General features: G+C 41.7%; 4 protein-coding genes, 1 long non-coding RNA gene and 1 pseudogene across 8 annotated transcripts; 2 read left to right on the top strand and 4 right to left on the bottom strand.

Annotated features, from left to right (window-relative positions):
• Nucleotides 1–15,771: 15,771 nt before the first annotated feature.
• mcrs1 (microspherule protein 1) lies at nt 15,772–28,438 on the bottom strand. Of its 4 annotated transcripts, none has more exons than XM_029775601.1 (15): nt 28,192–28,438; nt 25,952–26,060; nt 25,671–25,845; nt 25,265–25,403; nt 24,486–24,716; nt 24,133–24,242; nt 23,758–23,866; nt 20,280–20,418; nt 18,614–18,689; nt 18,471–18,499; nt 18,179–18,271; nt 17,951–18,033; nt 17,690–17,777; nt 17,221–17,348; nt 15,772–16,984 (listed from the first exon to the last, which is right to left on the bottom strand). In XM_029775601.1, the coding sequence occupies exons 2-15, from the start codon at nt 25,959–25,961 to the stop codon at nt 16,898–16,900; spliced, it is 1,497 nt and encodes a 498-aa protein (XP_029631461.1). In that variant the 5' UTR covers nt 25,962–26,060; nt 28,192–28,438; the 3' UTR covers nt 15,772–16,897. The 4 variants fall into 4 exon arrangements, with proteins under 4 accessions (XP_029631461.1, XP_029631460.1, XP_029631459.1 ...); XM_029775600.1 differs by lacking the exon at nt 28,192–28,438 and adding an exon at nt 26,898–27,040; XM_029775599.1 differs by lacking the exon at nt 28,192–28,438 and adding an exon at nt 26,738–26,890.
• An 8,432-nt stretch (nt 28,439–36,870) lies between these two features.
• Nucleotides 36,871–46,478, bottom strand: LOC115207954 (25-hydroxyvitamin D-1 alpha hydroxylase, mitochondrial-like). The gene is made up of 9 exons (XM_029775598.1): nt 44,210–46,478; nt 41,772–41,962; nt 40,696–40,892; nt 39,973–40,173; nt 38,811–38,974; nt 38,344–38,510; nt 38,103–38,184; nt 37,743–37,940; nt 36,871–37,557 (listed from the first exon to the last, which is right to left on the bottom strand). The coding sequence occupies exons 1-9, from the start codon at nt 44,435–44,437 to the stop codon at nt 37,438–37,440; spliced, it is 1,548 nt and encodes a 515-aa protein (XP_029631458.1). The 5' UTR covers nt 44,438–46,478; the 3' UTR covers nt 36,871–37,437.
• A 23,148-nt stretch (nt 46,479–69,626) lies between these two features.
• Nucleotides 69,627–74,323, top strand: LOC115207953 (uncharacterized). The gene is made up of 2 exons (XR_003881082.1): nt 69,627–70,674; nt 72,963–74,323. It is a non-coding gene; the product is annotated as an uncharacterized LOC115207953 (long non-coding RNA).
• Nucleotides 74,324–75,868: 1,545 nt separating this feature from the next.
• LOC115207952 (tRNA (guanine-N(7)-)-methyltransferase B-like) lies at nt 75,869–86,185 on the bottom strand (annotated as a pseudogene).
• A 13,322-nt stretch (nt 86,186–99,507) lies between these two features.
• LOC115207951 (E3 ubiquitin-protein ligase MARCH9-like) lies at nt 99,508–119,873 on the bottom strand. Its single transcript, XM_029775597.1, has 4 exons — nt 119,374–119,873; nt 103,154–103,309; nt 102,611–102,803; nt 99,508–100,409 (listed from the first exon to the last, which is right to left on the bottom strand). Exons 1-4 carry the CDS (start codon nt 119,710–119,712, stop codon nt 100,075–100,077), a joined length of 1,023 nt encoding a protein of 340 aa, XP_029631457.1. The 5' UTR covers nt 119,713–119,873; the 3' UTR covers nt 99,508–100,074.
• An 11,317-nt stretch (nt 119,874–131,190) lies between these two features.
• Nucleotides 131,191–140,282, top strand: LOC115207950 (cyclin-dependent kinase 4). The gene is made up of 9 exons (XM_029775596.1): nt 131,191–131,463; nt 133,727–133,795; nt 134,063–134,283; nt 137,426–137,561; nt 137,812–137,979; nt 138,151–138,260; nt 138,849–138,899; nt 139,090–139,225; nt 139,455–140,282. Exons 3-9 carry the CDS (start codon nt 134,066–134,068, stop codon nt 139,551–139,553), a joined length of 918 nt encoding a protein of 305 aa, XP_029631456.1. The 5' UTR covers nt 131,191–131,463; nt 133,727–133,795; nt 134,063–134,065; the 3' UTR covers nt 139,554–140,282.
• The last annotated feature ends 3,897 nt before the right edge of the window (nt 140,283–144,179 follow it).

Raw genomic sequence — 144,179 nt, 5'->3', positions numbered from 1 at the left:
AGTGCGCTGGTTTGAAGCCAGAGTGTGAGAATACCATTAACGTGCTGCTGATATACAATAAGGGGAAAAGCAAAAACCGTAGTCTTAGTTAGTTTATCATTCTGAATTGACAGCTTTGGATATCTTTTTTTTGTGTAGCTTTACATCCTCCTCCAACTTGCCAACATTATGAGGGCATGCTACAATAATGTTCAAAACCTCATACACTTTTCAAGGACGTACTCAGGTTAGCATTTCAGAAATCAGTTCTGCAGCTTAACAAAGAGATTCATTCACAATGTATTCGTTTGGTCAGCCTGCAGGCTTTCCAAGAAAAAGAGTCTGAACTTGAACTTGAATTCATTCTTCTTGAGTATGTACAGTGTGCATGTACAGTAAGTACAATTTCAGCAACTAAATCATGATAACATTCCCCAGCTGTTTTTAGAGAAACCTCAGTGGTTTATATCTTATTCTTTGCTTCCTCTTTTCTGATCATTAAAGCTATAGACAGGTTGGTTGTTTAGCAACAAAACCGACTTGTGCTCAACTATGGGGAAAAACAGACGGGGTTGGCTTAGAATAGATTGTTGACAACATGTAAACAATATTTAGTCTCCAATATTTATTGAAACCATAAATACATTTGCACAATGAGCAATTGTTGTCTCTCAAAAACATTGTTACAGTTGTTGGTTTGCTAGCTAGCGAATTCTTTTGCCATATTAGCATAGAAGTGACAACAGTCAAAACACCTCAAAACAAGACATGGTATCAAGAGCAAGCTAGCTGAAATGAACCATCTACGATTCCCCACATGGCAGCTTCTTGTCATTGTTGCTACTTATCCAGAATCACAACAACGCAGGAACTTCTGCCCCATTGAAGCGTGCGCACCGTTTTCGTGACATTGTCAGCTAGCCCGTCTATAGCCCTCTCCCTTTCTTTACACCTAACATCATCCAGTCCCTGATGACATCCTACCATCAGAAATGTTCACCCATATCTTAATAACCTCCAGAGGTCTTAGGGTTGGGATTTTTGAAAGACTCTTTCATCCTTTGAACGAACGCAGCCACCTGCTGCAGAACTGTATCTGTTTGATGTTTCTGGGGGTTCTGTGTGGATGTCCATCCATCATATTATTAACCAGGACTTGAATATGATTGAATCCGAAGGTTTGCTTTCTCAGGAACCAAATAAACATATTTCATTTATTTGCCTTCGACCCCACTATGGTTGAAACAACATCAAAACTCACACAATGTATCTAGGCTTGGTACCTGAAATGCATCTCCTTGCTTCTCTTCCCCTTGTGTATGTGTGGTAGTTATAGCGATATGGTGATTATTATGTCAACACAAGGGTATGTCAGAGCTGGCACACACTGATAGTACAACAGCTGTTCTCCGGCACACACTGATAGTACAACAGCTGTTCTCTGGCACACACTGATAGTACAACAGCTGTTCTCTGAAACAACATCAAAACACACAATGTATCTAGGCTTGGTACCTGAAATGCATCTCCTTGCTTCTCTTCCCCTTGTGTATGTGTGGTAGTTATAGCGATATGGTGATTATTATGTCAACACAAGGGTATGTCAGAGCTGGCACACAACTGATCGTACAACAGCTGTTCTCCGTCCTTTCACAGTCCAGGGCAGCGAGAGGGTGTGGAAGATAAAGAGAAGCCATTTTCTGGATTGTGCAGCTGGTGTTGGCAGCAGGTTCCCTCAGCCTAACCGCAAGCGCCGCTGGGTAGTTTGAGTAGTGGTAGCTGACTCCCACATCTATTTACTTAAGCAAACATCAAACAGTTGAACAATAGCCTAATCAAATCAAATCAAATGTTATTGGTCACATACACGCGGTTAGCAGATGTTAATGCGAGTGTGGCGAAATGCTTGTGCTTCTAGTTCCAACCGTGCAGTAATGTCTAACAAGTAATCTAACAATTTCACAACAACTACCTTATACACACAAGTGTAAAGGAATGAATGAGAATATGTACATATAAATATATGGATGAGCGATGGCTGAATGGCATAGGCAAGATGCAGTCGATAGTATAGAGTACAGTATATACATATGAAATGAGTAATGTAGGGTATGTAAACATTATATCAAGTTGCATTGTTTAAAGTGACTAGTGATACATTTATTACATCCAATTTTTAATTATTAAAGTGGCTAGAGATTTGAGTCAGTATGTTGGCAGCAGCCACTCAATGTTAGTGATGGCTGTTTAACAGTCTGATGGCCTTGAGATAGAAGCTGTTTTTCAGTCTCTCGGTCCCAGCTTTGATGCACCTGTACTGACCTCGCCTTCTGGATGTTAGCTGGGTGAACAGGCAGTGGCTCGGGTGGTTGTTGTCCTTGATGATCTTTTTGGCCTACCTGTGACATCGGGTGCTGTAGGTGTCCTGGAGGGCAGATAGTTTGCCCCCGGTGATGCGTTGTGCAGACCTCACTACCCTCTGGAGAGCCTTACGGTTGTGGGCGGAGCATTGCAGTACCAGGCGGGGATACAGCCCGACAGGATGCTCTCGATTGTGCATCTGTAAAAGTTTGTGAGTGTTTTTGGTCACTAGCCAAATTTCTTCAGCCTCCTGAGGTTGAAGAGGCACTGTTGTGCCTTCTTCACCATGCTGTCTGTGTGGGTGGACCATTTCAGTGTGCCCGTGATGTGTACGTCGAGGAACTTAAAACTTCCCACCTTCTCCACTGCTGTCCCGTGTGGCTCAGTTGGTAGAGCATGGTGTTTGCAACGCCAGGGTTCTGGGTTCGATTCCCACAGGGACCAGCGCGGAGAAAAAAATGTATGAAATGTATGCATTCACTACTGTAAGTCGCTCTGGATAAGAGCGTCTGCTAAATGACTAAAATGTATATGTCCCTCTGCTGTTTCCTGAAGTCCACGATCATCTCCTTTGTTTTGTTGAGTGTGAGGTTATTTTCCTGACACCACACTCCGAGGGCCCTCACCTCCTCCCTGTAGGCTGTCTCGTCGTTGTTGGTAATCAAGCCTACCACTGTAGTGTCGTCTGCAAACTTGATGATTGAGTTGGAGGCGTGCATGGCCATACAGTCATGGGTGAACAGGGAGTACAGGAGAGGACTGAGAATGCACCCTTGTGGGGCCCCAGTGTTGGGGATCAGCGGGGTGGAGATGTTGTTTCCTACCCTCACCACCTGGGGGCAGCCCATCAGGAAGTCCAGGGTCTCGAGCTTAATGACGAGTTTGGAGGGTACTATGGTATTAAATGCTGAGCTGTAATCGATGAACAGCATTCTTACATAGGTATTCCTCTTGTCCAGATTGTTTAGGGCAGTGTGCAGTGTGATTGTGATTGCGTCGTCTGTGGACCTATTGGGGCGGTAAGCAAATTGGAGTGGGTCTAGGGTGTCAGGTAGGATGGAGGTGATATGATCCTTGACTAGTCTCTCAAAGCACTTCATGATGACGGAAGTGAGTGCTACGGGGCGATTAGTCGTTTAGCTCAGTTACCTTAGCTTTCTTGGGAACAGGAACAATGGTGGCCATCTTGAAGCATGTAGGAACAGGGAGAGGGAGGGCTTTGTATGCGTTGCGGAAGTTAGAGTAGCAATGATCCAGAATTTTGCCAGCCCGGGTCGCGCATTCGATATGCTGATACAATTTAGGGAGCCTTGTTCTCAGATTAGCCTTGTTAAAATCCCCAGCTACAATAAATGCAGCCTCAGGACAAGACAGAGGTGTGAAAACAATGCTTGTGGGGATGTGAAGTGGCATGCCAGTCTGCCTTATTGTCATGTGCCATGCTGTAATAGAAGACCAATGGTGCCAGTGGATTTATGGGGTGGCACAGGTATAATGGGTCTGGCTGGGATTGTGCAGTTGTCAGCCATCATTAAGGTCCACTCTAACACATACCTCTTCTAAATCACTGTCATCAGCCTTACAAAGTGCAGACAGCGTAGACACTCTGGGGGCGGAGAGGAGGCTTTGTGTGGTTTTGTCATGGTCCAGTCTTCACTGGGATTTTTTTTTTTTTTGTGATGTGAATACGTGGTGTCATGCAAGCAGCACAGCTACTCCTTTCCATAAAAATTTTGAGTAATCTCATCCACCATCTGTCTCTCCCTAGCAATTGAGCCTGACAACGAGGTTAGATTCATGGTGAAGGTGTTTGATGGTGAATGTTTTGTCTGGAGCTTAGTTTGCAACAGCCATTGAAGTGTAAGAGTTAGAGGAAATGGTCCACAACCAGATTGCCCCAAATCATCCAGATATAAAAAATAAAAAATAGCATGTGCAAAAACGTGCATATTTGTGTTCTGTATCTGATAAATATAATAATGATTTTGTTCTGCCAGCACAATTTCTGGGTAGTGCTACACAGACTGTACCACAGACTCTGCCAAAACCTCAAACCACATACTGCAAAGGTTTCCTTCTTAAGTCTGTACTGTCATATGCCTGAGCTGGTGTTTATTGTTCATGGGCGACTGACAATTTCCAGATATTATTTCTGGGGCTCAGCCTAAGACACTGGATGAAGTAAATATTTGACTTTGAATTAGATGCAATATTGTCACAGTGGTATTCCTCAGGTGCCTTAGACTCTCTTTTGCTATATTTTCCTCAGTTTGATCTTTCTTTATAAGTATAAGTTCTCTCTCACTGATTCATACTAGTGGTAATGTAAGTGTATCATGCCGTGTGAGTAAACGTCCACAGCCCGGAAATCCCTGTACACTCTCTGAGAAAAAAACATATATCGAATGACTTTTTCTCAGAACCTTAAGGTTCTGTTTACTTAGAGTGCTTGTAAATGAAGGACTAGTAAGGCAATGTTTGTAGTATTTGCCTACTCTCTCCGACTCATCCCAGATCTAGTAAGCTTTGGGGAAGAGAAAGATTGCGCACAGGGTCACAGCTACAGATTCTGCATTGAACAGAATTCAGAGGGGTTGGGTTAAAGGCGGAAGACACATTTTGGTTGAGTGCATTCAGTTGTGCAACTGACTAGGTATCCCCTTTCCCTTCCCTTCCCTATATTATAGCAGTTTGAAGGGAATATGGATGTCTGCCAATGGGATTTCACAGCAAAACATACTCCTTGAGTCTCTAGGGAATTCCAGAAGGACAGATACTTATCAAGTGAAAATCCAGGTGAAGCAGAAAACATTTTGGACCTCTATTTGATATAGAGTACATGCACAACAGTGTTACTAAGAAGATCCCTTTTAGCATTATTAACTCATGATAAGCAATTTGTGAAGCAGAGGGTAAGATGGAATGTGGATCAAGTTGTAACATGATTGACTGGCCAATAATCTGGTTTGGATTTATATACCATACAAGAGCAAGGTATCTGAGGTGCCCCCCCCCCGTCTTTCTCCCTGTCTGTCTGTCTGTCTGTCTGTCTGTCTGTCTGTCTGTCTGTCTGTCTGTCTGTCTGTCTGTCTGTCTGTCTGTCTGTCTGTCTGTCTGTCTGTCTGTCTGTCTGTCTGTTTAGCTAAGCCTAGGGTATGGCAGGGTGTGTTCCTCCAAGGAATTCTTTGGAAGTTGAAGCTCATTTACTGCATTTCTACACAATTAAAACACTTTAAAAAGCTAATTGGAGAACAGCAAAAACAAACAAAAATGGCCCTAGCCATTAATTATCGCCACAATATTAGGTTTGAAGGTCTGTAGAATGGCATATACAATGTCAACCACATCATACAGTAAATTAACTAATTTACATGTGGAATGGCGCATACAGAGAAACGTGAAAAATATGCATAATACCCACTATCAAGTCACAACAAGGCTGACTTTAAATGCTGACGTCCATAGGCGGTGCATTAGTTTCAAGTTTGGGGAAGCTATTTTTTTCACCATAAAATAACATGCATTTATTATTGCATTTGCAGACTAATGTAAGATAGGCTAATGTGATGAGTAAATTGCATAGTCTTAACCTGTCTGGGTTAAGGGGCAGTATTTTCACGGCCGGATGAAAAACGTACCCAATTTAAACAGGTTACTACTCTGGCCCAGAAACTAGAATATGCATATTATTAGTAGATTTGGATAGAAAACACTCTGAAGTTTCTAAAACTGTTTGAATGGTGTCTGTGAGTATAACAGAACTCATATGGCAGGCAAAAACCTGAGAAAAATCTAAGCAGGAAGCGGAAAGTCTGAGAATTGTAGTTCTTCTTTTGATTCTTTATCGAAGCTACAGTGTCTGTGGGGGACGTTGCACTTCCTAAGGCTTCCATTGGCTGTCTAAAGCCTTCAGAAAGTGGTTTGAGCATTTTCCTGTCACTGGGCAGATTATAAGAGCTCATTCACTGAGTGGTCTGCCTGGCTACAAAGGGATTGGATATGCTCGGTCCCGCGAGCGCGCCCCTCCTTCTTTTTCTTTTTGAATGAATACGCTATTGTCCGGTTGGAATATTATCGCAATTTTACGTTAAAAATACCATAAAGATTGATTTTAAACAGCGTTTGACATGCTTCTAAGTACGATAATGGAACATTTTGACTTTTCGTCTCTCGTTCCGCGCTCGCGCGTTATGCCTTTGGATAAGTGATCTGTACGCACGAACAAAACGGAGGTATTTGTACATAAATATGGATTATTTCGAACAAAAACAAAATTTATTGTGGAAGTAGCAGTCCTGGGAGTGCATTCTGACGAAGATCAGCAAAGGTAAGAGAATATTTCTAATACTAATTCTGAGTTTAGGTTGCCCCAAACTTGGCGGGTGTCTGAATAGCTCACCGTGATGGCTGAGCTATGTACTCAGAATATTGAAAAATGTGCTTTCTCCGTAAAGCTATTTTAAAATCTGACACAGCGGTTGCATCCAGGGGTAGTCTATCTATAATTATTTTAATAATTGTTATATATTTTGTCAACGTTTATGATGAGTATTTGTGTAAATTGATGTGCACATTCACCGGACGTTTTGGTGGGAATACATTTTCTGAACATCACGCGCCAATGTAAAATGCTGTTTTTGGATATAAATATGAACTTTATCAAACAAAACATACATGTATTGTGTAACATAATGTCCTAGGAGTGTCATCTGATGAAGATCGTCAAAGGTTAGTGCTTCATTTAGCTGTGTTTTGGGTTTTATTGACACATGTCCTTGCTTGGAAAATGGCTGTGTGATTATTTTTGTCTATGTACTCTCCTAACATAATGTAATGTTTTGCTTTCGCTGTAAAGCCTTTTTGAAATCAGACAATGTGGTTACATCAAGGAGAAATTCATCTTTAAAAAGGTATAAAATAGTTGTATGTTTGAGAAAGTTGAATTATGACATTTTGTTGTTTTTGAATTTGCCGCCCTGATATTTCACTGGCTGTGTCCCGCACGTGGGACACTAGCGTCCCACCTAGCCCATAGAAGTTATTTTAGGATAATAATATAACTCAATCACTGTTAGCAAACAGAGTTCTGAACAATTCTTGCCTGAGCGTGTAGTGAAATAGAGTAGGCCTAATCAGAGACGTTTCCTCTCCTTTCTTTGCATGGGAAAAATGTGGCCTTTTATAAACACATTTCATGCAATTCTACTACACTTTATATGACTGGAGACATAAGCAACATATTTTTTTTAATACAACACAAATTAGTAGCCTACTCTGCTGACACTGACAAACAGATCAGTAAAAACGACCTTGTCTTGCATACAACCATCTAATCTAGGCCTACGAAAAGGGGAGACACAATTTGTGCAATATGACGTCCATCTAGCCTGGAGAAGGAAATTATTTCCTCCCCCCAATAATTCCAGTAGTACTGATCCAATGATTAAGACAGTGAATATGCGCACACTGTACAACCCATTATGCATCGTAGCAAATGTGCAATTGAACTGAACACACCCCAGAACTGACTAACCAAGCGTGGTTACTTTCTGAACTCAGAGTTAGACCAACAGTTTAAAGTAATACTAAAATTATTGTATTTCAGTTGTGGTTGGGATATATTGACCACAGTGGAGGCTGGTGAGGGGAGGACAGCTCATAATATCGGCTGGAATGGAGCGAATGGAATGGCATCAAACACATGGAAACCACGTGTTTCATGTATTTCATACCATTCCACCTATTCCGCATCCGGCCATTACCACAAGCCCGTCCTCCCCAATTAAGGTGCCACCAACCTCCTGCGATTGACCAAATTATCAGGAAAGTTTTGGATGTATTTTCCCTTAAAATTTCACCAAAAACAACCCTAGAACCCATTGACCCGGATCCGCCCAATATGCAACACAAAGTTACTGTAACATGCGTCGTTGTAGGTAGACCAAAATGCAGCGGGTATATTTATCATCTTCTTTTATTGAAGGAAAAACAAAACACTTACACAAAACAAATGACGAAAACAGTCCCGTAAGGTGCACAGACTAAACAGGAAACAACCACCCACAAACACAAGTGAAAACACACACAACTAAATATGGCCTCCAATCAGAGATAACAAGAAACAGCTGCCTCTGATTGGAGGTCATTGACAAAACTAACATAGACATAGAAAAACTAGAAAAACCACATAGAAATAGAAAACATAGAACATAAACCAAAACCCCCCGAAACACACAAAAAAAACACCCCCTGCCACGCCCTGACCAAACTACAATAACAAACAACCCCTTTTACTGGTCAGGACGTGACAGTTACCCCATTGATTAGCAAAGGTATTAAAGTTACACAAGCTACTGTAGAAAAGTTAACTTAGAACTAACCAGGGTTCATTTTATCTATATCATGGAAGTCATTATATGAGGTTTAAAGAAATTGCCACTGAAAACATTGATCATTCCCTAGGGAGTTGCTTCTTGCCTGTACCTCAGTGATGGCTCATTGCAGTCAAGCAAAAAAACTCTTGAGATTTAAAGCTACAGCAATATTTTTTTGCAACAAGCTGTAAAAACTCAATAAAACTTGTCTAAACAATAAGGAAAGTGTCTGTAAATTTCTGCTGTTTCAAACACATTGCTTTGCTATTAAATTTTTTTGTAAGAGTGTTGGCTTCAACGAGACAATTCTGTTTCCATGTGCAGTATATGTGTAGTCGAGGGTAATTTTGCGAAAAGTCTAGTAAGTGTGAAGACCGTCATATTTGTGTCGGGTGGGAAGAATGTGCTCTGTCAGAAAATGTCAGTCTGGCATCTCGCCATGTCACTCAGACACCTGCATGGTTCTGTCTGACTGGGTGCCCTATCTCTTTCCTCTCAGCCAACTCTCCCTAGATGTATCCTTTGTTTCCATTTATTATCACAGAGGTTGACTTTGGCTCTGACTTCATGACAGAAGAGCGAACTCAGAGATTATCTACGGATTCCCCAGGTCATGTTCTCTAAAGTTAATTTATGTTGGAATGAGTCCCTGGTTTTATAGAGTAGGAGGGCTATAACATATAGTCTGGTCACACACTGAGTTTGTTGTCTTTAACATCATAAACCTACTTTATTTCTCTCTGCTGTCTACCCCTCTCTCACTCCGTTTTTCTTTTCATCCCTTCGTTTATCTTTCTTCTTTCTTGTTCGATTCCTCACAACTTCTGTCTTCCTCTCTCTATTTCGCTCTCTCTCTCCGCCCTGTTTCTCTCTCGCCCTCCTTCTTCCTCCCTCTCTCTTTTGCCAGCTGGAATAACCTTGTTGTTTCCAGGAAACTGTCTAGGCCAATTTACATCCTTGTAAAACCAACGTCACCACATCTGTGCATCATTGAGTTCAGCGTGCAGAACAAACGTCTGGGGTGTCTCTTTACAACAGAAATTAAACCAAACAAGTCAAAACTATTGTTAATAGATTATGCTGAGTTCATTCTATACTTGAAGAGGCTATTTAAACCAAACTGCTCAAATAGTCTCTAATCAATTCAATAGTTTCACAACATATGGATATATTACTGCTTGTTGTGAGAGGCCAGTGACTATCCTTACAATATGTCTCATTATATTAAGAGTAGGGTTGCAATATCCCGGGAACTTCCAATAATTTCCGTGGTTTTTCGGAAATCATGGATGGAGGCTACAGAATTTCATGGTTATTCCCTCCTGATTAGAAATTAAGGGAATTTATTGAAGGTTCCTGGAATTTTGCAACCCTAGTTAAGCTATTACACATTACAAATTGATAATATGGTGAGCTTACAAAAGTCAGTGACCTGTAAAACAAACAAAACGTCACTTGTTGACGTTCAAGTTTGGTTTCCTTCTGCACTCTCTGACCAGTAAGTGGGGGAGTGTGGTTTAATAAGTTATTGTTCATCCTATAAACTCGTAACAGCCTCCGTCCTCTCTCTGACTGTGCTTTGGTCATCCCTGTTAGCACACATATACAGGAAGTCATAATTCATTCTGTCGCATTGTTTTCTTTCTATTAGTCATTTTGCATAATGAAAGGAAGCTCACCCACAGCGTACGCTGTTGTTTAATTCAAGCTGCACAACAAATCTGTACTGCATTTTTGGCAAAGCACTGTTGTTAAAGTTTGGGATGTGCATATCACCAACTTACTAACTATTAGTCACTTGTGTGTTTGTATCTCAGTGGTGGCGAGACAGTGGTCTAGTTGAGATCTTAGACTTGACCTATATTTTGTTGTTAGTCATCAAACGCCTGTCTGGTCATGGCAGTATGGGAGGAAGCCTGTGTGGTCGGACACATGGCTTAACTAGGATTGGAGCAGCCAAAGGGTGACCGCGTGTGAATTTACTGTACGTGAATGCCATTAAGGACAATGAACTGGTACAGATGAAGTCGAAGGTTTACATACACTTAGGTTGGAATCATTAAAACTCGTTTTTCAACCACTCCACAAATTTCTTGTTAACAAACTATAGTTTTGGCAAGTCTGTTAGGACATCTACATTGTGCATGACACAAGTCATTTTTCCAACAATTGTTTACAGACAGATTATTTCACTTATAATTCACTGTATCACAATTTCAGTAGGTCAGAAGTTTACATACATCAAGTTGACTGTGCATTTAAACAGCTTGGAAAATTCCAGAAAATGATGTCAAGGCTTTAGAAGCTTCTGATAGGCTAATTGACATCATTGAGTCAATTGGAGGTGTACCTGTGGATGTATTTCAAAGCCATCCTTCAAGCTCAGTGCCTCTGCTTGATATCATGGGAAAATCAATAGAAATCAGCCAAGACCTCAGAAAAAAAATTGTATACCTCCACAAGTCTGGTTCATCCTTGGGAGCAATTTCCAAATGCCTGAAGGTCCCACGTTCATCTGTACAAACAATAGTACGCAAGTATAAACACCATGGGACCACGCAGCCGTCATACCGCTCAAGAAGGAGACGTGTTCTGTCTCCTAGAGATGAACGTACTTTGGTGCGAAAAGTGCAAATCAGGACCTTGTGACGTGCTGGAGGAAACAGGTACAAAAGTATCTATATCCACAGTAAAACGAGTCCTATATCAACATAACCTGAAAGGCCACTCAGCAAGGAAGAATCCACTGCTCCAAAACTGCCATAAAAAGCCAGACTACGGTTTGCAACTGCACATGGGGACAAAGATTGTACTTTTTGGAGAAATGTCCTCTGGTCTGATGAAACAAAAATAGAACTGTTTGGCCATAATGACCATCATTATGTTTGGAGGAAAAAGGGGGATGCTTGCAAGCCTAAGAACACCATCCCAACCATGAAGCACAGGGGTGGCAGCATCATGTTGTGGGGGTGCTTTGCTGCAGGAAAGACTGGTGTACTTCACAAAATAGATGGCATCATGAGGAAGGGAAAATTATGTGGCTATATTGAAGCAACATCTCAAGACATCAGTCAGGAAGTTAAAGCTTGGTCGCAAATCGCTCTTCCAAATGGACAATGACCCCAAGCATACTTCCAAGTTGTGGCAAAATGGCTTAAGGACAACAAAGTCAAGGCATTGGAGTGGCCATAACAAAGCCCTGACCTCAATCCTATAGAAAATTTGTGGGCAGAACTGAAAAAGCATGTGCGAGCAAAGAGGCCTTCAAACCTGATTCAGTTACACCAGCTCTGTCAGGAGGAATGGGCCAAAATTCACCCAATTTATTGTGGGAAGCTTGTGGAAGGCTACCTGAAACGTTTGACCCAAGTTTAAAGGCAATGCTACCAAATACTAATTGAGTGTATGTAAACTTTTGACCCACTGGGAATGTGATGAAAGAAATAAAAGCTGAAATAAATCATTCTCTCTTCTATTATTCTGACATTTCACATTCTTAAAATAAAGTGGTGATCCTAACTGACCTAAGACAGGGAATTTTTACTAGGATTAAATGTCAGGAATTGTGAAAAACTGAGTTTAAGTGTATGCAAACTTCTGACTTCAACTGTATATGTGCTGTTTTACAGAGAAATAATACACAAACCAGCAAAAGGCCTAGGGATGAAATGGCAGCTTTTTTTAAATTGAGCCTTTTTTTAACTAGGCAAGTCAGTTAAGAACAAATTCTTATTTACAATGACGGCCTACACAGGCCAAACCCGGACGACGCTGGGCCAATTGTGCGCCGACCTATGGGACTCCCAATCACAGCCGGTTGTGATACAGCCTGGAATCGAGCCAGGGTGTCTGTAGTAACGCCTCAAGCACTGAGATGCAGTGCCTTAGACCGCTGCGCCACTCGGGAGCCCAGGTGTGCCAAGTTTGTAGCGTCATACCCAAGAAGACTTGAGGCTGTAATCACTACCAAAGGTGCTTCAACAAAGTACAGAGTAAAGGTTCTGAATACTTATGTAAAGTTGATTTCAGTTTTATATTTGTAATACATTTGCAAAAATGTTAAAAAAAAATGTTTTTCCTTTGTCATTATGGGGTATTGTGTGTAGATTGAGGAATACCAACAATTTAATCCATTTTAGAATAAGCCTGTAACGTAACTAAATGTGGAAAAAGTCAAGGGGTCTGAATACTTTCCGATTTGTGTGTGTGTGTGTGTGTGTGTGTGTGTGTGTGTGTGTGTGTGTGTGTGTGTGTGTGTGTGTGTGTGTGTGTGTGTGTGTGTGTGTGTGTGTGTGTGTGTGTGTGTGTGTGTACTAAATAAACTTTACAATGGCACTGACTTCAAAATACCATCGCAAGAAAAATGTAGTTTGGAAGCAAATGCCTACAGCTGAAAAGGGGAGACTAATCTTTTCTTGATTTAGTAGCCTACTGTAACCTACAGTGGCTATAGAAAGTCTACTCCCCCGTTGATTTCTTCACATTTTATTGTTACAAATTGGGATTAAAATGGATTTGTCATTTTTGTCAACAATCGACACAAAATATATATATTTTTTTTAATACATTTTTTTGGTAAGCAACTCTGGTGTAGATTTGGCTTTGTTTAGTAGGTTATTATCCTGCTGAAAGGTGATTTCCCCTCCCAGTGTCTGGTGTAAAGCAGACTGAAGCAGGTTTTCCTCTAGGATTTTGCCTGTGCTTAGCTCCCTCCCGTTTTCTTTTTTTATCCTAAAATCTCCCGTCTTTGTTGATGTCAAGCATACCCATACAGTACCATGATGCAGCCACCACTATGCTTGAAAATAAGGAGGCAGTTACTTAGTGATGCGTTGTGTTGGATTTGTAACATAAGGCTTTGTATTTAGGCCAAAAAGTATATTCCTTTGCAGTCTTACTTTAGTGTCTTGTTGCATACATATGCATGTTTTGGACTATTTCCTGTATATTTTTATTATTTTCACTCTTTCATTTAGGTTATTGTAGAGTCACTACAATGTTGTAGATCCATCCTCTCACAGCCATTGAACTCTGTAGCTGTTTTAAATTCACCAATGGCCTCATGTTGACATCCCTAAGCAGTTTCCTTCCTGTCCTGCAGCTCAGTTCAGGGCGACTGCATCTTTGATGTGTCTGTGTGGTTTAATACATCATCCACATCATAATTATTCCTTTGACCATGCTTAAAGATATATTCAATGTCTGATTTGTTGTGGTTACCCATCTACTAATCACTGCTTTTCTTTGAGGCTTTCAAAAAGCTCCCTGGTCTTTGTAGTTGAATCTGTGTGAAATTCAATACCTGACTGAGGGACCTTACAGAGGTTGTATGTATGGGGGACAGACGAAGGTGTAGACATTTAAAAATGTCAACCTCTATTATTTCACACAGTGAGTCCATATAACTTCTGTGATATGTTAAGCAAATGTTTATTCCTGAACTTATTTTGGCTTGCCATAACAAAGGGGTTGAATACTTTGACTCGAGACATTTCAGCTTTTAATTTAGAAAGTAGATGGCGATAGCATTGGTTTTAGTGACAGGCTAGTTTTAGTGACAGGCTGCTGCAGGGCTGCATATCCAGATATTGGCTACACAGGGTCAACTACCTCAGCACAACTACCTCCTCCCCAGAAATACCTTGGTTAAATGGTAAAACAAAGCAAAGCAAGCAGTAAGTAAACCTAACAAACTGAATGCATTTTGTTATTCCAATTCCTGTGATGCTGATCAACTTATGAATATCCAAATATCTAAATTTGATCAGATATCATAGAAACGTAAAATGGGTATCTTTCGGTTTCAATAATAACCAACCTAATGAGCAAAATAATGACAAAAGCCTAGATGTTATTTTCTTGTTTGTAACATGTCATGGGGGTAGGTATTGGGGGCCACTTCCCTAAAAAGGCATAAAAGTATACAAAACACTGCCAATTATTTTCTCAAAAGACACAGAACTAGCCTGGTCCCAGAACGGTTTGAGCTTTTGCCTAATCCATGACTGTCATAGAGGGAATTCGATGAATGCCCCGAGTGAACAGGGTTAGCGTTGATTTGCATTCGATTTGGAACCGGGTGCCCCGTTCTGGCCGACGGCGAAATCGGCTCAAAGCAAAAGTGACGTAGGTTAAGCACATGAGTAATACGTAGGATTCTGTGTGTTCGAGTGCAAAAGGTGATTGATTTTGATAAAAACACTTCATCTGCCTTCACAATGAAAACCGGTTTGAAAATTCAAACATATTTTAAGGACGAGATGATGTATGTTTCTAAACGATGCATCACGATGCCTTGTTGAAACATGACCGAGCTGCACAGATTCGATTTGAGAAAGGGCACTCCTCCCTCACCGATTTTGCCCGTTCACTTCACGGGCCATAGCCAGGTGCACATAGTCAAACTCCCTCACTTGCAAACAATTTTAGTTTGGCATGACAATTCCACATAGAGTTGGCAAGGCAGAAACAGACTGGCACCCAGGCTAACACAGAACGTTTGATTGAAGTTTAACAAAGTTCCACAATAAGGAGATAAGAGGGTTTATGGAAGCCATAAAACGATTTATGAATTTATGAACTGCAACTACAAGTGTTTCAACTCAAGCGTTATGAGCATTTTAACAGATTAGTATCTTCAATAGACCATATTTCACACTTCCAGAAAATCTGCATATCTGATCTTTGATTTTGCAGCATATTAAACCGAAACTTGTGTCTCTGATACTGGCAATTAATAACCAACTTTCTCACGTTGCAAGAAAATATCGCTGCTGTGATGTACTGTAGTCCGACAAACACTACACCAGCTAGTGGGACTGAAATTTTGTTGATGCCACAAGTCAACACTTATTATAGGCCAAATTATGGAGTAGAATAGTTATTTTTTCATTGACTGCTGATAACTTACAGATATGAATAACATCAAATGAGTGCTACAGTATTAAGAATGAAGAGATGCAAATAAAATAAAAACATTACTTATCCAACAGCTCTACCTTGTGGTAGAAAAATAAACTGCATTTACATGCAATTATTATGACACTCAAGACATGGCTCAACTAATGACACATTTTAATTCAAGCTTTCATACAAAAAACAAACTGTCACATTGACTTTTACATGGCTTTGGCTTAAGTAGCACTAATACATACACAATATCACTTTTTACGACTGATTCCCTATCCTGGTCCTAAATGTATCTTTGCATGTACCAATTCAACCTAAACCTATCTGTATGAACTAAAAGGAAACACAGTTTTAAAACAAATCCATTGTCTTAAAAGGCACTGTGGAACCTCCTGATATGAATCCCAATTTAAACTTTAAAACAAGACTAAACTGGTGTTTACGGTCCTGTAGTTACAAGGAAAGTATCATTTAGGTTCTTTGAGATGAGATTCGCCCTAAAATGTCCAGCAGCGGAAAGGTACGTGATGTAGCCAAAGACCACAACCATTCTCAGAGTGTGGGCGTTGTGCTCTTACTCCACTGTATAACCATGACTAAAGGGTTCCGGGTTACTTTCCTTCAAGTCTGTGGTCCTTCATGTGGTCCTCGTCTACTAGGCTCCTGGTGGTGTCCATTGGCCACCGTACGTTGCTCTGTATGAAGGAGCTGGCTAAGCAGTGGACACAGGCATGTGTCTTACCCTTAACTGCTTTTAGCAACGCTGGTGCACTGACACACTAGCATTACTGGGAATTGGGTTGCTAAAAAAACAACAGGCTGGGGGAGCAAGAAGTTTTTTTAGTTTTTTTTTTATTACAAAAAACACAAGGAAGGGGTAACATTGAAGTATTAGAACATGAAGGACAAACAATGCAGCATCAAGACACTATCAAACATGTATCAGTCTTTCCGCAACAGAGCAAGAAGTTGAATAAAATTCAATTTCAGCTAACTCTTGCCGGTGGTCTGGACGGTTGGTCTTTATAACTGGGGGAACTTGAGACAAATTACCTAAAGTTATTATTTAACAGACTTTCCACATAATTTGGATATTTTGTCTCAAATTCCCCCCGCTATAAGGACCAACGGTCAAGACCACCGGCAGAGTAAGTTGAAATATAATTTTATTAACTTCTGGCCTGCGGACTGTTCAGTTTTTGCAACCCAATTCCTAGCAATGCTTGTGTGCCAATACACCAGTGTTGCTAAAAGCAGCTATCTTGGCCTCTCTCTCACTGCTGATTCATCTTAGCTGCTTCTGCCTTGATGAGTGAGATCAGCTCCTGGTTAATCAGAAACACAAAACGAAGACCTGCAATCTGGAGAGACAAATGACTTGTTGTGACATTCATGTATTAGTAGAGGTGGTTGTTATAGATCAGGTATTGTGAAGTAAAAAGCATGACAGGCAGACAGAACTCAATCTCAACTATGTAGTCTGTTGTTTATACTTTTTTTTTAAGCCCCTTTAAAAAAATTCTTCATCTCACTCTTCTTGCACCAGCTACCGTACAATACATCCTGCCATTTAAGTCTTCCAGAACCTTCCACAAACCTCCACTACAGAGTTGTTGTTGAGTTTCCACTTGTTGCCCGACAGGACTGGTCTGCCGTCTATGTAGATGGGCCTGCGGCCCTCGTTGGCTATGAAGAAGTCCCCGTTGTTCTTCAGTTTAATGATCCCTGTACATTAGACATAGACAGTTATAAACAGTTACAAACACACAATGAAAAACTAGATCAAGTCCTGATATTGGGCCATAATATTACTATATGATATACGTTTATCAGAAAACAGTCATTTCAACAGGGTCTAATTTCTATGGTTAATTGAGGACAGGGCAAGCACTGTCCTCTAGAGCCCAGATAATACAGGTTCTTCAGCATCAGACCCGGGTAATGCAGATATGGGCTGCATCCAAAATGGCATCCTATTACCTATTTAGTTCACTACCATAGGGTGCCATTTCAGTCACAGCCAATGTTAAATGAGTTCCATGTCATGGTGCTGATAAGGGAGTCACCTTGTTTCCTGGAGATCTTCCAAGCAGGTCCTTCCAGAGACAGATCCACATCTATTTGCTTGTCCTTGGTGGCTCTGCCCAGGGTGATCTAGAGGAAGTCAGATTAGCTTCATAAAATATATATATATAAAACATTTTCATATTTCATAAGAATACATTTCCATATAATGAACCTGCTCCACAGTCATCTTACTATGGTCCTAATACAATTTGGTACTGTACCGTAAATTCAGTTAATTCAATCTGAAATGAGCTGCTCACCTCTCGTGACCTCATAAGGTAGCGAACCATCCGGCCTCTCAGAGCTGCCAGCGTCTGGTTGTCAAAGTCTGGAGAGTTCATACCTGAGAACACAACAACATAAACCCCCTGCAAGACTGGCTTCTTACACACACACCGGCCGGCACACACACGGGCAGGCACACACACACACTCTCTCACACACACACACTCTCACACATACACACTCTCACACATACACACTCTCACCTGTGATGCTGTCCACCAGGACCTGCCAGCGTGGTAGCTCCTGCTCCAGCTGTCTTATCTCCTTCTTCTGATGGCGGTCAGATATCATCAGCTCTGAAAGTGGGGACAGAATGAGGAAGGGCAGCAGGAGAGAGAATGGGGAAGAGGAGAAGAGATGACAGACTTCTAAGCCAATCAACATGCATTAAGGAACATGCATTCAGGTGCTTTGAATTTGATCAATGAAGCACCTTCTTAGATAGAACCTTGCACATTACTGACACATAAAAAGGAGTCTGTTTGAGTAACTCACCATGCTCCAGCACCTCATCTCTGCTCTCCCTGGGTAACGAGACAGAGAAACTGATTAGAATGACGGGGAGAGGAGGAGCTCTAAATTTTAATTCAGGGAAACTGGAAATGAATTGTGGTCAGAATGTTGACCGGTTCTCTTACTTTAGCTTAGCATCATCCACCAGCTGCTCAGCATCAGAGAAGTTGAGGACTTGGTCACCTTTAGGGAAAGGTTGGACTGCAAAAGAGAATCAAACCATACAATAAGGCATCATATATTGGGGGACTGATGGGCACTGTCTACTCACTTAGTTTTAGTTTGCAACAGTGGAACAAATCAAATTTGTCACATGCGCCGAATACAACAGGTGTAGACCTTACAGTGAAATGCTTACTTACAAGCCCTTAAAAAAAAAAAAAACATTTAAGCATGGTTGGTTAAGTAAAAAAATAAAAAATAATAAACAATTAATTAAAGAGCAGCCGTAAAAGAACAAGCAAAGCTACATACAGGGGTTTCTGGTACAGAGTCAATGTGCGGGGGCACCGGTTAGTCGAGGTAATTGAAGTAATATGTACATGTAGGCAGAGTTAAAGTGACTATGCACAGATTATAAACAGAGAGTAGCAACAGTGTAAAAGAGGAGTCTGGGTAGCCCTTGATTAGCTGTTCAGGAGTCTTATGGCTTGGGGGTAGAATCTGTTAAGAAGCCTTTTGGACTGAGACTGGGTGCTCCGGTACTCTCCTTGCTTGGAAAATGGCTGTGTGGTTTTTCTTGTTAAGGTGCTGTCCTAACATAATCTAATGTTGTGCTTTCGCCGTAAAGCCTTTTTGAAATCGGACAATGTGGTTGGATTAACGAGAAGTGTATCTTTAAAATGGGGTATAATAGTTGTATGTTTGAGAAATTTGAATTATGACAGTTTTGTTGATTTGAATTTGCGCCCTGCTATTTCACTGGCTGTTGAATAGTGTGTCCCGCAGGTGGGACGCTAGTGTCCCACATACCCCAGAAAGGTTAAAGTTCTTACTCACATTGGCTAAGGAAAGCGTGATCATACAATCGCCCAGAACGGCTGGTGCGCTTATGCATGTTTCAGTGTTACTTGTCTCGAAGCGAACATAGAAGTAATTTAGCTCGTCTGATAGGTTCGTGTCACTGGGCAGCTCGTGGCTGTGCTTCCCTTTGTAGTCTGTAATAGTTTGCAAGCCCTGCCACATCCGACGAGTGTCGGAGCCGGTGTAGTACGATTCGATCTTAGTCCTGTATTGATGCTGTTTGATGGTTCATCGGAGGTCATAGCGGGAGTTCTTATTGGTTTCCGGGTTATAGTCCCGCTCCTTGAAAGCGCAGCTCTACCCTTTAGCTCAGTGCGGATGTTGCCTGTAACCCATGGCTTCTGGTTGGAGTATGTATGTACGGTCACTGTGGGGACAACATCATCGATGCACTTATTGATGAAGCCAGTGACTGATGTGGTGTACTCCTCAATGCCATCAGAAGAATCCCGGAACATATTCCAGTCTGTGCTAGCAAAACAGTCCTGTAGCTTAGCATCTGCTTCACCTAACCACTTTCTTATTGACCGAGTCACTGGTGCTTCCTGCTTTAGCTGTTGCTTGTAAGCAGGAATCAGGAGGTAGTTCAACTTTTAGAAATAATTCACTCCATGGATATCAAGTAATGGACTAACGGTGTAGCAGCTTCCCAAATGGTACCCTATTCCGTATTAGTGCACTACTTTTGACCAGAGGCTATGGGAATAGGGTGGCACTTGGGACAAAGCATATGTAACGAACCAATAAGCCCATTTCAGTTTCTCTCACCACTCTGGTCCTCCAGCAGGTAGTACTGTTTGAGCAGCTGCCAGTGCACCAACAGGCTCTTGGGTGTGCGGGAAGGGTAGAACACACTGGGGTGCTTACTCAGCAGCTCCTGGAACACCTCCAGCTTGGGCTGACTACTCTGTTCATCAGAAAACACACAAACATATTTAAACAAACCCACACTCACTTCTTCAAACTGACACGCATATAGTGCCATCAATCCCACACATGTAAACACATGTAAACATATGCAGCAAGAAAAATATTTCACCAATGGGCAGGTCATTGCTTTTTCCAGCATCACTACACTTATTTTATGGCAGAACCATATATACACAAATGTTTATAAATCACTCTATATACAGTCAGTCCACACCATCTGTATTTGGACAATGAAGCTAACATTTGAAATGAGGTTCTACAGTGAGCTCCCATAGTATTGGGACAGTTACACATTTTTTGTTGTTTTGCCTCTGTACACCAGCATTTTGGATTTGAAATGATATGTTGACTATGAGGTTAAAGTGCAGCCTGTCAGCTTTAATGTGGGTATTTTTCATCCATATCGGGTGAACCGTTTAGAAATTACAGCACTTTTTGTACATAGCCCCCCCCATTTTAGGGGGCTAAAAGTATTGGGACAAATTCACTTATGTGTATTAAAGTAGTCAAAAGTTTAGTATTTGGTCCCAAATTCCTAGCACGCAATGATTATGTCAAGCTTGTGATTCTACAAACTTGTTTGATATTTCCTGTTTGTTTTGGTTGTGTTTCAGATTATTTTGTGCCCAATAGAAATTAATGGTAAATAATGTATTGTCATTTGAGTCACTTTTATTGTAAAACACTTCTACATTAATGTGGATGCTAAAATGACTATGGATAGTCCTGAATGAATCGTGGATGATGAGTGAAAAAGTTATACGCACAAATACCAAACTTCCCCCAAAAATGCCAACCTCACCTGTTATTGTATTGGTGAGAGGTTAGCATGTCTTGTGGGTATGATATTTGTGCATCTGTAACTTTCTGACTCATTATTATTCACGATTCATTCAGGACTTACGTGCTAGGAATATGGGACCAAATACTAAACTTTTGACTACTTTAATGCACCCACATGCAGCATGCGCTCCAGCAGGTATATTTCACTGGTCACCCCCAAAGCCAATTCCTCCTTTGGCCACCTTTCCTTCCAGTTCTCTGCTGCCAATGACTGGAACAAACTGCAAAAATCGCTGAAGCTCACTAACTTCAAGCACCAGCTGTCAGAACAGCTCACAGATCATTGCACCTGTACATAGCCCATCTGTAAATAGCCCATATAACTACCTCATCCCCATACTGTATTTATTTATTTTGCTCCTTTGCACCCCAGTATCTCTACTTGCACATTCATCTTCTGCACATCTATCACTCCAGTGTAATTGCTATATCGTAATTACCTCGCCACTATGGCCTATTTTATTGCCTTACCTCCCTTATCTTACCTTATTTGCACACACTGTGTGTGTGTGTGTGTGTGTGTGTGTGATATATATATATATTTTTTTTCCCCCTACTGTATTATTGACTGCATGTTTGTTTATTCCATGTGTAACACTGTTGTTGTATGTGTCGAACTGCTTTGCTTCATCTAGGCCAGGTCGCAGTTGTAAATGAGAACTTGTTCTCAACTAGCCTACCTGGTTAAATAAAGGTGAAAAAAAATGCACATAAGTAAATTTGTCCCAATACTTTTAGTCCCTTAAAATAGTATGTACAGTAAACTCCGGACTATAAGCCGCAACTTTTTTCCCACGCTTTGAACCTCGCGGCTTAAACAATGACGCGGCTAATATATGGATTTTTCCCGCTTTCAAATTTGTGGGTCCTGACAGCGTGGAGTATTGTCAAAAAATCCACTATCATCAACGGGTTTCGAAAGGCTGGACTGCTGCGTGTTGAAGAGGGCTCAGCGGGGATTTGCCTCCGGATGAAAGTGACGAGAGCGACAATGAAAACGATCCAATATCGGATGAAGTAATTCTGAGGCTATTCAACTCCGACACAGAAGGAGATGACTTCAGTGGTTTCAGTGCACAGGAGGAGGAAGATGGTGACCAATGACTTTCTTGGTAGGCTACTGTTTACTGCAAATTTTTTATTTTTTTGTCACAAGCCGTGTTTCGTTAAAGCCTATTTATTTTTCTTACAAGCCGTGTTTCGTTAAAGCCTATTTATTTTTCTTACAAGCCGTGTTTCATTAAAGCCTATTTATTTTTGCTACAAGCCATGTTCGTTAAAGCCTGTGTAAAGTTCATTTGTTTCAATGTACCGGTAGGCACCTGCGGCTTATAGACATGTGCGGCTTATTTATGTTCAAAATAATATATTTTTTTTAATTCAGTGGGTGGGGCTTATATTCAGGTGCGCTCAATAGTCCGGAAATTACGGTAAATAAAGTTCACCCGATATGGATGAAAATACCCTCAAATTAAAGCTGACAGTCTGCACTTTAACCCTATAGTCATTGTATCATTTCAAATTCAAAGTGCTGGAGTATAGAGCCAAAACAGAAAATGTATCACTGTCCCAATACTTTTGGAACTCACTGTATACTCCAGCATTGTGGATATGAAATCATGTATTTCATACAAGACGACAGAACAGAAAGTCACCTTTTATTTGAGGGTGTATCTGTTTTACTGTTTAGAAATGAAAGCACTTTATGCATCCCTTCCCCATTTGAAGAAGTCATATGTATTTGGCCAAATTCACTTATTGTGTTTTAAAGTAGTCAAATGTTTAGTATTTGGTCCCATACTCCTAGCACGCAATGACTAGGTCAAGCTTGGGACTCGTTGGATGCATTTGCAGTTTGTTTTGCCCAATAATAACTGAATGGTGAATGATAACTAGAGTAATATAAGTGTTCAGAAATATCTATTTTTACTTATTAAAAAAGTGACTCCAAAATGACATGACATTATTCACCATTCAGTTCCTCTTGGGCAAAACATAGTCATTGTGATGTAGTCATTGTGTGCAAGGAATATGGAACCAAATACTAAACTTTTGACTTCTTTACTACACTAGAAGTGAATTTGTATAAATACTTATGAATTCTTCAAACATGGCATATGTATGAAAATACCCTGAAATAAAATGTGACATTCTGTACTGTCGCCTAATATGAAAAATGCTATATCAAATTCAAAATGCTGGAGTATAAAGCCAACTTTAAAAATGTTTGCTTCACTGTCCAAATAGATATCATGTGGACTGTATATGGTTCTGGTTTTTGATGTTTATTCAACCATCTCTGAACTGTGTGTCTGATTAAAGAGATTGAGATGCAATAGAGAGCATCAATAACTATATATATTTGGGCGTTGCTTTGTGACTGACTCCATATTTCGAGAGCAAGAACTGGGTCATCTTCACCTGATGTGACTTCATATTTCAAACACCATAGAAACCCCCCAGCCTCACTCACTGATGCAATCTTGGCCAGCAGAGCCTCCTCAGCCTGACTGAAGAGAGCTTTGCTCTGGATTGCAGCAATGGCCTCCGGATGAAGCTGCCTCATCGCCTGCCATGCCAATCTATAACACAGAGACAGGTGTAGAACATTGTTACACATTATAGAGATTTTATTTTCCTTTACTTGACCAGTCAAATCAACAATAATTGGTTGTCTATTACAATAACAGTCTTGAGGTTAATTAATAAGGGGGAGGAACAAATTTGACAGTGGTGTTCAAATGTGCTGCATGGAGCGAGAAAGATAAAGAGAGTGGAAGGAAAAGGATAGTTGGAAGTGGATAGTAGGAGATGGCCAGGGGTGTGTGGGTTGTGGTGGAGCTCTCACTTGGAGATGACGGGGTCGTAGAGCAGAGAGTACCAGCGCTCCTGGATCTCCCTCAGGGTGAAACGACAGCTGAATTTCACTCCCAGATGAACAGAGGTCAGATCTGTCGTCTAACAGCGCACACACACACAATACACACACAGGCAGTTGTGCATTACCACATCAATGAGCTGTATTACACGTCCATAGAAAGATTATATGGATACATCACAAACACATTGAAAATTCATATTTTCCATTCATCAAGGTCAATGTTTACATAGTATACTATGCTGCCAAATTCCAATGATTTATAGCACTGATGCTTCAGTTATACATCAATAGCCTCTCTCTACTGTCTTTAGGCCTATTACCTGTAGCACAGCGTTGATGAGCAGCAGGTCATCAGTGGGTTTCCAGCGACCCAGGTCTTTAGTGATCTGGAGGGGCTGCTTGCTCTTCTTCACCCTCTTGGCGATGGGCGGGGGGGTGATCACCATGGTGAGGGGCGGCGTGAGGGCCGTGCTGGACTTGGACATCTGACATAGGGGAGCATGGAAATGGGGAACCAATGAGGCATCTCCTTTGCCTTTTTCAGCATTTACCTTAGTAGGGATTTCATCATCAGTCAGACACCCTTATTAGTTAGAGTCTAGAGACAAATAAAGAACTGACCATATAAACAGCACAATACTCTGCAGTTTGCAGTTTGTCATGAGTCTTGTCCTGGAGGCAGAACTCAGCGATTTTTCCTTAGACAGTCCAGCTGCAAAGTCAAAATTGGCTATATTGTAAAAATTTATGAAAAGAAAAAATAAGCTTTTTGGTCTAAATGTAAAGTTAGGCATTAGGGATAGCAGTGCGGTTAGGGTTAAGGTTTAAAATCATATTTTACGACTGTGGCTGTGCCAGCGACCACTCTGCAGAGCTGCCTCCAGAACAAGACTCATGACAAACTGCAACCAGCAGAGTATTGTGCTGTTTATATGGTATATGATTTTTATGCAGTTCTGAAAAATGCTAACCTGCTAATAGTCTAGCCATTTAATCAAGAGTAATTCAACAACTACCGGTACCTCCCCATCTACCTTTCTCAATATGAGCTACCCATAAAAATACCACCCTCTCTTTGGATTCAATTCCTCCTTCATACCTTCTTCTTCTCATTGGATGAGGGTTCGCTCCCAGAGCAGCGGATTGGCTCGATGACAGGTGGGCCCTTAACCCTGCTGGATGACTTGGCCAGGCTGCTCTCCACCAGTTCATCATCAAACTTCTTCCTTTTAATTGACCTAGGAATAGGAGAGGAACAGGTTAGATATCATATAGCAACCAGAGCTGCAACAGAGAGAACCCCTGAGCTTCCTTTCAGGCAGGCCTACTTCAAATTCAAAGGGTAGGTGATGCAGAATGAATGCTGTCCAATGGTCAGAAGTGTAGGCAGTTATTTTTAATCACTGAACTGTACAAGGTGTTAGATGTTCATATTTCAGGTTAAAACTAATGGAAAGATTGAAGCTAAAAAAGTGCCTCCATAGACAAATGAGTAACGTTCAAACCTCGAAGAGCTCCTGCGATTGGGCACAACACCACCACCCCCAACAAATGCCTGTGTTGCTGTTCTTTTGATATCTTTCATCCCAGTCGACTCCTCGTCCTCTGAACGGCTCTGTGTCCCAGCTGCTCCCATCGGTGCCCCAACCACAGATGCAGCTGCAGCACCTGCCTGCATATCTATCCCCACAGAGACAAATCTCAATGTTAGACACTATGGAATATGGTGACTACATAAATGGCAACAACTTGCAACAAAAGGCAGACAACCAAGAGATGTGCATACCTTTTTCCATGATCTTGTTCACAGTCCAGAGAGTTCAAATAAATGTTGAATAAAGTAATGTTGCTACATTCGGCAGGTGTCACTCAGACAACGTATCTCAGGTGGCAATCTGAGATGAAAGGAAGGTATTAGTCAGAGATGGGCGGTAAATGTACTCAACAAATATGGAGTTTCGATTAGCAACTATCGACATTTACTGACGTCACGGGCGGTATGTACATCCAAAAAAGATCTAAATAAAAACGTAGAAGCAACCAATGTAAATCGCACACGTCCCAAGGATCCCGGTTATTACAAACCCTGCTTCCATGTATAGGTCGGAAGTCTACAACAGGTAAATACATTGGAGATGCCGAATAGGCATTTTTTCGGTTGCATGTAACTTTTTATTTACACATTTTTTGGAAGTACATGCCGGCCGTGACGGCAGTAAATTACGATAGTTGCTCATCAAAACTCAATATTTAGCGAGTAACGAATGTATTTTGACATTATTAAGCTTGAAAAGCTGGTGAATGGCTGGTTCCTGGGGCTAAAAGGAGATTCGCCATATCAACGTCTCCGTCCTGTAAGGCCAGATTCTGGTTCAAGTGAAACTTGAGCTGGTGAATGAGAGTTTGAATCGGAGCTTCCTGGGAACAGATACTTGGGCAAGTTGTGCTATGTATGCTATTGCTAGCTAGTTTGATGTCGATACAGCAGTAACGTTAGCGGTCTTCAAAGCTAGGAACATTTCACATCATGGTTATCTAACGAAGCAGCCTCTTGGCTTATTTCTCTACCTACCTCGTCTCAGGCTGGGTTTATCAGCCAACTAAAGTCTGTTCAGGTACGTTGAACTTCGAATAAATCAACACAATTGCTATATGTTTCTGTTATATTCGCAATTAGCTAGCTAGTTACATTCATGCTAACAATAACAGAACGAAACATTTCCGGTACGCACAGGAAATGCCGTAGGTCGTCTTCTTCATAACGTTCTCGTAACGTAACATTGTTGCCACCAACAGGACTGGCTCATTTACATCAGACTGTCCTTTATATTGACCAGATACTCAAGTGGTCGCTCTAACAATGGAAATAAATGTCTTAAAAAATGGATGATAGTCCAAACACGTTATCCACTTTCCCTCGGGGCAATCCCCGTCGAAACCGGATGCAGATTGATTGCCATCTTAAGTGGAGGCCCAATTCACTAACGTTATCCCCTCGGCCCTCAATTTAGCTCGAGGGAGAGAGTGAAGAGTCAAACTCTGGTGACCGTGAAGTGTCATTTTGGAGTTGGCAAATTGGCATAGTCTCGTAGTGAGGCGCCTAAAAAACGTTGCTAGATTGATCAACTTTTTTTTTTGCAATTCTTAAATGTATTAGAATAAATTACGAAACTATACAACTAGCTACCTGACAGGGGTGCTATCTAGATATTGTAATGAAACAGCAGGGAGCAGGTTTCGAACCCTCGACCTTCAAGCCCGAACTCCGGCGCGCTATCGACTGTGCCGCAAAAGCATGCTCGAGCGGCAGAGTCGATTTCCGCGCTTATAAACCCAGGGTCGTTACACTAGCTTACTAGGTACATTAGGTTAGGTACATAGGTTAGCTTACTAGGTACATTATTAGCTTTAGGTTGGTTGTTTTTAAGCGCAACTTCAAGATTTCCACCAAGGATGTTTCCTCTCCGATCATTACTCTCCCTCGCTTGGGCAAGGGACATTAAGGTACACTCGGATGTGAATATGTAAAACGCCATTCAAGGGCCGAGGGCAGTCTATGGTGGCTTGCATTCCAAACACTTAAGACACCCTATCCCCTCAGCCCTAAAATTAAAGTCGACACTTCTGATGACGTATTATGACGTCTGACGAGTATACACTTGCAGGGCGAGGGAGGAAGGAATGATTTTTAAATGGACCGCCCATGCCTGGAAATTCGTCACTCGTTTATCCCAAGATGATTGTGTTTTCAGCCACCGGTAGCTTGTCGTTGCTTTATATGTGCTACAGTCAATTATGATTGCATGTCTACTTATTAACTATATAATTATTAATAAACGCCTAATGTATGATAGCTAGCAAATTAATTAGCTAACTAACGTTAGCCTGCCTAGCTACTTCTGAAGAAGGAAAATGTTTTATTTCCACAATTTCCAAAAGCTAACCAAACAAAAACATCATTACTTTTATGAGACGTGTTTGTGCATTAGCACAATTTCAAAATTATTTACATTCGTTTTTACTTACACTTGTATGTTGACTCCATATTGACATTGAGGTTATACGTTTTGGCTGACTTTTCTTAGCGGATGTACAATCTTCGTGAATTGAGTTATGGGGCGTTTCAGGCCCTGAAGTGAACATAATTGTACACTTGCAAACTCCATTAAAAACGAGGACTGAGGGGCTTACGTTGCAAACTTCCCTTGCTTGGCTAATCATTTGGACCGATGACAAATATGGCCGTTCCCCCACGGGCATAGAGCTGAGGCTTTAGGGCCGAGGGCTGTCTACTTTGAGTTTGAAACGCAGCCAGTGTTTTTTCTTGAGGTTTGCCCGGGATGTCACGTGTCCTACTTATATCACTCGTGACAACCTAACATGCTGACCAGACCGCTCACGCCATCGCACGCATGTTGATTTTGTCCACCCACACCAGACGCGATCAGGACACGCAGGTTGAAATATCAAAACAAACTCTGAACCAACTATATTAATTTGGTGACAGGTCAAAAAGCATTAAACGTTATTCTTCTTTGGACTTTATGTGGCGGTTGGCATTAACTTTAAGGTGCACTACCAACTGGACTGGAGTGTGGACGTCAGTTCGTCTTTCAATCACCCACGTGGGTATATGCACCTAAAAACCAATGAGGAGATGGGAGAGGCGGAACTTACATTTACATTTAAGTCATTTAGCAGACGCTCTTATCCAGAGCGACTTACAAATTGGTGCATTCACCTTAAGATATCCAGTGGAAAAACCACTTTACAATAGTGCATCAAAATCTTTTGGGGGGGGGGTAGAAGGATTACTTTATCCTATCCCAGGTATTCCTTAAAGAGGTGGGGTTTCAGGTGTCTCCGGAAGGTGGTGATTGACTCCGCTGTCCTGGCGTCGTGAGGGAGCTTGTTCCACCATTGGGGTGCCAGAGCAGCGAACAGTTTTGACTGGGCTGAGCTGGAGCTGTGCTTCCTCAGAGGTAGGGAGGCGAGCAGGCCAGAGGTGGATGAACGCAGTGCCCTTGTTTGGGTGTAGGGCCTGATCAGAGCCTGAAGGTACGGAGGTGCCGTTCCCCTCACAGCTCTGTAGGCAAGCACCATGGACTTGTAGCGGATGCGAGCTTCAACTGGAAGCCAGTGGAGAGAGCGGAGGAGCGGGGTGACGTGAGAGAACTTGGGAAGGTTGAACACCAGACGGGCTGCGGCGTTCTGGATGAGTTGTAGGGGTTTAATGGCACAGGCAGGGAGCCCAGCCAACAGCGAGTTGCAGTAATCCAGATGGGAGATGACAAGTGCCTGGACTAGGACCTGCGCCGCTTCCTGTGTGAGGCAGGGTCGTACTCTGCGAATGTTGTAGAGCATGAACCTACAGGATCGGGTCACCGCCTTGATGTTAGTGGAGAACGACAGGGTGTTGTCCAGGGTCACGCCAAGGTTCTTAGCACTCTGGGAGGAGGACACAAGGGAGTTGTCAACCGTGATGGCGAGATCATGGAACGGGCAGCGTCTCAAGCGTCACAAATAGAACCAAGTTCGCAGACGCTCGTGAACAGTGTGAGTTCAATGATTAAATAACATGTATGTGTACATTTGTTTTTGCACCCACACTGCTCGCGCGTGTCAACGAGCGTCTGCATAGCCAGGCGCTAAAGTAGAACTTGGTTCTATTTGTGACGCTTGATGCGCTGCAAGTCCCACCTCTCCCATCTCCTCATTGGTTTTTAGGAGCATATACCCACGTGGGTGATTGAAAGATGAACTGAGGTCCACAGTCCAGTTGGTAGTGGTAATGCACCTTAAAGTTGGTTGCCAACCTCCATATCAAGTCCGAAGAAGAAGAAGCTGAAGGAGGAGCGATTACGAGAAACTAACTCAGTTTACCCTTTTATCTGTGAATTACTTGTCGGAGTAGAGGATCTTGTGCATTTCAGGTAAAATAACAACCCAATGTTTATATCCCAGGACAAATTAGCTAGCAACAGCAAGCTAGCTAGCTAAATTGCCAGAAATGTTTATTGTTTTTCGATCTGTCCCCAACTTAATATAGTTGGTTCAGAGTTCGTTTTGATATTTCAACCTGCGTTTCCTGATCGTGTCTGGTGTGGGTGGACAAAATCAGCATGCGCGCGATGGCGCACGCGGACCCACGCGAGTGGCCTGGTCAGCATGTTAGGCTTCACATTTTTTGTTGAGCAAATTTGACACTGGAAAAAACACCACCTGCTGGAGACAATAGATTTTGGGCCCAGTTATACCTCTCGATTCACCGCTTCCTCTCTGTTTACATAAGTGGTTGACCCCAAAATGTTTGCACTTTATTTCAATGTGATTCTCTGTCATAAAAATACATGCTATGTGGTTCGAGTAGCTATGTGAACTCATAGGATATGTGCAATTAATGATGACTGGTGGTTTAGTCAAAGAACCATTTTTCCCCAGAGATACTTCTAATATCTCTGGTTTTACCCCATTGAAATATAATTTTATGGTTTACCACAGACTTTCTAAACTGAGGCCCAACATCGCGAAACTTCCAGGAATGCTTGCGAAGGAGACTCTGCAGACCGCAGTTTGGGGTTTGAGAAGTCAATGAGAGAAATAAAAAAAGTCTTCCTTAGTTCATTTTCTCTAAATCTAAAGGCACAACCTAGATTTGACCCAGTCTTAAGTAGCTGAACATGTTATTACTCCAACTGCGTGAATGTGACAAACTGATATGTTGACATTATCATCAAAAACAACTTTACATCAAAGGGATGCCTTTAAAACATTCCCCAACCAGAAACCGTGGATTGATGGCAGCATTCGCGCAAAACTGAACGCGCGAACCACTGCTTTTAATCAGGGCAAAGTGACCGGAAACATGACCGAATATAAAGTGTAACTATTCCCTCCGCAAGGCAATCAAACAAGCTAAGCGTCAGTACAGAGACAAAGTGGAGTCGCAATTCAACGGCTCAGACACGAGAGGTATGTGGCAGGGTCTACAGTCAATCACGGACTACAAAAGAAAAACCAGCCCCGTCGCGGATCACGATGCCTTGCTCCCAGACAGACTAAACAAGTTTTTTGCTCGCTTTGAGGACAATACAGTGCCACTAACACGGCCCGCTACCAAAACCTGCAGGCTCTCCTTCACTGCAGCCAACGTGAGTAAAACATTTAAACGTGTTAACCCTCGCAAGGCTGCAGGCCCAGACGGCATCCCCGGCCACGTCCTCAGAGCATGCGCAGACCAGCTGGCTGGTGTGTTTACAGACATATTCAATCAATCCTTATCCCAGACTGCTGTCCCCACATGCTTCAAGAGGGCCACCATTGTTCCTGTTCCCAAGAAAGCTAAGGTAACTGAGCTAAATGACTACCGCCCTGTAGCACTCACTTCCGTCATCATGAAGTGCTTTGAGAGACTAGTCAAGGACCATATCACCTCCACCCTACCTGACACCCTAGACCCACTCCAATTTACTTACCGACCCAATAGGTCCACAGACAACACAATCGCCATCACACTGCACACTGCCCTAACCCATCTGGACAAGAGGAATACCTATGTTAGAATGCTGTTCATCGATTACAGCTCAGCATTTAACACCATAATACCCTCCAAACTCGTCATTAAGCTCGAGACCCTGGGTCTCGACCCCGCCCTGTGCAACTGGGTCCTGGACTTCCTGACGGGCTGCCCCCAGGTGGTGAGGGTAGGTAACAACATCTCCACCCCGCTGATCCTCAACACTGGGTCCCCACAAGGGTGCGTTCTCAGCCCTCTTCTGTACTCCCTGTTCACCCACGACTGCGTGGCCAGGCACGCATTCAACTCAATCATCAAGTTTGCAGACGACACTACAGTGGTAGGCTTGATTACCAACAACGATGAGACGGCCTACAGGGAGGCGGTGAGGGCCCTCGCAGTGTGGTGTCAGGAAAATAACCTCACACTCAATGTTAACAAAACAAAAGAGATGATCGTGGACTTCAGGGAGCAGCCCCCCATCTACATTGACGGGACAGTAGTGGAGAGGGTGGAGAGTTTTAAGTTCCTCGGCGTACACATCATGGACAAACTGAAATGGTCCACCCACACAGACAGCGTGGTGAAGAAGGCGTAGCAGCGCCTCTTCAACCTCAGGAGGCTGAAGAAATTCAGCTTGTCACCAAAAACACTCACAAACTTTTACAGATGCACAATCGAGAGCATCCTGTCGGGCTGTATCACCGCCTGGTACGGCAGCTGCTCCGCCCATAACCGGAAGGCTGTCCAGAGGGTAGTGAGGTCTGCACAACACATCACCGGGTGCAAACTACCTGCCCTCCAGGACACCTACACCACCCGATATCACAGGAAGGCCAAAAAGATCATCAAGGACAGCAACCACCCGAGCCACTGCCTGTTCACCCTGCTAACATCCAGAAGGCGAGGTCAGTACAGGTGCATCAAAGCTGGAACCGAAAGACTGAAAAACAGCTTCTATCTCAAGGCCATCAGACTGTTTAACAGCCATCACTAACATTGAGTGGCTGCTGCCAACATACTGACTCAACTCAAGCCACTTTAATAATGGGAAAATTGATGTAATCAATTTATCACTTGCCACTTTATATTATTTATATTAGATAATGTTTACATAACCTACATTATTAATCTCATATGTATATACTGTACGCCATACCATCTACTGCATCTTGCCATCTTGATGTAATTAGATGTATCACTAGCCACTTTAAACAATGGCACTTTATATAATGTTTTCATAACCTACATTACTCATCTCATATGTATATACTGTACTCTATACCATCTACTGCATCTTGCCATCCTGATGTAATGTATCACTAGCCACCTTAAACAATGCTGCTTTATGTTTTCATACCCTACAATACTCATCTCATATGTATATACTGTACTCCATACCATCTACTACATCTTGCCTATGCCGTTCGGCCATCACTCATTTATATATTTTTATGTAGATATTCGTATTCATTCCTTTACACTTGTGTGTATAAGGTAGTTGTTGTGGAATTGGTAGATTACTTGTTAGATATTACTGCATGGTCGGAACTAGAAGCACAAGCATTTCGCTACACTTGCATTAACACCTGCTAACCATGTGTATGTGACAAATACATTTGATTTGATTTGATGGCCTGCACATGTGTAGTTCGGCGCAAGATGACCTTTAGACCTGAAGATGTGTTTCTAGGCATGAGCTAGCCAAGGACGCCATGACATCGCCAAGCAGTTTCTACATATCTTCATACTTAACCATCTTTGATTTTACCAACAGATTCACAAAGGACTATTTATTTTATAGAACTTTATTTTAAAAATTAGGAAGGACAATCACACTAATGAATTGGGCAACTCTGAAAAAGCCAAATCAATCATCAAAATCTATCGTTTGTGCTACCAATTTCAACTTTTGCCATGAACTTTCCACCTATACAATCATATACCACTGATGTACCCCATATCCACATCCCCTTCAACACACCCTGCTATGTGCTGTCTGTTTACCAGACAACAGACAGTATACAAACTATACCTCTGAGTCAGTATAGCCACTGACAGGCACAGACACACTGCTTACAGTCACCTGTTAAAGTCCAGCACAGACACCTAAGGCCCCCACCTCTGCTGCTGCCTCTACCAGGCAGAGGGAGAAAAAAAGAGAAAAAAAGAGCCTATGAATCATTAACCATTTTGGAAACATTTCAGCTCTGACTGAATTTATATTATTGAACTATTACCTCCAATAGACCAACAGCCACTGGCTATAGATGTTTTTTCTCTGGCATTTCAATCCATCAAAACCACAACCACCCCTTTAGGCAGTCTTCAATATTATTTATAGGCCTATTCATGTATAATGCTAGGAAATGCACCATATGTTTATAGCTGTGTTGGTAATGCATTGTTCTGTTCATAACCAGAACATTTTGGAGAGTGAAGCAAGTTTAATTGCAGGTAAAGTGTGTTTGGTATTTTACTCAGAAAGAGATGCATACCCAATCACAATAACATATTACTTGAGTAGACCTCTTACTGCAATGTACCCTTTAACATAACTCCTAACCTAGAGGGTTGGTTCCTGTCAGTCAACCTTTGTTCCAGTGTGATTGGGGTCTTTTTGGACAGTCAGGGGTTTTGTAAAAAACCCTCTCTCTCTCATCAGTCATCCACAGGGCAGCCAAAGATTAGATAGGAGGATGAGGGTTTTGTAGAATGTAAGTGGGGGTAGAGCGGTTAAGTCATGCAAACTGTTGACCTGCAAACTTAGCACTAATGAACAGTAGGTAGCACAATGAATGTCCCCACAGACATGTCTCACAGGAACAGCGATACCCAGCAGCGGCATTCCCAGAATCACCTGCCTTCATGTCTAAATATTATCCCATCAGTTTGAACCACAGACAAGCTACAACCAGAATGCCTGACAGGAAAATATGCCCCAAGGTAGTGTGACTTTCACATTTCTAGGAAAACAGAAGACCATGCATACATGTATGACATTCTTTTAATAGCGAACAATTACAAAACATTTTTTTTAACCTTTTTATAATGTGTTATGCCAACAGAGAAAGAAGCATTTTGAAGCACCACATCATACAAGTCACGTCAGGTTCTAGATGTAGAAAAAGGCTAACACACAAATTCTTTTTTTGACGTAAGAGATACAGACAACTCACAGAGGATACATCGTTTTGTACAACTGAGTATGACTTCATATAAGATAAGAAGACTTTTAAAAAGACAAAAGTGTTTGTAAACAGAGTAACTATAGGTGGGAGTATATGAAGCACCATGTTAGTCCCACCAGCTGCCATTTTTCACTAAGATTCTAATGAACACTATATACGCACCATATGAGCACCATTCTGATAGAAACATCACAGTTTTGTCCAAACTAATAATAATTCAATAACACTCTTCTAAAGGCAGTACATGGCATATTTATAAGCATTTTATAGCATCTTCATCAGCAATGCGTAAACATTAATAAATGCAACTGAAGTTTGGTTTGGCTTGGCCTCTGCAAATCTCTGATTTAAATTAGAGAGGAATAAGTTGCTTTCTGTTTGTCTAAGCTAAGGAATGACTTACAACTGTTCTGGTTATGAACAGAACAATACATTACCAACACAGCTGTAAACATAAGTTGCATTTTCTAGTATAATACAGTACCAGTCAAAAGTTTGGACACACTTACTCTATTCAATGGTTTTTCTTTATTTTTGTACTATTTTCTAAATTGTAGAATAATAGTGAAGACATAAAAACAATGAAATTACACACATGGAATCATGTAGTAACCAAAAAAGTGTTAATCAAATCAAAATATATTTTATATTTGAGATTCTTCAAAGTAGCCACCTTTTGCCTTGATGACAGCTTTGCACACTCTTGGCATTCTCTCAATCAGCTTCATCTTGAATGCTTTTCCAACAGTCTTGAAGAAGTTCTCACATATGCTGAGCACTTGTTGGCTGCTTTTCCTTCACTCTGTGGTCCAACTCATCCCAAACCATCTCAATTGGGTTGAGTTCGGGTGATTGTGGAGACCAGGTCATCTGATGAAGCACTCCATCACTCGCCTTCTTGGTCAAATAGCCCTTACACAGCCTGGAGGTGTGTTAGGTCATTGTCCTGTTGAAAAAGAAGTGATCGTCCCACTAAGCGCAAACCAGATGGGATGGCGTATTGCTGCAGAATGCTGTGGTAGCCATGCTGGTTAAGTGTGCCTTGAATTCTAAATAAATCACTGACAGTGTCACCAGCAAAGCACCCCCACACCATATCACCACCTCCTCCATGCTTCACGGTGGGAAACACGCATGCCGAGATTATCCGTTCACCTTCTCTGCATCTCACAAAGACAAGGCGGTTGGAACCAAAAATCTCAAATTTGGACTGTTCAGACCAAAGGACAGATTTACACCGCTCTAATGTCCATTGCTCGTGTTTCTTGGCCTAAGCAAGTCTTTTCTTCTTATTGGTGTCCTTTAGTAGTGGTTTCTTTGTAGCAATTCGACCATGAAGACCTGACTCACGCAGTCTCCTCTGAACAGTTGAGGTTGAGATGTGTCTGTTACTTGAACTCTGAAGCATTTATTTGGGCTGCAATTTCTGAGGCTCGTAACTCTAATGAACTTATCCTCTGCAGCAGAGGTAACTCTGGGTCTTCCTTTCCTGTGGTGGTCCTCATGAGAGCCAGTTTCATCATTGGCTGCACTTGTAGAAACTTTCAAAGTTCTTGACATGTTCCGGATTGACTGACCTTCATGTCTTAAAGTAATGATGGACTGTCGTTTCTCTTTGCTTATTTGAGCTAGTATGGACTTGGTATTTTACCAAATAGAGCTATCTTGTGTATAGCACCCCTACCTTGTCACAACCCAATTGATTGGATCATGCGCATTAAAATAAATTCCACAAATTAACTTTTAACAAGACACACCTGTTAATTGAAATGAATTCCAGGTGACTACCTCATGAAGCTGGTTCAGAGAATGCCAAGAGTGTGCAAAGCTGTTATCAAGGCAAAGGGTGGCTACTTTGAAGAATCTCAAATATATAATATATTTTGGTTACTACATGATTCCATGTGTTATTTCGTAGTGTTGATGTCTTCACTATTATTCTACAATGTAGAAAATAGTAAAACATTTTTTTTACAAAAATACTCTTGAATGAGTAGGTGTGTCCAAATGTTTTACTGGTACTGTACACAAATAGGCCTATAATAAATGAATATTGAAGATTGTCTAAAGGGGTGATTGTGGTTTTTGTGGACTGACCATTACATGCTATGATCAAGATGCATACTTACAACTGAATTTAATAAAATCTGTAAAATTGCAATTCATGTCTAGTTAGGTGAGAGGAACATAATTTAGATATCAGAGATTCCACTGGTAATATCATTGGCTACTGGTAGTATCATTGGCTACAATCTAAACCACAAGTAAGTATAAGTGATATTGCATTCATGACCATTATTGAATAAAGCACTAAGTTTAAGTGGTGCAAGGGTAATCAACCTGGTATTGCGATGGAAAATCACTTGTCATTAAAGTACTAAGCCCAAACCATCTGGGCTTGAGTTCTGAGGGTCTGAGGGCCTGGTCTGTAGGTTGAGGCCTGCAGGGTTTCAGCTTCAGTTGGGCCCTCTTTCTTCCCCAGTGCTCCCATCTGTCTCACTCTGAGAGACTGGGATTGTCAGTCACTGTCAAATGCACATAGCTAGTGTTCAGCACGTCATTGGCTCATCTCTCGATGAACTGCAGGTTGATCTCGCTCTCTGGCACCAGCAGTGTCCGGGTCATGGGTTTGACTGCTGCACCACTGCCTTCTGGATCGGGCTTCACATCAAACTGCATCAGAATCTGAGGGGCCCAGGAGAGGGGTTGAAAATGAGAGGGCGCCCCTCACATGTACAGTACTTGGAAGAATGGAAGTCCACTATGAGGATAAATGTACTGGGACTCAAAACGCTATGGAAATGATATGTCATTTCCAGAGAACCTCACTGCCAAAGCCTAGCTGTAAAAGTGACCAAAGATCTACTCACTCGTGCCAGTGCCAGGTAGACCTCCAGCTCTGCGATGCGGCGGCCGATGCAGCTGCGTTTGCCCACGCCAAAGGGCACTGAGGCGTAAGGGTGGTGGCCTTTGTACCGGTTCAGCCAGCGATGGGGCTGGAATGTATCCGGGTTCGGGAAAAATGCTGCATTCCGGGATGTGGCGAAGTGGCAGAGGGTGATCAGAGTCTGGATAGGATAGAATTGTGACATACTGTTGGTAGGAATCAGTTAAAAAACCTTGGTAAAATCCTTCCATTACATATGTTAGCCTTCTTCCCACCTTAATATTACATCAGATTTTTCCAAAAATTTGGACAAAGAAGCACTCAACATCACGTCAACACTTACGTTTTTGGGGAGGAGGTAGTCTCCGACCTGGATATCTTTGTCAGCAATGACCCTGGCATTGGCCGCAATAACAGGATAAAGTCTGGAGAAGCCAAAACATAACAATGTCGGTGTGACTGATCAGTCTAATGATTGATCGATTGGTTGTAGTTGATTGAATCAGGGTACATAGTTCATTCAAATTGGTAGTGGATGAAATGAGCTCCCCTTAATTATATAATGAGGAGCTATGAGCACTTACCTGAGCACCTCCTTCACCACAGCCCTCATGAGGGGCATGCGAGCCACGTCTACAGCCCCAGGCACCCTCCGACCCCCCATCACGGCCAGTACCTCCTCCCTCAGCGAGGCCTGCACCTCGGGGTGCCGAGATAGTTCGTACAAGGACCAGGACATGGTGCTGGAGATCTGAACATACACAGGACACAACAGGTCAGTACGACAGAAAGATCGTTCACCATAAAGTCACTAGCAGTGGATGGAGAGGATAGTGAGCTCCTTACAGCTTAAGAAGAGCTAGTATGCTGTGATTTACTCAATGATATAGTATACTTTTGACTAGGAGTGAGAGGAAATGGAGATGTATGACTATTGGATATTTTATAAACTAATAGTAAAGAGCAGGCTCAAAGATGGAGCGATTAGGACAGAGAAGACGACGAGGAGGGAGAGATGCAAGAGGAAGAAGACATGAGAGATTTTCTTCACCGTGTCCACTCCAGCCAGAAGCATCTCAGTGACGTTGCTGTACACCGTCTTCATGGGCAGCCCTGTGCGGGCCAGGAAGTAGGTCAGATATCGACCCTCCACCTTCTCTCCCCGCGCCACCTTCTCCGCTTCCTCCTTCAGACGCTGGTCAATGTGACCTTTAGCTGCAAGGAGAGAGATCAGGGGTCAGATCAGAGTAAAAAATCTCAGATCTGGGTTCAAATACAATTTTAAATACTTTCAGCGTTTGCTTTAGCCTAACAAATGCCAGATGGGCGGGGCTTGCATTGTTTCCATAGCACCAATCATCAATCAATTCCAGCTGAAGTATTTCAAATAGTTAATGAACCCAGGTCTGAAGGAGCTCTAGTCCAACTAAGGGAATCTGTACAGCTTGGAAAATAAAAAAATAGACCTCTGGGAAAGCTTACTACAGGGATTACAGGTGATGAATGGAAGGCAGCCGCACACACTATGGGTCCTATTGAATGGGAACGATTTATAGCAAGTTACTAGAAATCAATCCGTTGAGGGTAACTAACCACTGGGTGTTACGCTCGTCGTTTGAATGAGGAGACCAAGGTGCAGCGTGGTAAGCGTACATCTTTCTTTATTAGATGAACACCAACAAAACAACAAAATACAAAACCGAACGTAACGTTCTGCAGGGCTAGACAGCACAATGCAAAAACAAGATCCCACAATCTCAGAAAAAGGGCTGCCTAAGTATGATCCCCAATCAGAGACAACGATAAACAGCTGCCTCTGATTGGGAACCATACTAGGCCAACAAAGAAATATAAACATAGATTTGCCCACCCAAGTCACAGCCTGACCTAACCAAATAGAGAATAAAATAGACACTCTAAGGTCAGGGCGTGACACTGGGGGCATCTAATAATCATAAGTAGGTCAGTGGGGTTAAATAGATCTAATGTAAGAGGTGACGTACTAAAAAGTTGACAGAATTAAACCAAGGTGGAGCAATTTTATTTGTCACATGCTTCGTAAACAACAGTTGTAGACTAACAGTGACATGCTTACTTATGGACCCTTCCCAACAATGCAGAGAGGAAAAAATGTATAATAGAAAGATAATAACACAAGGAATAAATACACAATATGTAACAATAGTATGAGGCTATCAAAGATGGCAGCTCACCGAATTGGAAAATGTAGTCCCAGCATTGGCAGAAAGTGTCCCAGGGCATGGGGAACAGCTTGTGTAACCAGGCGGGCATAGCCATGGTGAGGAGTGTCATGACAAACATGGTGTTAATGGACTGGATGAAACACTCTGTCTCTGTGGGAACCACAGGGTCTAGGCAACCAATCTTGGACTCGAACAAGACTGAGGAGATCCCTGCAGAGAGGAAGACAGGCACAGGTCAAGGGTGAGAAGGGTTTGAAGGGCTTTCCGGAAGGGCTTTGTTTGTTTTCCCTCTGTAATACAGATACAATCAAGCCTATTATAGACTTGTCAGAGTACCCTATCCTACCATACACAAGTAAGTGGTGGTATGGTCCCGTGTGGTGGTAAGGTCCCGTGTGGCTCAGTTGGTAGAGCATGGTGTTTGCAACGCCAGGGTTGTGGGTTCGATTCCCACGGGGGACCAGTACGGAGAATAAATGTATGAAATGTATGCATTCACTACTGTAAGTTGCTCTGGATAAGAGTGTCTGCTGAATGACTAAAATGTAAATGTAAATGGACTAAACTAGAAGCCCACAATGCTAATTGACATTGATACAATAAAGTTGCTTCCTGATCTTGTATCTTATTACGGGACTGATCTCAGATAACCTCACACCTGACCTCGGATGCTGAACTCATATGCCACCATATAAAAACAAAGAGAACAGGTCGAGTGCAAATAGGTCTTACCTTCGAGGCCGAAGCGGTAGAACTCACTGCTGATGTTCGGGACGAGACCGCAGGGGTCCTGGCGCCTGCTGAGGCGGAGCTTAGCAATGAGGTCATCAACAACGGCATTTAGAGTGGTGTCGTAGGCCTCCACCGCCTTTGGATGTAGCATGTGCTTCCCCAGGAGACTCCGCACCGCCTGCCACTCCTCCCCTTCACTGAAGAGAGTAAAGGTTAGCTTTGCAAAATTCCTGGAACTTTCAAAAAATTCCATGGCTTTCCTGAAAATTCCTGTAATAAAGAGGGAATAAGCAGGAAATCCGGAATCCTCCAACCAGGTTTTTTGGAAAAACAGGGAACGTATTTAAAGTTCCCAGCGATTTGCAACCCTAAGTACGGTAAACAGAAAATAATGTCATCAATGAGTTTGCACAGCAAACATCCAATAGTTTACATGTTTTATACAGGCTGAACCAACTGTAACTGTAGGCTTCTTGATTGAACTGTAATTGAACTGTGAGCATTTTCATATTCCTGCTCATTAGGTTATAACCCATAGGTAATAATAGATCATAGGCTGACATCTGTCTCTTTCCTGACTCTCTGTCTGTGTCTGTCTGCCTTCTAGACCAATTAGTCCTTTGTCTTAAAAGGATACTTCATGATTTTGGCAAACTCATGGATACCATTTGTATGTCTCTGCATCCAGTATGAAGGAAGTTTGAGGTAGTTTCGCTAGCCAATGCTAACTTGTGTTAGCACAATGACTGGAAGTCTATGGTAACTGCATGCTAGTTAATACCATAGACTTCCATTCATTGCCCTAAACACTAGTTAGCAAATGTGCTAATGCAAGTTAGCAACTTCCTTCAAACTGCACACAGAGACATGGTATCCACGAGTTCATCAGACTCTAGGGAAGTAGATAAAGGGCTTCATTGCCAAAATCCTGAAGTATCCCTTTAAGTCTTTGTTTCATCTCTGTTAATCTTTCCTGCTTCCTGTCAACAGCACATGAACCTGATGTCAGAACAGCTTAGATTAGCATGACAAGCATGGGAGGGGAGACAGCAGAGGAGGAGAGTAATGGTACCCACGCTGTGAGCAGTCCGTAGCCATGACCTCGTTGTTTCCTGTAGTCCTTCCAGGAGGAGAGGTCAGAGCGGATGGGGGTCTTGCCCTCCTGCCTCAGCACTTGCTCAATCAGGGCTGGCTCTGCCACGTGCACCGTCAGGATGGGGCCGAAGCTGGTCTTCCACATCGGCCCATAGCGCTTCACACCCTCAAGCTGGGAGAAGACAACACATTAGTACACAACGCATATAGATGGTATGATTCACTGGAGATGGAACCATCCATAGAATTAGAAATAATCTATTTCTATGGACGTAGCATCAACATGTTGTGAGCAGACCTAGCTACTGTTCTATGACTGTACGTACATGACTGTACATACATACCCCAACCAGAAGCCATGGATTACAGGCAACATCCACACTGAGCTAAAGGGTAGAGCTGCCACTTTCAAGGAGCAGGACTCTAACCCGGAAGCATATAAGGAATCCCACTATGCCCTCCGACGAACCATCAAACAGGCAAAGCGTCAATACAGGATAAAGATTGAATCGTACTACACCAGCTCCGATGCTCGTCAGATGTGGCAGGGCTTGCAAACTATTACAGACTACTACACCTCCCTCTGCAACTGGATCCTGGACTTCCTGATGGGCCGCCCCCCAGGTGGTAAGGGTAGGCATCAACACATCCGCCACACTGATCATCAACACGGGGACCCCTCAGGGGTGCGTGTGCTCAGTCCCCTCCTGTACTCCCTGTTCACACATGACTGCATGGCCAGGCACGACTCCAACACCATCATTAAGTTCGCAGGTGGCACAACAGTGGTTGGCCTGATCACAGACAACGATGAGACTGCCTATAAGGAGGTCAGAGACCTGGCCGTGTGGTGTCAGGACAACAACCTCTCCCTCAACGTGATCAAGAGAAATAAGATGATTGTGGACCACAGAAAAAGGAGGACCGAGCACGACCCCATTCTCATCGACGGGGCTGTAGTGGAGCAGGTTGAGAGCTTCAAGTTCCTTGGTGTCCACATCACTAACAAACTATCATGTTCCAAACACACCAAGACAGTCGTGAAGAGGGCATGAAAAAGATTGACTGAAAAAATTTGGCATGGGTCCTCAGATCCTCAAAAAGTTCTACAGCTGCACCATCGAGAGCATCCTGACTGGTTGCATCACTGCCTGGTATGGCAACTGCTCGGCCTTCGCCTGCAAGGCACTACAGAGGGTAGTGCGTACGGCCCAGTACATCACTGGGGCCAAGCTTCCTGCCATCCAGGACCTCTATACCAGGTGGTGTCAGAGGAAGGCCCCTAAAAAAAGACTCCAGCCACCCTAGTCATAGACTGTTCTCTACCGCACGGCAAGCGGTACCAGAGCGCAAAGTCTAGGTCCAAAAGCCTTCTTAACAGCTTCTACCCCAAGCCATAAGAATCCTGAACAGCTAATCACATGGTTACCCAGACTATTTGCATTGCTCCCCCCCCCCCTTTTATGCTGCTGCTGCTACTCTCTGTTTATTATCTATGCATAGTCACTTTAACTCTACCTACATGTACATATTACCTCAATTACCCCAATTACCTCGACTAACTGGTGCCCCCACACATTTACTCTGTACCGGTACCCCCTGTATATAGCCTTGCTATTGTTATTTTACTGCTGCTCTTTCATTATTTTTTACTTTTTTATTTTTTACTTATCTATTTTTTTTACTTAACACGTGTTTTTCTTAAAACTGCATTGTTGGATAAGGGCCTGTAAGTAAGCATTTCACTAAGGTCTAAACCTGTTGTATTCGGCCCATGTTTTAAATACAATTTCATTTGATTTAAAGCTGCTTGATGTAAAGTGTATAGACAAAATCTGTACAAAAAATGTCAAAGCTTTGGGAGCGCCCGTCAAGCTGTGATAGAAAGCTTGCCTTCTTGCTCCTTGTGCTCCCATCTACACCTATGAGGCAGCAGGTAAACAGAAAAGTGCCCTAGTGGCCTAAGGCACTTTCCTGCTCAATGCCCTATCAGTGTAAGAGAACTGATGTATGTATCCCATTTATCTAACATAGTCTATGCATATGCAACTGCATGTCTGGTGCATTTAGGTCATCACAGTATAGCTTATGTTGGCCCTCTCATTGCTTTTTAAATGCTGGGCAATTACATTACACACTGGTGGTTAAGTTGTACAGTAGCCTACATGTAAGGAGAGGCTGTGACAGAGTGTCTGCCCTACAGCACCACGCCACACCCAACAGCAATGTCATAACCTATCTATTACAAGACAATGTGTGATGACCAGTTTAATCTGCCAATGAAACATTCGTTATGGTATTGCTGTTTATCAGACATTATGAAACACTAATTCCATACATTCACGCGCCTATCTTGCTTTAATATAAAGAAAGTCGTGACTAAAAAGAAAAAAATTAACAAGTCATGAAAATAATTTACCTGCAGCTCGTGGAGGCGGGACAGTCCCCGTTTGGCGAAGAGGTCCCAGGCAAATTTGGCGACGGTGGGTCCCGGCATTTCCTCCAGGGTTTTCACCCTGTGCGCCGCCTCTGCCTTCTTCCGGCCAACTGAGCTCTCAGCCCAATTCTCCATCCACTTGATCAGCGGGGTCATACTGCGACCAGACACTTTGAGGGCTTGCTGCAGCATCCTTTTTGCTATGTTCATGTACTGGTAGGGAAACAAATGCAAGTCTATCGGGTGTCGGTGCTCATCTTGCACCAAGGCACCAAGACACTATTTATATCGCTCGACCCATGTCGGACTGGGACCTGCGCGACATAGAGTTGTTAAGTTTCTCATTGGGGGCCAATTAAAGCGAATCCTGGCGTCGACCCCACCCAATGGCAAGGTTTTGGACGCAGTAGGCGTGGACTATTTGGAAGGTGTGTCCAGATCGCAGAAGTCAGACTAGCGCACACATGGAAGGTAAATAATACTTTTTTCTGTATTTTTCTCTAACACCGATGGAGGCTGCCTAGAAACAATTTTCGGGCTAGGCCATTAGGAGGAAATTAATAACAAACAGATAATGCATGATAAAATCCGTTTCCATAAATACAGCCTGGTCTCATACACTTGAAGTAATATAGTAAACGTGATTCCGGGACAATCAAATTAGTATGCTATATTATGTTTGGTATGGTTACATAAGACAGAAGGTGACTTAAGGTAAAAACGAAAGGAGAGTGGTTGATTGGGATGGATGGATGGATGAATAGGTGGGCGTATAACGTGAATGTCTAGCAACCCAAGGGTTGTATGTTTGAATCTCATCATGGACAACCTTAGCATTTGAGCAACTTTTCAGCAACTTACAACTTTTTAGCAATTTTGCAACTACTTAGCATGTTAGCTAACCATGACCTTAACCCTTTTAGCTAACCCTTCCCCTAACCTTAACCCTTTAACCTAACTCCTAACCTTAACATTAGCCACAACAAATTGGATTTTGTAACAGATTGTACATTTAGCAAATTTGTAACATTGTGCTGGACCACAAGAAGAGTAGCTGCTGTAATTTGTTACAAATCATACGAAATGGATGATGGACATCCACAAATTAATACATACCATATGAAACGTAACGTCATACTAATTGGTGTTTTTTCTCTAATTTATGTACAGAATAATACAACATTCTCTGAGACCAGGTTGCAGCGGGTGTAGTCTACCATTTCAATGTATTCTACTCCTATTCTATTATGTTAATCTGGTGTGGATAAGTAATTCTACACTTGCATGAGTATGAAACAAACATGCAATATCAAAATCACATGTCAGGCCGTTTACTAAAGAATATTCGGGTATTCTATAAGGGATATGCTTTGTTTCAATGGGGTTAATGTATTGTATTTCAGTGACTAGAAAAACCCATGACAAATTTTATAAAACGATTGATCCTGACATTTTAGAATGCATTTCCCAGTCCTGTAGGTGTCGAGCAATACGTCTATCCAATTATTGGCGTCTGAATTCAAGGATTCGCTAAAACTGCGAATTATTTGCTCATAAAGGGTCTACCGAGAATGTATTGCAATAGACTACGTGGATTAGGCTACTTGCTGACTCGGGGATTTCCTGTTGGGGCTCGCCTCCGCCATTGCGCGAGCACGAGAGAGAAAATCCTGACCCGCTTTCACTGAAGTGGATGCGTGCCAAGACGCAATGTGTGCGCCTCGCACCATGAAGTAATAGTGATTATAGGCCTACTTGGAATCTGGTTTGACGTTTGCTCTTATGCTTCTATAGTTCAAGCCAGAAAGCCCTTTCCCCGATGCCATTTTCAGAGAATGATCGAACACTGAAATACCTACGACGCTAACCAAATACAGACACAGATTTGGTCCGCCTTCTTTAGATACTTTTTGTGGCCAATTTGCATGCCCACGCGGCCAGTCAGTGGGAAATCATTAGATATCCTTGGGAAATTCTTCTTCTAGTAATTTACCTTCTAGTTCCCCAAATTCTAAGATTTTTTTAAACGTTTTTATTTTATTATATCTATTTTAATTGTTCTGCATAAGACTATAAAAACGTGATCGTATATAAATGTAAGCATGGTTTGAAATTATTATATTTTAGTAAAATATAGTATTTGTTTGGGCTTCTTGAGGTCAATTTGCAGTCTACAAGGTATTTGCAGTTCTGTTCCGACCCCCTGACCATCCGCTCAAGAAAAAGTAGGACCGCGGCTGAATCTACACTACATGACCAAAAATATGTGGGAACCTGCTCATCGAACATCTCATTCCAAAATCATGGGCATTGGTCCCCCTTTTGCTGCTATAACGGCCTCCACTCTTCTAGGGAGGCTTTCCACTAGATGTTGGAACATTGCTGCAGGGACTTGCTTCCATTCAGCCACGAGCATTAGTGAGGTCGGACACTGATGTTGGGCAATTAGGCCTGGCTCGCAGTTGGCATTTCAATTCATCCCAAAGGTGTTTGATGGGGTTGAGGTCAGGGCTCTGTGCAGAACAGTAAAGTTCTTCCACATCAAAAAACAGCCCTAGACCATTATTCCTCATGCACCAAACTTTACAGTTGACATTATGCATTCGGGCATGTAGCGTTCTCCTGGCGTCCGCCAAACCCAGATTCATCCGTCGGACTGCCAGATGGTGAAGCGTGATTCATCACTCCAGAGAACGCGTTTCCACTACTCCAGAGTCCAATGGCGGCGAGCTTTGCACCACTCCAGCCGACACTTGGCATTGATGTTGCTTCCAGAGGCAGTTTGGAACTCGGTAGTGAGTGTTGCAACTGAAGACAGACGATTTTTACTTGCTTAAGCACTCACGGCCCCGTTCTGTGAGCTTGTGTGGCCTACCACTTCGTGGCTGAGCTGTTGTTGCTCATAGACGTTTCCACTTCACAATAAGAACGCTTACAGTTTACCGGGGCAGCTCTAGCAGGGCAGAAATTTGATGAACTGACTTGTTGGAAAGGTGGCATCCTATGATGGTGCCACGTTGAAAGTCACTGAGCTCTTCAGTAAGGCCATTCTACTGCCAATGTTTGTCTATGGAGATTGCATGGCTGTGTGCTCAATTTTATGCACCTGTCAGCAATGGGTGTGGCTGAAATAGCTGAATCCACTTATTTGAAGGGGTGTAAAAGAAAAATCGAAAGTAATATGGACTGTCCCAGAGCCTTTAGTAGGCTATTTAGTATTTATTAGGTCCCCATTCCTTGGATCCAAACAGGATTAAAACAATTACATCACAACAAAACAACAGCCTACAATACTTCATACACACATTTTTACATTCGTACTCAATTATTATTAGAAATGTACAATACTACAATATTACAATGTGTTTGTTTGTAAAGTGCGTGTGTTAGAATGTGTGTGTGTTTGTCTCCTTTTTTATTTATTTTTTATTTTATTTATTAGGATTCCCATTAGCTGGTGCCAAGGGCAACAGCTAGTCTTACAAAAGACTTTACAATTGCCATACATTTAAAAACATTAACATGTAGTGTGTGTGCATCTGTCAGTTACACATACATGTCAGTACATACACACAACAAGTAGGTCACATGGGGGAGAGCCATTGTGCTGTGAGGCATGTCTGGTGGGGTAAGTGTGTGTTTGCTTTGTAAGTTGACTATGCAAACAATTTGGATTTCCAACACATTGTTTCTTAGAAAAAGAAGAAGTGATGCAGTCAGTCTTTCCTCAACGTTTAGCCAAGAGAGACTGGCATGCATAGCATTAATATTAGTCCTCTGATTACAATGAAGAGCAAGATGTGTGGCTCTGTTCTGGGCCAGTCGCAGTTTAACTAGGTATTTCTTTGCAGCACTTGACCATATGACTGGACAATAATCAAGATAAGATAAAACTAGAGCCTGCAAGGCTGGCTTTGTTGAGTGTGTGGTCAAAAAAGCAGAGCATCTCTTTATTACAGACCTCTCCCCATCTTTACAACCATTGAGTCTATGTTTTGACCATGACAGTTTACAATCTAAGGTAACACCAAATCATTTAATCTCCTCAACTTGTTCAACAGCCACACCATTCATTACCAGATTAAGGAGAGGTCTAGAATTTAGGGAATTATTGGATGTGGATGCGGGTACGCAGACCCACGAGCCGATGCAGCCCCTCATGATTTCAGTTTTTTGTGGCCCCCACCCCCATCAAAGTCGCCCTTCCCTGGTCAATCATTACACCAAGCAGTTTAGTGTCCTCAACTTGCTCAATTGCCACATTATTGATTACAAGATGTAGATGCGGTTTAGCGAATGATTTGGCCCAAATACAATGCTTTTATTTATTTTATATTTAGGACCAGCTTATTTGTAGCCATCGATTGTAAAACTGACTGCAGCTCTTTAAGTGTTTTCACTTGTTGTGGTAGCTGACGTATAATGTTGAATCATCAGCGTACATAGGCTTTACTCAAGGCTAGTTGTAGGTCATTAGTAATAGGCTTCCATTAAAGAACACCCTCTGTGTGACAAACAATGTAAAGCCATAACACACCTGTTTTTTTCAGCAGCAAACTATGATTGATAATGTCAAAAGCTGCACTGAAGTCTAACAAAACAGCTCCCATAATTTTCTTTATATCGATTTCTTTCAGCCAATCATCAGTCACTTTTTGGGGCCCTAAGCAAGATTTGGTTGCAATTTTACACATTTTGCCATGTGCATAGGATACCTGAGTGAGAGGGACTAACAAAATCAATGGGGACGCCTGGAGGTCAGGGCCCCTGATTACTCAGCCATGATTGCTCCAAATGTTTAGATAGCTGGCTAGACTAACTTACCTATCAATCTATAAAATGTTAGCTGACATGGGCTAATTGAGTGACTGTCAGTGATTGACATGAGGAAAACTGCTGATGCAATACCAAATTTCAATATTGCACCTTGTGTATTCCACTATTCTAACTACTCCAATTGAAGTCATACGCCCCAGTATAAGACAATTGCCCTCATATTTGAGAGACACTGGCAATTTCATAAAACAATTCAAAATTTGTAATGTTTACTTGGATATCTCTCATCGCCCTAGATGTTGTACATTAGTGTATAAAGAAAAAACATGACAAAAGACTGAAGGAATTCAAGTTATTTTTTGAACAGAGAGGGGACACAACACATTCTACAGGTTTTTTGTTGAACCTGGCAACTATCCTCCAGTACAAATATATATATATATATATATATATATGTATATATATATATATATATTACACAGTTGAAGTTTACATACACTTAGGTTGGAGTCATTAAAACTCATTTTCCTACCACTCCACACATTTCTTGTTAACAAACTACAGTTTTGGCAAGTCGGTTAGGGCATCTATTTTGTGTATGACACAAGTAATTTTTCCAACAATTGTTTACAGACAGATTATTTCACTTATAGTTCACTGTATCACAATTCCAGTGGGTCAGAAGTTTACATACACTAAGTTCACTGTGCCTTCAAACATCTTGGAAAATTCCAGAAAATGATGTCACGGCTTTAGAAGCTTCGGATAGGCTAATTGACATTGTTTGAGTCAATTGGAGGTGTACCTGTGGATGTATTTCAAAGCCTACCTTTAAACTCAGTGCCTCTTTGCTTGACATCATGGGAAAATCAAAAGAAATCAGCCAAGACCTCAGAAAAAAATTGTAGACCTCCACAAGTCTGGTTCATCCTTGGGAGCAATTTCCAAACACCTGAAGGTACCACGTTCATCTGTACAAACAATAGTACGCAAGTATAAACACCATGGGACCACACAGCCGTCATACCGCTCAGGAAAGAGACACGTTCTGTCTCCTAGAGATGAACGTACTTTGGTGCGAAAAGTGCAAATCAATCCCAGAACAACAGCAAAGGACCTTTGAAGATGCTGGAGGAAACAGGTACAAAAGTATCTATATCCACAGTAAAACGATTCCTATATTACATTTACATTTTAGTCATTTAGCAGACGCTCTTATCCAGAGCGACTTACAGTAGTGAACACATACATTTCATACAATTTCATACATATCATACATTATTTTTCTGTGCTGGCCCCCCGTGGGAATCGAACCCACAACCCTGGTGTTGCAAACACCATGCTCTACCAACTGAAAGGCCGCTCAGCAAGGAAGAAGCCACTGCTCCAAAACTGCCGTAAAAAAGCCAGACTACGGTTTGCAACTGCACATGGGGACAAAGATCGTACTTTTTGGAGAAATGTCCTCTGGTCTGATGAAACAAAAATAGAACTGTTTGGCCATAATGACCATCATTATGTTTGGAGGAAAAAGGGGGATGCTTGCAAGCCGAAGAACATCATCCCAACCGTGAAGCACGGGGTGGCAGCATCATGTTGTGGGGGTGCTTTGCTGCAGGAGGGACTGGTGCACTTCACAAAATAGATGGCATCATGAGGAAGGACAATTATGAGGATATATTTTAGCAACATCTCAAGACATCAGTCTAGAAGTTAAAGCTTGGTTGCAAATGGGTCTTCCAAATGGACAATGACCCCAAGCATACTTCCAAAGTTGTGGCAAAATGGCTTAAGGACAACAAAGTCAAGGTATTGGAGTGGCCATCACAAAGCCCTGACCTCAATCCCATAGAAAATTTGTCGGCAGAACTGAAAAAGCGTGTGTGAGCAGGGAGGCCTACAAACCTGACTCAGCTACACCAGCTCTGTCAGGAGGAATATGCCAAAATTCATCCAACTTATTTTGGGAAGCTTGTGGAAGGCTACCCAAAATATTTGACCCAAGTTAAACAATTTAAAGGCAATGCTACCAAATACTAATTGAGTGTATGTAAACTTCTGACCCACTGGGAATGTGATGAAAGAAATAAAAGCTGAAATAAGTCATTCTCTCTATTATTCTGACATTTCACATTCTTAAAATAAAGTGGTGATCCTTACTGACCTAAGACAGGGAATTTTTACTAGAACTAAATGTCAGGAATTGTGAATAACTGAGTTTAAATGTATTTAGCTAAGGTGTATGTAAAATTCAGACTTCAACTGTATGTATATATATTGTTACTATTTGAGACTATTTACAAAATCATAGTGTGGCTATGGGCTGCATTTGACCTCCTGACCATGCATGTCTATTTATGGGTTATCTGGAAGACAAGTTTATTTGGCACGAAAACCCGTTCTCCCAACATATACTTACAGTGCATTTGGAAAGTATTCACACCCCTTCATTTTTCCCACATTTCCATTAAGTTACAGCCTTATTCTAAAATTGATTAAATAAAATAAAAAATCTACACGCAATACCCCATAATGACAAAGCGAAAACAGGTTTTTAGAAATCCACATGTGGCAAATTCAATTGATTGGACGTGATTTGGAAAGGAACACACCTGTCTATATAAAAGTCCCACAGTTGACAGTGCATGTCAGAGCAAAAACCAAGCCATGAGGTCGAAGGAATTATCTGTAGAGCTCCGAGACAGAATTGTGTCGAGGCACAGATCTGGAGAAGGGTAACAAAACATTTCTGCAGCGTTGAAGGTCCCCAAGAACACAGTGGAACCACCAAGACTCTTCTTAGAGCTGTCAACCAGGCCAAACTGAGCAATTGGGGGAGAAGGGCCTTGGTCAGGGAGGTGACCAAGAATCCGATGGTCAGTCTGACAGAGCGCCAGAGTTCCTCTGTGGAGATGGGAGAACCTTCCAGAAGGACAATCATCTTTGCAGCACTCCACCAAATCAGGCCTTTATGGTAGAGTGGCCAGACAGAAGCCACTCCTCCAAACTCCAAGCGGGGGAGTGGCTTCTGCCTACTCCTCCAAGTGGGCTGACACTTATGTCCCCCCGAAAATAAATGGTGGACGACTGGACGAGGTGACCGGTTTCTACCCCTGCCGTAGTTGTTCAGTATGTAAGGTCTCCTGTAAAAAAGTGAGTGAATTCTGTAGCTCTGCCACTGGTAAACAATACACTACCAAACAGTTCCTCACATGCAGCTCTTCTAACATCATATACTGTACCTTATCTCTTGTCCATGCAATACGTGGGTGGGTAAAACCAGTAGACCGATAAGAACACACATTCTAGAACACGAGCACTGGAAGGAGAAATGACCCTAAATCCCTAATTGCACGTCATTTCTCAGAGGCCGGTCACCCCATCTCCTACATACATTTTACATTTTAGTCATTTAGCAGACGCTCTTATCCAGAGCGACTTACAGTAGTGAATGCATACATTTCATGCATTTTTTTGTATGTCCTTCAGTGCAATTTAAAAATGAAAAGTAGAATACAAATATAGGACAAAACACACATCACGACAAGAGAGAGACCACAACGATACATAAAGGGAGACCTAAGACAACACAGCATAGTAGCAACACAACATGACAACAACATGGCAGCAGCACAACATGGTAGCAGGACAAAACATGGCACAAACATTATTGGGCACAGACAACAGCACAAAGGGCAAGAAGGTAGAGACAACAATACATCACAAGAAGGAGCCACAACTGTCAGTAAGAGTGTCCATGATTGAGTCTTTGAATAAAACTGTCCACTTTGACTGTTTTTTGCAGCTCGTTCCAGTCGTTAGTTGCAGCAAACTGAAAACAGGAGCGACCCAGGGATGTGTGTGCTTTGAGGACCTTTAACAGAATGCGACTGGCGGAACGGGTGTTGTATGTGGAGGATTAGGGCTGCAGTAGGTATCTCAGATGGGGGAGTGAGGCCTACGAGGGTTTTGTAAATAAGCATCAACCAGTGGATCTTGCCACGGGTATACAGAGATGAGTATAGAGCGCAGTGACGTGTCCTATAAGGAGCATTGGTGGCAAATCTGATGGCCGAATGGTAAAGAACATCAAGCCGCTCGAGAACACCCTTACCTGCCGATCTATAAATTACGTCTCCTTAATGCAGTATGGTAGGATGGTCATCTGAATCAGGGTTAGTTTGGCAGCTGGGGTGAGAGAGGAGCGATTTACAATAGAGGAAACCAAGTCTAGATTTCTCTAAATAAAGGGGCCAATGTGTGACCTCAGGGTCAGAATTTCTAAATGGTTTGATATACATTTAAATATTATTTTCTTGCAGCTTCCCATGTGTAGTTTTTTTTAAAAACATTTTTAAATGTAACCTTAATTTAACTTGGCAAGTCAATTAAGAACAAATTCTTATTTACAATGACAACTACCTCGGTCAGACCCAGACGACGCTGTGCCAATTGTGCGCTGCCCTATGGGACTCCCAATCACGGCCGGATGTGATACAGAAATAAAAGTCTAGGCATGCACAATGAGACCATAACTCCTCCTAGCAATAACAAAACATCTACATGTCATTCAAATTGTCACATGAAACATGGATACCACATGTTTATTTGTCATGCCTAGTAGCCAAGTCTATTTGCGCTTTAGTCAATTTCCCTATCATTTAGCCATGCTAAGCATTCCTGAAGAATGAAAAATATACAGCATTTCTATACATTTGTTTAAATAGTTGATATAATACAATGGGTTCTGTCAAGAACATCATTGACAATAATGAAATTCATATAAATCAGGAAACTCTTCGAGCATTGTGTTTGTGTGTGTTACACTGTATACCCTATTTTAATTTACAGCATGTTCTCTGGCTTTATGACATGATTAGATCTCTTTATCACCAATACCATCAATACTCATCCAGCACACTGTGTGTGTGTGTGTGTGTGTGTGTGTGTGTGTGTGTGTGTGTGTGTGTGTGTGTGAGAGATGCTGTTATTCATCTGGTCACTGTCATCTGGTACTTCTGTTTTTTTCAATGTCCTCACTGGGAATGAAGAACATGGTACAGAGGTAATGGGTACAGGTATCTGGAGATCCTTCCTTTGTTAGATTGTCTGTGCTGTAGTTGTAGAGCTCCTTCGCATTTCTGATCAGGGCTCGGCCAACCTTCACTGCTGTGGTTTCATGCCTCTCGATTACTGCACTTTCCCCATCACTGGCACCTTTACCATGTGTGGAGACAGAATTGTGTATAGGGCAACCAAAATCAAACACAGCATAACAAACATCAGATATAGGTCCTTTTGATGTGTAATGTGCCCACAGCCATCAGAGTATTTGTAGATCTTGTTGGGATTCAGATTTTAGTTTTTTTAGGTGATCAATAGCTACAGTTAGAAATGCATTGACAGCATTGTAGTCGTGCTTGATATCATTATACAACTGTCGTCTGTGATGGTCTTCTGGCATTTCCCACATTTGCAGAACATTACCAAGGGGTGCAGTGTAGCACTCCTCTTGGGTCCAGAAAGCCCCCTGGGCCTCTTGCTGGTACCTACAAGTGTAGTTCTTGGCAAAGTCCAGGATGCCCAATGCTGTTTGTTTCAAGGGAGGTTGGCTTTCATTTTTGCAAGTTGATTGTTTTGCCAGTCCTTGATCTTAATCTATAAAACATAGCAACTCCTATTGAGATACCAGGGTTGAGAAATTCTTGGTGCAGCCGAGCAATGGAGTGGTCAAGAAAGCTGGCTGCCTTCTGTCGTGTCTTTGGCTATGCCGGATTAAGTGATATGACATGCTATTCTATAAAATCCTTTCTCTGTAATTAATATTACCTGATTGAGCTAATCATGTAAATGTAATTAACTAGAAAGTTGGGGCATCACGAAAGAGTGTTTATAGAGCTGTTAGCTTCCGAATAAACTCTTAAAGACCTAGTAATATTTTACATCAATAGCAGTCAATATTAACCGTCACCTTATTTCAGTCTCATCTGAAAGTTGTAAATTCTTGGTTATCTTCACAAACCCTGGCTAACAAGTTGAATCAGCAATACAAAATTGGGTTAAATTATTTATTTACTAAATACCTAACTAATCACACAGAATGACATTTACACAGAATGCAAATTATGTCATACAGAAAACGTCCCTGGTGGACAGAGACGACATGACGTCTGGTTACACAAAAGACAGGGGGTTGGGTTTGAGTGAAAGAGCGGGAAGACAGAGGAACAAAGGGAGAAGCTCTGCTATCATAAATACAGTATCTTATGCATTCTAAATTACCGCCCATTTGGAAAAGGGAAATGCAATAAATATTTACTCTGAGCTGCGCTTCGGTAGGTTGGTCGTAGATGCTGGTCGTGTTGCCCAACAGAGATCTTGCTGTCCTCGGAAGAATGTCTCTGGTGGTAAATTGAATACGTTGTAGTATCTTCGTTGTGTGTTAGACTGGATACGTCGTCCGTCCTTTCCTAGCCCACGTTTACAGCTGCTGTTGCAAACTCAACGGCTAGGATATCTCACGTCTTTAGTGAATAAGAGTTCAAAGTTCATACCATTCACAACCAAAGCTCACACTGAGGTTGGCTTAGTTCTGTAGTTGACATGTTAGTCCTTTTTAACGTATGGGACCGTCGTCCTCACGTCCTCGGAACAGAAGGTTACATTTTCGTCAAGGGCTTATATAGTGGAGGGAGAGAAGGGTGTGTTTCATAGTTTACAACCCATGTCTGTTCACAGGGGCGGGCCACTGATTGAGCAGGGCTCTAACCTTAAGAAAACCCAATTCTCTCATTGGAAGCTAAAATTACATTTAATCTTTTCACAAATAGCTTCATATTCAAACATTTAAATTGCACAACAATTCCATGTGAATCTGATAACTAGAATGTGTAGACTTTCCCAGATACAGTTTATGTCGTCCTGTCATCAGTCATAATGTCTCAGATGACAACCGAACTGACATCATATTCATTAAGTACTAACGCATATTTTCAACTGGTTCTATTACCGAAATATGTTTCCTTTCCCCCCACTTGTTTGATGTTCCCAGACTCTCTATGTTTAACAAAGGCTATTCAAGAGTCCTTCAGTAGAGTCAGAGAGAGAGGGAAGGGAGAAAGGTATTTATTGGGGGGTCATAAACCTTACCCACAGGCCAACGTCATGACACTTTCCATTCTTCTTGTTCAACTTTTTCTTATCTGGCACTTTGTGAGAGACTGCTTCATAGATTTTTTCTACTGCTGAGACTGTGGATTGAGGTAATCTATATGTCGACCACATGGGCTTTTTTCAAGCTTGCCTTAAGAGTTTTCTACTGACCCCAAGTCTTGCAAACTGTATCTGTAGTTTGTATTCTTAATCATATTCAGTGAACAAGCCAAAGCTTTCCTAGTTGCAGATTGTCTGGACTTCGATTGGCTTTTGGCTACTGCTTCAACAACTGCCACATCCAACTTCCCTCTCTGTGGATCAGATGTTCTTCTGATGGAAAATGGCTGCCTTCCTCACTGAGGCCTTTTCAATGAGCTCCATTGTAGTAGTGACATAGTGACTGTACGTACATATCCCAAACAGAAGCTATGGATTACAGGCAACATCCGCATCGAGCTAAAGGCTAGAGCTGCCGCTTTCAAGGAGCGGGACACTAAATTCCGCTATGCCCTCAGATGAACCATCAAACAGGCAAAGCGTCAATGCAGGACTAAAATTTAATCCTACTACACCGGCTCTGACGCTCGTCGGATGTGGCAGGGCTTGCAAACTATTACGGACTACAAAGGGAAAGCCAGCCGCGAGCTGCCCAGTGATGCGAGCCTACCAGATGGGCTAAATGCCTTTTATGCTCGTGCTTTGCCACACAGTCGTGGGTGAACAGGAAGTACAGGAGGGGACTAAGCAGGCACCCCTGAGGGGCCCCCATGTTGAAGATCAGCATGGCAGATGTGTTCTACCCTTACCAACTGGGGGTGGCCTACCCTTACCAACTGGGGGTGGCCCGTCAGGTAGTCTAGGATCCAGTTGCAGAGGTAGGTGTTTAGTCCCAGGGTCCTTAGCTTAGTGATGATCTTTGTGGGCACTATGGTGTTGAAAGCTGAGCTGTAGTCAATGAACAGCATTCTCACATACAGTAGGTGTCCTTTTGTCCAGGTAGGAAAGTGCAGCGTGGAGTGCAATTGCATCATCTGTGGATCTGTTGGGGCGGTATGTCCTCTTCGGTACTTTTATATATAGCAACAATACATTACAAAACAAACTCTTTAATCCCAACCCTCAGCCACTCTCAGCCCATCCCACCTATCACCATAGACCACCCTTGTTTGGTTTCCATGTGCCATATCTTTTTCAATTGTGCTGTGATGTTTAACAAAATGTTGGAATCTTTCTAATCGTATATTATCCACAGATTATGAGCTAAAGATAAAAACCTTTCCTATGAGTATTATTACATTATTTATTGATGGGCGATCTGGAAAGCCATTGCCAAACACTGCTATTTGTAAGGTTCATTTTAAGTGCATGTTGTGATTTTTTTTAACCATTCCTGAACCTGTGACCAGAAACAAGTTACATATTGGCAATACCAGAATAAGTGATTGATTCTGTCTCTTTGCAACAAAATCTACAGAGCTGAGATTGTTGTATGCCCCATATATATAGCATTCTGTTGGTGGCAAGAATTGTATACAATAATTTAAATTGAAAAACTCTGCGTTGAGTCAAGTGTAGTTTTTTGTACCAGTTCATAAACCATGTGCCATGGAATTGGTACGTCGAAAATCTTCTCCCATTTATTTTGCAACCGGTATGCGCAGCTGTCAACATTTTTGTCATTTTTATGCATTCAAGTTCCCTACCTTCTCCCTTTTCCACTTGCCTCCATTTTTGTGGTAGTGCTGCAATCAATCAGTTGGTTGTAAATTTGGATTGAGCAGATATTCCCATATATTTTCAATAACTGCATATGTGACATAACTCCTCCATTTCTATTCATAATATCATTAGTAAATATACCAGTTTTAAACATGTTTTCCATAAAGAATGTTTTATTTAAATCAATATATTTGAGTTTAACTATAACATTTGTTGTATCTTTTCTGGAGGATAAAACTGAAATTGTAACCAGCTTTGTATGGCTTGTTTAAGAAAGGACGATACTTTAAACAAAATGTCATTTTCAATTAGTCGGAAATGAGAAGTTGTAATCTGTATGAAGGCAAAAATGCCATTTTTGAACAAAGGATGAGCTTTTTTTAATCTACTGGAGAACCATTTTGGGTTTAAGTATAATTTATGTATGAGTGAAGCTTTTAGTGAGAGGTTTAAAGCTTTAATATTTAATAATTTTAGCCCCCCAAACTCATATTCATTATATAAATAGGCACGTTTAATTTTGTCTGGCTTAGCATTCCAAATAAAATTAAATATTTTTTACTCAAATAATTTTAAAAACAAATCTGGGTAGGCAATGCCATTAGTAAGTAAACTGTGATAGGACCAAAGAGTTAATCAATGTGATTTTTCCATAAATAGACAAGTATTTACCTCTCCATGGTTGCAGAATAATATCTATTTTTGCTAACTTTCTATTGAAATTAATTGTGGTAAGTTCATTTGTATTTTTTGAGATGGGAATACCAAGTATGTCTACTTCATCATCTGCCCATTTTATTGGTAAACTACAAGGTAGTGTAAACACTTTTTTAAACGATTCAATACGTAATATGGCACACTTGTTAGGTTTTAATCCAGAGAGGTGAGAAAAGTGATCAAGATCTTCAATGAGACTGTGCAGGGATCCAGATTGCAGACTAGAGTCATCAGCATACATTGACACTTTTTGTTTTTATCCCATGGATTTCTAACCTCTTGATGTTCTTGTTGGATCTAATTTTAATAGCTAGCATTTCAATGGACATAATAAATAGATATGGAGACAATGCACAGCCTTGTTTTACTCCTCTTAAAAGCTCAATACTTTCTGAGAAGTAACCATTTTACATCTGGGGTTGCTGTACATAACTTTTAACCCATTTGTGTAAGAGATTCACCAAAATTGAAGTATTTCAGGCATTTATATATAAATTCTAATAGTACTTTATTAAATGCCTTTTCAAAATCTGCTATGAAGACCAGACCTGTTCAATTGTTTCAAGTAATTGTTGTATATTATCTCCAATATATCGTCCATGTAAAAAACCTGTCTGATCAGGATGAACAATATCTGGTATAACCTTTTTTATTCTATATGCTATGCATTTTGCCAGGATTTTCACATCACAACATTGAAGTGTTAGAGGCCTCCAGTTTTTTTGATTGGACTGGATCTTTATACTTACCACCTGGGCCCTGTTTTAGTAGTAATGAAATCAGACCTTCTTGTTGACTACCTGAAAGTATACCATTTGTATAAGAGTAATTAAAACATGCTAATAATAGATCTTTGAGTACATCAAAAAAGGTCTGATATACCTCTACTGGTATACCGTCAAGCCCTGGTATTTTTCCATCCTGAAAAGATTTTATTGGCTCAAAAAGTTCCTCTTCTGTAAGTTGGCCTTCACACTGGTCTTTATGTAAATTTGTTAATTTTACATTATTATTAATAGGAAAGAAATCCTTACAGTTAACATCATTCAGTGGAAATGGAGGAGACTGAAAAGAAAACATATGCTTAAAATATAATTTGGGGAATCATGGATAACTCCATTTGTAACGAGTTTCTGTAAATTCTTTTTGGTAGAATTTCTGTTAAATTCAAGAAAAATGTTGTGCATTTTCCCAATTTTCCGAACCAATTCGCTTTATTTTTGTAATAAATTACACTCGATCGTTCTTGAATAAGTACCTCCATTTCTTTTTGTTTTTCCTCTAACCTATTTTGTGCCTCTATAGTACAGTTTACATTACAATCTACCTGCACTGTTACTTCCTCTATTTCCTTTATTAGTCTAATCTCTTTTGACCTAAAATGCTTTTGTTTTAATGATGAGTATTGTATTGAATGGCCTCTAAAAGTACATTTGAAAGTGTCCCATACAATAAAGGGATCTGCTGTACCTATGTTGTTTAAAAAAAGTAAATTCTGAATTATTTTGTCTTAGTTATTAAGAACAAATTGTCATCCAACAGGCTTTGATTAAATTTCCAATTTCCCTGTCCATGTGGAATTTCTGTAAGAGTTATATGGAGGCCAATTAGATGGTGGTCCGATCGCATTCGGTCTCCTATTAATACTTAAGCATACAGTAGCTGCAACTTTGTAAATCTCCAATTGCCCTAATATTCCACCCACTTAAACCTCCCCCCATATCTAGGTCTGTTGTCACTAAGACATCAGAACATCTCCCTGACTCATGACGCACCTTTGCGTCCTAAGGCAAACCCTTGGTCACCAATTGGTGTTGGTCAGAGGGAAATATGGGCAGTCCCATGATAGCATAATTATCTATGAGGATGCCTAAGAGAGCTAACCAAATAACATGGAAAACAGTAAAAAAAATAAAAAAATAGTAACAATAATAGATATTAATATAAATAATAACAGCACCCTCATATTTGAAAGTCCTAGCAAGGCTATAAGCATGTCAGCCCAGCCTGCTCAGTTCATTGGATTCAATTGTTTGTACATATATATGAAAAAAGAGAAAACCTAAATATATGGCAAGACCAGTCCTTTTTTTATGTCAATTACATGCAAGACATATTTCATGTAGTCCTCATTATATCCTGTTGTATTCCGACAAGAAAAGGAAAAAGGAACATTGATTCTAACGGCCGCTAATAACTGCAGGTAAAAATGAGTCCTAGGCATCACATATCCTGTTGTATCGTGCCATGGCTGTGCCAGAGCCGACCGCAAGCCAACCCCGGGCGCTCCCTTATGGGAAGGCATACTCAAGTTCAACTCACAATCGATTCCGACACAGCCAAGGCATGACAGCTAAGAACACATGCAGTACAGACAATCCAGAGTGAGTAAACCTGTAAAACCAACCCTCTCTACACCCTACACAATGTTTTTTATTCCAGTACGTCGCCTGTTTTGCACCTAGGCCTATATCATTAGGATCAAGAATATAAAAAGGTAGCATAAATAGCTTATATAGAAATATTTAATATACCTTTCTCTCACTTAGAGAAGTGCTTCCATAAGCCAATTATTGTATTAGTTCTACCGTTAACTTTAATCACTTAATCCCAGTGTTAACCAGCCCACAATAGAGACAACAACCCTGTTGACAATACCTAATCCATCCATTTGCTGTTGTGTAGTGGAAGAATAATCATGGTGTTGATGTGAGCCATGACCAAGCTTTCAAATCAGCCTCTGGTCCGTGCATGCTCTGAGTACACATCCTGGTAATCTGTCTGGCACCGCGGCCTTGTGAATGTTGACTTGTTTAAAGGTCTTGCTCACATCTGCTACAAAGAGCGTCATCACACAGTTGTCTGCAACAGCTGGTGCTCTCATGCATGCTTCAGTTTTTCTTGCCTCGAAGCGAGCATGAAAGGCATTTAGCCCATCTGGTAGGCTCGTATCACTGGGAAGCTCGCGGCTGGGTTTCTCTTTGTGGTCCGTAATAGTTTGCAAGCACTGCCACATCCGATGAGCGTCAGAGTCAGTGTAGTAGGATTCAATCTTAGTCCTGCATTGACGCTTTGCCTGTTTGATGGTTCATCTGAGGGCATAGCGGAATTTCTTATAAGGGTCCGGATTAGTGTCCCGCTCCTTGAAAGCGGCAGCTCTAGCCTTTAGCTCGGTGCGAATGTTGCCTGTAATCCATGGCTTCTGGTTGGGATATGTACATACAGTCACTGAGGGGGGACGTCATCGATGCACTTATTGATGAAGCTGGTGACTGAGGTGATATACTCCTCAATGCCATTGGATGAATCCCTGAACATATTCCAGTCTGTGCTAGCAAAACAGTCCTGTAGCGTAGCATCCGCGTCATCTGACCACTTCCGTATTGAGCGAGTCACTGATACTACCTGCTTTAGTTTTTGCTTGTAATCAGGAATCAGGGGGATATAATTATTCGTCAGATTTGTCAAATGGAGGGTGAGGGAGAGCTTTGTATGCATCTCTGTGTGTGGAGTAAAGGTGGTCTAGAGTTTTTCTTCTCCTCTGGTTGCACATGTGACATGTTGGTAGAATTGAGGTAAAACGGATTTAAGTTTGCCTGCATTAAAGTCCCCGTCCACTAGGAGCGCTGCATCTGGATGAGCATTTTCTCGTTTGCTTATGGCCTTATACAGTTCATTGAGTGCGGTCTTAGTGCCAGTATCGGTTTGTGGTGGTAAATAGACAGCTATGAAAAATATAGATGAAAACTCTCTTGGTAGATAGGGTGGTCTACAGCTTATCATGAGGTACTCTACCTCAGACGAGCAATACACCGTGACACCAGCTGTTATTGACAAATTTGCATACATTTCTAAAAAACTTTTTTTGCTTTGGTATTATGGGGTATTGTGTATAAATTGATGCTGGAGAAAAACGATTTAATCCATTTTAGAAAAAGGTTGTAACGTAACAAAATGTGAAAAGTCACTGTAATAATTGTCAAATAGAGACTTACCCAGAAAGCCAAAATGTGACATCATGTGTGATGTACTTATGTAAATGAGATTTCTGTATTACACTTTCAATACATTTGCTAACATTTTTGTGTATTGTGCGTAGTTGGGTGATAACAAAAACTATTTTGAATTCAGGCTGTAACAACAAAAGGGCTATGCATACTTTTTCAAGGCACTATGTATCAAGCACATTATATGACATTATGTGAATTTGGAATGTCTGATTATATGCCATAGAAAAACTAGGAAAACAAATAGGAAACCAATCACAGATCAATCTAAAATATGCATTGAAGTGAAAAGCACTATACATTACATTCAAAAATCATTAGGCTGTTTGAGGGAAAATCAATTAATTAATCATTATGACCAGGGCTATAAAGGTTGTAGTTTACAGTACCATTTAGAAGAGTTGCAGCCTCCTCAGTGCTGTGTTGAACCTCATGAGAAGTCTCTGATTTCATTCTCTTTCCTGGAGAAATGTATTTGCCAGGTCCCTTTCAAATGCCAGCTGGACAATATGGGCTTTTGGTTGATGTAACATGCTGCATGCATCTGTGTTCACTGAATGCTGTAGGCTACAATCAGATGGCAGGGTGGCAGGATGTTTTTTGCTAGTCTAAAATTAGATGCATGCTGCTTCTCTTCTCTCATTATATATTTTGCCTTAGAAGACTAAATAAACCCTTGCTCACCAAAATAGTGCCATAAATCGATAGAATTAATGTTTCAATCTAGTTGACATCAGTAAAGTTATCTGTGATCTCTGCTTCTTTCGCAGAGCAAAGACTATTAGGGACCGGGGAGAAAATGCAATAACAAAAAAATGGGAAAGATTTGCTGTGCAAAATTTCCAAATGACATCAGTTTCACCGATTGTAAGGAAATAGAAAGCTGTGAAAATGATCAGCTTTTATGATGCTGATAAAGATAGATACCGTCTGTAGAGGTGCTAACTGTACATTCACATTCTTGCAAGATGCTGAAACAGAAATTATGTAGTAAAAATTTTGCCTATATTTGGTGTATCATTTTACCGCAAGAAATGCTTAATTCTGCAGGAGTTAATATTATGACTATGTGAGAGATTATAGACTTACAGTCAGTGTCCAGATTTCAGTTTCCATTTATTAACCCATCTGAACAGTAGGCTACAGTTCCCTTGACATGATATCTGCCTATTGGAAGTCCTCATCTTGTGACTGAAGAATTTGACTTAACTGTTGAATTTGTGTAGCGCCTCACAATCATCACACATAACATAGCTGTTACCACTTCACCAAATCTTTCCCAAACATGACTTTTCAGACCATCCCTTCTCTTTATTTTCAACTCTATTTCGCAGCTTTTCTCTTATTGAATTAAACTTTGACCTTGTCCTTTTTGTCTCTGTGGATCGATTTTCCTGCCTGTTCCCAAAAGTATTTGGCGATTGGCGTGTAGGCCATTTGCTGCACGTACAGTTAGGCCCTAAAGCTTATGCTTATTATGCACTAATGCCAGAGATTTTTTATTTCATTGTTTTAGGATAAATGTAGCCTATAGATATAAATTGCACAATAATTATACATTTATGGATTTTTTAAGGTATTCTTTTCTCTTTATTCAATCCGCCCACCACCTACCCGCCCTTCATTGACATAACCACATAGGTCAACCCGTGCATCACTACAGTGAGCATAATTTCACAGGAACTGTATGAGTGTATTTCCACATCTGCCACTAGAGGATGCACCCATCAACCTAAAGACTTATACAGGACAGAACATTGCTGTAATGGGACAGTTTACTGTAAAACTGAGCTATGAGGATCAAAGTGAGGATCTACCACTCATAGTTGTTAAAGGTTCTGGACCAGCTTTATGTGGAAGGAACTGGTTACAAAAGCTGAACTGGAAACAAATTAAGCATGTGAGTACAACTTAAATAAATGCTTGAAAATGCTAAATCTATTCAGAAAGTGTTGGAGATGCATGCTGAAGTATTCAAGAACGAGATAGACATTAAAGCAACTATCCTAGTGAAACCTGAGGAAAATCTGATGAAAGGTCTTGATCTAGTTGCTTACTTGGATGATCTGTTAATCACAGGCCAGAACGAAAAGGAGCACCTGAGGAACTTTCAAAAGCTACTGCAACTTCTTCTGGAGAACAGACTGAGTAAAAAGGTTAAAATGTGAGTTTGGGAAAACATGGATCGAGTATCTAGGTTATGTGTTGGATAGCAGAGGAATCCATCCATCCATAGAGAAAATCAAAGCCACCCAGGGGGCACCAATGTGAAGGAGCGGAGGGCCTTTCTGGGTCTTGTTAACTACTATGGATGTTTTGGCCACAGCGGAGCACAGTTCTAACGACACTGTACAGGTTGCTGAGAGACCAGGTGACCTGACGTTGGAAACAACAGGAACAGGATGCCTTCAACAAATGCAAAGAACTTAACTAGTGATCAGGTCTTAGTTCACTCGAAAGTAAAACTATCCCTTACATTTTACATTTTACGACTGCTGTCCTAGCTTCAGGGGTAAACTGGCTTCAGGGGTGCCAGGACAGAGAAGAGCTTGGATTGGAAGGGCCAAGAGACCAGAGGTGGGGGTGTAGGGTTTGAACATAGCCTAAAAGGTAGGGAGGGGCAGTTCCTCTAGCTGCTCCGTAAGCAAGCACCATGGTCTTGTAGTGGATGCGAGCTTTGACTGGAAGCCAGTGGAGTGTGCGGAAGAGGAAGAGTGGGGTGACATGGGAGAACTTGGGAAGGTTGAAAACCAGGCGAGCTGCAGTCTTGTGGATAAGTTGCAGCGGTTTGAAGGCAGAAGCGGGGAGCTCAGCCAACAGCAAGTTGCAATTGTCCAGACGGAAATGAGAAATGCCTGGATTAAGACCTGCTCTGCTTCCTGTGTGAGATAGTGTTGTACTCTAGAGCATGAACCTGCAGGAGTCGCTGCTTTGATGTTTGCAGAGAATGACAGGGTGTTGTCCAGGGTCACGCCAAGGTTCTTCGCACTCTGGGAGGGCAACACGGTGAAGATGGAGAGGTCTTTGAGTAGGCAGGCCTTCCCCGGGAGGAAGAGCAGCTCAGTCTTGTCGAGGTTGAGCTAGAGGTGGTGGGCCGACATCCAAGCTGAGATATCAGCCAGGCCTGTAGAGATGCACATCGCCACCTGGGTGTCAGAAGGAGGGAAGGAGAAAAGTAGTTGAGTGTCATCCACATAGCAATGAGAAAATATGACGGAGCCGAGTGACTTGGTGTGTAGAGGGAAGAGGAGAGGGCCAAGAACCGAACCCTGGGGGACACCAGTAGTGAGAGTATGTGGTGCAGACATAGATCCTCTCCACATCACCTGGTAGGAGCGGCCTGCCAGGTAGGATGCAATCCAAGAGTGTGCAGAGCTTGACACGCCCAGCCCTGAGAGGGTGGAGAGGAGGATCTGATGGTTCATGTGTCGAAGGCAGTGGATAGATCTAGGAAGATGAGAACAGAAGAGAGAGAGTCAGCGTTGGCAGTGTGGAGAGCCTCTATGACACAGAGAATAGCAGTCTCGGCTGAGTGACCCGTCTTGAAGCCTGACTGGTTAGGGTCAAGAAGATTGTTCTGATACAGATAACAAGACTTGATCAGAGACAGCAGGCTCAAGTGTTTTGAAAAGAAAAGGAAGAAGGAATACAGGTTTATAGTTTTTGATGTCAGATGAGTTGAGTGTTGGTTTCTTGAGGAGGGGAGCGACTCGGGCCATTTTGAAGCCAGTGGTCAGGGATGAGTTGATGAGGGAAGTGAGGAATGGGAGGTCTCCAGAGATGGTGTGGCAAAGGTAAGAGGGGATGGGGTTGAGATGGCAGGTTGTCGGGCGGATAGACCTCACTAGTCACAGGATTTAATCTGGAGAAGAGGTCAAGTTCTGTAGGGTAGTTCTGTATGAGTGGGACCAGTGGACTCAATAGGCTGAGTGAATGAGGAGCGGATGTCGTCAACCTTCTTTTCAAAGTGGTTGAACAAGTTGTCCTGAGAGAGGGAGGAGGGCGAGGGGGGGGGGGTGGTAGGATTAGCGGCAGAAGCTTGAAATTTAGAGTGAAATAAAGTGGCTTTAGCAGATGAAGAGTAGGTAGAGAGGAGGGCGTGAAAGGATGATATGTCCTGCGGAAGTTTAGTTTTCCTCCATTTTTGCTCAGCTGCCCACATCCTGTTCTGTAAGCTCGCAATGAGTCACTCAGCCACGGAGCAGGAGGGGAGGGCCAAACCGGCCGGAGGGAAAGGGGACTGTGCTAGTCATAGGTTGCGGAAAGGGAGGAGAGTAGGGTCGGAGACGCAGAATCAGGAGACCGGAAGAAGAAGGATTTAGCAGAAGGGAGAAATGATAAGATGGAAGAGGAGAGAGTAGTGGGTGAGAGAGAGAGCGAAGATTGTGATGGGCTGAGTGGCAAGGGTTGGAGGAAAGGGAGACAGAAAAGGAAACAAAGTAGTGGTCAAAGACCTGGGCCCAGATTCACAAAACACTTCTTACGCAAAAACTTAAGAAGCGTCTTAAGAAAAAAAAAAGTTCATAAGATAGTTTGTAAGATTTAACTTCTTTGGGATAGGGGGCAGTATTTCCACGGCCGGATAAAAAACGTACCCGATTTAACCTGTTGGGGGTAGGGGGCAGTATTTGCACGGCCGGATAAAAAACGTACCCGATTTAATCTGGTTATTACTACTGCCCAGAAACTAGAATATGCATATAATTATTGGCTTTGGATAGAAAACACCCTAAAGTTTCTAAAACTGTTTGAATGGTGTCTGTGAGTATAACAGAACTCATATGGCAGGCATAAACCTGAGAAGATTCCTTACAGAAAGTGGCCTGTCTGACAATTTCTTGGGCTTCTTCATTCTCTTTATTGAAAACTGAGGATATCTGCTGTAACGTGACACTTCCTACGGCTCCCATAGGCTCTCAGAAGGCGGGAAAAAGCTGAATGATGTCTTTGGAGCCCCTGGCTGAAAAACATTAGCGCCTTTGGTAAGTGGTCGATCAGAGCACAATGAGACTGAGGCGCGTGCACGAGGCGACCCCATGTTTTTATTTTCTCTGTCTTTGAACTAAAACAGGGTTTCCCGGTCGGAATATTATCGCTTTTTTACGAAAAAAATTGCATAAAAATTGATTTTAAACAGCGGTTGACATGCTTCGAAGTACGGTAATGGAATATTTATAATTCTTTTGTCACGAAACGCGTCGGGCGCGTCACCCTTCTTTACCCTTCGGATAGTGTCTTGAACGCACGAACAAAACAGAGGATATTTCAACATAACTATGGATTATTTTGAACCAAACCAACATTTGTTATTGAAGTAGAAGTCCTGGGAGTGCATTCTGACGAAGAACAGCAAAGGTAATCAAATTTTTCTTATAGTAAATCTGACTTTGGTGAGGGCTAAACTTGGTGGGTGTCTAAATAGCTAGCCCGTGATGGCTGGGCTATCTACTCAGAATATTGCAAAATGTGCTTTCACCGAAAAGCTATTTTAAAATCGGACATAGCGATTGCATAAAGGAGTTCTGTATCTATAATTCTTAAAATAATTGTTAAGTGTTTTGTGAACGTTTATCGTGAGTAATTTAGTAAATTCACCGGAAGTTTTCGGTGGGTATGCTAATTCTGAACATCACATGCTAATGTAAAAAGCTGGTTTTTGATATAAATATGAACTTGATTGAACAAAACATGCATGTATTGTATAACATAATGTCCTAGGAGTGTCATCTGATGAAGATCATCAAAGGTTAGTGCTGCATTTAGCTGTGGTTGGGTTAATGTGACATATATGCTTGCTTGGAAAATGGCTGTGTGATTATTTGTGTCTATGCACTCTCCTAACATAATCTAATGTTTTGCTTTCGCTGTAAAGCCTTTTTGAAATCGAACAATGTGGTTAGATTAACGAGAGTCTTATCTTTAAAATGGTGTAAAATAGTTGATTGTTTGAGAAAATTGAATTGTGGTATTTTAGTTGGTTTTGTATTTCACGCCGTGCGATGCCATTGGCTGTTGGCTAGGGGTTCCGCAGGCAGAACGGGGTTCCGCTAGCGGAACGTCTGTCCTCAACAGGTTAATGATTTTCTTACGAACTTCTCAAATATCTTCTTACAAAACAAATGTTTGTTGCTAGGTAACCATTTTAGCTAGCTATCTAGCTAGCAATGGCAATTATGTTAGCATATTTCTTACTAAGATTACTGTTCTAAAACATGTTCTTGGGTTTAAAATAATCAATACTTAAACTTTCAGATTAAGTTTGTGTGAATTAAACATGTTCAATTGCTTTCATGAGCTTTCCTCTCACTGCCCAGAGAGATAGAGAGTGAGAGCGAGAGAGAAATATATACCTAAGATCACACCGGACAGCAGATAAGACAGGAGAATTACAACAGATAGGAAAGACTGACCCTAGCCCCTGGCACATAAACTATTGCAGCATAGATACTGGGGGTCGGGGGACACTGTGGCGCTGTCCAAAGTTAGCCCCGGACAGGGCCAAACAGGCAGGATATAACCCCACTCACTTTGCCAAAGCACAGCCCCCACACCAAAGGGATATCAACAGTCCACTAACTTACTCCCCTGAGACAAGGCTGAGTATAGCCCACGAAGATCTTCCCCACCGCGCGATCTAGAGGGGGCGCAAAAACAGACAGGAAGATCACGTCAGTGACTCAACCCACTCAAGTCGAGTATAGCAAAAAAAGCCTGGCACAACCTGATTCACCCCACCTAGGGATGACATGGGAGAGCGCGAGCAACCAGTGACTCAACCCCCATAATAGGGTCAGAGGCAGAGAATCCCAGTGGAGAGAGGGCAACCAGCCAGGCAGACAGCAAGGGTGGTTCGTCACTCCAGCACCTTGCCATTCATCTTCACACACCTAGGCCAGGCTACACTCAATCATAGGACCTACTGAAGAGATGAGTCTTCAGTAAAGACTTAAAGGTTGAGACCGAGTTGGCGTCTCTCACATGGATCGGCAGACCATTCCATAAATATGTTCCTCTATAGGAGAAAGCCCTGACTCCAGCTGTTTGCTTAGAAATTTTAGGGGCAGAATCAGAGGAGGCCACCCACGATGATCTGCTTCCCAAAAACGTGCGCTGGCTGAGTGAAGGAAAAGCGTTGGAGGGATTCTGTGAGCTGGAGGATCACCTTCACATACTGGAAATTGAGGAATTTCTCTCCAATGTTGCTTTTCTGGCTGACATATTCTGTCACTTAAACAGGTTAAATCTGCAGTTACAAGGAAGAGGGAAAACAGTCGTGGACATTGTGGAAAAATGTGGAGGCCTTTACTTTTCGATTTGGACTTGTGATCTGGAAGGCTACTGCACTTCAGCGCGCTGAAGAAATGACAGGCAGAGGGACCAGGCTGCAGCATTGTCCCAGGAGTGATGGAAGATTTTTTCAATCAGCTAAGGGACAACTTCTCCACCAGATTTGAAGACTACAGCAGGCCCAAGGATATCATTGCGTTTCTACGTGATCCTCTCAGTCGCCCAGGTGGAGAATTCTCCTCCCTTGCTAAGAAAACAATACCCTTGCTGGATGAGGCCACAATTCAAACTGAGCTGATTGAATTTTAGACATCGAGCCAAATCAGCTATGTGCTCAGTAGTGCCAAGTCCCTGTGTGCGTTTTGGGTGGCATGCTCAGTGGAATACAGCACAATAAAGAAACTAACAATGTTTGGATGGACTTACACCTGCGACTACACCTTTCTTAACACAATCAAGACTTACGACAGGAACTGGCTTTCACATAAGTCATCCATCTCATTTGACATCCACCAGAACGTGTCTGAGCGGAAATGCAACTTTTCCCATTGAAGTAACTTAGTAGCCTATATGACTTTATTTAATAAATACTAACACTATTGTGAGTGCTTGTCCTATGGCTATTTAGGTCTCCTGCTGACAGTATTTTCTGTTTGTTCTGTTGTTACAGGAGCAGGCCGTCCCGAGACTCCCGGTACAGACGCAGACATTTACAGACGTTGATGTTTTTTCTTTCAATTATTGTTTTATGTAGAATGCTCCATTTTTGGCCAGTTGCCATTGTAGGTAAGCCTAATAATAATTTTTAAAAAACACTTCTATTAGGCCACATTTTCTTCCCTTGTGAAAGATACTGTTAAGCCACATAAAAACCGGCTGAGGTAGGCTGTTTTATATAGGCCTAGGCTCGGACGAAATAGGCTCCAATTATTACGTTTTGTTATTTGAAAATTAAAATTAAGATTGTTGCAAGCACTGTTCACCTATTGATTGCGCAGCGTTTGCAGCTTTACGTTTCAGCACCACAAAATGGTCCGCTGCCAGCTTTATTAGTTGCATTCTCCCTCCTCATGAATTAAGTTAAAAAGTAACTTTTGCATTATTTAGGTGGGCTAACTTCCTTCTTGGGACATTGTGTTTGCGGCTTTTTGCATCATGTGTCCGAGAATGTTAGTTACATTTTGTAAAAAATAATAATATTATTGCTGGCCAGATTTGGCCCGCTGGCCGCCAGTTGGGGAACCCAATGCAGCCACACAACTGCTCTCCCACCCTCTTACACATATTCACCCTCCCTCACACATCCATTCACACACACAGAGAACAGTTGACATACATGCTATATTTCCCTCTTTGAATTGTCTTTTCAGTGTCCATGTAGCCCATTGGCATCGGCTACTTCTATCAATACTTCATAGAGAAGAACAGTTACTTGGGGAAAGTAGAGTATAGATTGCATTGGGAGAGGGGGAAATAATATTGTCTCAATTTACCATAAACGGGTCTTAGGCCTCACTATGTTCATCGCTTTTTCTCACTTCATCATCTTCTCGGTGCAGGGTACTCTCCTCTGCCCGTGAAGGTCTCCATTACACTCAGTGTTTGTAGGCCTTTGACTGGAAAGGTTTCTTGCAGCTTGATTAGGGTTTCATCCGGCTCCTGTGAATTCCATGCTTTGCATTCCCTTCCATACCCACAGCACTGCCGGGAAGTGGAGCTGATATTTAATCCCTTCTTTGTCCAGTGACTGTCTGATTGGAAGGTATTCCTTGTGTCTTTTTCTCAGCTTAGCAGATAGGTCCTGGACGAATGAAATGGTCTGTCCTTGGATTTTGATCTCCTTTCCCCTTTGTGCCTTCAGAATTTTGACTTTGGTCTGATAGTTCCATAGTTTGAAGATTACCATGCATGGCTGTTTAGCGTTCTTCTGCTTCACGCCGATCCTATGTCATCGTTCCAGGTCTTCTGGTGATATACCCACGTCAAGTTCCTCTGATATCAGTTTGACCAAGTAGCTGGAAAGGTCTCCTTTTTCCTAGTCTTCTGGTAACAACAACGTTCTCATGTTGTTAAGTCTCAATCTTTTTTTTTGCTGGTCCGGTTCATCGCTATTTTTGTTGACTTGTTCGTTCATGCGCACTCCTTGATGGCACACCTTGATTGTGCATGTCTGACACGATAGCCTCTACATTCTTTTTGAGCGCATCTACTTTAACAGAATGTAGCAGTTCATTTGTTTTTGGTGTGCATTGAGAGTATTTTATCTATGTTTCCCTGGATAGCATTGAACTGTTTATTACTCTCGTTTGTGTCTCCAAGTTGCTCTTTATTTGTTGTAATTTGTGCCGCTGCGTAGTTTTACGAACTGATTGGTTTGCTTTTCCAGTTGCTTGGGGATATGTTGATTTATTAGGTATAGAGGCTTGATTTAACCTTTGCTGTCTGGTTTGTACATGTAACCACAGTTTTGTCGGTACAAAACGCAGCTACTTACACCCGTTGCCTTCGATTGGTACACGCATGCTCCTCTAAAAAGTTTCTATCAGCTGAATCAGCGACACCGGTTGAGCATGCCAACAGCATTTCTTTCTAGAAGCCATGAGAAAATTGTCCGGCTGTGGGGACTGTGTGGGGGTTAACACTACTACCTGTACTTACTGGTGGCACAGACTCTGTTTCATCCTTTCCTACAGTTAAATTGCCCTTGCCTAACGATTGCAACTCGGTTATCCTCACCATAAGGCAATAGTTCTCCTGCATGTTATGAGTACAATGAGAAGGCATTGTGTTACTTACCGGGGACAAAGCTAAGAAGTTGGTATACTTATTAAATAGAGTTTGATAAAAAAAACATCTTAAAAGTAAAATGTGAAAAGTTTGGCAGTTAGCCGCGTAGAAACAAACAGCATATTGACTGATCAAGAACCTCTACCTTGTTTGGGGAGCACGATGGCCGCTGCACACATTCGGCAGTGGGCCATCATCTTGTCAACGTATGACTACCGCATTGGTTATTGCAAATCGGAACACCATAGCAACACTGATTCATCGCTCTTTCCTTTACCTGAGACCAGTGACGCCGGAACCGAGGCAGTCAGCTCACATCCACACACTGCTAACGGAGCACTTCCAGGAAGCACCACTGAACACTACACAAGTAGCCAGAGCAACACGCACGGTCAGCAAGCACTCAAAAGTCTACAAATATATCATGAAGTTTGGCCTGAACAGGTTGAAGACAACTTGAAATCATTCTACATACAGAGGAATGAGCTGTCAGTGGGACAAAGGTGTGGGGCACAAGAGTTATAGTTCCAACTAAACTGAGAAGGGCAGTGCTAAAAGAAATTCACACAAGACCTCAGGACATCGTGAAAAGGAAAGCATTGGCTGAGCAAATCGTAACGGACATTAATTTCAAACGTATTCCAGACTTTCACGAGGCAGAACATGATCCTGCACTCAAACAGCGCACCTTGCCACCTAGCTTCAAACGGGCTGGCAGACGGGTATGTTCAGACATAACAAAATGTAACGAAAAGCTTGCCGATACCACTCTGGACATCGAGGGCAAGATCTCCTTGTTCTTACTGCAGTACCGCACCACACCGAACTGCACAACAGGACAAAACACCTGCTGACCTGTTCGTACCAGACAGAATTTCATCAAACCAGCACAGCCAAAACTGTCCGCAGGATACAGTACCAACAAAAGTTCTGCCATGACCAACGTGTGCAGTGGAACGTTCATTCGGCGTGGATGATGCCGAGTACCTGCAAAATACAATGGGAGGAGGACCGAGATGGATACCTGGGTTTGTCACACAGACAGGTCCAGTATATTACATAGTGATATGCAGAAACACAGACAGTCTACAGACGACACTGGGATCAGCTGAGAGCACGAGTTGCTACTGACAACGGACATAACTGATGATCAGGGGTAAATGTGTGAGAACGAACAGGGGCACGACACTGTACAGGTAAAAGTCCACGTCAGTCTCACAGGGTCATCAGACCACACCAACGTTACAGTCTGAAACACACACGGTTAAAGACTTTTACACACTGATAAGAGACTGAAAAAATGACTTGTGATGAAAACAAATCTGTGAAAAAGACAGTTGTAAAAAAGAAACATGTTGTCAAACTGTTCATTTTTGATGACACATTGAAATGTTACAGGTTTAAAACAAATGCTATTTTAGTTGTTTACAGTACAGTAGAAGCATTTACCGGGAATTATTTGTTATCAAGACTAAAAGGGGGATGTAGTGTATTAGCCTATAATGACTACATGGTTTAATTATGGTATTACATTATAGGGTTAATAGTAATATTGGTATGAGCAGGATGCCGTACCTTAGTCAGGTCAAAGTACATTATGGGAATGCACGCAAATTCATTCTGTCATTAAACCTGACGCTAAACAGCATGGCTGTGTCTTGGCTTGTTAATATACCACAGTATCTTTGAAGAACACTGAGTGGGGTCCATTTGTTGTTGCTGGCTATGGTTGCGATTTCACTTCGCAAGAATGTGAGAGCCACAATAAACTCTGCTTCCACTGGTTTAGTTTTGTTTAGATCCAACAATGGCCTGACCTAGTTCACATCCAAAATGTCTGGGCTCTCGGGATCCATGGCACATAGAGCCTCCACCAGTTGACTATTTCCCTAGCTAAAATCGTGATGACATTTCCCCCAGCACGGCATCCAAAGTGCTGAAAAACTGTCATTTACACTCAACTACATAATCATGCTGACCCACTGTGCTTTCAACTACATACTTTTGCAGAGTTCTACTGATGAGTCTCCGTTGTTTGCTTAGAGCTGGTGTGCTCATGCACTCCTGGCATTCACCCCTCGTGCCCGACTTTGCCCCCAACGAATATACACAATGAACAGATTGTCAAACAGACAATGGTTCCTTTTGAGTTTCGGGGGATTTTTTAAAACTCGGTATGTGTGTGTGTGTGTAAGAGAGATCCTGAGGTTTCAGACTGTATCCATCCCTGGTTTCCTGACTGTGGGGTTCCACTATCGAGGCGAGTGCTGTCCTGTTTCTAGCCAACACTGCCTGCAGCTGTAGAAAAGGGAAAATTTCAAACCTGCACCATCCCGTTTCTGGATTTCTACAGACATGAATCAAACCATATGGTGGTCCACATTGTGCTGAATGAACACGTTTGATCACGATTCGGGAATAATATACCAGTGTGGATTGAAAGGACCAAAGGTCAACTTAAGTTTAAATGGACCCACTAGTTGTGTCCCAGATGGCACCCAATTTCCTATATAGTGCAATACTTTTGTCAAAAGTAGAGCACTATGTAGGAAATAGGGTGCCATTTGGAACAAAGCCACTATTCCAGGCAGATGCCTCCATTCTCCTCTCTCCCTGCTCAGGACAGAGCCAACAGATTTGTGTAGGTCTCAGACAGCAAGTGCAGTCCTAAGTACACACATTTACAGACAATACACATCATTCAATGTACTTCTTGCTGTCAGAGTGCAGTTGCAAAAACTTTGGACTACCATTAGCTGTATCATCCATTGTGATATGCAGATGTCAATGCACTTTTGGCAAATGCTTTCAGATTCTTGGGGCGGCAGGTAGGCTAGTGGTTAGAGAGTCATTGAAATAAGAATTTGTTCTTAACTGACTAGCCTAGTTAAATAAAAAGGTTAAAAAAATCTTCAATAAGAAATGAAGAAGCCTTTAAGTTTTAGCTGAAGCCCTCCTAGTCAACCTCCTCAAACTGTACCATCTATGACCATTATTCTTCAATTGCTCTCCTCTTTTTTGGGGGTGGGGGGATTCTCCAACACTACCTCTTTAAGCCAAAACCAACACTTCCCCTATCAAGCTGGAACAAAGAAAGCCTTGGAGGCTCAACCAGAAACCAAAAGCAGCAGTTAAGGTTTGGCAGAGGGTTGGAACAGGTGATTGCATCCCACAACAAAGATGCAAATAAAAAAGGCATGACAAAACCAATATTTATTAAGGCTTTCATGAAAGTATAATGAATCAATACAGCTTCATTGCAGATGTATCACCAACTCAGGAGGCCGTAGAGAGCAGTCAAATTAGCTAACGGTGAATCATGATCATTCCAAATCAGGCACCTGTTCACAAAAGATCATGGTGGGATGATTCAGTCTTGCCATTTAAACCCATGACCATTGAAGACCCATTCATATTCCTGTCCACCATTCAGGGAGAAACTACATTTAAGACGGACAGGCCAAGCTCCACCCCTGGAGCAAACCTAGCAGTCATTTTGGTCGTCCATTTTGTTGTCCTTGCAAGGAGAGAGCTGGTGCTCCTATCAGCAAGGCAAAGAGAGTTCCAGTTCATCTCACATACAACTGATATCTGCAATACTGGGAGTTTAGTATGCCACCCTGTGGAAAACTACCAGGTAGTTCTTCCCTCCGTTCCTCTGCACCTTCTTCCCCTCCTCTGATGATGACATCATCAACCTGCAAAACAAAGGGAAACTTTTGAAGGATCTGAAGATAGCTACCCTACTCCTGCTATTTGCTGACTGCCTCTTACCAGGTTTCCTACTCATCATATTTGGGTTACAAACTGTATGGATACTGGTAAGTATGTTAACAATGTTTTCCAAATTGGAAGGTAGGAAGATTTGTGAATCATATCCAACAAAGCTCTGACATAAGTTTAACTTTTTTGTTACGATCAATTTCTCTATGGCTTACTTATATGGGGTTCAAGATTGGCTGTTATATGACAAATATTATTACATACAGTATCACATCAGTCAAAACTGAATCTCTATGAATTGTGGAGAAGGACTGTTTAAAGTGTGCATCATCATACCAGTTCTGTGTCAGGGACCCATGTGAACAGTGGATGCTCACTGAAGTGTTTCACCATCCAATGATGCACCTCCTCCATGTCAGTGTTGGTGTACACCAAACCCTGGGAGATCCCATAAAACGAGTTAAACACAATGTTCTCATAAGTATAAACAGTAAACAGAAAGCCTTTGTCAAAACCTTTCAGATCCCAAAAGTAGACTAATGTTGAGATGAGTCCACAACCCACATAATCTGTTGTAGATACAGATATATTACTCAATTCCACAGGAATGGGGAAAACAAGCACCATATGGTGCTCAGTCTGTGCCAAATGTTTTCCATTTTTGGGTTTTAGGTCCACTTTTAGACCTAAACATCTGACAAACTTTGATTTTAGAGTGAACGGTCACTTAACGCTCCTATATAGTGCAGCAGGTGACTGATACACACAAACATCATACCAACTGTGGTCTGTACTTTAAGTATCAATCTAGTTTGAGACAGGGGACAAATACTGGAGTCTACTTTAACAAATCAAATGCAAATGGTAAATCTTAGCGCTGGCACTAAGTCCAGAGGTGTGTCGGAAATATTTTTGCTATTTTCACAGCAGGAATTATTGAGGCAATAGCTGGCGGCGGTGTGAAAGGGCTGGGTTTTGATTCATAAAAAAGTTGTAGGTGTGACAAGGGCTTGACCCTTCACTGGCCAATCAACGTGTTCCATGGCTTAATACTGGTGTGGCAGTTGTGTACGTTCTTGTCTTTGTGTTGTCATCAACTCCAATTCGGCTGGGGGGCACGGAATATTCTCGCCCTAGTCCATTGTATATTGATACTGTTTATGACAGTGTTGTGACTTTGTCTATGAATATTCAAGATAATTTACTGATTAATTAGTGTAATAATTAATGGCTTCAATGTCTAATTAATTTGGTAATCCTATCCAACTTAATTGAATGAATCATTATGGGTTTTGATATAGAGAGACCCCTTGAAGTAACTCTATCAGAAGTTATCATTAACCATCAACAATAGTCTTAATCAACACTCAATTTACTATATTCTAATTGGTCATCGAGATCTCAGACTTCAAGAATACAATCGCTCACTAAGGCCATCAATGCAACAACGGATTTACTTAAAAGTTTTATTACTAGACTAAGATTGAAAATGAGTTAGGTACAGTTAAGCATATGGCATGCCAATATTGGAATAAAACCTGAGATTGGCTTGTGAATGTACACAATAAGTCCCTACTATATAGAAAAACAGTTATTAGTTCCTGAAAGGGGATAAGGAGCCCATAGATTCTAAACATGACTGGAATAAGATACATTTTATGTTATAGTGAAATACATATTACACTTTTAATAATATAGGAACAACAGTGTGGTGAGTCATTCATTTTGAGACATTTTTTTGAAAACTGGTGAAATGGCCCACGTCGTGTTTGGTGCCATTTCCCTCCTTAGAACAAAAGAGGCATCAGGCTAAATATTCCTCTCTTCTCCCCCTTCCTTAAAATCTGCATTTGGTGCCAGGATGTCTGGTTGACTAATTCTGTGTAACACATGCTAATCATAAAAAAGTGTCTAGTTTGACCCCCCTCAATCCCCGTTTGTTAATTAAGGGCCGAAAGAGGAGGGGATAGGACTATGGCCCTTGTGGTAGACCTGGTTTGTAAGATAACCAAGGACATTTGTTTTCCTTCGTGGGGTCAGAGAGGTACAACAACAGTTGTACCATGTACAACATATGCCAAGATTTAGGTGATGGGATTATCTAATTGTTGTGATTTTTTAGAATATTGCGGACATACTTTCAATTTAGATCATCATGATTTAGTGACTGCAAAGAAAAATGTAGTTATTGACTGGGATTTTTAAAAACAGACTACCTTTCTGTTTTGTCTGCTTGGACTCAAGTGATAAGTATGGTTGTGTTAATCTTTTTGCAGGCAGTCGTGTTCTTTAAATGAATGTATTTGCAATTTTGACGGTATAATATATTTTTCATGAATGTATTAATGTTTTGAGAAGGCAACTACACGAAAATGCATTTACTAATTTGCTAAAGGCCACCGAGTTACTGTGTGTCTTGTGAACTCTTGTAAATCGACAACATTGTTAAAAAAAAATGCTTTTACGCGATTGAGGAAAAACTATAAAACAGCATAGGTTACAGTAACAAATAATAGCAACAGTAAAATACATCCCGTTTTGCTAAATATGTTTGGAGTGTTGGCAGTCAACATTGTTGTAATTGCTTCAACGAGTATAGGCCATACATGTCTTTACGCATACAAAAATAAGTCACATAAAAAATACTAGGCTCCCCTTAAAATGTAATGTATTGTGTATGTGTGAGGCACATTCGCAGTAAACAAGATATAGGCCTATCCACCGTTGATATGGCATTATAGGACTGAATAATTTGAATATGTTAGGAGTGCATCCTTTGTAACTGGACAAGTTGCTCTTTAGAAATGGGAATGGATACAAGTGAAATGGAGTAGGTAGGTAGGCCTATGTGAATTGTCAATCACGCAAAAGCATGATGACAAAAGCCTCCAAAGTTGACCATTTAGAAATCTTCTATGGATAGGCTACTTGGCTAATTCATGGCCAGGTTTGCAATTGTGGTGGTAGGTAGCCTAGCGGATAAGCGCGTTGGGCCACTAAATAAAAGGTTGCTGGTTCGAATACCCAAGGTGAATTTTATTTTTTTAATCGGTCGATATGCCCTTGAGCAAGGCCCTTAACCCCAATTTGCTCCAGGAGCGGGGTACTACTATGGTTGACCCTGAAAAACAACACACCTATCCGGTGTATGTGACAATAAAATATATATTTTTATCCAATGAAACAATTGTTACAGAAAAATATCTGAAATATTTCAAAATACGAGTCACCAGCAACATCTCTTCTCTGGTTCAATGATGGGCATATGGACACGTAGCCTACATTGAGTGGGTTTTAAGCACATCCAAAATAGCCGGCTAAAATAATGTACAATATACAGATAAAAAAGGCGATGTCCGCTCACTGTTTTGCTGCTCCCAAACGTTATCTTTTAATAAAGCGTTGGTGATTAAGATGTCTTTCAAAGCAGTCTCACAAGCCAAACCCTTTATTGATAGTCTTGGCGAATGCATTGGGAAGGACCAAAAAACTGCCTTCAGTAACCCGGTTTCCATCAAACAGTTGTATGCGAGGAAAGTACGTCGGATAAAAAAAAGTCACTTACAGGCCTGATGGAAACAGCAAATTTGTCGGTAAACTTTCCAAATATTGACAAAACAAAATACGCTAGACAAGGTGGGATCTTTGAGTCTGTAAAATGAATTATGCGAGAAATGGTGGAGGAAACACCTTTACGCACAAATATGGATATAATAACCATCATATCAAAGTAAACTTGGAGTCACGCGATGATATGTTGTGTGGTCCCTCCCACTACGACTTGGGAAAGTATGCAGTTTATTAGGCTACAGATTAAATAATTTATGATGAACTTCACAGGAAGATGAATGTGCACAGTGATGAGCTTGATGCTCCTTTCAAATAAATAGTGAGGGTTTTATTTTGGTGACATGATGAGTGATGCTTGGCTGCCGTTTGACAAATAAAAATAATCTCATCATGTACAGTACCAGTGTCACGTGTGTCGTATGAAAGAGACCAAGGCGCAGCGTGCATATCGTTCCACATCTTTATTTCTATGTGAAACTATGCAAGACAGACAATAAACTATAAACAAAACAACAAACCGTGACGAAGAAGTGCTACATGCATAAACTAAAAATAATCTCCCACAAACACTAGTGGGAAAAACAACAACTTAAATATGATCCCCAATTAGAGACAACGATGATCAGCTGCCTCTAATTGTGAATCATACGAAAACCCCCAACCTAGAAAAAAGAACCTAGAACACAACATAGAAAATGTAAACTAGACAAAACCCAACATAGAAAAAAGAACCTAGAACCAAACATAGAAATAAATAAACTAGACAAACCCCCCCAGTCACGCCCTGACCTATTCTACCATAGAAAAATACGAGCTCTCTATGGTCAGGACGTGACAGTATCCCCCCCAAAGGTGTGGACTCCGGCCGCAAAACCTGAAACCAAAAGGGAGGGTTAGTGGGGGTGTCTAGTGTTGGTGGCGGCTTTGGTGCAGGACGAAGAACCTTCTCATCCCACGGATTCTCCCACATCGGAGGCGGTTCTGGTGCGTGACAAAGAACCCTCTCATCCTGTGAAACCGCCAGCATAGGAGGCGGCTCTGGTGCAGGACGAAGAACCCTCTCATCCTGCGAACCCGCCAGCACCGCTGGAGGTTCCGGGCTGCGGACCGTCTCAGGAGGTTCCGGGCTGCGGACCGTCTCAGGAGGTTCCGGACTGGGGACCGTCTCAGGAGGTTCCGGACTGGGGACTGTCGCCGGAAGCTCTGGACTGGGGACTGTCGCCGGAAGCTCTGGACTGGGGACTGTCGCCGGAAGCTCTGGACTGGGGACTGTCGCCGGAAGCCCTGGAGTGGGGACTGTCGCCGGAAGCTCTGGACTGGGGACTGCCTCCGGACTGGGCAGGCGCACTGGAGGCCTAGTACGTGGAGCTGGGACAGGTGGCACCAGACTGGTGACACGCACTTCAGGGCGAGTGCGAGAAGCAGGCACAGGACGTACTAGACTGGGGAGGCGCACTGGAGGCCTGATGCGTGGGACCGGTACAGGTGGCACCGGACTAGTGACACGCACCTCAGGGAGAGTGCGAGGAGCAGGCACAGGACGTATCTGACTGAGGACACGCACTTCAGAGAGAGTGCAGGGAGCAGGCACAGGACGTACTGGGCTGTGGAGGCGCACTGGAGACCTGGTGTGTAGAACCGGTGCAGGATATACTGGACCGTGAAGGCGCACTGGAGGTCTGGAGCATAGAGCTGGCACAACCCGTCCTGGCTGAATGCTCACTTTAGCCCGGCAAATGCGGGGAGCAGGCACAGTGCGCACCGGGCTATGAATGCGCACTGGAGAAACAGTGCGCATCACCGCATAACACGGAGCCTGACTGGTCACATGCTCTCCACGGTACGCATGGGGAGTTGGCTCAGGTCTCAACCCTGACTCCGCCAATCTCCTCATGTGCCCCCCCAAAAATGCCTCTCGGGCTTCTGTCATTGCCGTGCTAGTTCCTCGTATCGTCGCCGTTCCTCTCTCGCTGTCTCCACCTCCTTCCATGGCAGGGTCTTGTCCCCTGCCATTACCTCCTCCCAGGTCCAGGACGTCCTCCACTCTCTTCTCTCCCGGGCCCAGGATCCCTGCTCTTCCTGGGCACGCTGCTTGGTCCTTTGGTGGTTGGAGATTCTGTCATGTGTGCCGTATGAAAGAGACCAAGGCGCAGCGTGCGTATCGTTCCACATCTTTATTTCTATGTGAAACTATGCAAAACAGACAATAAACTATAAACAAAACAACAAACCATGACGAAGAAGTGTTACATGCATAAACTGAAAACAATCTCCCACAAACACTAGTGGGAAAAACAACAACTTAAATATGATCCCCAATTAGAGACAACGATGACCAGCTGCCTCTAATTGTGAATCATACGAAAACCCCAACCTAGAAAAAATTACCTAGAACACAACATAGACAAAAGAAGCTAGAACCAAACATAGAAATAAATAAAGTAGACAAAGCCCCCCAGTCACGCCCTGTCCTACTCTACCATAGAAAAATACGAGCTATCTATGGTCAGGATGTGATAACCAGTCAAAAGTTTGGACATGCCTACTCATTGACTTTTTCTTTATTTTTACTATTTTCTACATTGTAGAATAATAGTGAAGACATCAAAACTATGAAATCATGTAGTAACCAAAAAGGTATATTTTATATTTGAGACTCTTCAAAGTAGCCACCCTTTATCTTGATGACAGATTTGCCTACCCTTGGCATTCTCTCAACCAGCTTCATGAGGTAGTCACCTGGAATGCATTTCAATTAACAATTGCCTTGTTAAAAGTACATTTGTTGAATTTCTTTACTTCTTAATGCGTTTGAGCCAATCAGTCGTGTTGTGACAAGGTAGGGGTGCTATACAGAAGATAGCCCTATTTGGTAAAAGACCAAATCCATATTATGGCAAGAGCAGCTCAAAAAGGCAAAGAGAAGCGACAGTCCATCATTACTTTAAGACATGAAGGTCAGTCAATCCAGAACATTTCAAGAACTTTGTGTAGTTGCAAAAACCATCAAGCGCTATGATGAAACTGGCTCTCATGAGGACCGCCACAGCAAAGGAATACCCAGCATTACCTCTGCTGCAGAGGATAAGTTAATTAGAGATAACTGCACCTCAGATTGCAGTCCACATAAATGCATCAGAGTTCAAGTAACAGACAACTCAACATCAACTGTTCAGAGGAGACTTTATGGTCAAATTGCTGCAAAGAAACCACTACTAAAGGACACCAATAAGAAGGAGAGACTTGCTTGGGCCAAGAAACACGAGCAATGGACATTAGACCGGTGGAAGCCTGTCCTTTTGTCTGGAGTCTAAATTTGAGATTTTTAGTTTTTTTTTTTTAGTCTTTGTGAGACGCAGAGTAGGTGAACGGATGATCTCCGTATGTGTGGTTCCCATGAAGCATGGAGGAGGTGTGATGGTGTGTGCGCTTTGCTGGTGACACTGATTTATTTGGAATTCAAGGCACTCTTAACCAGCATGGCTACCACAGCATTCTGCAGCGATATGCCATCCCATCTGGTTTGCGCTTAGTGGGACTATTATTTGTTTTTCAACAGGACAATGACCCAAAACACATCTCCAGGCAAGAAGGAGAGTGATGGAGTGCTGCATCAGATGACCTGGCCTCCACAATCACCCAACCTCAACCCAATTGAGATGGTTTGGGATGAGTTGTCCGCAGAGTGAAGGAAAGCAGCCAACAAGTGCTCAGCATATGCAGGAACTCCTTCAAGACTGTTGGAAAAGCATTCCTCATGAAGCTGGATTGAGAGAATGCCAAGCGTGTGCAAAGCTGTCAAAGCAAAGGGTGGCTACCTTGAATAATCTAAAATATATATTTGATTTGTTTAACACTTTCTTGGTTACTACATAATTCCATGTCTGTTATTTTATAGTTTTGATGCCTTCACGATTATTCTATAATGTAGAAAATAGTAACAATTTAGAAAAACCCTTGAATGAGTCGGTGTGTCCAAACCTTTGACTGGTACCGTATATAAATATATTATACATTTAATGATGTGAATGGACAGTATATGAATAGAAAAGTCTATTGTGCAGGGTAGAGTGCTGGGTGGTAACCAGCTAGAACAGTGACTAAGGCTAGTGGTGATTGTTTAACAGTCTGATGGCCTGGAGATAGAAGCTGTTTCTCAGTCTCTCGGTCCCAGCTTTGATGCACCTGTACGGTTTCCGCCTTCTAGATGGTAGCGGGGTGAACAGGCCATGGCTCGGGTGGCTGAGGTCGTTGATCTTCTTGGACTTCCTGTGACTGTAGATGTCCTTGAGGGCAAGCAGTGTGCCCACGATGATGCTTTGGGCTGACCGCACCACCCTCTGGAGAGCCCTGTGGTTGCGGACGGTGCAATTGCCGTACCAGGCCGTGATACAGCCCAACAGGATGCTTTCAATGGTGCATCTGTAGAAGTTTAAGAGAGTCCAAATTTCTTCAGCCTCCTTAGGTTGAAGAGGCGCTGGTGCGCCGCCTTCACAATGCTGTTTGTGTGAAGGTACCATTTCAGGTTGTCAGTGATGTAGAAACGTGAAACTTTTGACCCTCTCCACTGCATCCCCATAGATGTGGATGGGGGCGTTCTCTCTCTGCTGTCTCCTGTAGTCCACGGTCAGCTCCTTCATTTTGTGGAGGGAGAGGTTATTTTCCTGACACCAGACTGTTATGGGTACTTGGTAATTAGTTGCTCTTCAGTAGCTAACTATAAATAAGTTTGAATGTACAATCACGGCTTTACCTAGGAATTTCTGACAAGGTGGTAGTGATGTAGGCCTAAGGCTGGGTAGGGAGTAGCATTTTTATTTATTTTTTACCTGTAACTGGCATTTCCTGAAACCTAGAGTCTTACATTATATCAAACAATGTAGCCAGCACATTAGTCTATGTTTGATCCTAAATTAAATTGAGCTGGTCTAAATTCCACTTTCATATTTTTCTATGTTAAATTTAGGGGTAATATCTCTGCCATGTTCATACCTGTGTACTTTGACCTCAAATTGTGTGTATGGTACGCAAAATGCATGCAGGTTGTGTGCAAAATGCATATAGATTTGGTCATGGGTGGATAGGCTAAGCTTCTGCTGTCAAAATCCATGCCATAACCAACCTCGTTACTGCTAAGACATACCTCAAATATTGCCACCCCTCCCACCTCAGCGCAAGTGAGCTGATGTTAGCCAGGTAAATTGCCAAACCTGGCACAAAGGATGCAAAATGCCACAGCACCAGTTTACATGCCGAGATAGTGAACCAAAACAGGGAGGGACTACCTGGACCTGTCCAATAAGAAGTGGCACTAATGAATCCGTGTGCACTAATACATTTGACCCTGATCTCCCATTTTCCTATGATCTTTCAACATTTTTCACAAAACATGCCTCGGTGTGGTGGCTTTAAATACTTTGAAGAGCAAAGGTTTCTCCCCCCCCAAAAGGACAGATATAGCCCAAAACCAACATAGAGGTTTATCACCTGTGTCATTGTAGTTTACATTGGATTGTGGACAGATAGTGTCATTTGAACAGGGCTTTCTTGGAAAACACAGCGATGGCACAGATTAGCATAGCAGCTGTGTGTTAGCTCAGTAATGTTGTGTTCACATTGAGGCCAGGAAATGGGGAGGTGTGGAGGCGGAGGGAGGGTGTGTGTGACGGAGGTGTGTGCATATGTGTTCTGGGCAGATCGATTTTGCAGTCTAAACTGCCATAGTGGAAAATTCTCTAGACCGCTCTCCTCTCCTCCCCCCCAGAGGAGATCAGGGTCTGGCATGGGTCCTGTGTCAGTGCTGCTGAGTGTGCAGGTAGCGCCTACAGACACACCCACGCACATGTGAGCAGATTAAGATCCCACATGCACAAGCCTCTCATTGTTCTCTCAATCCGCAGTCTCTCCTTGTTTCTCTCCATGTACGCAATGTAGCCAGTACTGTTCTCTCATATGTATCATATGTCTTGCTGTCCCACAGCTGTTGTCTTTGGGTTCCCTTGATGAACCCCCCCCCCCCCATATGCTGTGCTCCATCCTTACCTCTTCTCTCAGTGTGTAGGCGTACCCCGCCAACAGAGTGGGACTGACGATCCGCTACTTGCGCTTGGTCTTCTTGAAGTGCAGCTCAGGAAACAGGAAAAACATCTTACTGAGCTGAGGAGAGAAATCAACAAAACAAATAGATCACAACGCAGACACGACTAGACAGACTGAGGCCACAGATCTATGAAACAAATTCCTCCTGCTGTTACTTCCTCTGGTACTTCTTTTACTGTGAAAGCAAGAAAACTATGCCGCTAAATATTCTCTTGTATCAATGTGGTTATTATTCAAACCAGTCTATCAAGTATTATTATATTTGTGAAATGAGTTAGCGCTATGTAGTTCTCATAATATGTTGGTGTCAGTTGTCAGGCAGCCCGGGATGTAAAGGTGGAAATTCTCTAAGGGATTTTTATTAAGATAAAGTCCTTCTCGTCTCTACCTTTGACAAGGTGTACACAACTTACTACTATTAGTAAAACTGTTCCAGTTCACTCTTTTTTTATTAGTTGAAATAACTAAAGACAGAAAAACAGGGGGATAATCATGGGGGACTGCCGTTGCCCCAGGGGGGTTTCGTCTGGGCCACACTTCACAAGGTGGAAAAAACTTCACACTTTAATTAGTACTCTGGCACAGAGGAAAAAAAGAACGACGACATATTGGGGAGTATAGTGCCGTTTACACCCACACTTACATCATGCGTGTGGGTGCACAAATATCACTCAGGGGCTCCCGTTAATGTGTGTCCGTATGACTGAAAGTGTATTTAAGTGTGTTAGTCGGTCTGTGTGTTTTTCCAAAACACCTAATCCTCGGCACAAAATGGGCAGGTCTTAATGACATCATTGTCTGGATATTTGTGGTGCTCCGAAACTTTATTAACACTTGTGAGCGAGTCAAGTCGACAGACACTTTTTGCATCGCTTTCAGTTGTCAGCCCCAGGAGCCCACACTCAGAATGACTCCCTCTTAGGACAGCAATACACTATAGCATGTCATGAGTGAAATTTCCACTGCCTACTCTGTCTCTTTTCATATGTCATCATGTGAATGCATCTGTTCAAATTCAGCCTAGGAGCTTTGCTCCAATGCAAGAAGTTGAAAGAAAATGAGACGTTTTATAATTTCTTGTTTGCTTTTACTTTTTCCATTTGATTGGTTTTCCCTGTAAAGTGTGTTGCGATTTTAAATGCATAAAGTTTGATTCAATCTAATTTAGGTTACTCGCCCTATGTTGTTGATGTAAAAAATATTTGATTGTGTGTAATGAGGAGCAAACAGACACTGCACCTGACACATTTATGAAATTGCTTATTCTAGTTACTAATAAGCATGCACCTATTAAGAAAATGACTGTAAAAACAGTTCAATCCATGTGGATTGATGAGGAATTGAACAATTGTATGGGTGAGAGGGATGAGGCAAAAGCAATGGCAAATAAGTCTGGCTACACAACCGATTGGCTAACGTATTGCAAATTGGGAAATCATGTGACTAAACTGAATAAAAAGAAGAAGAAACTACACTATGAAACAAAGACTGATAGTAAAAAGCTTTGGAGCACCTTAAATGAAATTTGGGAAAAAAACTCAGCGCCATCATACATTGAATCAGATGGCTCATTCATCACAAAACTAACTGATATTGCCAACTACTTTAATTATTTTTTTCATTGGCAAGATTAGCAAAGTTAGACATGACACACCAGTAAAAAACGCTGACACTCCACATCCAAGTATATCTGACCAAATTATGAAAGACAAGAATTGTAATTTTGCATTCTGTAAAGTGAGTGTGGAAGAGGTGAGAAAGTTATTGGTGTCTATCAACAATGACAAGCCACAGTGTTCTGACAATTTGGATGGAAAATGACTGAGGATAATAGCGGACGATATTGCCAGTCCTGTTTGCCGTATTTTAAATTTAAGCCTACTAGAATGTGTGTGTCCCCAGGCTTGGAGGGAAGCAAATGTCAATTCCGCTAAGCAAGAATAGTAAAGCCCTCTTTAGTGGCTCAATAGCCCACCAATCAGCCTGTTACCAACCCTTAGTAAACTTTTGGAAAGAATTGTGTTTGACCAGATACAATGCTATTTTATAGGAAACAAATGGACAAACTTTCATGCTTATAGGGAAGGACATTCAACAAGCACACCACTTACACAAATGACTGACTAGAGAAATTGATGATAAAACGATTGTGGGGGCTGTTTTGTTAGACTTCAGTGTGGCTTTTGACATTATTGATCATAATTTGCTGCTGGAAAAACTTGTTATGGCTTTACACCCCCTGCTATATTGTGGATAAAGAGTTACCTGTCTAACAGAACTTAGAGGGTGTTCTTTAATGGAAGCCTTTCCAACATAATCCAGGTAGAATCAGGAATTCCACGGGGCAGCTGTCTTGGCCCATTACTTTTTTCAATCTTTACTAATGACATGCCACTGGCTTTAAGTAAAGCCAGAGTTTCTATGTTTGCGGATGACTCAACACTATATATGTCAGCTACTACAGTGACTGAAATGACTGCAACACTTAAAGAGTTGCAGTTAGTTTCAGTGGGTGGAAAGGAATAAGTTAGTCCTAAATATTTCAAAAACTAAAAGCATTGTATTTGGGACAAATCATTCACAAAACCCTAAACCTCAACTAAATATTGTAATAAATAATGTGGAAATTGAGCAAGTTGAGGTGACTAAACTACTTGGAGTAACCCCTGGATTGTAAACTGTCATGGTCAAAACATATTGATACAACAGTAGCTAAGATGGGGAGAAGTATATCAATAATAAAGAGCTGCTCTACCTTCTCAACAGCACTATCAACAAGGCAGGTCCTACATGCCCTAGTTTTGTCGTACCTGGACTATTGTTCAGTCGTGTGGTCAGGTGCCACAAAAAAAGACTTAGAAAAATTGCAATTGGCTCAGAACAGGGCATCACAGCTGGCCCTTGGATGTACACAGAGAGCTAATATTAATAATATGCATGTCAATCTCTCCTGGCTCAAAGTGGAGGAGAGATTGACTTCATCACTACCAGTTTTTATGAGGTATTGACATGTTGAATGCACCGAGCTGTCTGTTTAAACTGCTGGCGCACAGCTCGGACACCCATGCATACCCCACAGGACATGCCACAAGAGGTCTCTTCACAATCCCCAAGTCCAGAACAGACTATGGGAGGTGCACAGTACTACATAGAGCAATGACTACATGGAACTCTATTCCACATCAAGTAACTCATGCCAGCAGTAAAATTGTATTTAAAAAAACTGATGAAAATACACCTTACGGAACAGCGGGGACCGTGAAGCAACACAAACATTGGCACAGACATGCATACACACACACGATAACATGTGCACTATACACACACGTACACATGGATTTTGTACTGTGGATATGTGCTAGTGGTGGAGTAGGGGCCTGAGGGCACACAGTGTGTTGTGAAAGTGTGCCTTCATTTTGCTGGACCCCAGGAAGAGTAGCTGCTGCGTTGGCAGCAGCTAATGAGGATCCATAATAAATACAAATACAAAATTGAAAGGATAAACCCTCCACTAGTCGGCTGTAAAATACTGATTAGTGTATGGTCCTATACTCAGCTGATGTAACGCCTGACGTGGTCACTGGCACGGTGTCTCCTTTGTTGAGAAATCCTGGATTTACCCAAAATACAAAGGATTCATTTGAGGCTAAAATCTCTGTGTTGTGACATAAGGGTTGGAAATCATTATCTATTGTTACTCTCCGGTTATAGAGATAAGAACCAAGCTGCTGTACTGGTCACGTTGGTCCCTGTTGGTGCTGATCACTTCCTATTGTTGCCACTAGAGGGTTGTAAACTACCTGATATAGACAGGGTGATTTTACTCACTGTAAGGTTATGAACATATTTTATATCACAGATGTTCCATTATATTGACCAGATACGCCATTGGCCACTCTAACAATGAAAATAAATGTCTTCAAAATGGAAAGCAGTCCAGGGGAGGCAAGATCAGGTGGGACCATTCTAGTGAATGAGAGGGCAGCTAAGCGTGTGCTATCCGGGATCCTTGGGACGTCCCTACCCCATTGAAGTTGAAAATGGTTAAGGTACCTGTTGGAGTTAGGGTTTAGGGTAGGGACATCCCAAGGATACCAGATAGCGCAACTCCGAAATTAAGTGTTTTTTTTCCGGGATGTCACGTGTCCTACTTATATCAGTACAACCTAAGCATTACAAAACTTCTATCCGACCAAATAATAATCACGTAGCAAATAAGTCATTACATTTTTTGGGACCAAATTCAACACTCTCATTGACCTCCATGGTAAGCTTGGTAAACGAAAAAAAAAGAAAGAACGCCACCTATTGGAGAAGACATTTTGGGCCGAGTTATCCGTCTCAGTTCGCCTCTTTCACTCTGTTTGTATCCACTATCTTGTGATTTACAGAAATATTTATATTGTGGTTGATAGGAAGGAACGACACGTTATTTAATAATTACTAAGGTGGATAACTTCACATACCCTCAATGCCCAATGGTCAGAAAGCTGTACAAAATTGTAGCAAACACCATTTGAATTTGAGCCTCATCACCAGGAATCAAAACATTTAGAAAACTTGCTGAAGGGATCAAGTGCTGTATTATTTAGAGGTGAGATGTTTGACAGACGTGTCTACAAATAAATATAAACACAATAAATACAAAGCAGAAGTGTTATGTGGGTGACAACCTTAGACTGTCTTTGGCTACCTCATCATCAACATTGAAGTGTATAAAAAAAACTAATTTGTTACAATACACTTCACACAAAAAAGAAAGAGGGGAAAAAGGAGACAAACAAGTGGAACAGGGGAGGGGAAAACAGTTAAATACCTGTCCCTTGGAGAATAAGTTGGGCAGGTACCTCATGGTGTTGCTCCGTAGGCAGGAAATGTTCCGGTAGCTGCAGCATGCAGGGAGCGGATACGGTCTTGGACCTAATCTGACACAGATCTCCAGGCCCAGGATCAGTTGGTTTGGGAAGAGCAGGGATAACTCCACTGAGAGATAGAGAGGAGTAAGGTTATTAATCACACCTGGGAACAGGTGGCTAATACAGAGTGGGAAGAACCACTAAAATAAAGTCTACTATGATTCTGATGGCTGTGGAAAAGGAGAGGATACTGAATGTTGAAAAGCCCTATTCTGATTCTGAATGCTTTTCCTGCATTAATCGCTATACAAGACTCATTCAATACAGCGAAAATACTGTACAAGATCATCCTTTTGGTTAATCCAGGAATATAGACAGAAACATATCACTTGTTGGCCTGTCCCTATGTACTGGTACAGATCTACTACTCACACCACTACTCTCAGGATCCCTCCCCCTTAACCCATCTTCCACTACTTTCTTCACTGCCTCAGCACATGACAACTTCTGCACTACTCTAACCCTGGAAACCTCAATCTGCCTCTCTCGCACGGGACATTTTTGATCCCCAGCTCCATGGGCACCCATACAATTAACACATTCCACTACTTTCCCCAATACTTCACATTCCTTTGTCTCAAGCCCTTCTGCACACTTCTCACACCTAGGAACCTCCCTCCTACACACTGCTGCCACATGCCCATAAGCTTGACACCTGTAGCGAGACAGAGGGCTGCCTCGCTTCTAGTCCTTAAGAAACATTTGCAGAATTATATATATTTTTTTACTTCTCTAGGGTAGGGGGCAGTATTTTCACGGCCGGATGAAAAACGTACCCAAATTAAACGGCCTACTACTCGGGCCCAGGAACTAGAATATGCATATTAGTAGTATATTTGGATAGAAAACACTCTGAAGTTTCTAATTCTGTTTGAATGGTGTCTGTGAGTATAACAGAACTCATATGGCAGGCAAAAACCTGAGAAAAATCTAACCAGGAAGTGGGAAGTCTGGTGCTTGTAGTCCTTTCAAGTCATTGCCTATCGAACACACAGGGACTTAGGGTTCATTTTGCACTTCCTAAGGCTTCCAATTGATGTCAACAGTCTTTAGAAAGTTGTTTGGGGCGTCTATGATGAACAGAGAGCGAACAGAGGAAGTTGGAAGTTGTTGACTCAGGAAAGCAAATGAGTTCATTGGTGCGCGTTCACGTGAGAGTTAGCTGTGTTCCAAAACGTTTTTCAAGACACTGGAATCGTCCGGTTGGAATATTATTGAAGTTCAAAGTTAAAAAGGCCCTGAAGATTGATGCTATACAATATTTGACATGCTTGAATGAACGTAAATATAACTTTTTTTGACTTTTCGTCGTGAAATTTTCAGCGCGCTTCCTACAGTTGGAGTAGCTTACTGAACGCGGAAACAACAAGGAGTTATTTGGACAGAAATTATGGACTTTATCGAACAAAACAACATTTATTGTGGACCTGGGATTTCTGGAAGTGCCTTCTGGTGAAGATCATCAAAGGTAAGTGAATATTTCTAATGCTATTTATGATATTAGATGACTCCAAAATTGCGGGTATCTGTATTGCCTAGTGTATTTTTCTATGCGCAGTACTCAGATTATTGCAAAGTGTGCTTTCCCCGTGAAGCTTTTTTAAAATCTGTCACAGCGGTTGCATAAAGGAGATGTTCATCTATAATTCTTTGAATAACAGTTTAATATTTTATCAACGTTTATGATGAGTATTTTTGTAAATTGTTGTGCTGATTCACCGGCAGTATTGGAGGCAAAATATTTTCTGAACATCATGCGCCAATGTAAAAGGCTGTTTTTGGATATAAATATCAACTTGATCGAACAAAAAATGCATGTATTGTGTAACATGATGTCCTAGGAGTGTCATCTGATGAAGATCGTCAAAGGTTAGTGCATCATTTTAGCTGAATTTCTGGTATTTGGGACGCCTAGGAAAATGGCTGTGTGGTTTTTCTTGTGTTGGAACTGTCCTAACATAATCTAACTTTATGCTTTCGCCGTAAAGCCTTTTTGAAATCGGACAACGTCGTTACATTAAGGAGATGTGTATCTTTAAAATGGTGTAAAATAGTCATATGTTTGAGAACTTTGAATTATGACATTTTGAATTTGGCGCTCTGATTTTACACTGGCTGTTGAATAGTGTGAACCGTGGGTGGGATGCTAGCGTTCGCGTAATTCTTATTTTCAATGACAATGGGTTAACTGCCTTGTTCAGGGGCAGAACAACATATTTTTACTTTGTCAGCTCGGGGATTCGATCTTGAAACCTTTCGGTTACTAGTCCAACACTCTAACCACTAGGCTACCTGCCACCCCATTTTCTTAAGTGTCATTCCACCCCAAAATCTTAAGTGTTATTACATACATCTGGGAAGAATTAATGGACATGAGAGCGGCGTCAACTTACCAGCACTACCACCAGGAATACGACTTTCCCGAAGCGTATCCTTTGTCCACACCACCCAAGGCATTTGAACTGGTTCCAGACGCCAACCCAAAACAATGCCACCTGAGGGAGAGGGAGTTGGAGCGTTCTTCTAGTCAGACCTCGAAGGCACGCACACCACCCACCGCTTCAGAGTATATTACTCGCAAAACTGAAAGGGCAAAACTGAAAGGGCATACCACCGCATTTAACCTTGGCAAGGCGACTAGGAATATGGCAGAATACAAACAGAGTAGTCATTCACTCCGCAAGGCAATCAAACAAGCAAAATGTCGGTATAGAGACAAAGTGGTGTCGCAATTCAACGGCTCAGACACGAGACGTATGTGGCAGGGTCTACAGACAATCACGGACTACAAAAAGAAAACCAGTCACGTCGCGGACACCTACATCTTGCTTCCAGACAAACTAAACACCTTTGCCTGCTTTGAGGATAATACAGTGCCACCAATGCGGCCCACTACCAAGGACTGTTGGCTCTCCTTCTCCGTGGCCGACGTAAGACATTTAAACATGTTAACCCTCGCAAGTCTGCAGGCATCCCTAGCCGCATCCTCAGAGCATGCGCAGACCAGCTGGCTGGTGTGTTTACGGGCATATTCAATCTTTCCTCACATGCTTCAAGATGGCCACCATTGTTCCTGTACCCAGGAATGCAAAGGTAACTGAACTAAATGACTATCACCCTGTAGCACTCCCTTCTGTCATCATGAAGTGCTTTGAGAGACTAGTCAAGGATCATATCACCTCCACCTTACCTGTCACCCAAGACCCACTTCAATTTGCTTACCGTCCCAATAGGTCCACAGGCGATGCAATCGCCTGCACACTGCCCTGTCCCGTCTGGACAAGAGGAATACCTACATAAGAATGCTGTTCATTGACTATAGCTAAGCATTCAACATCATAGTACCCTCCAAGCTCATCATTAAGCGTGAGGCCCTGGGTCTTAACACAGCCCTGTGCAATTGGGTCCTGAAGGTAGGAAATAACATTTTCACATCGCTGATCCTCAACACTGGGGCCGCAAAGGGTGTGTGCTAGCCTCCTCCTGTACTCCCTGTTTAACCATGACTGCGTGGCCATGCACGCCTCTAACTCAATCATCAAGTTTACAGACGGCACAACAACAACGACGAGAGAGCCTACAGGGAGGAGGTGTTGGTGTCAGGAAAATAACCTCTCACTTAACGTCAACAAAACAAAGGAGATGATTGTGGACTTCAGGAAAAAGCAGAGGGAGACCTTTAAACAGGTAAACATTCACCTGGCCGCAGGTCCAGACGGATTTCCAGGACTTGTACTGCGAGCATGCGCTGTCCAACTGGTAAGTGTCTTCACTAACATTTTCAACCTCTCCCTGTCTGAGTTTGTAATACCAACATGTTTTAAGCAGACCACCATAATCCCTGTGCCCATAAACACTAAAGTAACCTGCCTAAATGACTACCGACCCTTAGCACTCAGGTCTGTAGCCATGAAGTGCTTTGAAAGGCTGGTCATGGCTCTCATCAACACCATTATCCCAGAAACCCTAGACCCACTCAAATTTGCATACCAGCCTAACAGATCCACAGATGATGCAATCTCTGTTGCACTCCACACTGCCCTTTCCCACCTGGACAAAAGGAACACCTATGTGAGAATGCTATTCATTGACAACAGCTCAGCATTCAACACCATAGTGCCCTCAAAGCTCATAAATTAGCTAAGGACCCTGGGACACAGGGCCCCTCAGGGGTGCATGCTCAGTCCTCTCCTGTACTCCCTGTTCACTCCAAAAAAAAAAAATTATACTGCATTGTTGGTTAGGGGCTCGTAAGTAAGCATTTCACTGTAAGGTCTACACCTGTTGTATTCGGCGCATGTGACTAATAAAATATGATTTGATTTGACTTTTGATTTGATTTAAAACAAATTACAGAACAAAAGTAATCTTCATTCATTCACAATTCAATCAGAGCTACACAGGTCTCGGAAACTGAGAGGACGGAACTGCTCCAGCCATTACTTCATGTAGCTCCTTGCTTGTGACATCCGGCAATACGAAGAATATCTCAGCTGCAACAATCCTTCCTGAGTTCTTGTCCCTAATGCATTGATACAATCACAAACCTTTATGGTACAATGTACCCTGTAGTGGAGCCAATCTACTACAGTTGAAGTCAGAAGTTTACATACACTTAGGTTGGAGTCATTAAAACTCGTTTTTCAACCACTCCATACATTTCTTGTTTACAAACTACAGTTTTGGCAAATTGGTTAGGACATCTACTTTGTGTATGACACAAGACATTTTTCCAACAACTGTTTACAGACAGATTACTTCACTTATAATTCACTGTATCACAATTCCAGTGGGTCAGAAGTTTATATACACTAAGCTGATGTCACGGTTGTCGTAGGAGTGGTTGTCGTAGGAGCGGACCAAAGTGCAGCGTGTGTGTCATTCCACGTTTTATTTTCACTGTGAAACTAAAGAAAAAAAAAGAAAAAAAAAGAAAAAAAACGTGACGCAGAGGTGAAACATACACTAACTCAGAAACAATCTCCCACAAACCCAGGTGGGAAAAACACCTACTTAAGTATGATCTCCAATTAGAGACAACGATGACCAGCTGCCTCTAATTGGAGATCATCCCAAACAAAACCCAACATAGAAATACAAAACTAGAACATGACAACATAGAAAAACTAAACTAGAAAACCCCCCTGTCACGCCCTGACCTACACTACCATAGAAAATAACAGCTTTCTATGGTCAGGACGTGACAGCTGACTTTGCCTTTAAACAGCTTAGAAAATTCCAGAAAACAATATAATTTCTTTAGAAGCTTCTGATAGGCTAATTGACATAATTTGAGTCAACTGGAGGTGTACCTGTGGATGTATTTCAAGGCCTACCTTCAATCTCAGTTCCTCTTTGCTTGACATCATGGGAAAATCAAAAGAAATCAGCCAAGACCTCAGAAAAATATTGTAGACCTCCATAAGTCTGGTTTATCCTTGGGAGCAATTTCCAAATGCCTGAAGGTACCACGTTCATCTGTACAAACAATAGTACGCAAGTATAAACACCATGGGATCACGCAGCCGTCATACCGCTTAGGAAGGAGACACGTTCTGTCTCCTAGAAATGAATGTACTTTGGTGTGAAAAGTGCAAATCAATCCCAGAACAACAGGAAAGGACCCTGTAAAATGCCGGAGGAAACAGGTACAAAAGTATCTATATCCACAGTAAACCGAGGCCTATATCGACATAACCTGAAAGGCCACTCAGCAAGGAAGAAGCCACTGCTCCAAAACCGCCATAAAAAAGCCAGACTACGGTTTGCAACTGCACATGGGGACAAAGATCGTACTTTTTGGAGAAATGTCCTCTGGTCTGATGAAACAGAAATAGAACTGTTTGGCCATAATGACCATCATTATGTTTGGAGGAAAAAGGGGAACGCTTTCAAGCCGAAGAACACCAGCATCATGTTGTGTGGTGCTTTGCTGCAGGAGGGACTGGTGAACTTCACAAAATAGATGGCATCATGAGGCAGGACAATTATGTGGATATATTGAAGCAACATCTCAAGACATCAGTCAGGAAGTTAAAGCTTGGTCGCAAATGGGTCTTCCAAATAGACAATGACACCAAGCATACTTCCAAAGTTGTTGCAAAATGGCTTAAGGACAACAAAGTCAAGGTATTGGAGTGGCCATCACAAAGCCCTGACCTCAATCCTATAAAGTGTGTGGGAGCAAGGAGACCTACAAACATGACTCAGTTACACCAGCTCTGTCAGGAGGAATGGGCCAAAATTCACCCAACTTATTGTGGGAAGGTTGTTGAAGGCTCCCTGAAACGTTTGACCCAAGTTAAACAATTTAAAGGCAATGCTGCCAAATACTAATTGAGTGTATGTAAACTTCTGACCCACTGGGAATGTGATGAAGGAAATAAAATCTGTAATAAATCATTCTCTACTATTATTCTGACATTTCACATTCTTAAAATAAAGTGGTGATCCTAACTGACCTAAGACAGGGAATTGTTACTAGGATTAAATTTCAGGAATTGTGAAAAACTGAGTTTAAATGTATTTGGCTAAGGTGTATGTAAACTTCCGACTTCAACTGTATATATGGATTTACTGCTGTATTGTATCAAATCAAATGCAGTTGTGTAAAGTACTTAGGTAAAAATATGTTAAAGTACTACTTAAGTAGTTTTTGGGGGTATCTGTACTTTATTATTCATATTTTTGATGACTTAAAATTTTACTCCACTACAGTCCTGAAGAAAATATGTACTTTTTACTCCCATACATTTTCCCTGACACCAAAAAGTACTCGTTACATTTAGAATGCTCAGGCAGGACAGAAGTATGGTGCAATTCATGCACCTATCAATATATCGCAGTGTCATCCCTACTGCCTCTGATCTGGCGGACTCACTAAACTCAAATACTGCATTTGTCAATGATGTCTGAGTGTCGGAGTGTTTAAAAAAAACATGAAAATCATGCTCTCTGGTTTAAGGAATTTGATGTATAGCGTTTTCTATTACTCAAGTATGACAATTGAGTACTTTTTCCACCACTGTACTTAAATACATTTAAAATCAGATACTTTTAGACGTTTACTCAAGTAGTATTTTACTGGTTGACTTTTACTGTTACTTGAGTCATTTTCTATTAAGTTATCTTTACTTTTGTCGAGTATGACAATTTAGTACTTTTTCCACCACTGTGAAAATGTTTGCATGATGTGTCTCACTTCAATGAAAGACAAATTATGCCTACCAGTTTATTTGCAATGGGACACATCTATTTGGACATTATTCTATTTCACCTGTTCTATATTATGGATACGGTAGCCCTTTCCTGCAGTCAATGACCAAAAGCGCCCTTTTTGGCCTCATGTGTGGAATGTTATTAATATTTAATAAATAATAATATTTAATAAATATTATTTCAGAAAACCTGACGAAAATCCGGTGTTTCTATGTTAAACAATTTTGTTATAGTTCAGTCTTCTGTGATGTATATAATGTGTAATATTGGGATGCAAACACAATTTTTTTATATATATTTCCACCCTATATCTGACATGGTACAGGTGTTTTCTTTTTTTAAGCCCAGAACCATGTGTGAGGTGTTATAAAGTAGATTTGCTTAAGACTACCAATAATCACTCTGTGTGACCCTGATTCAGCCCACTGCAGTAAAAGGTTCAACTTAAAGAGCATGTTATTTTTATTGTGGCTGTTTTAAAGATATCAAAATGCTTATTGCTGCCCATAGACCATCAAAGACCATCAATCTTTACTATTGGTCATTTGTCGCCATCTGTTGGCCTACTCCGCATTTACTGAATTATAAATAATTACTTTTCACAAACAATGAGGGTATAAGTAGTCCACTACTTTCCTGCATTCTGTAAACTACAGTCAGAATCCAGAAAATGGTAATAGTGGGCTCACAAAGCTTCACAATTTATTTTGTGAAAGGCCAAAATTATTATGCACACCGTTCTGCAATTGAATCCTTACCCTACCCATTGGCAGATGGGGCTGATTCCATGTCAATTTCAGTCGATTGAGGTCAGCTTATATTATATTCAAACCATTAAAGAAAAAATTTAATCTGTTCCTGTTGATCAACTCTAATTATTGATGCTGACCTACCTTGTATTGTTAACTTTAACATATTCAAATATTCCAAGGTACAAATCTCAAAACTTCACACAGTAACTCATGAAAACAATACAACATACAATATTGATACCAAATATTGTGTACAATATAAAACTGTGACGTCACACAGGGTTTCACCATGACATGTACAGGTTTCTTTATTGCAGAAGATGAATTGTAATGTTGGAATCTCATTCAGTTGTGTCAGTCATATCTCTTTAAATAGTTTTATTGCACCTTTTTGCTCGTATTCTTTAGAGGGTTCCATGTCTGCTTTGCGCCAAAGGGACAGTGTAGGTGTTACAGGTGGACAGAGAATGTCTTTCACAGACACCGTGAAGAAAAATAAAGAGAAAGAGCGGGGGGGGGGGTTATGGGTTATGGGGATACAGGGATGAGTTGAGTTGAGGAGGAGAAGGAGATGTGGGTCATAATTGGTGGCATGGGTTTGGGGGGCAGATGTAAGAAAATGTCCCTTGCCATTTTTCCTCAACATGTTCTCGATTATAAAATCTAAATCAGGAACAATACTTTGAGTTTTTCTTCAGAAAATAGAAGAACAGGAATAATGACAATACTTTGTGTATTTCACCTGGCGAAAGAAAGACCTCCATCTTTTTTTTCCTTTTTTTTTAATCGAAGCCATTTCCTTTTTGTCTTTTTTTATTAATGATTTTGTCCTACAGTCTGTGTCTGTAACTTCAACAACACTCTAACTGTGCTGCTCTCCCTCCCCTCATGTCTCATAGGAGGGTTATCAGAAGCAGGATCTCTGCGTCTATGCCGTTGTGTTTTTGTTCACTCTCACTGCGCCACACTTTGGGCTTAGGGAGATACTCAGTGCGGGGGTGGGGGGGGGGGGGGGGGTAAGGCCAGGGGCGAAGGGTGAGAGTCATTTGGGGGTTTTAAGGAGGTGGATCAGGGCGGTTGTTGGCTGTTGTCCAAATCCCTCCCACCTGCAGAGTCCGGTCTCATACGGTGGTGACCCTCATGACCACCTCACGGTTGGTCGTGGCGCTGATGCGTCCATCACTGGGCCTCAGCTGGCTGAGGATGTGCAGGATGGTGTAGCCACAGTGGTGGTTGAGAATAGTCCTAACACGCTGGCCTGCCCGGCCTCCCCTGTCTGCCCCGGCTGAACTGTGGGGAGGGTTTCGACCCCCACGCCCCCCACCCTTGCCGCTGGAGCTGATGGGGTCGCCCAGGTCCTTGTCTTTCTCATAGTTCAGTACTTTCCACTGCTGGTTCACCGCCTGCCAGCGCTTAAAGATCCGGTATACAGACGATCCCTCATGAATTATAAGACCTGGACAGAGAAAACCAGACAAACATGGACAGACAGACATGGACAGACAGACATGGCCAGACAGACATGGCCAGACAGACATGGCCAGACAGACATGGCCAGACAGACATGGACAGACAGACATGGACAGACAGACATGGCCAGACAGACATGGACAGACAGACATGGGCAAGTAAGAGAGAGAAAGGGAGAAAGAGAGAGGACAGGTATGAACGTGAGGGATGCAGGAGCGATACAAGAGGTAGGAGATAGAGAGACAGTGAATAGAAAATAGACGGAGGGAGGAGGAAGGCAAGTAGATGGAGAGAAGTGAAAGATTGCAGAGTGTGAATAGCCAGACAAAGAGGGAAACAGATGAAAGGACACAGAGAAAGAGAAGGACAGGAGAGAAAGTAAGAACGCACTCTGGGGGGAAAAAAACTTGAAAGCAGAAATGATTGTCGGCTACCTTTGCACAAGTATGCTGTAAATATTTAAACAGTCTGGATGCACAAGGCTCTTGAGAAGTGGCTGTACATTTTCAGCATTACATGTCACACAGACTACGACCTAAGTGAGATGAAAGCCCAAACAGAAACGAGCAAAACAAACAAATTGCTCTCACTAACTAAATTATACACACACACACACACAGCTGACAACTACAAGGAGAACTGACCATGAATGCTAAAATGATCAATAGTTAATACCGTTTTTTTATCGCTTTGGTACTATTTTCAGAAGAATGTGGTGAATTTTCAAAACTCTTACTACAAAACACCAAACTGGTAACACTTGTAATGCAGCCAGTCTTACATTCAAAACCTTTCGTTGTGCAAGATTGCTAGGCACGTGGCCCCTCAGATATGTCCTGTTTTTTATTTATTTTTCAGATGTTAAATTAATAACTAAAGTTAAGTTTTAAGCCCACATTTGATAACATTTATTTATAAAAAGATCTGTCAGCAGTAGTTTGCGGAGGGGGCACACTGACTGGACCAGGAAAAGAGTACCCCCCTATTCTCCATAATAAGTGGTTCCTTCCAAGGTGCACCAAGGAGCAGATACATTACTTCAGTGGAGGAGGAGAGAGAGTGTTGGGTGACACACACATCGTTTGATTTGATTTTAGCTGCCGGTGATGGGCAGGATTCGCAGGAAATATTTTGTTCCAACTAGATCCCACACCTGACAAACTGAGCTCATTAATCAGTTCAGTGATTGCCTAAATTCAACACACCTGGTCTTCCAGGTCAGTTAAATAAAAAAACATGCAGTGCCTGCAGCACTCCAGGACCAGGGTTGACTACCCCTGGTATTGGCCTTAGGGATGCATTTCTTTCTTGTTTTGGACTTTCTGAATTATTTGCATATTGGTACTGTATTGAAATTGAGTTACAGCACTGTAGGAGCTAGAAACACAAGCATTTCGCTGCACCTGCTGTAACATCTAATCTGTTTACGCAACCAATAAAATTAGATTTGTTGCACATATCTGGTCTTGTCAATATCTGATTTTTAAAAAACTTACTGTGAAGTAAAATCATAACAGTCATCATAGTAGTAGTACATTTGAGTATATATCATACTTTTATGTTTCTACATTACAGACATACATTTTCATTATGTAGTTATCAAAATCTGTAGTAGACAAACCGGTTTACATGTAGAATCTTTAGGTTTACCATTATGTAACAGTAAAATGTTGTTTAACAAAACATGTATTTCTACAGTAGATGAAACACTGATTAAGTCTGGAGAAAAGGTGACTGTATGATTTTGTGTGTTGTACTTAGTCAATTGAAAGTGTGCTTTGAGTTTTGAAACAACTGCCTTTATGATGAACTGTTTTTGAGTTTTGTGCTAAGAGTTATGAAAATGTACCACATACTTGTGAAAATTGCACCACTGAAATTTTTAAAACTGTAAGATGCTTCGCTATGTCAAAGTTCAGGTCAGACATAGTAACTGTTTGACCAATCACAAAAGCTTATGAAGAGAAAGTAGAATATCTGTACACTGTTTAGATCCTAGACCTTCTAGTGCTGTAACACTGGAGCGTTTCAACCACCCTTCCTACATTCAAACTCTGGAAGCATGTAGGTATTCTCCTTTGTTGTTATATGCAACTCTACACATACCTGCAATTGCAATCACAAAAGCTTATGATTATCTTTGATAGTATATCAGTGAGGTCTACATTATAGAACCTTCTAGCTTACCTATGCACACAATGTCCATGAAGCCGTACATGCCATAGCAGATCTGGAAGAGCAGGTCCTGGCGCTGCCACTTGGCCGAAGGGCTGAGGGATGACCACACCAGCCAGGAGATGCTGGCGATAAGGAACAGAGAACCCAGGATGATGGCTGCTATCTGCACCTTCTCTATCACCGTCAGAGAGATGGCTTGCCACTGGAGAGAGAGGGGGGATATACAGAGAGAGAGAGAGGGAAAGAGAGGGAGGGGGAGAGAGAGAGGGCGGTGGAGAGAGAAAGAGGGAGGTGGAAGGAGAGAGGGGAGGGAGAGGTGGATCAATGTGTGTGTCTTTTTGGTGGAGATAATTATCTGTGCACTGATGTTACGCAGTTGCAGGCAGGAAGACGTGAAAAGGTGTTTTGTTACATTTGTATGTATTTTCGGAGCATTGAAGTGCGATGCTTCAGCATTCACAGAATACCTTGGATTTGGTATGGAAACCCTGAGGTATAGGGCAGCACTTGTAGTCACTTACACCCACATGCACAAACAAACAGATCCTGTACCTGCAGTGGGTTCTTGGTGCTGATGGCCAGGACCTGGTACTTGAAGTAGCAGAGCTCACAACTCCAGGAGCCTCTCTCGCTGATCCAGCGGATGAGGCAGGGCTGGTGAGTACAGCGCACAGAGCCGTCACAGCGACACGGGCTCAGCAACTCCCCCTGCAGGACACAGAGAAGGAAACAGAGAGATATGCTTCAGTTAGATCTCTCTAAATATCTACTGAAGGCATGGGCAACTACTCCGGTCTTTTGATCCTAGACCTTTGGTCCAGACCAGCATTAAAATACCTGATTCAGCTAAGCATGATGTGGATGATTCATAGTTTTGTTGAATCAAGTGTATTAGTGATGGGTTGCTACAAAAGCCTGCAAACCCTGAGACCAGGCACTAAGCACTGAATCGTTGGTGAAGCTGACACGGATGTTCAAACCCTGCGACCAGGCACTAAGCACTGAATCGTTGGTGAAGCTGACACGGATGCTCAAACCCTGAGACCAGGCACTAAGCACTGAATCGTTGGTGAAGCTGACACGGATGCTCAAACCCTGAGACCAGGCACTAAGCACTGAATCGTTGGTGAAGCTGACACAGATGCTCAAACCCTGAGACCAGGCACTAAGCACTGAATCGTCGGTGAAGCTGACACGGATGCTCAAACCCTGAGACCAGGCACTAAGCACTGAATCGTTGGTGAAGCTGACACGGATGCTCAAAAACAAGTGTTCACCTGGATCTCTAGAGGCACTTCTGGGTACAGGGTTTTCTTAAGGGTGTTGTTTGAATAGTCATTTGAGACAAACATGAGTACACCTACACCTTGGTATCTAGCAATATCACTGGATTGCTATCTAAAATAGGTCTTCCGTCATATTTTTGATTCCATTCAACATGAGATCAACATAAATATCAATGTCATTTCATATAGCCACTGGCTGAGGTTAGAGGTCAGGGTCAGGTGGCTTATCAGCATCATCTTGTGGTTTATTCCCTTCCATCAAGTCCTGCCATCTAGTCCAGGACATTACTCACTGTGGTAGAGTCTGGATGGAGGATGGAAGAGGACAAGCATTTCCATGGTAATAAGATGGTGTACATTTTCCAGGATAGTCCAGTACAACACATTACAAAATGGAGTACAGGGATGGTACATAAAAGCATAAAAGGTGAGTGATGTTTTGTGGGATGGAAGCAGGTGTGTATAGTACAGTAAGAGGCATATTCATGTCATTGGATAAGTGAGGGGGGCATTACAGTTTGCGTTATGGTAAATAATAAGGCCAGGATACTGCTCTGTAACTGTACACAAGCGCAGGCAAAGAACAAGCAAATCGTTGAATGCAGAACATTTATTTAGCTCACATTTTATGATCGAAGTTGTTAATGAGAGAGAATGTACAGCTGTATAGCTTTACATGATTTGGGAGAGGATGACATTGCTAATCCTGACATAGCCCCCACATTAATTGTAGATGATTGGCGCCATTCTCGAACCCCCTCCCCCACCAAAAAAAACTGAATAACAACGGAATGTGTTTTCGTTAATAAAATGTTTGTCAACAATGTATTGATTTAAAGAATGTACGGTATAGTGTTATATATTGTTACATGATTTGTGAGAGAATGGTATTGCTGTTGATCCACATTTTTATATAACTATAACCATTCCAGAAACCCTAAAAACACACACACACCAGAGGATGTGTTTCCAAAATATGTAATCAGTATTTGTTCATAGCAGAGAAAGTCTAGAGTGGTTTGGAGTACAATTCTGGTGATTATGCTGTTCCATATCGTTGTTGTTGTTGTTGTTGTCGTTGTTTGGCTGGATTTGAGAAAGAGGACTTAGGGCAGGTGAGGTACAAAGAAGAAGAGAGATGGAGTGGAATGGTAAGGGCTGGCTGTGACGATTACAGGTAAATGTAACAGATAATGAATGAAAAGACGGTCCCTGTTTAAATGACATTCAGCTTATAAAGGCTTCATAAAGCCTTCATAATGCCTTCCTAAGCACTACATACATGTGTTACAAAGCATCTATAACCATATGTCATGCTTTATAAAGGGTTCATAAATGTGGCATAACTGTCTGACATAATCACCAATGTCAAATGTGACATAACCCACTATGTCGAATATGACAAACATGTGCTTTATAAAGGGTGACATGTTGTGCTGCAGGTTGACACACACTCTAAAGAGATATAATGTTACTCACATTACACCAGGCAACAACTACTTTCATGAAAACCCCCAACATAATGAAATTGAAAGTGGCTTTCTTGTTCCTCAGTACACAAACATGCATACAACAATATAACAAGGCATACCATGGGGTGCTGGGCCCAGTCAGGTCTTTGACAACAATACACTACATGACCAATAGTATGTGGACACCTGCCTGTTGAACATCTCATTCCAGAATCATGAGCATTAATATAGAGTTGGTCCCCCCTTTGCTGCTCTAACAGCCTCCACTCTTCTGGGAAGGCTTTCCACTAGATGATGGAATATTGCTGTGGGGCACTGATGTTGGGCGATTAGGTCAGTCAGCGTTCCAATTCATCTCAAAGGTGTTAGATGGAGTTGAGGTCAGGGCTCTGTGCAGGCCAGTCAAATTCTTCCACACTGATCTCAACAAACAATTCGCTTTGTGCACAGGCGGCATTGTCATGCTGAAACAGGAAAGGGCCTTACCCAAATTGTTACCACTAAGTTGGGAGCACAGAATTGTCTAGAATGTCATTGTATGCTGTAACTTTAAGATTTCCCTTCACTTGAACTAAGGGTCCTAGCCCGAACCATGAAAAACAGCCCCAGACCATTATTCCTCCTCCACCAAACTTTACGGTTGACATGCATTGGGGTAGGTAACGTTCTCCTGGCATCCGCCGAACCCAGATTCGTCCATCGGACTGCCAGATGGTGAAGAATGATTAATCACTCCAGAGAACGCATTTCCACTGCTCCAGAATCCAATGGCTGATGCTTGGCATTGCGCATGGTGATCTTAGGCTTGTGTGTGGCTGCTCGGTCATGGAAACCTATTTCATGAAGCTCCCCACGAACATTTCTTGTGCTGATATTGCTTCCAGAGGCAGTTTGGAACTCGGTAGTGAGTGTTGCAACTGAGGACAGACAATGTAAACTTGTGTGGGCTACCACGTCGCGGCTGAGCCGTTGTTGCTCCTAGACGTTTCCACTTCACAGTAACAGCACTTACAGTTGACTGGGGCAGCTCTAGCAGGGCATCCTATGACGGTGCCACGTTGAAAGTCACTGAGCTCTTCAGTAAGGCCATTCTACTGCCAATTTTTGTCTATGGAGATTGCATGGCTGTGTGCTCGATTGTATACACCTGTCAGCAATAGGTGTGGCTGAATCCACTAATTTGAAATGGTGTCCACATACTTTTGTATATACATGTATAGTGTATAACAAGCCATACCGTGCGGTGCTGGACCCAGTTAGGTCTTTGACACATTCAAATCAAATAAAAATCGAACTTTATTTATCACATGTGCCGAATACAACAGGTGTAGACCTTACCATGAAATGTTTACTTACAAGCCATTAACCAACAATGCAGTTCAAGAAAGAGTTAAGAAAATATTTACCAAATAAACTTAAATAAAAAATAATAAAAAGTAACACAATAAAATAACAATAACGAGGCTATATACAGGGGGTATCCCAATACAGCGTCAATGTGTGAGGTTACAGGTTAGTTGAGGTAATTTGTTCATGTAGGCATGGGTAAAGTGACTATGCATAGATAATAAACAGCGAGTAGCAGCAATGTAAAAACAAATGGGAGGGGGGTCAATGTAAATAGTCCGGGGGGCCATTTGATTAATTATTCAGCAGCCTTATGGCTTGTGGGTAGAAGCTGTTAAGGAGCCTTTTGGTTATAGACTTGGCGCTTCGGTCCCGCTTGCTGTGCGGTAGCAGAGCGAACCGTCTATGACTTGGGTGACTGGAGTCTTTGACAATTTTTTGGGCTTTCCTCTGACACGTGCCTTGAAATACATCCACAGGTACACCTCCAAATGTTGTCAATTAGCCTATCAGAAGCTTCTAAAGCCATGACATCATTTTCTGGAATTTTCTAAGCTGTTTAAAGGCACAGTCAACTTAGTGCATGTAAACTTCTGACCCACTGGAATTGTGATACAGTGAATTATAAGTGAAATAATCTGTCTGTAAACAATTGTTGGAAAAATTACTTGTGTCATGTACAAAGTAGTTGTCCTAACCGACTTGCCAAAACTATAGTTTGTTAACAAGAAATTTGTGGAGTGGTTGAAAAACGAGTTTTAATGACTCCAACCTAAGTGTATGTAAACTTCCGACTTCAACTGTATCTTCTGCTTGGATAGTTCCATCTGTGCCACTGACTTAGTCTGGCTTTAATTCCAGTTTGTCTACAAATAAAACAGTTATATGTTGGATTCTCATCTCCATCTCAACCAAATATCTAAATTAAAGAATTGGAAGAAATCAAATCAAACTTTATTTTAAGTGTATTTAAAGTCTGATTTGATGTATTCCTATTCTATAACTTAAATGTTTGTTTGAGATGGAGACATGAATCCAACATAAAGTTAAAGAATAGGACTAAATCAAATCAAACTTTATTTGAAGTGATTTAAAGTTTGATTTGATTTAGGTTGAGATGGAGACGTGAATCCAACATGTCAATTATTAATTTGTTGACAAACTAGAATTAAAGCCAGACTAAGTTAGTGGCACAGATGGAACAATCCAAGCAGAAGATGCATCTCCTTCAAATGTTGTTATTTGCCGCATTGACAAGCAAGCACAATTCAATTTTAATTTTGTAATACAGTAAATAGCCTAAAGTTGTCACACCCTGATCTGTTTCACCTGTCCTTGTGCTTATCTCCACCCCCCTCCAGGTGTCGCTTATTATCAGCAGTGTATTTATCCCTGTGTTTCCTGTCTCTCTGTGCCAGTTTGTCTTGTTTTGCCAAGTCAACCAGTGTTTGTCCTTGCTCCTATTTTTCTCTAGTCCTCCTGGTTTTGACCCTTTCCTGTCCTGACGCCGAACCCGCCTGCCTGACCACTCTGCCTGTTCTGACCTCGAGCCTCCCTATCCCCTTGTACTGTTTGGACTCGGACCTGATCACTGAACACCTGCCTGTCCTGACCTCGAGCCTGCCTATTGCCTGGTACTGTTTGGACTCTGACCTGGTTTATGAACTCTCACCTGTCCCCGACCTGCCTTTTACCTACCCCTTTTGTTATAATAAATATCGGAGCTCAACCATCTGCCTCCTGTGTCTGCATTTGGGTCTTGTCTTGTGCCCTTATAAAAGTTAAGGCTATCTTGCAAACTAATGTAACATTTGACCTTAAAATGAGTAACACATCCATTGGCAAATTTTGAGGTTACTGTGACTATACATTTCTTCTTAAGTAATCATATAAAGCATGCATGTTCAAAATAGCATACATAGGTCATCGCAGGTCTGTGGAGATCTTCAAAATCGCTGTAATAATCTACGCAGAATCTTGAACGGCATTGATCACTTGCACCATGTACTTTTAATGTAATCTCAACTGCAATACAGGTTATTTGTTTTTCATATTAGTTGAAGCACAGTGATATCCCATTCCTCTTTTGTACTGTATAAATTAACAAAATATATGACATTTTGTTCCCATTTGAACTTTGCTGTGCTTTTAATTGGTTGAAAGTGAAGTGATAAGACGTTTTTGTGGCAACTTAACCAAAAAATATCAGACATTGTTTTTCCATTGGAATTTGGTTTTGCTTTTAGGTGGTTATAAGCATTGGAAATTCAACTGTCTTTTTAAGTGGGTGAATATAGGTTGTAATCTCATTGATCAATGTCTCAACCAAATGTTACCCAATTTTCCATGTTGAAATTATGTAGTGCCCAGTGCCCAGTGTCCACTTAGGATAAAAACACTTTACAATTACGCACACTTACAAAACACTCTTGAGCTTTTATGCGGTCCATTTCATGGACATACTTTACATTTTTACTCCTGAACTTATTTAGGCTTGCCATAACAAAGGGGTTGAATACTTATTGACTCAAGACATTTCAGATTTTATTTGTTTTATTACATTTACATTTTAGTCATTTAGCAGACACTCTTATCCAGAGCGACTTAAAGTTAGTGAGTGCATTAATTTTCATACTTTTTACTACTGGTCCCCTCGTGGGAATCGAACCCACAACCCTGGCCTTGCAAGCACCATGCTCTACCAGCTGAGACCCAAAAAATTCTACAAACAAAATTCCACTATGACATTATGGGGTATTGTGTATAGATCAGTGCCACAAAATCTAAATTTAATCCATTTTAAATTCCAGTTGTAACAGAACAAAATGTGGAAAAAGTAAAGGGGTGTGAATACTTTCTGATGGCACTGTATGTGGAGTAATCATAGTCAGTCAGTGCTGGTGCTCTGATTTGGTATTTTCCTTCATTCAATCACAGTGATTCTTTCCACTGTGATACATCCTAATTCATCCAAAATAGTAGGACTAATTTCTCTCACCCCTATTGCCTAGATTTTGTTCTATACATTGAGTAGTGTTATTGGTCTCTGTAGTTCATTCTATGAACATTATATTGTGTTTGAATCCTGTAACCAAGTGTATCTGTCACGTCCTGACCAGTAAAAGGGGTTATTTGTTATTGTAGTTTGGTCAGGGCGTGGCAGGGGGTGTTTGTCTGAGTGTTTTGGGGTTTTTGGGTTATGTTCTATTTTCTTCTATTTCTATGTTTATTCTAGGGTATCTATATGTTGGAATTGTTTGGGGTTGGTCTCTAATTGGAGGCAGCTGAATCTCATTGCCTCTGATTAGAGACCATATTTATGTTGGTTGTTTTTTTTTCATTGTGTTTGTGGGTGGTTATTTTCTGTTTAGTTCATGTTAACCTGACAGAACTGCTGGCTGTCGTTTTGTTTATAGTGTTTCAGTATAATAAATACAAGTATGAGCACTCAACACGCTGCGCCTTGGTCTACCTTTAACGACGGCCGTTACAGTATCTCAGTCTTGATGTTCAGTAAGAATAAAGTAAGACATCTGGATGCACTAATTGAGCAGCAGTGAAATCCTCATCAAGCAATACTTTTCTCAGCTAACAGCTAATGATCGCAGACATGGACAAAACATTATTTTCATATACAAATTGAATGTTGAAAGAATGTCTCCACAGAGTACTGAAAACGTTCCTGAACAATTCATGGAATGTGTCTGTCATGAACATTATTGGAATACCCTAGGAATATTCTGGGAGCCAACAATTGTTAGCTGGATTGTATCTTTGCCTCTCTGTCACTATGATGTTTTGGCGGATGAAGTACGGAGTATTGAGCATGGGTGGGACCAAACTTGATTCCCATCCCAAAACACGCACAGAGTGCCCATCACAACAACTTAATATAAATAAGATGTGTTTCGGGGCATATAAATATCCACACCAGTTGATGGTTCAATTGGCAAGGACCAAAGTAGCTGGGTCCAAAAAGAACCAACAACATTAAATGGGCTAATTCAAGGGTAAGTGAATCTGCTCCTTGCGCATAACGCCTTATGAATCAAATAATGTAGACAGCTAAGTAACCAATTATTTATTTGTTAATGGGATGTTATGGAGAGACAGGTGAACCAATGATGACATAGAGTACCACAGTATGAGTCATAATACTCATAAAACCTAGCAGTCAAACAGGGAAATGGTTCCAATCATTTTTCCACCATTCATTTTTCCCATAGGATATTTTAGAAACACTTAAAATAAGGGCTGTGTTTTATGTAGGCTTACCCTGGCGTCGCGTTTTGATAACCGTGTAAATCTCTCTAGGACAAGGTGACCATATCAATATATTCGCAAGTATTTACCCCCCCCAAAATGAAATGCTAATTAACTGCTAATGTGGCTATCATAAAGAACTACAAATGCCATGATGACCTGCACAAGACTGCCAATAGAGGCAAAGGTTAGAATCTCTGGATTAACTATCTAATATTAGCTAAATTTAGTCATTAATAAATTGGCAACATTTCTTAAAATTGACAATTCTGCGATCTGTCTTGTGCAAGTTTTCAATTGACACCATACTTGTTAGCAAAGGTTTCAGTTAGTGATGACATGCAGGAGCTGGCCTTGCAGGGATTTGTAGTTTTGCATGATGTCTACTTTGACGCTAATGAACATTTTCGAATCTGAGAGTAAATAAACATGAATATATTGGTAATATTCAACTTGTTCGAGAGAGATTTACATGGTTATCAAAATGTCATGCCAGGGTAAGCCTACACGAAACACAGCCCTTATTTTAAGTGTTTCTAAAGTCCCCTATGGGAAAAATGAATGGCGGAAAAACGATTGAAAGGCAGGTAATTAAATCATCAAAAGAAAAACTTGTTTATTATAGCCTACCCACTTGGCAAAAACTGTTTAAAACTTCTATGGGCTAGGTGGGACACAGCCAGTGAAATATCAGGGCGGAAAATTAAAAAACAACAAAATGTCATAATTCAACTTTCTCAAACATACAACTATTTTACACCATTTTAAAGATAAACTTCTCGTTAATCTAACCACATTGTCCGATTTCAAAAAGGCTTTACAGCGAAAGCAAAACATTAGATTATGTTAGGAGAGTACATAGACAAAAATAATCACACAGCCATTTTCCAAGCAAGGACATGTGTCAATAAAACCCAAAACACAGCTAAATGAAGCACTAACCTTTGACGATCTTCATCAGATGACACTCCTAGGACATTATGTTACACAATACATGTATGTTTTGTTTGATAAAGTTCATATTTATATCCAAAAACAGCATTTTACATTGGCGCGTGATGTTCAGAAAATGTATTCCCACCAAAACAACCGGTGAATGTGCACATCAATTTAAAAAAATACTCATCATAAATGTTGACAAAATATATAACAATTCTTAAAATAATTATAGATAGACTACCCCTGGATGCAACCGCTGTGTCAGATTTTAAAATAGCTTTACGGAGAAAGCACATTTTTCAATATTCTGAGTACATAGCTCAGCCATCACGGTGAGCTATTCAGACACCCGCCAAGTTCGGGGCAACCTAAACTCAGAATTAGTATTAGAAATATTCTCTTACCTTTGCTGATCTTTGTCAGAATGCACTCCCAGGACTGCTACTTCAACATGTTGTTTTTCTTCGAAATAATCCATATTTATGTACAAATACCTCTGTTTTGTTCGTGCGTACAAATCATTTATCCAAATGCATAGCGCGCGAGCGCGGAACGAGAGACGAAAAGTCAAAATGTTCCATTACCGTACTTAGAAGCATGTCAAACGCTGTTTAAAATCAATCTTTATGGTATTTTTAACGTAAAATTGCGATAATATTCCAACCAGACAATAGCATATTCATTCAAGAAGAAAAAGAAGGAACAGTGTGACTGCACATATCCAATCCCTTTGTTGCCAGGCAGACCACTCAGTAACTGAGCTCCTATTATCTGCCCAGTGACAGGAAAATGTTCAAACCACTTTCTGAAGGCTTTAGACAGCCAATGGAAGCCTTAGGAAGTGCAACGTCCCCCACAGACACTGTAGCTTCGATAGAGAATCAAAAGAAGAACTACAATTCTCAGACTTTTCACTTCCTGCTTGGATTTTTCTCAGGTTTTTGCCTGCCATATGAGTTCTGTTATACTCACAGACACCATTCAAACAGTTTTAGAAACTTCAGAGTGTTTTCTATCCAAATCAGAGTGTTTTTCTATCCAATACTAATAATATGCATATTCTAGTTTCTGGGCCAGAGTAGTAACCTGTTTAAATTGGGTATGTTTTCCATCCGGCCGTGAAAATACTGCCCCCTATCCCAGACAGGTTAAATCAACATTGTTTCCATGTGATTGATTTCAACAAAACAATATATTGTTATGATGTTGAATCAACCTGGAAAACTGATTGAATTTGAAAAAAGTCATTAACGTAGGGTCATTTCATATTTTTTACCCAACGTTTAACCTAAATCCAATGACAAGGTGATGTTTTATTGAATTCACATTAGTTGACAACTCCAAAACTAGATGTTGAACTGACTTCTGTGCCCAGTGGGTGATGTGATGTGAAATAGGCCTTGTGTGAAATCCTTGTCAAAGCGAAAAAGATACCATTGCATGTAGGTCTAGATTATTTATGGTTCTCATAGAAATATCAAAACATTATTTTAACAACTCCAATTCAATTGCATGTGGCGCAGGAATCACTGACTCGCTGCATGTTCCTAATCAAGACACCTTCTGGTAACTCTTAACTGGTTACGACAGCTCATGAGGTCTCCTAAATATATTTAGACTAGGTATGACTCTAATGACTAAAGAAGCTTCATGCATAGCTTTTATTTTTACCCATAACAGTAGGAGTAAAATGTCTCTATTCTCACCACTTACAACCAATTTTCTACTCTGAGACACTTTGTGAATACAGGCCCAGGCCGGTTGACCCAGAGTGACACAGCATGTTCATCTCTCCATCTCAGGTTGACAATGTCAACAGGGAGTCACCCCCATCACCGAGCCCCTGGAGGACGGCCTGCTAATGATCATGAATATTTGATACCTCCTGACGAGGTGGCTAATTGTGTTTGTCGAAGATAAATGGCAAGCGCCACGGACGTCGGGCCATCACCTGTTGAGACACTTAACCGGAAGAATCGATGAGGAGACGGAAGAGAGAAACTGTGATAGAAGTGTGATATAGGTGTAGTGCTATTGTACTGTATGTGATTAATGTTGTGCTCCTGAAAATCCTCAGCTTTTTCCTGAAGAGGTTTCAAGGCCAACAGTTACCTCTCACTACATTTGGGTAAACGGCTGACCATAACTATGGTTGGGATCAATTCCATTTCAATTGCCCCCATTAACTGAAATGTACACTACCGTTCAAAAGTTTTTGTCCATTAAAATAACATCAAATTGATCAGAAATACAGTGTAGACATTATTAATGTTGTAAATGACTATTGTAGCTGGAAACGGCAGACTTGTAAAGGAATATCTACATAGGCGTACAGAGGCACATTATCAGCAACCATCACTCCTGTGTTCCAATGTCACGGTGTGTTAGCTAATCCAAGTCTATCATTTTAAACGGCTAATTGATCATTAGAAAACCCTTTTGCAATTATGTTAGCACAGCTGAAAACTGTTATCCTGATTAAAGAAGCAATAAAACTCACGTCAACAGTGAAGAGGCGACTGGGATGCTGGCCTTCTAGGCAGAGTTGCAAAGAAAAAGACATATGGCGGAGACTGGCCAATAAATAGAAAAGATTAAGATGGGCAAAAGAACACAGACACTGGACAGAGGAACTCTGCCTAGAAGGCCAGCATCCCGGAGTCGCCTCTTCACTGTTGACGTTGAGACTGGTGTTTTGCGGGTACTATTTAATGATGCTGCCAGTTGAGGACTTGTGAGGTGTCTGTTTCTCAAACTAGACACCCTAATGTACTTGTCCTCTTGCTCAGTTGTGCACCTGGGCCTCCCACTCCTCTTTCTATTCTGGTTAGAGCCAGTTTGTGCTGTTCTGTGAAGGGTGTAGTACACAGCGATGTACGAGATCTTCAGTTTCTTGGCAATTTCTCACATGGAATAGACTTCATTTCTCAGAACAAGAATAGACTGATGAGTTTCAGAAGAAAGTTATTTGTTTCTGGCCATTTTAAGCCTGTAATCGAACCCACAAATGCTGATAATCCAGATACTCAACTAGTCTAAAGAAGGCCAGTTTTATTGCTTCTTTAATCACGACAACAGTTTTCAGCTGGGCTAATATCATTTCAAAAGGATTTTCTAATTATCAATTAGCCTTTTAAAATGATAAACTTGGATTAGCTAACACAACGTGCCATTGGAACACAGGAGTGATGATTGCTGATAAATGGGCCTCTGTACTCCTATGTAGATATTCCATAAATAAAAAAATTGTCCGTTTCCAGCTACAATAGTCATTTACAACATTAACAATGTCTACACTGTATTTCTGATCAATTTGATGTTATTTTAATGGACAAAAAAATTGCTTTTCTTTCAAAAACAAGGACATTTCTAAGTGACCCCAAACTTTTGAACGGTAGTGTATATTTTCCTCAATGGCATTCAATTAGAAACATTTGGATATGGATAATTGGAATTCCAGTTTACCTTCTGAATTGACTGAATTGAAAACACAACTGGCATTCATGTTTATCAAGTTCAATATAATCTGGCTATAGAAAGGGCTGATGTATGAAAATTGAAAATGTCATACTGTACCAATATCAAAGCCAAAGAGTAGCCTTTTTGTGAATAGCTTACATAGAATCATCATAATGAAACCTCAAAAGCTAGAAAGGTACATGTAAAAATGAACGTTCTCAATTAACCGTGTGGTTTTAAGAGATAACAGAATCCCTCAAAGCTGCATTTAATTTTCGTCACCTATTTCCCACTATTGTTATTTTCCCACCATACTACACTTTACCTAACTGTCCATCTCACTTCCCCCTCTCTCTATCCCTCGCTCTCCTTTGTCTCTTTCCCCTCCCCCACTGTCTTTCTCCATCTCTTATCATCGCTCCTTTATGATCTTGCTCTCTGCTTGGTTTATATCATTTAGGATGTACTACATAATGAGACACACACACACATACACGCACGCGCACACGCACACACACGGACTCACGCATGCGTGCACAGACACAACCGTACATACACATATGTTGACATGTGCACAATTGCACAGTTAGTGCTCCAGAAACACCTGACGGTGACAGATAGGTTGTTATCGTCTCTGGTCTCAGACATGATTTACAACATTCCTCTCTGACTAGACCAGTGTGAAAAAACAGCGTATATGAATTCATGCACAAGGTGATCAGATTCTTTCACCCATATGGTAATGACCACTGTCTGTATAGTTTCTATTCAGAGAACAAATACACAGGTCGATGGAAGAATGCGATTCAACTGACTCAAGTTGTATCTTTAATGTAATGGAGTGGAATACAGTGTTCATGGTGTGTTTCAGCTAAAACCCTGGGATTGCATGTGGGAGTTGTCCATCTAGACAATCCACTGTGGGCACTCTTGGTTCCATGAGCATGTCTCTCCAGTGATGTTGGATGAATGTCAGAATCTGCCTGCAGTCCAATGCCTTACACATCAGCACTTTCCAACCAGCAGAGCCTGGGTCCATACACGTGCACCACCACCATTACCTCACTGCAAATAACATAGCTATAGCCAGCCGTTTCAAGGATATTCTTAGAACCATACTTGCTACACTTTGAAAATGAATTATCATCTAGGATAAAAGACTCCTCGACCTCCCATTCGAAACCCATTTCCTAAGCTCTTCTTTATCTGCAGTCTTTCGGCTAAATGAGAAAATGTGACCCGTTTAATATACATGTACAGTTACAGGTTTGGAAGGAATATCATTCCCCAGTGCAAAGGTGGAATAATACACTTGACTGTAGATGTGTGATAAGGTTAGGGCACTATACCCCTAGCTACATGGTTTTTGTCTTGCAGACTCCACAGTCCTCTCTTCATCTCTTATTTTCCTGCACAGTAAGTCCACATCACGACACTCCTATAAATCAACTCCATGCAATGTTGTCATCTCCACTCTATTAATGGAACCACGTGCCTCCTTTCAAAGGATACCACCAAGCCTAATTAAAAGTGTTCAAGGGTCCTGTCTCATTTGATTCCCTCAGTGGATCCCTGTGTCACGGGACATGGTGCTGCAACAGAGACTGTTCCTATCTATAAAACTACAGCCCAAAGCTAGACTTAGCTTGGGCCTTTTTTTTTTTTTTTGAGCTCTTTAACAAATAGCCCAATTCAAACAAAATATATTTTCATTTACTCAAGAATACAGGAAATTGATTTTCTAGAGTAACAGACATTTTCTACCATCACTAATATATTGAATTAGACTTGTTTTTATACGTACAGTATTTCTTAACAATGTTTAAAATATTTTGCGCAAACAATAATCCTTGTTGATTAATTGTGATTGGATGTCATTATAAAAGGGCAAAGGTCATTAAATGCATTACCCAGGATGCACTTTACAACTGTATTTCACTTTATCTACTGGTAGCTTAGCGGTTAAGAGTGTTGTGCCAGTAACCGAAAGGTCGCTAGTTTGAATCCCCGAGCTGGCAAGGTTGAAAAATTGTCCGTTCTGCCCTTGAGCAAGGCAGTTAACCCCCAAACGACAACTGATCCCTGGGCGCCTATGACGTTGAGTAAGGCAGCCCCCCATACCTCTCTGATCCAGAGGGGTTGGGTTAAATGCGGAAGCACATTTCGGTTGAATGCATTCAGTTGTGCAACGGACTAGGTATGTCCTACTGTGTTAAAACTACTGTATGTCATGGTTGCTCCCTAACATGTTGTACACCTCTTCACATTATTTGTGTTTTCCTTTTTGCCTGTGATGAAATCCTGAAAAGGTTTGCGATGGATGAGAAACCTTTGGTGTCATACAGTAGTGTCAGGTTCAGACTGACATTGAATCAAATCACAACAATCAGATTAATATCGAAAGCACTTCTGTTAAAATCATGGTATGTACCTACAGTATTCATTTGTATCTGGTTCTTGGTGGTAAAACCACTGCCTGTTTTACCCTGAAATTGTGTATGGAACAATGTCTTGAACAAAATGTACGTATGGAAAAATGTATGGAACAACATGTACGTATGGAACAATGTATGGAACAACATGTGTATGGTCTAGTAAAAGACAAACTGACGCACAGCCACCAAAAACGTTATAGAGGTGCTGACTAATGAGGAGTAAATTATAAAAATAAAGAACGTAAGTCGCATACCCTAATTATGCTCCCAAACATTTAATGTAACCAACGTTTCGGCATGCAGTGCATTCCTTCCTTTATTTATTTTTACAACATGTGTATGGAAAAATGTATTGGAACAAGCTGTATGTATGGAACAATGATGTATGTATGGAACAATGTATGGAACAATGTATGGAACAAGATGTATGTATGGAACAATGTATGGAACAAGATGTATGTATGGAACAATGTATGGAACAAGATGTATGTATGGAACAATGTATGGAACAATATGTGTATGGAACAATGTACACAACAAAACAACAATGTTTTACCCATTGGAGACATTTCCATATTCTATGTGTTGCTTTCTGAAATTTGACTTTTGGCACCCTAATAGCATCACAATGGCAAAGTTTGAATTCAACCAAAATCCTGTTTAAACTCCTCAATAGAAGGAACCTGTTTCACTGTCTGTTTTGGCTGCAGCTGGAGCATGATGATGCAGAAACATGTCAACAAAGTTAAGTTAAAAGGTTTGTATCCGCTTTAGTAATTGGGTTCCAGGAAAATGTAACAGTCATATTGTTATTATTATTATTTATTATTATTTAAAAATATACTTTATCCCCCAATTTCAATCTTTTCTAATCGCTGCAACTCCCCCACGGGTTCGGAAGAGGCAAAGGTGGAGTCATGTGTCCTCCGAAACATGACCCGACTAACTGCACTCCTTAATACCCGCCAGCTTAATCCGAAAGTCAGCCGCACCGATGTGTCGAAGGAAACACCGCTCAACTGGCAACCGGGGTCAGCCTGCAGGCACCCGGCCCACCACTAGAAGTTGCTAGAGCGTGATGAGCCAAGTAAAGCCCCCCCCGGCCAAACCCTCGCCTAACATGGGCGACGCTAGGCCAATTGTGCGCTGTCCTATGGGACTCCTGGCCACGGCCAGTTGTGGCACAGCCCAGGTATGTCCCCAGATCTGTAGTAATGCCTCTAGCACTGAGAGGCAGTGCCTTAGACCGCTGCGCCACTCGGGAGGCCCTGCCAATATGGGGTCTTTGGAGACAAAGGTTGGCTTAATCCAAACAATTTGATCTTTGAACTGATAAAAGACATGCTTGTTTGCCATAGCCTAGTAGAGGGATACCTGAGCTTCCCTGCAGTGAGTGCTTATGTATAGACCTGAAATACAGTACATGCAAAGAACCAATTTATAAGCCTTGAAGAAACTTATAGAAATAACCCTGGAAACAATGGGTAATCACAACGAGCAGGGGGAAGGGTAGCCTAGACTTGGATAGATAGGTGAAGTGCAGGGCTACGGCTCAGGACAGGGGAGCCTACCTGTTCGGGGCCCTGGAAACAGATCCGGCACTGCGGCGAGCGCATGCCACTGTCCAAGCTGCTTGTGAGCGACACAGCGTCCAGGCCTGCTTGGAGCTTCGGATCCTTCTCCTCGAATGCCAGGCTGCGCGGCCGGGGATCGGTGCCATAGTACTCCTCCTCATCGTCCCGCGTAGAGCAGTCGAAGCGTGGCCACCCGCAGCCTCCTACCCCGAGCCCTCGCATGCTGCTCGTTCGTCCGTCTGTGTCTGAATCGGTTCCCCGTCTTGAGTCAGACCGCATGAAAACCAGTACTTTCAGTTCATTGAAAAACATACGGATCCGGTACTTAAACATCATGAACTAGCCCACATAGGCAAAATGCAGCTGTAGGGTTAAATAGAAGGTATCAATAAAGGGAGTTTGATGAATCAGGCATTTAGTTTGCATGATTTGGGAGCCAAAAGGGGCTTTGTTAGTATTATTATTATTGTTGCCAAGTGCGAGCCTATTTGGTTCAAGTAGCCTTCTCTAGCTATTGGCTATGGTATCAAAACAAAATATCAGAGGTGTCTATAAAAAGTATGGCTGCCGGGCACAAATCTTGGTCAATAGAAATCCAAATATGACAATGTAAATAGATTGTATCTCGCCTTGATACATTTTCTCTGTTACCAGGTGTAGCCTATGATAGCCAATGCGGAAGTTTTTTAATGGATGGGCAGAGACTGTTTCTTTCGGGAGTCAACGGATGTCAATACAAAACCATCACGATGGCTTTCAGTGTGAGCGATTAGCATCTCCAAACAGCAATAAGATCAAACGGAATCCCCTCACGTTCATTTTCGACCCAGTCACTCATGGGACAATGCCAAAGCTTGAATTTAACGGGAGCTGTATTTAAGGGGAACCTTTAACATGGTTCTGAGCGAAAATGTGATATTCTATCGCAGGAGGAGCTTTGGAGTCTCAGGTATAATATAACATTTTATTAATGTTATGGCATGAGTAATTCCACCGAGTCATTTTTGGGTGTTGCTTTCAGCTGTTTAGTCCATACAAAAAAAGGCCAGTTGAAATTAAAACGAGATGGCAATCATCTCTCTTGTTTGTCCCTCAATGGCATGCTAGCCATCAGATCACCGTGTTTTTCTCTTCCCCAGTTTCCTTACCGTGTTTATTCTGGCTGATAGATAGAGAATAGGTTACGTCCACACTGTTCCCCCTCCACACAAGTCCGAGAGACACTACTATCCAACGTGTTTGCATTTTAAACAGGATCGGACGAGACACCAAAAATGTGTAGAAAAACGCACATCACTTTGCCATTGAATTTCCATGCTGCTTTTTTATTCTTTCTGCAATGATTCCTGCACAACACAAACCAGGAAGAACGAAGATGCCAGGGAAGAACCCCCCAGAATAGGCGAACGAAGCAAAAGGATTACTTCGCTATGCCAGTTAAACTTTGCCATCAAATAACGGGTTCGTTTACTACCAATAACTAATTACACAAGTTCAATTAATAACAATAAGACGCTAATTTACATGGTTGCGCTGAAATACTTGCTTCTGACAGCAGACGTGCCTCCATCGAAATCTGAGAACTGGAGGATCCTGCCATGGAAATGCATGCTAGCCGAATTGAAACACAGATGTGTTATCTATATTGTTGTTGTCCACTCATTTTCTTATGATTATTCCTTCCTCCTATCGGTAAAGGAAAAAAGCTCCACCGTTTTGCTGCGCGTTGGCAGAAGCCGCTGTCCGAGGTGCTGATTTCCATGTGACGTTGCGGCCACGTGTTAGTCAGAGTATCCCGGGAAATCTAAACGGTGTATGGACAAGGACGGACATTAGTAGTCTGCCACTGCAATGGTGTGTGTCTTCTATCAAATATCTCTCACTTGTAACATGTGTCTATGCATCGTTTATTCAAAGCTTTCTCAAACAAGTCTAGGCCTATCACCTAAACGGATACCAGGGTCTTGGCTTACATGGATGTTGTAATGATGCACATTGCTTCACTGGCCACCCCACCACTGGTGTATTCTTTCATGAAGTTCAGCCAGGTGGTACTTGATGCCACAAATAAAATGTTTAACAAATTTCAAAGAACTCGGCCAAGCAGCATCAGACGACTGAATAGATTAATCATGCCATAACTAGATTAGAGTTTAATCACAGCCAGATGAAAACATTAGTCGTAGAGATATGGAAGCGAGGGTAAAGCCTTGTGTGTATTATGAGCGCTGTCTGGCCCGGTTGGACCCCCGCGGAGAGTCACCCTGGGTCGAACTCTCTAGGGGCCGGATGCGCTCTATCGGCTACACATGCAGCAGCCTACGGAGCGCTGGATCCACGTGCGCCCCGCATGTACCGAAAAATAAATATTCTTCGGGATCGGTGTTCCTTCCACGGGACGGTTAAGCTAACGTAGGCTAATGCGATTATCATGAGGTTGTAAGTAACAAGAACATTTCCCAGGACATAGACATATCTGATATTGGCAGAAAGCTTAAATTCTTGTTAATCTAACTGCACTGTCCAATTTACAGTAGCTACTAGAGTGAAAGAATACCATGCTATTGTTTGAGGAGAGGGCACAATTTTGAAGATGAAAGGTTATTAATAAACAAATTAGGCACATTTGGGCAGTCTTGATACAAAAGTTTGAACAGAAATGCATTGGTTCATTGGATCAGTCTAAAACTTTGCACATACACTGCTGCCATCTAGTAGCCAAAATCTAAATTTCACCTGGGCTGGAATAATACATCATGGCCTTTCTCTTGCATTTTAAAGATCATGGTACAAAAAAGAACGGTTGGTTCTTTCTTTGTATTATCTTTTACCAGATTTATTGTGTTATATTCTCCTATATTCCTTTCACATTTCCACAAACTTCAAAGTGTTTCCTTTCAAATGGTACCAAGAATATGCATATCCTTGCTTCAGGGCCTGAGCTACAGGCAATTAGATTTGCGTATGTCATTTTAGGCGAAAATTGAAAAAAGGGGCGGATCCTTAAACTAGCCTACGGAGATAGGAAAGAAACAAACAAGTATAAGCTCATTGTTTAAAATAAATAATAATAATAATGCATTGAAAATATGGTCACATGACACATGATTTCCATGATCACATGACAAGAAAACTTTATCTCAGCAGCAGATTTGTTTAGGGAATCAAACAATTATCCATGAGAGATTTATGTTAGGCCTTTTTGTGTATTTCCTCTTCCATTCATACTGAACAAAAGTATAAACACAACATGTAAAGTGTTGGTCCCATGTTTCATTAACTGAAATAAAAGATCTCAGAAATGTTCCATATGCACAAAATGCTTATTTCTCTCAAAATTTGTGCACAAATTTGTTTACATCCCTGTTAATGAGCATTTCTCCTTTGCCAAGATAATCCATCCACCTGACAGGTGTGGTGTATCAAGAAGCTGATTAAACAGCATGATTATTACACAGGTGCACCTGGTGCTAGGGACAATAAAAGGTGACTCTAAAATGTGCAGTATTTTCACACAATGCCACAATGCCACAATTGGAATGCTGACTGTAGGAATGTCCACCAGAGACCATGTGTAACCATGACACCCCAGGACCTCCACATCCAGCTTCTTCACCTGCGGGATGGTCTGAGATGAGCCACCCGGACAGCTGATGAAACTGTGGGTTTGCATAACCAAAGAATTTCTGCACAAACTGTCAGAAACCGTGTCAGGGAAACTCATCTGCATGTTCATCGTCCTCACCAGGGTCTTGACCTGCCTGCAGTTTGGCATTGTAACCGACTATTGTGGGCAAATGCTCACCTTCAATGGCTACTGGCCCGCTTCAAAGTAGCCGCCCTTTGCCTTGATGACAGCTTTGCACACTCTTGGCATTCTCTCAACCAGCTTCATGAGGTAGTCACCTGGAATGCGTTTCAATTAACAGGTGTGCCTTGTTAAAAGTACATTTGTGGAATTTCTTTCCTTTTTAATGTGTTTGAGCCAATCAGTTGTGTTGTGACAAGGTAGGGGTGGTATACAGAAGATAGCCCTATTTGTTAAAATACCATGTCCATATTATAGCAAGAACAGCTCAAATAAAAAAAGAGAAACGACAGTCCATCAATACTTTAAGACATGAAGATCAGTCAATCCAGAACATTTCAAGAACTTTGAAAGTTTCTACACGTGCAGTTGCAAAAACCATCAAGCCCTGTGATGAAACTGGCTCTCATGAAGACTGCCACAGGAAAGGAAGACCCAGAGTTACCTCTGCTGCAGAGGATAAGTTCATTAGAGTTAACTGCACCTCAGATTGCAGTCCAAATAAATGCTTCACAGAGTTCAAGTAACAGACACAGCAACATCAACTGGTCAGAGGAGACTGCGTGAATCAGGCCTTCATGGTCGAATTGCTGCAAATAAACCACTACTAAACCACTACTAAAGGCCCAATAAGAAGAAGAGACTTGCTTGGGCCAAGAAACACGAGTAATGGACATTAGACCGGTGGAAATCTGTCCTTTGGTCTGATGAGTCCAAATTTGAGATTTTTGGTTCCAACCGCCGTGTCTTTGTAAGACGCAGAGTAGTTGAATCGATGATCTCGGCATGGAGGAGGAGGAGGTGTGATGGTGTAGGGGTGCTTTGCTGGTGACACTGTCAGTGATTTATTTAGAATTCAAGGCACACTTAACCAGCATGGCTTCCACATCATTCTGCAGCAATACGCCATCCCATCTGGTTTGCACTTAGTCCCACAATCATTTGTTTTTCAACAGGACAATGGCCCAAAACACACCTCTAGGCTGTGTAAGGGCTATTTGACCAAAGAGAGTGATGGAGTGCTGCATCAGATGACCTGGCCTCCACAATCACCCAACCTCAACCCAATTGAAATGGTTTGGGATGAGTTGGACCGCAGAGTAAAGGAAAAGCAGCCAACAAGTGCTCAGCACATGTGGGAACTCCTTCAAGACTGTTGGAAAAATATTCCTCATGAAGCTGTTTGAGAGAATGCCAAGAGTGTGCAAAGCTATCATCAAGGCAAAGGGTGGCTACTTTGAAGAATCTAAAATATAAAATGTATTTGGTTTGTTTAAAACTTATTTTGGTTACTACATGATTCTATTTGTGTTATTTCATAGTTTTGATGTCTTCTCTATTATTCTACAATATAGAAAATAGTCAAAATAAAGAATAACCCTTGAATGGGTAGGTGTCCACATTTTTGACTGGAACTGTATAGGCAAAAATGAGCAGTCAGATTGTGCAGCACTGTGAATAGAATTGTAACCAGTACAATTATATGCTGACATATTAGTACTGAAATTAGATCATTTGTGTGGAGGACAAGAGCCACAAAAGGACAGTGAGGCCCAGATGTATGAAAGAAAAAGAGATTTAGGTAATGGAAAATTGACAACCACTGCTCTATCTGTCCGTACGAGTGTAAAAAAAAGAAAAGAAGAAGAAACAACTGCTAGGCAGGACTGTGTCACATTTCATAAGCTATCAATTTCAGAGCATGATGTTTGGATTGGCTCCACCAGTTCATGTCAACAGGCTAACATTGACTACAACATGAATGCACTGACTGTAAGTCGCTATGGATAACAGCGTCTGCTAAATTACTAAAATGTAAATGTAAAACGTAATGTTCTGTGAAACGTCCAGCAGGTCATCCAGGCATGCTAACTCTGAGACACTACTACAGCACACAATGTTAGCTAACTAAGAGGGAGATAACTACTGTAGGAGAAAGCAGAAGCAACTTAAGAGAGAAAGACGAGGGAAAGATGGTGTAGCATTCAAAGGTAGAGGGACAAAGAGAGAGGGTGGAAGAGGGCCACGGTTGTGTCACTGAGACATTAGCAATATGTGTCATTGGTTATCTACAGAGGGCTGAGCAGCTTTGGTGACCATCAGTCTGAATAATACATCTACAAAAACCCACAAAGACAAAATACATACACACACCAACACACTAAAATTCTCATAAAGACGCACACACACACACACACTGACACGGTACAAACACAGGTACACAAAAACAGACACTTAGACACTCAAACAAACACGCACACATACACAGTGACCACCCCCGCTGGCTGAGCACAGTCTGTCTATGCACTCAGCCACGTCACCCACACCAAATGCACACAGATTGTGCTGGCAAGGCATCTGGTTTAAACTAAGAGAACTCTCTCAGTTCAGCTGTCTAGCTTGTTTACCAGAAATATTCCATTCACCAAGACTTGTTTTCCCCTGGTCATTAAGTTCACATCCAATAATAATTTCCCCATTACACTGGGTCCTTACCAAGGTTATTATAGTAAAAGAAAACTGAAACGAAAACGAAAACTAATCATGAAAAAACTATTTAGTAAACTGAAATAAAATAATGAACAAACCCGTTTGAAAAACTAAAACTATACTGAAAGTATTATCTTTGGCTTCAAAATAAAATAAAAACCATAATAACATTTGTTCAGTTACAGTTATTTTTCACATAAAAAATAATGGTTTTCAAGCTTTTGGGGTGGGGGTGTTCAAACTACTGAATCTTGTGGGTAAATGCTGCCAGGAGATGGCGCTTTTTCAAATAGGCCTAGTTTGTGCGTCGCAATCACAAGCTATCACTAATTAACAGGGTGGGAAATCGTCTCGGTAGCGAACTTGATTCTTCTTATGTGTACAGATATACTATCTTAATTTGATCACTCTGTTGTGGCAGGGAATTTTCTTGCTCAGCAGGAAATGCAAACTTGTATGTAATCAAGTTTTTAAAAGGCTTCTAAAGTTTGTAATTTCGACTTTAACATTTCAGACTTGATTTGCACTAACGAAAAATGCATCAACCCTTACAAAAATGTACATCAAATATAATACACATAATAATTCCCATTTTCTGTAGCAGCAGGATTATTTTCCTGCTGTGAGAAACTGGTCAATTTAAGATAGAACATCTGTACTATTACAATTAAATAGCATTGGATTGATGTAAACATGAGCAAAATAGTTTTCTTCCACCCTATTTTTTTGCACCAGTCTCTGTGCTATTCATTTTAAATCCAAGTCACATTAAGATTGAATTTCAAAATAAAATCAAAAAACGAATAAAAATAAAAACTATAATAACCTTAGTCCTTACAAATCAATAATTAGCCCAACCACTTTGTCATTGGCTTCTGTTTTGAGATATTGTCATCGGAAACAGACAAATAGAGTGGTGGAATAATCGACTATAATAGTGACCGTGACACAAAATAGGATACAAGAGGTCGAGGTTGTTCTTAATAAGGGTGTTTTCCCCACAACCCTGACCTATAAGTCTCCTTAAAAGTAGCCATTGCAAGGAAATCTTGCTCCCTCAAACATGGTGGAGATCTTTCTGATCGCTGCTCTAGTGGCCAACAGGCTGCAGGCTGTCTAGGCTCTGATAGCTCTCTGGTGGACAGATGGTCATCCCAACTCAGTGGCTCTACTGCTACCGTTAGTGCACCCAGCCATTCTGAGTGAAATATACTCGGCATATGTGCCCGCATCGTGGGGAAGGTCCTGGCAGAGAGCCCTCTGGACGCACCAGACAGGATGGAGTCCTGCATTCGTTTGCCTGAGAGCGTCCAACTTTACCATGGTGCTAAAAACTTACTGAGACAAGAGCTCGCCACCTTTAGAATGTAACCATTATAGGTGTTCGGACCCAACTGGGTGATAATGAACTATATAATGGGACCATTCAGAAGCCCAGTTAAGTACAAATAGAATAGCACTGAAGGTGCAGGATCCCCATTAGCCGACACCAATGGCGAAAGCTCGTCTTCCTGGAGTCCGACACATAACGAAAAAAGACATTACAGACAAAAGTACCTTACAATTGGCATGCAATTAAAACACTAACGTAGACATTACAGACATTATATATTATACACAAAAGTCAAAAGTTTGGACACACCTACTCATTCAAAGGTTTTTCTTTATTTTTCCTATTTTCTACATTGTAGATTAATAGTGAAGACATCAAAACTATGAAATAACACATATGGAATCAAGTAGTAACCAAAAAAGTGTTAAACAAATCAAAACACGTTATATTTTAGATTCTTCAAAGTAGCCACCCTTTGCCTTGATGACAGCTTTGCACACTCTTGGCATTCTCTCAACCAGCTTCATGAGGTAGTCACATGGAATGCTTTTCCAATAGTTTTAAAGGAGTTCCCAAATATGCTGAGCACTTGTTGGCTGCTTTTCCTTCACTCTGCGATCCAACTCATCCCAAACCATCTCAATTGGTTTGAGGTCAGGTGATTGTGGAGGCCAGATCATCTGATGCAACACTCCATCACTCTCCTTCTTGGTCAAATAGCCCTTACAGAGCCTGGAGATGTGTTTTGGGTCATTGTCCTGTTGAAAAACAAATTATAGTTCCACTAAGCACAAACCAGATGGGATGGCATATTGCTGCGGTAGCCATGCTGGTTAAGTGTGCCTTGATGTGTCTGTTACTCGAACTCTGTGAAGCATTTATTTGGGCTGCAATCTGATATGCAGTGAACTCTCTTTTTTTTTACCTTTATTTAACTAGGCAGTCACTTAAGAACAAACTCTTATTTACAATGATGGCCTAGGAACAGTGGGTTAACTGCCTTGTTCTGGGGCAGAACGACAGATTTTTACCTTGTCAGCTTAGGGATTAGATCTAGCAACCTTTCGGTTACTGGCCCAACACTCTAACCACTAGGCTACCTGCTGCCCCAAACTCAACTCCAATGAACTTATCCTATGCAGCAGAGGTAACTCTGGGTCTTCCTTTCCTGTGGCGGTCCTCTTGAGAGCCAGTTTCATCATAGCGCTTGATGGTTTTTAAGACTGCACTTGAAGAAACTTTCAAAGTTCTTGAAATGTTCCAGATTGACTGACATTCATGTCTTAAAGTAATGATGAACTGTCGTTTCTCTTTACTTATTTGAGCTGTTCTTGCCATAATATGGACTTGGTCTTTTACCAAATAGGGCTATCTTCTGTATACCTCCCTACCTTGTCACAACACAACTGATTAGCTCAAACGCATTAAGAAGGAAAGAAATTCCACAAAATAACTTTTAACAAGGCACACATGTTAATTGAAATGCATTCCAGGTGACCACCTCATGACGCAGTTGAGAGTGCCAAGAGTGTGCAAAGCTGTCATCAAGGCAAAGGGTGGCTACTTTGAAGAATCTCAAAATATAAAATATATTTTGATTTGTTTAACACTTTTTTGGTTACTACATGATTCCATAAGTGTTATTTCACAGTTTTGATGTCTTCTCTATTATTCTACAATGTAGAAAATAGTAAAATAAAGAAAAACCCTTGAATGGGTAGGTATGTCCAAACTTTTAACTGGTACTGTACTTAAAGCGTAATGTTGGGATGCAAACTCAAAATGTAATACATGTTAACTCTATACTGTATCTGACATGGAACAGGTGTCTTCTTTTTTTGAAGCCCATAACCATGTGTATGAGGTGTATACTTTTGTTTCAAAGTAGATTTGCTTAAGAATACCAAGAAACACTCTGTGTGACCCTAATTTAGCTCACTGCAGTTAAAGGTTAATGGAGAAGCATACTGTACCTCCCTGCATCTTTGTCTACAGTATCACCAAAACTTCCAGCGCTGAATGAATGGCTTTAGGGGGGAGCTATTACAACTGATCAACTTCCCTGATGATTTACTATTGGATAATCTGAGAAAGGAAGTCCTTTTTATGAGTAAACAGGAAGTGGATGAGAAGAGTATGAATAACATGGACGTGGTCCTTTCAGATGTCAATGTTATCAAAATAAAGAGAATCACTTAATGCTTACTGTCAATCAGGCCTATTGATGAAATCAACTACCTATAATAACCTATAAACTGTTAGGGAAAGGGAATACCTAGTCAGTTGCACAACTGAATGCATTCAACCGATCAGTTGTTGTGGGAGTTCATTGCCTTGCTCAAGGGCAGAACGGCAGATTTTTCCACCTTGCTGCCTTGGGGATTCCAACAAGCAACTTTCCGGTTACTAATCAATGGAAGATGGAATAAAAATTACGGAATTAAAAGTTAAAGGAGAAGGACAGGCTACAACGACCAAGAGTCAACAGGTAGGCTGCTACTTAATATTCTGAATGGAGTGGTTGTTATGTGTAACTGTAGGATGAGAAAGTGCATGTACTGTAGCCTCAATTAGCCTAGCTAGCTAACGTTAGCTAGTTCAACTATCTTCTCTCGGTTTGATGCAGTCAAGACAGGTACTACATAATCATATTTGATGATAAATAACCTAGCTATTAGTCTACTATTGCGCGAGTTGGCTTAGTTGGTTGGTGTCTCTCGTCTCTCCCTCCCTGCTCACCCTGTCACTACCTCACAGTACGGCCCCTCCTGGCTGCTAGAGTGGCACCTCTATCCCTCCTCTCATACTTTATCAGTTCCCGGTTAATAAAGTAGGCATAAAAATTCATTTTCTTTTGCTTCCCTCACTCTGATCGGATCGGGTCTGGATCTGACCAGGTCTAGTTGTCTTCGGGTCCGTTCGGAACAGGTCTCTATACTTAAAAATATATATATGCATATCGGGTCCGGGTTGGAAAGCCCATGGTCCATTTCGGAAAGGGTTCAACTTTTTGAACCCTGGAATACCTTTAGTTTGAAGTAGTCATCTCAATCGAACAAAAAAAGTAATCTGTGACTCTGACATTGGTTGTTTTCCTGTCCAACTACATTGCAGATGCCTGCCAGATATCACAACGCTTGGATACGTGTTTAACTATCAGCTAAACCCATCATATGATATTGCAATCTGATGCCGACTGCACAGTCGATGATGTGGCACGCAACCATTGGTTGATGCAATGTAACTTCTAGTGGTGCTTTCATAACAACTCGGAAACTCAAAGCCTCCCGATTTCAAATTTTTGTGACTCTTTTGCTTAGAGCTTCCTATTGGTTGATTCTGATACTTTCCAAGTGGGAAACTCGGAGCTCATCTTTCTATAAAAATTTTCCATGTTGGAAATTTCAGAGTTTCCGAGTTGTCATGTACGCAGCATAGTGGGCCAGGAACATGACCATTGACTTCAGTGGCAGATGGGTAAAGAATGTGATTATTTGTATGGACTGGAGAATTATGCATTGAAAGATTTTCACTAAAAACATCTTGCAGTATGCATTATAGCCTAGCCTAATATAAAAATATCCCCAAGCCTGGCAATTTCAGGTTTCTTTTTTTATATGATGATTAACTTTATTGCTAAAGGCCTAGGGCATGATTTATATCCCTTTACTATGAATTGTGTTTCTGTTAATACGGTATAGTATTAATTTTATTTAAATAAAAGTCAAATTACTCATTCTGAATACTTCATTTGGAATGCATGGCTGGTGGATGAGCCTAGCAACAGCAGTTCCCCGCCAATCGCAGCGTGAGAAAGAGCTGGGAGGGGTTTGGTGCACGGTCCTCATTCACCAAGCCATGGAGCTCTGCGCGCGCCCGGGGCGAAGGAGTCACACCCTCTTCTTCAATGTATATAATATACATTGTCTTTGGAGGAAATAAACCAAATTATTAGTCTTACATGAGGAAAAATACTAAGAATTAGCACATCATAGAATCCAATACTTTAAAATATCCACTTATTGCCTCTCTCTGCACTGTGCACTCATTCATTCATAATGTTTATGAACACTTTAACATGTAATTGGCAGATGTATCATTCTACAGAGTGTAATGTACTAGTGGATGGCCACCTAAATAAAAAACATGCTGCAAAGTTGTCATGATTTTTTAAGAGGGTATATGGATATTTGGCCCCGCCTCGCATGGCTACAGGAAGCGCCTCCACTTTACCTAGTGATTTGCCAGTGTTTAGAAAAAAGAAGTAAGGCCGAAGTTAAATCGAATGATTTGATCGAAGACATCCGCAACAGTTTCTGCCAGTTTGGTGTAAAGTCTGTGTGACCTACCTCGAATGTGGTTTGATAAGAAGAACCAAGTGAAAAACATGATTTCGTTCATGCACTAAATGTAGCAGTATAGCCTGCTAACGTTAAATAAAACGTAAAGACACGTGGTAAGTAGCCTATTACATACAATTTAGTTAAAATTATGTTCACATCATCTTGTAAAATACTTCTTAAACAAATGTCGCTTGTTGCAATGTATTTCTGCTAGTTTGGGGCACTGTTTACATATCAAGTCATAATCACACAAGTTCTACACAACTTGTTGCATGAATTTGCTATTGCCGCTAAAAACATGCTTTGCTATGCCAAAAATAAACATAGAACCATGTTTTAACATATACGACTTTTTGCCACGTCAGATGTTAAACTGCGTTTGAAAAGTGTTGTGGCCTGTTCTCTGTGTTGTCTGAGAATAGAACTATGGAAGAACACCACGTGTCGAGGGGGTGCTTTCGTTTTCATGCTTTATGCCACGAGCTCTGTCCAATATTTTGATAGCATTAGCTAATTTTGCTTGCTTAGAAGTTTATTTGATGAGAAAATACTAGGACAACTACATATAATTAAATTGTTTATTGGAGGTATGTAGATTTAACAATGAAAGTTGTCCTACCTTCTTGGGTAGAATATAGGACCACACCAGTAAATAATTCAGAACAAATTTCAGATGGTCTTTGATGTAGCGTTGCATATAGAACAATATACATTTGTCATATGCCCCATCATGGCCTATTGATAATATACACCTGTGAACCATGCGACTGACCACCTTTAAACAAAATCAAATTTTATTGGTCACATACACATGGTTAGCAGATGTTATTGAGAGTGTAGTGAAATGCTTGTGCTTCTAGTGCAACAATATCCACAAGTAATCTAACAAGTCAACAACAAATACATAATACACCCAAATCTAAGGAAAGGAATGGAATAATAATAAATATATGGATGAGCAATGTCAGAGCAGCATAGGCGATGATGCAATAGATAGTATAGAATACAGTATATACATATGAGATGAGTAGTGGAAGATATGTAAACATTAAAGTGACTAGTGTTCCATTTTTTTTTAAAGTGGCCAATGATTTAAAGTCTGTATGTTGGCAGCAGCCTCTGTTCTAGTGATGGCTGTTTAACAGTCTGATGGCCTTGAGATAGCTGTTTTCAGTCTCTCGGACCCAGCTTTGATGCACCTGTACTGACCTCACCTTCTGGATGTTAGCGGGGTGAACAGGCAGTGGCTCGGGTGGTTGTTGTCCTTGATTATCTTTTTGGCCTTCCTGTGACATCGGGTGCTGTAGGTTTCCAGGAGGACAGGTAGTTTGCCCCCGGTGATGCGTTGTGCAGACCGCACCACCATCTGGAGAGCCCTGCGGTTGTGGGTGGTGCAGTTGCCGTACCAGTCGGTGATACAGCCCGACAGGATGCTCTCAATTGTGCATCTGTAAAGGTTTGAGGGTTTTAGGTGACAAGCCACATTTCTTCAGCCTCCTGGGGTTGAAGAGGCACTGTTACGCCTTCTTCACCACACTGTCTGTGTGGGTGGACCATTTCAGTTTGTCAGTGATATGTACGCCGAGGAACTTAACTTTACACCTTCTCCACTGCTGTCCCGTCAATGTGGATAGGGGGGTGCTCCCTCTGCTGTTTCCTGAAGTCCACGATCATCTCCTTTGTTTTGTTGATGTTGAGTGAGAGGTTATTTTCCTGACACCACACTCCGAGAGCCCTCACCTCCTCCCTGTAGGCTGTCTCGTCGTTGTTGGTAATCAAGCCTACTACTGTTGTTGTCTGCGAACTTGATGATTGAGTTGGAGGCGTGCATGTCCACACAGTCATATGTGAACAGTGAGTACAGGAGGGGGCTGAGCACGCACCTATTGTGTACTTGCTGGCTCTGGGAGGAGCTAAGGATGCCAATTTGGTAAAAGCATTTATGGCTGGTTTCCCGGACCCAGATTAAGACTATTCCTGGATTCAAGCCTAGTCTTCTTTACTCATTCTCAGTGGAGAATCTGCCTTTTAGTCCAGGATTGGTCTTAATCTCTGTCTGAGAAACCAACCTCCATTTTGCTCCATTCAGTGGAACTACCTCTGTTTGCACCCCTATTTAACATCATTTAGATGGCATACACCCTGTCAATATAACATTGGCCACATTATTACCCATATATTATTAGTTATAAGGTGACTTAGGCAACTCTTCCTGCATTTAGCCTACTTCCTTCCTTGTTTACATACTTTGTACAGTACGCAGACTGATCACAACTTACTTCATTTCTGTATGGAATACAAAGCGCCATGGTGCTGGCATCATTCTGTCTAATGTCTGAGTCATTCTCTCTCCCCCTCTCCAACTTATGTCTGCAGGGAGCCTGTGCTGTGTGGTTGACCACTGGAATGTCTTGTTGACTGAAGTCTTGTCTCATTGAATATCAGGTCAGATTCCAACCCCATTCAGTCACATACACACACGCACTTTCCGACAGCCTCTTCCGCTCTGGAATGCAGAGGTGACCCCAGCTAATGAGGTCTAGTGCACAAGAAGGTGAAAGATCGTAGGAGGGGGCTGGATCTAAGACAGGTGGACCTCCATTTTGGAGAGCACGGTGACAGAGGGGATTGGAGGGGACAGTGTCTTACTGTAGAAGGAAAATGTAGTCATACGTACCTATTTTTCTGTCTGCCTGCCTGTCTGTCAACCAGAACATGGCCCAGGGCAGTGGGGTCCAGTACGAGCCAGTGGCAGAGATTGGAGGGGGTGCGTACGGAACGGTGTACAAGGCTCGGGACCTGGAGAGCGGCCAGTTTGTTGCTCTGAAGAGTGTTCGCGTCCAGACGGACCAAGATGGCCTCCCTATCTCCACGGTCCGAGAAGTGGCCCTGCTGAAGAGACTGGAGCAGTTTGATCATCCCAACGTGGTCAAGTATGAACACATTTATTACATTTTTTTTGTACAATTTTTTTATAAACAATACAAACGACAACATCATACAAACATCAACTACATCACGCCTACACAGACCCACTAGCACACACCCCCCATCTCCAGCGCCCGCATAACTTTCCGCCACATGGCCTGAAACTGCACCATTTTGTTTCTCTCCGTAGCCCACACATTTTCAGTATTTAAATAAATCATTCCATTTTTCCATTGTGTTAATGATGGCAGATTGATTGATTTCCAAGTTTTTAGTATATGTTTTTTCAAGATGAGTGATGAGAAGAGAATCGTCCAACCCATCGGGTATCTCACTACACCCCCATATGCCATGTCTTGAAATATGCAGACAGACGGATTAAAAGTAAGTTTACATTGTAATACTGCTGACAACAAACTTTCTAGCTCTGCCCACAACTTCCGGACTTTATAGGATTCCCAGAAAGCATGGATTATTGAGTCATTATTAGTTTTACACTTAAGACATGACTCTGCCGTTGTTGTAGAATTTGTTAATTTTGTCTCTTGTATAATAAACTCTATTCACTTGGTTTATACTGGATTAGGCGTACATTTTCGTTAACTGTGATTGTTAGTTATGCTCCAACTTTCCCTCCATCTTGTGCCAACATCAGTTCTTAAGTCTTGGTTCCAATAGTTAATTTTTTTTCTAAGAGATTGTCAGTTGGATATACTCTCTGCAAGGGAAGATATACAAAACCTATCATATGAACATCCTTGTTCTGACTCAAATAAGATTCCCTCAAGGTTGCTCTGATGTCCAAAAGGGAAAAAAAATAGTGATATGTAACTTTTTAAGTTGCATGTATTTGAAATGATCTACATTGGTCAGTCCAAAATTACTTTTTAATTATGTCATGGAAATAAATGTATTTCCTGTTACCAAGTCATTTACAGTTTCTATGACTTTAGTTTTCCATGTGGACCATTTTTATCTGTGAATTCTGAAAAGATATCCAAGGATTGTTCCATAAGTTTGTGGTTTTAGAAAGTGATATTGGTTTGTGTAGAATATGTTTATTTTCTTCCATATTGTTATAGTAATGTTCTTAACTATGAAGTTGTTAATGTTCTTAGCTTTATCCTTTGGAAATGGACACGTGAAAAGATTCTGGGGATGAGCGCGCACGTCTTCAATATGTTCCCATTGTTCCTCTTTAGTGCATTTAACTATATGTCGCAAGTAAACGGGTTGGGTTGTGTGTTCATACAATTCCAAGTCTAGAAGGTTAAAACCACCCTCAGACTTAAGATGATGTAAAACTTTCCTTTTTATTCTATGAATTTTATTTGCCCATATAAAGTCTTATGACCAAGTGTACTTTTAAAAAAAAATTTTTTTAAGAATGTCTTCAGTGGGTAGTTGGTATTGCTGAAAATGCGTACAAATGCTTTGGCATTCATGCAACTCTAAAAAGGTTTGAAGAACACATTTAATCATTGAACCTTTATTTATAGTGATAGTTCGTAGATTGTCAGATGTTCTCCAGCCAGGAAAGAGGTCTAGTTTTGAGATTAGTTCACGTCCCACGCCAACTTTTGTGTAGATCTAGGATTAACTGACAAAACCGCACAGTCTCACTTTCAACCATACAATTGTAATGGTAAAAAGGAACGAATGGAATACACACATGCACGTTCATTGTTTCTACTTCACACATAATAGCACCTTTTGAAATGCGTAAACATGCACAAACACGAACAAACACAGTCAAACGCTTTCATTGACACATTGTGTTGTTTTTGTTGCGACTTGTAGCCTGTGACTTTAGTTTTGACCTGATCACCTGTATCTTGTGAAACCCTACGCCCACATAGCATAAGAACTCTGCAATGCCTAAAAACTGACTGGTATGTCTGTGATAAGCAGGTTCTATAAAGGTTATTACCTAGTGACTGGCTCACCATGGCATGCCTCGCCTCTCATTCAAATTATGGTGATTGACCATAAGCTTGTCTGTTTGACTGATTATTAAGAGATCCCACACATCAGTATTTCCCCTATATTAATTTAGCGGTGTTGTTGTGGACGAGCACTAATTTAAAAGTTGGGGATGTGCAAGATCCATCAACTCAAACTGGCTTCCTGGGAGCAGAGCACCTTCACTGGATTGTGTGGAACGAGCACGTCTGTCAGATAAGAGGGGGCAAGGCCATGCAGTGCTTTAAATGTTAAGAGTAAGATCTTAAAATCAAACCAATACTTTACAAGCAGCCAGTGTAGTGCTGATAAAACTGGAGTGATGTGCTCGTGCCTTCTAGTGTTGGTTAAAATGCGAGCTGCAGTGTTCTGTACAAGTTGTAGGCTTTTAATAGTGCAGTCTTGGCAACTGGAGATTAAACAAATTCATGGACCAATTTTTTTGCATCTGTTTGAGAGCTAAAGTGTCTAATTCTGGAAATGTTCCTGAGATGGAAGGATGCTGTTTTGGATATGCTTTTTATGTAGTTGTCAAAAGTGAGGCCGGGGTCAAAGGTGACACTAAGATTTTTAACAACCATGTTTGGTGTAATGAGGCAACCATCAGTGTTGAGGGTGAGGTCTGACACTGAGTTTCTTGTGGCCATGTGCCATCATTTCAGTCTTGCGAGAATATAAAAGCAAGAAGTAGAATGTTTTCTAATTAGAAACTTTATTGTCCACGTAATGTGGAAATTTGTGTTTGGCCTCATCACATAAAAACAGACATTAAATGCCATCATGAGCACAGCCATTCTCGAGATCATTAAATAAAATGTACAAGTACAAAAACGCTACAGTGCCAGTGCACTATAACTGTATTTAACGTCTGTGATGCACACCTCAAGGCGGGCTGACTTTAAAGTTTCGTCTGGTTTAAAAGATAAAAACAATTGGGTGTCATCAGCATAGCAATGAACGTGCATGTCATTACCAAGGGGTAGCATGTATAAAGAAAAAAAAAAAAGGGGGTCCAAGCACAGAACCTTGAGGAATTCTAAATTCAACCATGGAACGTTCAGACGAATTATCACACACACTCTGTGTACACTGGGCTCATGGACGTGTCTGTGTGTGATGTTTGACTGTATGTGTACGCTAGGCTCATTGTGTGTGTGTGTGTGTGTGTGTGTGTTTGTACATCAGGCTCATGGACGTGTGTGCCACCCTGAGGACAGATCAGGAGACTAAAGTCACCCTGGTATTTGAACACGTGGACCAGGACCTGAAGACCTACCTAGAGAAGGCCCCCGCCCCAGGACTGCCCCCCAGCCACATCAGAGTAAGAAGCCCCCTCAGGTCCCTGTAAACCACATTAAATAAACATAGTAGGTCCCTGTAAACCATGTTAAAAGGAAGGTACATCCAAAACAAACCTTTAAATGATCTTACCTTGGCTGTTGTCACTTGACTGGCCCCTGCCCTTCAGTGTTTGGCAGGTCTACAGGTCGCCCTCTATCTGGCTGGATATGTTGGACCGTTGTGTGGACCAAGGCTCGTACCCATGTTAAATGTCCCCCCCTGTGTGTTAGGACCTGATGCGTCAATTGCTGTGCGGCCTGTCATTCCTCCACTCGAACCGTGTGGTGCACCGGGACCTGAAGCCAGAGAACATCCTGGTCACCAGCCGTGGTCAGGTGAAGCTGGCCGACTTTGGACTGGCCAGGATCTACAGTTGCCACATGGCCCTTACCCCTGTGGTAGGAACACAGACACACACACACTGGTTGAGAATGGAAAGGGTCTCTGTGCATTCACCATAATGCTTACTTATGCTTTACAGTTGGCATAGATATTCATACACATTCATACCTCTCTCCTACTCTCAACTGCCCCTCCATTGACGTCTGTCTCCTCCATGTCTGCCCTAGGTGGTGACTCTGTGGTACAGGCCTCCTGAGGTCCTGCTCCAGTCCACCTACGCCACGCCGGTGGACATCTGGAGCACGGGCTGCATCTTTGCTGAGATGTTCCGACGCAAGTGAGTGGTCAGGGCAAGAGAAGGCTTATTTGACATACTGGGACATTCATTTTTAAATAGTTTTCTCTGTGTAATATAAATTATGTATGTATGTATGTGTATATATACACACACACGTGTGTGTGTGTGTGTGTGTGTGTGTGTGTGTGTGTGCGCGCGAGTCTGATATTCTAAAAGATGCCCACTGGATTAATAGATTATATCCCACCCAGCAAGTTACCGCATTGGAAACGGAGCAAGAAAAACCTAATTTGTTTCTGACTGTAGTGTGACCGAGCTCTCATTTCTGGGATTATGCTCCCACCAGGTGGTCAAATCGAAGTATAGCAGTCTACTGCTGTGGCACTCCAATTAACTAGGACTCAGGGATTCTTCTCTTATCATTATGGCTCCACGCTAACGGCCAGGCCACACCAGTGTACACAGGGGAGGGTCAGCCCTGGCCCCTGTAATCTCCCACAGACATGGCTGTAGGTCAGCACAATAAAATAAGACTATATGGGGGCAGAGAGACAGATGGTACTGCTTGTCACAGCAGGGGAAGTTGGCCAACAGCACATTAACCAAAATCCAAACTTTCTCATGTAGACCGTTGTTCTCTGGAGACTCTGAAATGGACCAACTGGGAAAGATATTCAAGTGAGTATGGGCAGAAATGTCCACTGCTGTATCCCAAATGGCACCCTATTCCCTATATAGTGTACTACTTTTGACCAGGGCATTTCAGGACTCAGTTCTTGCCACTTTGGATAAGTCTAACTTCTGTTCATTCTTTCTGAAACACTTGTCTGACTGGTTGGCTTGTTCCTTCCTGTCTGCCATTCCACAGTGTGATTGGCCTGCCACCCATGGAGGAGTGGCCTGCTGATGTCACCCTCTCACGACACAACTTCAGTCCTATCAGCCCACGCCCAATCACAGACTACGTTCCTGAGATCAATGAGCAGGGGGCAGAGCTGCTTTTGGTGAAACTTTTGGTTTTCTAACCAGCTGTGGGGTGTATTCTGTTTGGTCAAAAAATAACTTTTTGGGAGTGTTTAAATGGTAAAATTGTATATGTGAATCCTGGCTAAAAGTGTATTTATTTACCCAGACCAACACCTGTAAAAGCTATGATAAAGATGGGACAAACCCTACTTTTAATTTCTACTTGAGTCACATTTGTAAACCTAGCCGTTCTGTTTGTTCCCACAGAAAATGCTAACCTTTGACCCTCTAAGAAGAATCTCTGCCCTAAACGCTCAAGAACATCCTTACTTCCAGGAGGATGAGGAGGAAGTGACAAATGGTTGAAATGCAGTGAATGACATTGAAGGATGGGACCGTGAGGAATGGTAACCCTGACTCCATTTTGGTGTATATTGTCATTCAGTGCATTTCAGGCCAGATCCCTGTTGTGGTTCCTTTTTTAAAAAATGTTACTACAGAAGCCAGTTGCACCCCTTGAGAATGTATAGGAGTAGAGAAGTGGAGTTCAAGGACCAATATGGATATGAACCTGAAGAAGGCTTGACTCCCCTCGCATTCCTCAAATGAATTCCCCAGCCTGGTCTCATAGACTAGACGTAACATAATAAACTTAAAAACGAGACACTCAAATTAGTATGATATATTACGTTTGGTATGGTTACGTAAGACCGATAGTTATTTAAAATCTTGTTACCGACAACTTTTGAGCTAATTAGCACCTTTTCAACTCCTTGCTACTTTGCATGTTAGCTAACCTTTCCACCTACCCTTCTCCAACTCCTAAACTTAACCCCTAACCCCAAGCTGAGCTAACATTAGCCACCTAGATAGAATTCCTAACATATCATACATTTTGCCAATTCGTAACATTTCATTTGAAGTCCACAAATGAATTCATACCATACGAAACGTGACTCAACATATTAAATGGAGTGTCTCGGTTTTATGTACAGAATAATACAAAGGTTGCGCACACACACACACAACATGGAATAACTGTCCTCCTGTGTGGTTATTTTAATATAGATTAAAGATCCAATGCATACATTTTTATTACAATATCAAGTCTTTTCTGTTTAACAATTGAAGTACCTTGCTGTGATATTTTTCTACCAAAATAGCTTCTTAGCAAAGAGCAATTTTTTTTAAGCAAGAATTTTGCTAGTGTGAGTGGGGATGGGGAAACTGAAAAGTAGCTGTTATTGGCAGAGAGATTTGGAACATTTTCTTATTGGTCTATTAACTAATTTACCACCTGGTGATGTCACCAGGTAGGCCAAAATTCCATTCCACCAAAAAAGGCTGACATTTCAGGCTCTTACTTTCACAGCTCTTACACTAAAAGGGCATTATTATTTTCACACTTTCACAGTATTATTCCAACCTCTGTGTGGAAATATATTTTTACACACACACAGTGGCAAGAAAAAGTATGTCGAACCCTTTGGAAATACCTGGATTTCTGCATAAATTGGTCTTAAAATTTGATCTGATCTTCATCTAGGTCACAACAATAGACAAACACAGGCTGCTTAAACTAATAACACACAAGTATACGGTTTCATGTCTTTATTGAACATACCGTGTAAACATTCACAGTGCAGGGTGGGAAAAGTATGTGAACCCTTGGATTTAATAACTGGTTGACCCTCCTTTGGCAGCAATGACCTCAACCAAACGTTTTCTATAGTTGCTGATCAGACCTGCACAACGGTCAGGAAGAATTTTGGACCATTCCTCTTTACAAAACTGTTTCAGTTCAGCAATATTCTTGGGATGTCTCAATCAGGTTGCGGTCAGGACTCTGAGCTGCTCCAAAAGGTGTATTTTCTTCTGTTGAAGCCATTCTGTTGTTGATTTACTTCTGTTTTGGGTCATTATCCTGTTGCATCACCCAACTTCTGTTGAGCTTCAATTGGTGGACAGATAGCCTAACGTTATTCCTGCAAAATGTCTTGATAAACTTGGGAATTCATTTTTTCATCGACGATAGCAAGCTGTCCAGGCCCTGAGGCAGCAAAGCAGCCCCAAACCATGACGCTCCCTGCACCATACTTTACAGTTGGGATAAAGTTTTGATGTTGGTGTGCTGTGCCTTTTTTCTCCACACAGTGTGTGTGTTCCTTCCAAACAACTCAACTGTAGTTTAATCTGTCCACAGAATATTTTGCCAGTAGCACTGGAACATCCAGGTGCACTTTTGCAAACTTCAGAGGTGCAGCAATGTATTTTTGAGGGGGACAGCAGTGGCTTCTTCCGTGGTGTCCTCCCATGAACACCATTCTTGTTTAGTATTTTATGTATCGTAGACTTGTCAGATGTTAACATGTTCCAGAGATTTCTGTAAGTCTTTAGCTGACACTAAGATTCTTCTTAACCTCATTGAGCATTATGCACTGTGCTCTTGCAGTCATCTTTGCAGGATGTCCACTCTTAGGGAGAGTAGCAACAGCGCTGAACTTTCTCCATTTATAGACAATTTGTCTTACCGTGGACTGATGAACATCAAGGCTTTTAGAGATACTTTTGTAACCCTCTCCAGCTTTATCGAAGTCAACCATTCTTAATCTTAGGTCTTCTGAGATCTCTTTTGTTTGAGGCATGGTTCACATTAGGCAATGCTTCTTGTGAATAGCAAACTCAAATTTTGTGAGGTTTTTATAGGGCAAGGCAGCCCTAACCAACATCTCCAATCTCGTCTCATTGATTTGACTCCAGGTTAGTGGCCTCCAATTAGCTTTGAGAAGTCATTAGCCTAAGGGCTTCACATACTTTTTCCAACCTACACTGTGAATGTTTAAATTATGTATTCAATATAGACAAGAAAAATACAAAAATTTGTGTTAATTTAAGCACACTATTTTTCTCTGTTGTGACTTGGATGAAGATCAGATCAAATTTGATGACCAATTTATATAGAACGCCAGGTAGTTCCAAAGGGTTCACACACTTTCGTGTGTGTGTGTGTGTGTGTGTGTACACGCACACAACACTGGAAAATCACTGAATGTACTGGGCCTTAAATAAAAAGTGCACATGGAAGGACACAGTAGCTAAGTGGCATTTGTTACGTGTTTACGGGCCAAATAATGTGTTGTTCTGTACTAAGTATCCCTCCCTTTCATTCCAAGAACACCTTGCAATGTTTAAGTGCTGCAAAGACTAATAAAGCTGCTCCAATCATCAACTAAAACAGCCGTTTCTAATCGTACCTTTTGTATACCAGAAATGCCCTAGATGTAATTGGGAAACGCATTTTCTATCCCTTGTTTTCAGTTTCTTGAATCATTCAAAGTGTGTTTTAAGAAATCTCATTCTTGTACGCTAATTTGTTTTTGTTTCTTTTATCTGAAATGACTACAGGTTCACATCAACTTGGAGAAGTGAAGAATGAAAGGACTGTATAGTATAAGCCAAGCTCTTGAATCATGACATTTTAATAGGAAAGTTGTTGTAGCGGAGAAGGAAGCATTAAGGTTCAACAAGTAATCAATTCCACAGTGAGTTGAAAGGCAGGTACAACAGCAGAAGGAACAAGTGTGAGAGATAAGGACAGTCCCAAATGACATCCTATTCTGTGTAATGTGCACTATTGACCAAGGTCCATAGAGCTCTGCGCCCGGTTTCACAACAGCAACGGAACTGATCCACTGTTTACATCCTGACATATTACAGGTATGTCATCTTCCGATTTTGCCCCGCTACTGAACGGACACGTTTGGTGTTTGTAACGCAAGATGGAGGAGAGATTGCAAAATATTACCTTTTCATTCAATATATTGTTTCGGGTGGTAACATGTTACATTTTTTTCCTCAACTTCTTTCTTTACCTTTTATAGCAAGTCAAGCTAGCTTGCACTGCAGAGCAGCCAGCTAGCTAGATAGGCTAAGTTTTAGATACCACTGTAGCTAGCGACCTCCACCTAATGATTATCATAAAAAAATAAACGTCATTACCATCAAACTTAAACGAGAGGCAACAGTCATATAAACTCAGCAAAAAAATAAACGCCTTTTTCAGGACCCTGTCTTTCAAAGATAATTCGCAAAAATCCAAATGGCTTCACAGATCTTTATTGCAAAGGGTTTAAACACTGTTTCCATGCTTGTTCAATGAACCATAAACAATTAATGAACATACACCTGTGGAACAGTCATTAAGACACTAACAGCTTACAGACGGTAGGCAAATAAGGTCATAGTTATGAAAACTTAGGACACTAAAGAGGCCTTTCTACTGACTGAAAAACATCAAAAGAACGATGGCCAGGATCCCTGCTCATCTGCGTGAATGTGACTTAGGCATGAGGACTGCAGATGTGGCCAGGGCAATAAATTGCAATGTCCGTACTGTGAGACGCCTAAGACGGCGCTACAGGACGGACAGCTGATCATCCTCGCAGTGGCAGACCACGTGTAACAACACTTGCACAGGATCGGTACATCCGAACATCACACCTGCGGGACAGGTACAGGATGGCAACAACAACTGCCCGAGTTACACCAGGAAAGCACAATCCATCTATCAGTGCTCAGACTGTCCGCAATAAGCTGAGAGGTTGGACTGAGGGCTTGTAGGCCTGTTGTAAGGCAGGTCCTCACCAGACATCACCGGCAACAACGTTGCCTATGGGCCCAAACCCACCGTCGCTGGACCAGACAGGACTGACAAAAAGTGCTCTTCACTGACGAATCGCAGTTTTGTCTCACCAGGGGTAATGGTCAAATTCGCATTTATCGTCGAAGGAATGAGCATTACACCAAGGCCTCTACTCTGGAGCGGGATCGATTTGGAGGTGCAGGGTCCGTCATGGTCTGGGGCGGTGTGTGTCACGAGAATTTTAAATCCCAATGATAATAACTAACAATAAGCTTTGACCAATCCCCGAGGTTTGTAAGACCCTGGGTTTAATATTAATTAGACAAAGACTCAGCTTCTGCAAAAGGTCT

Source organism: Salmo trutta, chromosome 14, assembly GCF_901001165.1.
Source record: "Salmo trutta chromosome 14, fSalTru1.1, whole genome shotgun sequence".
Classification (NCBI taxonomy): domain Eukaryota; kingdom Metazoa; phylum Chordata; class Actinopteri; order Salmoniformes; family Salmonidae; genus Salmo; species Salmo trutta.
Note: the sequence above shows the minus strand (reverse complement) of the source record. Positions and strands in the feature narration are given on the sequence as shown.

Bases quoted from the DNA above. Each gene is read 5' to 3' on its own strand.
- mcrs1 (XM_029775601.1), bottom strand. The intron at 24,717-25,264 runs GTATGAAGGAGG...ATCCCTACTAAG, and splicing joins CATCCAATGAGAAGAAGAAG to GTAAATGCTGAAAAAGGCAA. The intron at 18,272-18,470 runs GTGAGTTACTCA...CCCCACTTTCAG, and splicing joins AGATGAGGTGCTGGAGCATG to AGCTGATGATATCTGACCGC.
- LOC115207954 (XM_029775598.1), bottom strand. From the start codon at position 44,437: ATGAACATAGCAAAAAGGATGCTGCAGCAAGCCCTCAAAGTGTCTGGT. The intron at 40,893-41,771 runs GTGGGTACCATT...TACTCTCTTCAG, and splicing joins GGCTACGGACTGCTCACAGC to TGAAGGGGAGGAGTGGCAGG. The intron at 37,558-37,742 runs GTGAGTAGATCT...TGGGCCCCTCAG, and splicing joins TCTACCTGGCACTGGCACGA to ATTCTGATGCAGTTTGATGT.
- LOC115207951 (XM_029775597.1), bottom strand. From the start codon at position 119,712: ATGATGTTTAAGTACCGGATCCGTATGTTTTTCAATGAACTGAAAGTA. The intron at 102,804-103,153 runs GTACAGGATCTG...CTCTCTCTCCAG, and splicing joins GCACCAAGAACCCACTGCAG to TGGCAAGCCATCTCTCTGAC. The intron at 100,410-102,610 runs GTAAGCTAGAAG...TTCTCTGTCCAG, and splicing joins CATGGACATTGTGTGCATAG to GTCTTATAATTCATGAGGGA.
- LOC115207950 (XM_029775596.1), top strand. From the start codon at position 134,066: ATGGCCCAGGGCAGTGGGGTCCAGTACGAGCCAGTGGCAGAGATTGGA. The intron at 134,284-137,425 runs GTATGAACACAT...TTTGTACATCAG, and splicing joins GATCATCCCAACGTGGTCAA to GCTCATGGACGTGTGTGCCA. The intron at 137,562-137,811 runs GTAAGAAGCCCC...CCTGTGTGTTAG, and splicing joins TGCCCCCCAGCCACATCAGA to GACCTGATGCGTCAATTGCT.